A 144179-nucleotide genomic window follows, 5' to 3' on the forward strand; every position below is an offset into this window, starting at 1 on the left:
GTTGAAATCCCATAAGCGATCACACTAGGCGAAGACAAACACTATGTCTACCAAAGTTTTGTGTCTTTGGTAGCCTTGAGTTTATAGTGGGTTGGAAGAGCTGGGTAATCTGCTTGTCCCCACTTGGGTCGTTCCTCTTAGGTTGTTCGAGAGCAGGCCCTCTAAATGATTCTAAACTACACAAAGAGTGGATCAACTTTTGGAAGTCAAGATTTCTGATTCACCATAAGGGTGAAGAGCATACTCTCCTATTCCAATCATTTTCTCCCAAACACGCCAAAAAGATTCAATTGCCTCTTACTCTTGAAATCAAATGGTAAGTCAAGATTTTTGATTCACCACAAGGGTGAAGAGCATACTCTCCTATCACCAAAAAATCCCAATTGTAAGTTTTAATGTGCTTAAAAATAAACAACTAGTATATGCCGCACATGTAAAAGTAAAGAATAAGAAAAATTGGGTTTTTATGCGTTGGGCAGCCCTGCAAACAATCATTAGTAGCCCTTGTGCATTTGAAGCTTTGACATGCGTTCTTTTTATGCAATGTTTTAATTTTTTTTTCATAAGGATGGAAACCTGTAATCACAACTTGTTAGCACCAAAAGTTAGTATGAAATAACATAAAAATCTGCAATAAAAAGTGGTGAGTTGCCTCAAAAATCCAATTTATCTTCCAACCAAGTGCATGCAAAGAAAGTGCAAGTTAATCACAAATGCTCTCATTTTTACTCTTTGATTTTGACCTAGTCAACAAGATTGGACTTTTTTACTATGATTTTGTATCCAAAATGAAAATGAAAGAAGAGACCCCAATTAAAAATCAGAGAGCTTTCCAAAAATGCAAAAAAAATTTAAAAATCTCTTCATTTGCGCTCTAGAGATCAATTTTGTCAAAATAGGCCAAATTTATCAAATCGAGTTTTTGATCTTTAATACGACTTCAAAATTAAAAACACAAAGAAAGAATCTCCATTAAAATTGAAAAAAAAATTTGAAAATGTAAGTTTTTAAAAAAAATTCGCTGATTTGCGATCAGAAACGACTTTTTATGAAAAATAAAGAAAAACTCATAACTCCCAAAAATCACATCAAAATGCTCTGCAAATTGGACTGAGACATTTTGAGCATATACCCAACTTGCAAAAAAAAATTCAGAACCAAATTCCAAGCGGTTTAAAAGATATGATCAAATCTTTAAACCAACTAAGTTTTTGGCCTTCAAACCAATTTACTTATGGGTTGGCCTTAAAACCAAAGTGATAATTCTACAAAAGTATTTGATTAGATCCAATATGTTGCTGTAAAAAACCAGAGATGAAAAATAAAAGCAAATGGAGCTAGAAACTTGATTCAAGCCCCACGGTGGGCGCCAAAAATGTACACTAGAAATGTGTCACACTCTAAACCCTTCTATCCAAACGATTCCATGAGTTTGGAATGCTTGGATGCCGGCTTAGAGCTCCCTATCCACAAAGTGCAAGAGAGTATATTTCAAAAATAAGAAGGCTCTCAGATGAGCCTTAGAGATACTCTCCTTGCTAGTAAACCATGCAATGGGAGGTTCCAAAGATAAGATGCAAGAATGCAAATGTCCCAAGAAGTTCCTCAAGAATGCAATGCAACTAAAGATTAAACTAGAATGAATATGAAAAGTGCAGCTATTCTAAGCATGGATGAGAGTGTTACAATACCATTATTAAGCTATGTGAGATAGATTATTGCAAAATAGAAGCTAAACTAACATGCAACATGAATCTAAGCTAAAATGTTATGGTATGAGAGAATGTAGACAAGAAATAGAAGTTCTCCACAAAGCTCCAAAGAAACCTGTTAGAAAACCTGCAGCATAACAATATTCAAATGAGGATCGATCCTTTGAGGGGGAAAGCTCTCTCCCTTTTAAAGATGTACGGACGGTGGAGATCAAGATGAAGATGGTGGATGATCAACGGTTGAATTCAAAAATAGGAGTGATCCATGTGCACACACAAGTCAACCAATAGAATATAAGCTGACTTGTCATATAAGACAAAAGTCTCACAAGCCTTTTCTTTTATTTGTAAAATAGAAAAAGGACTTTATGTGTGCATTTTAAGTGGGTTAGAAGAATGGGGTCTTTTATTTAATTAAAAGGGGACATGTTCTTTTAATCAAATAATGAACTTAGGATAGCATAGTCAAACTATAGGTTATAATCAAATAAATTGATTATTAGCAATTTGGTCTAGGTAAATGATTAAATTAATTTAGCCAAAATGCTGAGAAGGGGGCTAATAGTCTAGATGACCATTTTTAGGTGATTACAGAAAGATACATGGATTATTGATATTGGCTACTCACATCATATGACTGGTGACAAAACAAAGTTTAAACATATGAAACATTATGATGGTGGAAGTGTGAGATTTGGAAACAATGAACCATGTCGCATAAAAGGAAAAGGTTGTATCTCACTAACCAATGAACTTAGATGTGATAATGCTTATTGGGTTAAAGACTAAAGCATAATCTACTGAGTGTAGCATAGTTGAATAACATTGGATTCAAGGTTGAATTCGTGAATGAGAAGGCAAAGTTTCTAGATGGAAAAGGAAATTTGGTTGGGTTTGGCAAACAAACAAAAGGTAACATATTCTACCTAGATCTCAGGAAAAGTTCATGTTTTATTACTCAAGTAGAAGAAAGTTGGTTATGGCATAAAAGTTTTTCATGTGAACTTTGATAATTTAATCAAGATAAGCAAGAAGAAAAATAGTAAGAGGTATTCCTAGTCTGAGAAAACCTAATATGGAACTATACAAAAATTGTCAAATTGGTAAGATGGGAAAGACAAGTTTCAAAAGCAAGGATATCATTTTGAAGAAGTCTTGGAGCTAGTTCATACAAACTTATGTGGACCTATTGGAATAGAGTGCTACAGTAGAGATACATATTTTATTCTTTTTGTTGACAATTATTCTAGAATGATGACTATAATGTGTCTGAAAGAAAAGTCTAAAGCATTACAAAAATTTAAGTGGTATATAGCAAGAGTAGAGAAAGAAACTAGAAATAAGCTGAAGTGTTTAAGATCAGATAGATGTGGTGAATTCATTTCCAATGAGTTCAATGAATTATGCATTGAAAGAGGAATTAAGAGACAAGTATTAGCTCATGGTAAACCTCAGCAAAATGGTATAACTAAAAGAAGGAACAAATCCATCATGAATTATGCAAGAACTTTAATGATAAAAAAGAATGTTGCAATCAAATATTGGAAGGAAGCAACCAATACTACAGTGCGTACTTTCAACAAAGTACAATTATAGAAAGACTCTCAAATCTAACTCCTTATGAACTACGGTATGACTACAAACCTAATGTAAGTTACTTGAAAGTATTTGGTAGCAAATGTTATATCTTGAAGGAATATAGGAATGGTAAATTTGATGTCAAAGGTGATGAAGGCATATTCCTAAGATACTCTTATAGAAGTAAAGCATATAAATGTTTGAATTTATCCACTCATAAGATCATAGAAAGTGCACATGTGAGAATTGATGAATTTTTAGAAAAGAGTGAAGAAGAGAACAATAAAGAACCTAAGGATTACAGAAGGTTTGTTTACTATGAACCTAATACATTGCCAAATCTAATTGGAAGTCAGGAGGCTTCACCTCCCGAGTCCCCAAAATCTCCAAAAGCACTCAAGTTACAACTAGTGCAACCCGAGTCACAGTCATAAGCTATTGAGCTATTGCTAGAGAAAATTGAGTATGATGGAACTGAGTTATAGACAATGGGACCTGAGCTTGATATAGAAGATCATGTAAAGGTTAGTGGAACAATTTATAAAACCAAAATACCTATGTTAGCAAGATATGTCAAAAGGCACCATGCACCTAATCAGATCATTGGAGACAAGTTGGAAAAATGACAAGAAACAAATTGAAAGGTACATGTTTGCTTGTTGAATTTGAACTTAGATCACTAAAAGATGCTTTGGATAATGAAAGTTGGATTGAAGCTATGAAAGAAGAAATAGAATAGATAGAAATGAATAAGACTTGGACTCTTGTTTCTAGACCTAAGGAAAAAAGAAAGTAATTGGCACAAAATGGGTTTTCATAAATAAGTTGAATGAAGATTGAGAAGTTTCCAGAAACAAAGCAAGGTTAGTATGCAAAGGTTATTCTCAAGCACAAGGTATTGATTATGGTGAAACTTTTTCTCTTGTTGCTAGATTAGATGTTAGTTTGTGGTGACTGATTAGGGGAGTAATGTACATACTTCCTAAATTATTTTAAAAAATCAGCCCATGGCCAATGTTATAGTTGATGTATGACCGACATGTTGTAACTCTAAAGTGGTATAAAAATACTTGTATAAAAGGGCTTAGGGTTAGGGATTGTTTCATTGTGAGTGATGCAAAAATAGGTTCTTGCAGTGGTATTGAGCTGTAAGGGATTATGGATTGTAATCAGGTTGTAATCACTAGATCGTAATAATATCGAACTTGTTGTTTGGTGGACATAGCCCAGAGATTGGGTGAACCACGTTAAATCTTGGTGTTTTGTATTATTTTCTGTGTGATTTATTATTTTCTAATATTGGTTATATTTGCATGTAATTGTTATTTCTATCTATGGTTTAATCCTAACATTAGAAGGTGTTAGAACTTTACTTGCTTATGTTGCACATAAAAGATTTAAAGTTTATCAAATGCATGTAAAATCTACATTCTTCAAGAAGAAGTTTACATAGAACAACCTAAAGGTTGTGTGGATCCTAGCAAAAAGGATATGGTCTAAAAATTACACAAAGCATTGTATGGTCTCAAGCAAGCTCCCAGAGCTTGGTATGAAAGACTTCACAACTACTTGATAAAGATTGGTTTTCAAAGAATAAATGATAACAAGTTGTATATCAAAGAAAGACTAGACAAGAAAATTGTGCTAGCTAAGATCTTTATGGATGACACTTTATTTACAAGAAATGATGAATAATGCAAGGCATTTTTAAATGAGATGAGTAAAGAATTTGAGATGTCCATGTTTGGAGAGATAAAATTCTTTGTTGGATTGCAGATCCAACAGAAGAAAGATGATATCTATATTACTCAATCCAAATATTTCAAGGAGATACTAAAGAAGTTTGGAATGGAAGATTCAAGACTAGTTGGAACACCTATGTCTACTATAAGCTTTCAAAAAATGATGATTCCAAAGAGGTAGATCAAAACACATATAGATCAATGATTGGAAAATTGCAATATGTAGTGCACACAAGGCCTGATATTGCATTAGCAATTGGTATGGTGGCAAGATTCTTAGCAAATCCCACAGAGAATTACATGATGGCAATCAAGAGAATCATGAGCTATCTAAAGAATACCGAATACTATGGATTATGGTACAAGAAAAAAGGCAACCTATGATGCATATCAAAACCAAGCACATTGCTATAAAATATCATTTTTTGAGAGAATTGGTACAAAATAAAGAGGTAAGATTTGAATCTGGGAATACTAAAGAATAAATTGCAGACATATTCACTAAGACATTACCTAAGGATGTATTTTTGTATCTAAGATGTAAGTTAGGGGTCATTCTCCTACTTGAAGCTCACTAAATGAAGTTTATTGATGCATCAACCAGAGCATGTTGAAGATTAGTTAGTTGATGCAGAATTGAAAGGGCACATTGCACATGAATCAGTACATAAGGTACACTTATATTCTCTAAATATTCTCTTTGGCACGAGATATCAAAAATAGAGAGTTTTCTATCATATCTCACAAAAATTTTCTAAAGAGGGAGAGTATACATTTCATAGAAATTTTATATAGGAGGAATTATTTGTAGAGATGCCAAAGAGGGAGAACTTGGTCTGGTATTAAGAGATAGAGTTTTGCTGACAGAGGGAGAAACTAAAGGCAGAGTGAGTTCACACTGATAGAAGGAGTTCTCATGGATGAGAATCAGAATGAAACTAAGGATATGTTCCTTACTTTATTCTTGCTCTAAAATTTCATTGTATTATGGCATGTTGTGTTGCCCTTAATGCCAGAGAGGGAGATTGTTGAAAACAATTGGTTAATTACGTATTGTCTTTTATGTTACACAAAATGTCATATCATTGCCAGTTAGTGTATGCAGAGCTTACTTGGGTGATAAAGATAGTTTCTTGTATTAGCCAAGCATTCCAGAGTTTACCAAGTTTAGAAGCTAGTGACTACCAAGTTCACTCAAGCATCAAAGGGAAGTTCACATAAGTTGAGTGTTAACTGAGCTCACTCGAATAATAAAGAAAGAGTTGGATGGAAACAGTGTTAACCAAGCTCACTTGATTACCAAAGGAACTTTCTGAATATGTTTTGTTAACCAAATTCACTTGGTTAACACATGAAAATCATTTTTGAGATAGTGTCTACCAAGCAAGGTTGGCTTACTAAGGATTTTTCTTGTTTTGGCATATTGAGTTCAATTAATTTGTTTGTTGGTTCTAGCCGAGTGAGGATATGAATATTAAGTATTCTAAATTGTATTCAAGTTGACTTGACAATGTGTAGGATATAAGTATAAAGTCAATTTGAGGATTGAATGTGTGGAACAAATAGAATATTTGAAGATGCTTAGAGGAAGCAAATTAGAAGGATAAGCATAATATCCTTGTTGAGCTACAAAGATATATTCGATCAGAAAGGATCATAATTGAGATCTGTAATTAGCAATTTAGTTGCATAAAAAATTAGGTTATCCATTTTTACTCTCTAGCCATTGTAGCAATGATCTAAATCTCTTAACATAGTTGGCTTAACAGCTATTTGTAAATCCTCTAACAAGGTGGCATTTCTAGATTGAAGTGTCTAAAGACCTCTAGCAAGGCTACTCCTAGTAGGGTGATTATATCCTCTAATAGGGTCACACATAATAGTGTGTTTTGTAACCTTTAACGAGGTTAGCTCCTAATAGGGCTCACTTCATAAGAGTGAAAATCAGTAACTAGTTGGAATTGGTGTTTTTCCCAAATTGGGTTTCCACATTAAATCTTGATGTCACTTGTGTTCATTCTATTTATTTTATGTGTATGCAACTAAGTTAAGTACTATTAATAACATATAATATCTTAAGATTTTCATGTTAAGCAGTTGCCAAGTTATTGAACAATGTTTGTCAAGTTAAAGCTTTTACTAGTGTAAACCAAGTGACTGTGTGTTTATTGAGCATCGATATTTTTAGTAAAGTTTATTTTGACATATAAGAGATCAAGGATTTATTTTTGTGGTAACTCATTCACCCATCCCCTCTCAATTACTCCTCTTATATTTCCAACATCAACAACACAAGAGGATGTTGATAGACTCAAAACTACTTATCTGTATCTATTTGTAGGATTCTAGGACTAAGCTTACTCCTAAGGGGGAGGATGTAATACCCTATCAGATGACTATGATCTGTGCATTTCTAATAGGACAATGTTATTACATTGTTACCATTTATGGACTCTATATTTATGTTTTACATTGATAGATTTAGACATTTATATGATTAATAATTGTAGATTATGCTTTCCATATTATTAGAATTACATGTCCAACATTATTATCATCTATGTGTATATACTTATGACTTTTATTATCTCTTATTTATTTCATTATGAGACCAACCCTAATTATGTGATGGATTATGATCTAACCTTTGTTTATATCTAATTTATGATGTTAATGTATGCTTATATTGTTAGGATTATTAGATAGAAATATAATAGTTACATGCAAATGTAACCAATAACACACATGAATAAATCACACAAAAATAGAATAGAAGACATAAAGAGTTAATGTGGTTCACCCAATCTTGGACAACGTTTACCAAATAAAGATTCAAATATTATTATCTACTAATTCAACTTGATTACAATATGAAATCCCTTACAACTTAATACCACTGGAAGAAGCTACTAAATCATCATTTGAAGTTCCCAAACCCTTGTACCATCTTAAAATGGAAGAACCCATCATTTAAGATCTTTTACATATTGTCCTTTAGTGATTTTATGGACCATGGATGAATTTGTGCTCAATTTTCTTTTTCTCCCACTCAGTTTCTCTTTTTCAGGTTTCATCGGTTCAGTTTTTGAGAGCTCGGGGTTACCTCTTTTTTGGATAACCCTGGTATAGTTCGACCAAGTTTACTAGCACCCTAGGTTGTTTTTGTCTCAAGGACTTAAATTAGAAAATTAGGTGACCCAGATGACTTGCTTCTTTTTCAATCCCAAAAACTAGTATAACAGGAAGCCTAGGCACCTCATTTTCACGTCCACTAGACATCAAGAAGAAATCAAAATCAAACTTAAGGATAGTCAAGCTAGTATATCTTAAAATATTTTCAAGAATTCATCAAGTATTCAATGTATTCTCAAGATTTAAGATTTTTTTTGTGAGCATTTCCTCTTTAAGATCTAGCATTTTGTTGGCCATCAAGGGAGGAAACTACATTGTTTCATTAATCATCATCATCTTCTTCCTTTGTGCACATCTAAATTCATGGACCCATGATTCAGTATTGGTGATATCCCTTGCATTTGTGGATATTTCCTAAATCCTTCATCAAAGATTCAACATCAATAATTGGTGTAGGAGCACCCTAGGATTAGTTAAAGTCCTAGTCATAATTTTAGCTTGATGGATCTTTGATGGGTCAATATATGTAGGAAGGGATAGAAAAGAGCCTAAATGTGTGTGTGTGTTTGTCTTCAATATGATTATGAAGTCAAAATAGGAGTTGTGTCACATTTTGCCAAAGTTTCTTAGTATGGGCAAAATCTTGTCAAAGTGGCCTAGTTGGGCTTGAGAGCCACATGTTGGCCAAAGGCCCAAAAAAGCACGGTTAGGGTCTAAATGGTATTAGAACATCATTTTAAATCATTTTTTAGCACCATATTGAAAGGAAACAAGTGTTTGTGTGGAGTTGTTAAAAGTTGAAAAAGTTGTCATGTTGACAACTTTGCAATTTAAGCATCATTCTAGCAAATTTTGCAAAAATGTGAAAAATATAGCCAGTTAGTTACTACCACCTCAGAATAATTTGGAGTAGGTAGGGAAAGTTTAGTTAAGCCCTCTCCAATCATTGTGTACAGTTGGATGTCATGAAATTATAAAGTTGAATGTGCAAATAGTTAAAAACCTTATTACAAAGCCTTTGCAACTAAAGCATCTATTCTATGATGGATGAAAATCTGATTTTCTTTATGCTTGATAGTTAGAACTTTATCATCTCTATACATAGTTATGTGCTTTGGTGTGGAGTTTTAATAGTTTCAATAAAATCATTTTGGTCCATTGCTAATCACTGGCCATAATTTGGTAGTTCATAAAGAATAAGCTCTATCTCCACTTCCCAGAGTTGAAACTAAATGATCCTTTGGGGAATGGAAGTAGACTCAGTTTATGCTATCTTGTTTTTGGTTAGAGGCCAAACAATCATATTTTCTACTTTTAATAGGAAGCCTTAGATGAGTCTACATGCAACCCGATAAGGTGTCTGTCATTGTAATATGATTAATGCTTGTAGGGGTGGAATCAAATGTGCAAAATGCCTATTAACAGAGCAAGAGTAAGGTCTTCAGATGTTGCAAGACTCAAAGAAATCCTTGATCAATCCATTTTGAAAGGTTTTGAAAGAAAAGTTCCTTGACTGACCTAAACACCCTCAAAACCCTTGAAAACCCTCTTTTTTGGGTTAGAACATGTATAATCATTGTCAAAGTACAAGATCTGGATGATATTTTGAAGAATCCAAAAGGGTATTAGGAAAGTAGACTTTTTTTGAAGGGTAATTAAGATTTTTCTAAGATAAGGCCTAAAAACCTGAATAGGAGGCCAATTTGTGGCCTAAAAGGCTAGTAGGATTTCTAATTGTAGAGAAGAATTGACTAAAGATGGATCCAACACACCTCACTAAGAAATTTAGATGTGGATTTGGAGCCTCTGCACTCCTGCAAGTAGGTCTAAGAGACTTGGGGCCATAAGTTGTTGCGAAGTTCCTAGAGCAAAGATTAGTTAGTGAATGCAAGTTATACTTGGTAGGATAACCCTATTGCAAAGGAGATTGAATTGATTGATCCAAACTTCCCCAAGAGTTTCTTGGGAAATTGAGCCTTATTTTGAACCTTCTTAGGATCTTGTAAACCTAGGAAGAAGGACAAGTAATAGGTTATTCCTATCAACAACATTTAAGCATTACAAAATGCTTATTAACAAGGGTTTCATTAAGTAAGGTGAATATCTACACGCGTCTTACTATTTTGCATACTTGTCTCTTTGAAGGTTAATTCCTAAATGGGGTGTTGGCCAAGGAAAGTCCCACCCCCCACCTCAAATGGACCTATACTTGAAGATATGGGGTTTTCTATCCTAATAAAAAAATTATAATCAGATTCTTAGTTACAGTTTCATATATATGATTTTTGGAGTAGTAAATAACTTTTCCTTCCATATTTTAAGTTCATATTTCTATCCCTCCTTTTATCTCTTAACATAGACCTATTTTCATATTTTAGTTGGGCTGATTGCACACATATCACTCCTAGATCTATTTTACCTTTGTCATTTAATCAATTGGTTTAATTTATACTCACATTGCACATTTTAAGTTATTAACATTGCATGAAATATGACTTGCTTGCATACTTCCTTAGTATAATTTGGGTTTAGTATTGGCATCCCTTCATCCTCTTTGAGTTTTTCCAATCTAACTTGAGTTATATTGAGAGTTATGTTTGGAATCGCCTCTTTCTTTTGTATTGAATGACTTAGTGTGAAAGTGTATTATTTATGAATTTACCTCATCTAGTTTATGTTGTTAAAATAATTTATTCCATTTTCTCCTTGAACAACCTTAAGAAATTTTATACAAGATTTACGTCGATTACAAAATTATGGTTAGAATATGTTGTCTAATAGAAAAATAACCATTGACACCTTTTACAATAATAAATTTTTTTTGGTTGAGTGCATCTAGGGCCCTATCCTAGGACCTCACTGCCCCTCAGCCCCATCATGGGCGTGTTGCCCCCAAACCCTCATAGAAAAATATGGGGGGATATTGCGCCAATGGAAGTGGGGAAAAACTTAAACTTTGAATATGATTAGGCTCCACATAACAACATATGTTACATGCATGTGTGTATTTATTATGTGTTTACATGACTAGAGATGAAGCCATGGTCACTTACTTGGTGAGATCTACACAATATCTTGATCCAAATCATTTATTTGCATCTATCTTCTTATATGTATGTATATATGTACATATATACTCACTTTATGATGCAGGTATGTAGGTACCAAACATTGACTTCACCTAACTTCATAGGTCTAAGTGCACCCTCAAATCCTTGATGATTTCTATCTCCTAGCTTGGGGAGTGGACCTATTGGTTCCACATAGTTGGGTGAAAAATCTTTATTATTTGTGGATACCTCTAACATATGTTCCTTTTCAGATTTGTAGTTTAAGACTTCATATTGTATCATGTATCTTTTTGAGATGTATTAAACGTAAAAACATTTTTGCAATTGTAAAACCCCAAAAAGAGGCATTTATATATGATGTAACAATGTCCATGTAATTGGGAAAGATAGTTCTAGATGAAATAAAAGGGAAAAATTATGTTGTGATTTATATATATTATAAGCATTAAACGAATGTGATCATGTTATTGGTTCATAATGATTTATTCTTTTATGATATCTATTTATAAAGGAAATGAACTTAGGTATAATTATATTATCTAGGAAAATGTTGAAAAAGGAAAGGAAGTGTTATATTCTAATGTTAAACAAGGAACTACTAGGAAATGATATAATAGTAATGTAATTGGTAATTCATGGATAGCTATGCATCTATCAAATGAGAAATGAAATCCTAGTAATAATGAATGATTATTATCATTAGGAAATAATATAATGTTATCTTGTGATTTAATGTTTAAAGTAATGAAATGAGATAGTAAGCTTGTAAATCGATTAGTCATAATAGACGGTCAATTTATGATCATGGAAAAGATTAAAATAGGAATATTTTTTGGGTGCATTAAATTTAATATAGAGTAATTCATTATTTAAGTTAATGTACACCTTAATAAATGAAATAGTTAGTTAGATAATGTTGCTTAATTAGTGACATTAGGGAATACATGGGGATATAGGATTAGATAATTGATTCTATACTCATATCTTTTAGTGGTTAGATGTCTTGTGTTAGTCGCAATTGATAATGATGTTAATATATGTGTAAGAGTCATATCAATTGTTATGTTGTCATTGATCTCAAACCTTAGTTGGTTAGACATTGTGCCAATTTAGTAGAGTTCCATATCATTTGATTGATGAAGAGAATTTGAAGAAAGTATGACGATGTAAGTGTTGATAAGTGTATGGTATTCAATGGGAACTTGAATGAGTTAAGACTCTTGACATTATACTATTGGTTTGATTGCTTTACATGATCTTAAGCAATATGTATATGCAAGACAATGTGGTCAGTGAATGAAGGAAGGCAATATTAACCAAGCTACTATAGTTGTCACCGAGCACCTATAAAAGAAGTGTTGAAGTTTATTGTTAACTGAGCAATTTTAGTGTTAATCGAGTCAAGTATTGATTGAGCAAGTTGTAATGTTCACCAAGCATGAACATGAAGAACAAGTTTGTAAAAGATTAATCTAAGGCCGACATTTGATGAAAATTAAGAATGTTCAAGAAGTTTCAAGGATAAGGACAAAGTTAATTATGTGATCAATGACTACATCAATTCAAAGAAGATCTAATGGAGAAGATTTAACAATTTGAATCAAGCACAAAGTTCATGGAAGAAGTTTGTTTCTCAAGTATCTCGCTTCAATGAATGTGAAGCTGATGGATATCTACGATTTTATTTAAGTAGCAAGATTTGGAAGATTTTGGTACAACATAGGATATCTATTTAAAGGGACGAACATGATGTTTCTTGATGCTGATTGTTGTTGAAGTTGAAGGTATTGATCAAGTTGTGAATCAAACAGAAGAGTAGTATGAAGATCAAGTAGAGGAAGTGTTAAGTGGAAGTGCGAAATGTGTGAATAAGCCAGAAAGGGATGAAAACGAAGACATAGAGTGAATCAGAGATCTGAACAAGAAAAGTAGTGCTAAAACCTAACAAATCATTTCATTGTTACTTCCTTACCATTGTAGTAGAAAAATCTCTTAATCGAGTGGACCTAACGAGTCTTTGAAATCCTATATGGTAACATTCAATAGTAATATTTGTAGGTCCTTTAAAGTAGGTGACTCTTTAGAAATGTCAAGGAATGATAAGGTCTACATGATCTTTGGTGAAAACCCTCTAACAAGGTCACTCTAAAATGTGTATGTAACCTTTTACAAGGTTGGCTCGTAACAAATATCACTTCACCAAAGTGAAAATATTTGGGTTGTCCGTTCTCAGGTGGGTTTTGCCTTCACAGGGTTTTCGCGTGAAATACTTTTGTCAAACGTGTGATTGCTTATTATATTGTGAGTTTATTTTCACGTTAATAGTTTAATGGTGTAACTCAGTATAAACTAGATGATTACTCCGATGCTCGGTATATTAAGAAACAATGAGATAATAGTTTGATGTGAAGTTCTTATAAGTTTGAATTATGATGTTTGATGTGGTTACCAAGTTATTGATCTTAAAGTTCATGAAGTTGAAGTTGGTACAAAATTATTTTAAGGCCTGTAGGATAATTGGTTATAACTGATCCATCGCCCCCTGTTTCAGTTATCTAATAGTCTTATCCCCCTAGGTTCCTTGACAGGGCATTACAAGGCAACCCCATAAATCCCCAAAAACCAAAAATTCAAGTAAATACGCAAAACTAAAACCCATTTCCCTTGGGCATCCATCAACACATTTTTGCAATAACATTCCCATTTTGAGTACTCATAGAAAAATAGGCAACATAACATCACTAAAATCATAATTTCCAAAAACTACAAACTGGAAAAACATGTAAACACCTAACAAGGAAATGGAGATAGATGAGATTTTGGGCGAATACTAATTCTTAGCCCACTAAACTATTACATTTTATTTCAACCCAAAATACAAAACAAATTGAAAGATACAAGTTGTCGTACCTCTTATAATACAAAAAAATATGAAAATGAAGAGGGAAAAATCAATTTGCATGAGAAAGCAAATGAGTCCATAGGAAGTTGAAGAATCAAAACATGAATCCAATGAGCTATTACTCACAAGAATCTGACAACCAGATTGATCACAATGAAGAAACAAGAATTTTCTTGAAAATAATTTGGAGCAAAATCACAATTCCACCCAAAAGAAAAGTGAAAATTGTGTAAATAAAATCACTTTTCCAAAATAAAAAGACACTCTTTTGAAGAAGGGAATTTTAAAACAAGTCACTTGAATAATTTAAATGATCTAAAGACTTGAAAAAATAAATCATTTCAATTCCAATTAAATGCAATTCTCTATAAAAAAAATTAGCTGACACTAAAAGTAAATGCTAAACAAGTAAATCAACATTTAATTTTAAATTGTTCGTGATAATTACGAAACTCTAAAAGCACAAAGACGTTCACTAGTTTTTCACAATATGCATAAGAAACTTTGATTTGCCAACATGAATCTGAAAAATGTCACAAATACATCATCCATATAGGAACGATATTGGCTCAATAATGAAAGGATGATGAAACTATCTCTTATGCTACTCTCAGGGATAAAGACAAACTCAAATTCAAAAACTCAGGTAGAATGATGTTTGGTATAGGTTCTCTCAAACATACAAACATCAAGTGCAACTTTTCACAATATAAATAGTCAAAGGACATGTAATAATAATAAAATGTGTAACAAAACATGACACTCTAGTGATGCAATTAAATATATATAATGTCACAGCACTGCTCATTCCATTTTCTAATTCTTAATGTACTATGATCATTGCTTTTAAATTAAACATTTCATATAAATACAAAGCCTCAAAATAATCATTTATGATCATATGAGTATATACCAATGAGTTGACAACTGGACTATCTAACAACATATAAGGCACAATATAACATGGTTCTACTAAAATCACCTTGATAAAACAATCCATTGTCTCGATTACAAAATACACTAGATATCATCATAAAGCGTCATGTCACATCAAGAAACATGATCTTGCAGATATGATCATAACTATAGACATCGACATAATCTAATCATCTAACAAACTATGATACTAATAACCAAAATAATATAGTCATTAAAAAAATGCATCTCATCATGTGGAAAATCACAACATAAAACAAGAGTCTAACTCAGATAAAAAATAATTATAGAACATATTACAACCAAAGGAGGCACCACATGACACTCACCCATCTAATAAACATAATATTATTGTGTGCAAATATGAGTTTGTATTTGTGGTATATATTTTGCAATTACGACTTTGCCCTAGATTTATGTATTTGTCCTTTGATAAAGCATAAATTTAATGCAAACTCAAAGGTGTCTCATTACAAAGAGACATTGTTTCTAGAACAAACATTAGGTAGATTCTGTAATGCTCAACAAATGCACTTATTCTTTTTAGGGTTTGTGTGACGTGTTATGATACGTTTTGTTTAGCCCAACCAATCTCGATTCTAGTGGGTCGAAGCTTAGGTTAATTGTTATTATTATTTGTTATAATTAATTATTCTTATGTTTTAAGCTCGAGTAGATTTGAACCCAAGACCTCCCACATGAGAGGCTCACAAGTTACCATTGTGTTGTAGGCTCTTGACTTATATCAATTTGAACTTTATTTTAATATATATTATTAATGTTTTTAAAAATGAATGCTTGTTCAAACTTTAGTATAGCCTAAAAAAAAAGAGAGTAAAAAGTTTCAATAATGAACATAATGAGAACAATCATCATGCTACTCATCAAAGACCTTCCAAAAAGTCAATATATTTTACCTCTATGAATATCATTTAAAACACAACAAATGATTCCTCACCCATATATTCATGATTTTTTAAAAATAATCACTGCTCATAAAACATAGATTAGTAAAAATCATTAAAAATTTATATAATTCAATCTCAATAGAAGATCATATAATTATACATTATTTTTGATGGAGGGTTTAGACTTGTGAGGCAACCCAACGGCACGAAGCTTGCGAGCTACCAACCAACAAAGGCCATCACAAAATAATTTTAGGAACCCAATACGGACCCACACATTCCTGAAACCTCTTCAACATAGAGCCAAGGACTGAGAGGCATCCATGCTGTCAAAATCACTTGAGACACGATCCCAACCTCATCCTTAAGATGTCAGACCTTGCGACCTCCTTGCGACCTTGCACTGAGCAAGACTTGATTCTTGATGAGCTCTTTGTGAACCATTCACCTTCACTAATAGACTTACTATACTTTTACTTTTGAATCCTTGCGTTTGTTGATTAACGTCTTTAGTTGTACAAACATACCAGAATGTGTAATGATTTTGACCAGCAATCGCATGAAGTCGCACAAAGATTAAGAAAGCTCTACGTACATAAAACAAAGCCGCGTGGAAAGTCAAGGCAGAAATTTCTTGGTAATAACTTTCCACCCGGGAAACGTACAAACAAATCAAATAAATCGCCTGAGCTATTCTAACAACAACAAAGAAGAAAGACCAAATCAAACGAATTATAACGATTATTGTTGTTAATGTTGGAAAGCCAATTATGAAATCCATAGCAGGACGTTATAGAAAACCTTTAAAACTATTGCACTGTAACATACCACTTCCATTTCCTTCCGTCTCAACGTAAAAGCAAAATTTGAGCCGGCTATTTTTCTTCTGATTGACAATGGCGGATGGCGGAGTCGTGGTCTTGGACGGATCTCATCTTATGAATGCCCTGCCAAATCTTCATCAACGATTAGAAGGTCGTCATCTCGACGGACAAATTTCTGGATCTGCATTTTTGGCATTGGCTGAATCGGTTGCATCTTCAATTTTGTTTGATCTCGCCTTGCCAGAAAATCTCAAAACCCTCGTCTTGCGTAGATTGCAACTGACGGATAATATCGAGTCTCTGCAATTTGACAGCCGCACTGTCTTGCCCAAGCTGCAGGAGTATCTGCTTGCTCTGGCCGACGAACTCAAAGGTGCGTGCAAATTGTACCATAGATCGGGGTTCGGTGTGGTGATTTCTGTTTACTGAAAGAAATTCCCAAATTATGTTGGAATGAATAGGTATTTGGCACTTTATGTTTGCCTTCATTTAAATAAAATTTTGGACTGAAAGCTAGAATCATTTGTTTTAAGTTGTAATTCTTCAAAATCCCATATAATCAGAATGTCTTTGCTAAATTTTTTGCAAGTGGCAACGAATTATCGGATTCGGGCGTATGTCTCACGGGCTGTTTAACTTGTTAATGCGCATAATTTCCCTCGATGGTGTATATGCCTTATACAGAGATGGTTTGTTAGCTCATATTATTTCTAATGCTGTTAGAATCTGGTGTTTGTACCCATTTGTAATTTTCATTTTTTTATTCACTTAGAACGTTGCTACCTTAAAATAGTTGTCTCCTAGCGACATGATTTATTTTGCCTATATATGTATCCTATTACCTATTTGTCCTATTCGCAGTTTCCATATTTCCCATTTCCATTTTTCTGGAATTAGTAATACATTACTTGGTTCTTGTGTAAAGCTAGCTGTTTGGTTTGGAATACATTCTGATGCCTGGACTACAGGTGATACGATCTTATTTTAGTTCTTATATTCTTATATTCTTATATATATATATATATATCCTCTAAAACACTAACTTACTACAGGTCTCTGGAGACAGTTTGTTAGGTTAGTTTGATCATTGATTGCATTTTTCATTATGTAGATGCCTTCTGAACTCATTATGTTTAATGGTTAGAGGCATCTCAAAACCTCTGACCATGCTGGAACGTGAGAAGGAGACACTTAGAGTTGTCCTCAAAAGTCAGGGATTGACACTTGAATAGGAAAATAGAGTGGTGATGGAACTGGGATGATGGACAATTGTGTACTAAAAACAGAGTACATCTTTATGACTGTTTAGTTTCATTCCATACTTTTCTTTTGATAAATTCCTGTCGTAATATGTTTTAATGCTTCATAAAGTCCCGAGTAAGCTTCCCAACTTTTAATGTGGATAATTTTCACTCATCAATGAATATTGGTTCTGCTTTCTTAGTGGGTTTCTCACCACTTAAGATAATCTGTATGTACCTCCTTTTTGGCAACTTTCTTAAAATACCACCATGTTTCAATTAGTGACATTTCTTTATGACCCAACCAGTTATCTATTATTACTGCTAAGAGTTCCATTCCCCTGTAAGACTTAAAAAGAAGAAGTGATATTGTTGCTGTTGAAGATACCCAAAGTTGTAGCCAGAGATTGATGTTGCCATTAATAAAGCATAGTGTCTAGTAGATAAGTGCAGTCCTTCACCAGTGATATTCCATTCTGTCCAGTAATGTTACAACATGAAATTGCATGCCAAAATTTCCTATCATATGGCCATTGGGAGCTGTGGAGGGTCTGCTTGATGTGGTTGATACCTCTCTATATCTCTGTCATTCTGCTTGCTTAAATGCTTGCACTATGAATGCTGTTTGATTTTTCTCCTGGATTATTTAGACACTGAATAACTGTAACATTATGAGTTGTCAAAGAAATTATATTGTAAAGTTTGATATTCAATGATAAATGCTGGATGCATCCTTGTAAATAAAAAGTAAAAATAATGGAAGCTATTTCCTTATGAAAGACACAACTTTATTTGGAAAAAATAACCACCAATGCGTATACATTGTTCAATTATTGCGTGCATTGCTGATGCTTCTGCCAAAACTACTTATTTTGAACTCTTCCATCAATACTATAATGCTTACCAAAAACCCTTAGATGATTCCTCCAGATTTATTATGTAATGATAGGATAACCCATCAATTGGATTGAGAAAATGTTGATGACACTCTTAGCATGCAGAGGGAGGAGTACATGCACATCATGTTTGAAGGAATACATTGCCATCCAGCTGACTAAAAATTGTGAATTATAGGCCCATCTGGTGCAGGAGTACCTCAGAGCTAGGCACACACTTGGGTCATATGAGTGATCCGGAGGGATATAAAGCATGTGTAGGCCTATAAGGCCATTTCATAATGTATTTGGGCTAATAATGCCATTTGGGACTCATTTAGAGTCATTTTGAATCAAAGTTGCTAATATAGGCAAATATGGCCTAATAAGGGCTACTATGAGGGTTTCAAGGGTAGAAGTAGGAATTTAGTTTATGGTTTGAGTTTATAAGGTCAATGAAAGACCGTTTGGTGTAATAGAACAATATACACATGATAAGGGCCAAAATAGAAGTAAGTTGTCAAGGTTGGCAACTGGAGTTGTCAAGTTGACAATACTAAACTAATAGGCAAGATTGACCAAATGTGGTTTTAGGGCAGTTAGAGAGGTTGGTTATTGGTAACATGGGATGATACAAGTCTATAAATGTTGTAAAAGCCTGACCATGGAGAGAGGAGAGGAGTCAGTGTATGAAGTGTTTACATCAATAACATAAAGGTTTCCTGCAATTTCTATGTCTTTTTAACAGTTTTTACAGTCTTGCAGCGTTATTTCAGGTCTAGATGCTTTCTTTTTGAAGAACACTTATATGACGTGTTAGAGTGTTGAATCAGCAGTATCTTGGCTTTCGTGGCACCTAGATTCATTAAGGGAGATATTTGGGTCTGAATAAAAACTGCTGAAATTTTCTTCAAGGGTAACCTGAGAGGGAAAAAACGGGATAGCTTGCATGAAGTGATCATGGAACCCCCAAACCTTGGAGGAAGAGAGAAGAGGAAGAGAGAAGAGGGGCTGTATTTTATTCCTCCACAAGTGCAAGTTGGCATGCAACAGTTTGCACTCGCTTTGAGTCAAAGGAAAGTGACTGTGTAACTGTCTCTGTGTTACCAGAACAGGGACAAGGTATTGGATTAAGGGCTTTATTCATTCAAAGAGTTGGAGAGCGCTATGAGAGTTAAGAAAAGAAGATTGGGGAGTCTAATTGATCTTTGAGTGGTTGAGAGTAGTTGTGTACCCAAGGAATGATCTGTTCGATGACAGTTTAGTGGAATGGGTGATTGTCCTGTAATGACAATAAAAGATGTAAACAATGTTATTGATTGGGATTTGAGATTGAGTGTGTTAGTAGGCATTGAGGACAGAGTGGGCAAAGTCCAATGTGTTGTAAGGGCTAGAGTCCCAAGGGATTAAGGGATTTGGTTCAGGGTTAAGTCTTATTTGTAGTGGCTCATGGAATAGGACAGTGGCAATGCTATGTTAGTAGAGTTTGGGTATGAAAAGAGTCTTTAAAAGAGTAGGATATGATTGAGGGATCAGTGGGAATGCAATATGATCCTAGGTTGTGTTGAAGAGGATGGGATGTGGTCATAGGGTACAAGGGAAGTGCTATGCAATCAGCGGTCATGAAGACAATGAATGGAGTCATTAAGTGTTGTGAGGGCAATCGGCAAGTGTTGAGGATACAACCAGTGAATGAGATGTAATCAGAAAATGAGTGTGATAAGAGATTGAGTGTGATTAGTATGTGGAGTACAGTGGAAGGGAGAGATAGCCAATGATTAGGCGTTGACCATTAATAGTTCTTGAGAGTGTGTGATCAGTTGAGAGAATCCTTGTATTGATCCAAGAATTGGGATAGTGTCTTTGATGAAGACTAATGATGTGAGAAGTTGTATCGCACTAAGACTCCAAAGGATTTGTCCTAAATGAATAGGACTTTTGATTGGGCCCATTATCTTATGCATTATAGTGGTACCAAAGCAAGGGTTTAGATCCTTGCAAGGTGAAGATGGGTCCGACAAGGTCAGAGAGGGAAATGCTAGACTTACTTGAGTAATGGGAAGAAGAAAAGAGAGGAAGAAGAGAGAAGGAAAAAAGAAGAGAAAAGAGATGAGAAAATGAGGCAAGAGGAATTGAGAAGCATAAGACAAGCGCTTGAGGAAAACATGAGGAAGTTGGATGAACTTATGGAGCAGGATAGGAGGAACACTGAGAGATGGGAAGAACAATGTAGACTCTCTAGAGAAAGGTTATTGAAGATAACCAGAAGTTGGCATTTGAATATCATGAAGAGGATAGTATGGCTTGTGCAAAGGCTAGTGACAACAAGGAATTTGATGATTGGGGAAAGGAAGGGTAGCACTATGCAAAGTACACTGGTGATAATAAATAAGGAGGCTCATGATGCAGCCATGAAGGTTGATGATAGTTTGGTATGTTAAGAGGAATGGCATGAGGAAGAGTTTCAATTGGTGAAAACTGATTTGGTCTCAAGGGAAGAGGCTAAGATTGAGGATGAGATGGTAATGGTGGTGTTGAGCAATGAAAGGGCTCAAGAGTTGGTGTATTCTCCAAGCATGGAGGCAGGGTATGACAAGACAGAGGGGTTTCTTTGGCAAGTGTATCTGATGGAGTTGCAAATGTGCACAGCAACAGGGATGTAAGACATGATGATGAGGTTGATGGGAAGCCATGAACATTGGCAAGGATTCATGTTGCCAAGGCAAGACAAACGAAAAGTCAAGATGAAGGGGATATGGTAGATCTGGGTGATGGAAGGTCAAGCCAAGACAAGATGGCACAAGGAGGATAGGTTCAAGCCAAAAGTTCAAATGATGCTTTTGTTTTTTGTAATGATTTGTGTTGCAGGTATTTCCAAGGGACTTGGAAACATTTCAAAGGTGGGGGAGTATGGTGTAGGAGCACCTGAGAGGCAAAGGAACACACTTGGGTCATATGGGTGATCCAAAGGGATATAAAGCATTTGTAGTCCTATAAGGCCATTTCATAAATTATTTGGGCTAATAATGCCATTTGGGACTCATTTAGAGTCATTTGAATCAATGTAATCAAAGTAACCAATATTGGCAAATGAAGCCTAATAAGGGCTAATATGAGGGTTTGAAGGGTAGACGTAGGAATTTAGGTTATGCTTTAAAGTTTATAAGGCCAATGAAAGACCATTTGGTGTAATAGAACAATATACAAATGATAAGGGCCAAAATATAAGTATGTTGTCACGTTGACAATGGTAAACTAATAGGCAAGACCGACCAAATGTGTTTGTAGTGCAGTTAGGGAGGTTGGTTCTCGGTTCAATGGGATGATACAAGTCTATGAATGTTGTAAAAGCCCGACCATGGAGAGAGGAGTCGGTGTATGAAGTGTTAATATCAATAACATAAAGGTTTCCGGCAATTTTTGTCTTGTTAACCCTTTTTACAGTCATTTGCAGTGTTATTTCATGGTCTAGATGCTTTCCCCTTTTGAAGAACCACTTATATGATGTGTTAGAGTGTTGAATCAGCAGTATGTTGGCTTTTGAAGTACCTAGTCTCATTAAGAGATATATTTGGGTTTGAATAAAAACTACCGAAACTCTTTCCTAGGGTAACCCGAGAGGGAAGAAATGGGATATCTTGCATGTAAGTGATCATGGAACCCCCAAACCTTGGAGGAAAGTAGAAGAGGCGCTGTATTTTATTCCTCCACAAGTGCAGGCTGGCATGCAACAGTTTGCACGTGCTTTGAATCAAATGAAAGTGACTGTGTAACTGTCTCTGTGTTACCGGAACAGTAACAAGATAATTGGATTAAGGGCTTTGTTCTTACAAAGAGTTGGAGAGTTTTATGATAGTTAGGAAAAGAAGATTGCAGAGTCTAATTGATGTTTGAGTGGTTGACACTGGTTGTGTACCCAAGGAATGACCTGTTTAATGGCAGTTTAGTGGAATGGGTGACTGTCATGTAATGACAGTAAAAGATGTAAACAATGTTATTGTTTGGGATTTGAGATTGAGTGTGTTAGCAGGCGTTGAGGATAGAGTGGGCAAAGTCCAATGTTTTGTAAGGGCTAGAGTCCCAAGGGATTAAGGGATTTGGTTCAGGGCTAAGTCCTATTTGTAATGGTTGATGGAATAGGACAATCACAATGTTAAGTTAGTAGATTTTGGGTATGAGAAGAGCCTTTAAAGAATGGGATATGTTTGAGGGATCAGTGGGTATGCAATATGATCCTAGGTTGTGTTGAAGAGGATGGGATGCTGTCATAGGGTACAAGGGAAGTGACATGGAATCAGGGGTCATGAAGACAATGAATGGAGTCATTAAGTGTTGTGAGTGCAATCAGCATGTGTTGAGGATACAATTAGTGAATGAGATGTGATCAGCAAATGAGTGTGATCAGAGATTGAGTGTGGTCAGTGTTGGAGTACAGTGGAAGGGAGAGGTAATCAATGATTAGGCTTTGACCTTTAATAGGTCTTGAGAGTGTTTGATCAGTTGAGAGGATCCTTGTATTGATCCAAGTTGGGTGAATTGGGATAGTGTCTTTGATGAAGACTAATGATGTGAGAAGTTGTATCTCACCAAGACTGAAGAATTTGTCCAAAATGAATAGGACTTGTGTGAGACCCCACTGTGCTCTGCAGCACCATCAAAGCTGACCAAAGCTTGTGGGTGCAAGCAAGCACTAAGGAGTTTAAATTTTAGTAATTTCTGTAGAGAAGGGGTTGCAGGATGGAGGTGGGGGCTGGTGTGTTGGTGTCACTAGAAAGATGTAACCATTGACATCATGTCTTTCTGTTTTCACTATGCCCAATAAAAATGGGATTATTTCTCTAGATACATCAATTTGGTCATTACTATAAAACATGTTATCCCAAAATATAGAATTAATTTGTTTTGAAATGCTTTGTTAGTTGAGTCGTCAATAACAAACATGTTTTCTCTTTGTATCTGTGTTTATGCATGCAGAAAATAATCTTAGACCCTATAAATGTTAGTTGATGTTTCTTTAAGGTAGTCACCATGCACACTACATATTATAAGGATCTTAGATAAGCTCCTTCTGGATTTTTTAATAACAAGAGACAATTTCAATTGTTGTTGCAACATTTTTTTTTAAACGGTTTGGTCCTAAGTTTCTCTTTTGGGTGAGGATACAAGTGTTTGTTGTTTATTCTTGGGATCTTTAATCATAGTCTGGACTCTGAACCAATCTATAATATGGTTGATTTTGTTTGTTTTCGTATCTCTTTTCTAACTGTTGTTTTCTATTTTCTGTATGATCAATCAGCTTTGCTCAACTTAGTGGATAAAGGAGGAAATTGAAACCTATAGAGGCAAAGTTGATAAAAAATGTAGTTATGCACTTAAATAAAGGATAATATTTAAGACACAAAATAAATAATTATTAATTTAATTTTTCATAGATGATTTCAATTATAAATTCCAAATAATTAATAGGAAAAGAGTTAAAAAACTATACCCATGATAAAAATGTGACGGCACAAGCTTGTAGATACATGTATTCTTGGCCATGGAGGTACAGCCACATATGAGTATGGTACTTATGGTTGTCCCAAATGTTTGTAAGAGCCAAAGACTATGACTTGTTAAGTTTGTCAACTTCCCAAACATGCTTCCAAGTGCATTTTTGCTAATGGATTGGGAAAATATTCTAATAAATACAGTTCTATAACCATCACTAACTTCATGATTCCTACATTTTGTCATAAAGCAAATATCTCTGAGTTAGATTATTATAAAGTTAAGGGAAATGTAAGGACTAGTGGTAGAGGTAGTTCTATTTCACTTCTCATTCATAACTGTTTTCAGTTGCTTGTAAAATCTTTATAAAGTATCTTTCTCTTTGGTTATACTTAATTACCATCATTTTTTCACTAATAGCGTTGATGCTATTATAAACTTCACCAAACTATGCCTGATTCGTATCAGCATATGCAATCGTAGTAAAACTAAGCAAGTACTACTAATAAGTGCAATAGGGGTTATTTAAGGCCAACACTTTCACATTTTGGGTTCTTTTGCATTCAGATCTCCTGAGTAGCCAAAATGTTGCCGATTACCATGCTGCACAATGCTTCCGTCACCTTCACAAGCTGTCTGAAGAGGATTTTGTGCAAGGAAAATATAATCCCAATGATTTGATATGAAATTACCTAGTTACTGGTTCGAGTTTGGTTCTAAGTTTGGGTTTGAAGGTCCGGTTTGCTGGTACGGAAATTTTTTGAAAAGGGGTTTGGGTTTGCTCTTACAAAAACATGTAAAATATATATATATGAAGCCTAGAAACATGAGTTAAAATTAGAATGTCAAATAGTAACATAAAAACATATGATTTAAACAACAAAACACCATAAGCTCTAAGATTTGTAATTATAACATCACAATTTGTAATCACACCATCGTGATTTGTGTTTTTTGAATGTTACATGGGCCAGCAAGTGAACTGGACCAGAACCAGGTACCAGTTCGTACCCAGGTTGGTCTGGCAAGGTAAACCAGCAAACCAGCTAACTAAGTGAAATTATAAAATGATAAAATAAATTTGAAAATTCTGTTTAACAAGAATAAAAATGTGAAATTGTCAAAATGGTTAAACTCCTACAAAGTCACCTTTTTGTTTTATTTTAGAAGACTTGCAAAATAATGCAGGTAATGTAAATTAAAATTACTGAAACAATCTTAAAAAATGTTCGCTTCAAGAGGACATGATAAATTTATCCTGCTCAATTCCATAGCTAGCAACGTAATTAGCTGCCAAGTTGGACTCACGGTAAACATGCAAGATTGAAAAATCTTTTGATGTATCTAGAATTAGGAAATTGCTCTGATCCTTTCCTTTAGCCTCTAATTATCACATTCTTCAATTTAATTCCATTTATACAGATCATGGAGTCTCCTTTTATATCAATTGCTCTAATGTTCTTTTGATTGCATAGTTTTAAACCTTTGTATGAAGCTTCAAGCTCTGCTTCATTATTGTTTTAGCTTTTTCTCATGGCTCATATGATGGATCCTACCCCATTTCAGATGATGCAACTTGCACTTGAGGCCTTGTCAAAACTTGTTCATAATTTTCCACTTGGAGGGGCCATCTATTTTAGCTTTCTCTGTTCTTTCTTATAGAACACTCTTTAGAAGAACTCAAAAAATGATCATTGGGGCTCTTGGACAAGCTACAAGTTTTCATAACTCATTTTTACCAATTGTTAAAATGCTTGCAATCAAAGTTTCTTACCTTGACATTTACAAATCAATATATACAAAATTTGATCTTTTGAAGCCTGTCATATAGTCGCTTGTTTTGCTTCTTAATTGCCACATCAACATAAAGGGTTTACCAACCACATTCCTGCTGAAGTTACTCTGCTATGAAGATACGACTAGCTTTGAAGATGTCAAAATATCTTTCTGGAGAGTTGCTACCAACCTAGCCTCTTTACAAACCAATTCCAACAATTGTGGACATAGGGACAAGAAAGGAACAAGTGACTGCATGATTCTTTTGTGTTCATACTTAGGGGACACCTCAAAGTTTGCAAGATATAAATGGTTTGTAACCTATCATTAATTAGGATCTGCTTGTGTAACATAGTGCACACAAAAGCCTCTCTATGTGCAACACATCAACACCCCAAGAATGATCCAATGACCAATAGAGGTTGGCATGTTTTGAATCCACTACTTACGTTTGACTGAATGGTAGCCAAATTTAGCACCACTTCATATAATTTTGTGTGAGGGCTGAGAAATAATAAGATGATTTTGGTTGTAGTAGAGATGACTGTGTTACTAAAATCCTTCCACACCCATTTTAAACCACTATCCCTTGAATTCTCAATGACATAATTTGCAACCTTTTAACCCCAAACATTCAATATTTTATCTTTGCACGCAATTCTGTAATCTTCGAGAAATGCACAAATCCATTCCAGAACTAGTCCAAAATTTAGCAAATTCCATCATTAATGAATGGTCCATGAAAGATGATTTGTGATGATATCATGATATCTTTGCAAGACATCATAAACTGCATTTGCCCCTTGGAGGATCAACGATACTATAGATTTCCTTGGATTTTCATTATCTAGTTATTTCTTTTGTTTAACTTTGCCTCATTGAGAATTTAGACTTGTAAACATATGCTAGGTTTGCATTGAGCTTATTGTTAAGTTATACCATGGATGTTAGTGCCACCATTTGATTTACTTATGATTAAATCCCAGTTAAGAAATGCCACCCTTTGAATATCATTGGATCCTTCTCATAATTTATTTTTATTATCTCGTCCAAGTCATGAGTGGGTTTCTTCGTGAGTTGGAGGCAAGATAATAAGTAAACATGAATTGTTGATAAAACTGCTTTTATCATGAGGATCCTTCCTACGATTGATAACTAGCCGCCTTTCCACACATTTGATTTTGTTTTGTACATGTCTACACTGTCATTCTACAACCTCGTCTTAATGAAACCTTTGAGTAGTGGAATGCCCAATTATTTACTCGAGATGTGGTGGATATTGAACCCAAGAAAATCAGTTATCCTCCTTTGAGTCACCATTTTAGTATGCAAAAAGAATATTTTCTACCCATTGCTTGTAACAAGTTAGTTCAAAGAAGAAATAAAACTTTTCAAGATGGTTTGATCTTGAGAGCTTCCTCCATTGAAACCTTTGCACAAGGGGTAACAGCATCTGCAAATTGTTGGTGAGTAATGGGATCCAAATTTGTCGCTACCTGAATGCATTGCCATTTACCCATGGAAGCCTTCATTTTAATAGTGCTTCTGGTTAGTTGAAATAGTGTCTTTATCTACCTAGTTAGGATATCACCTTTACTAGCATAGACCTATTACATAAGCTGAAGTTTTCATAGGCATTTTAGTCTTTTGTTTCGCCTAATCGAGTTGAGACATGCAAGACATCGATTGCATATACATTTCCCACGTGCATTGATACTTGTCAAGTGTACTCAGAAGTGTCTTATTCTTGGAGGGATAGACAATAGTTGTTTCGTACCTTCTTAGTCCACTTTCTTGCCTATATGCAAGATAAGTTTGTACATTTCACTCAACTCGTTAACTTTATTCATTTGGCTTTGTCTGCAAATGGTTTGTGGCTTAGTATTTGCTCTCAGATTCTGGCAATTCCCACCACTTATGTCATAACCATGAAGACAAAAGGGAAGAGTGGGTTCCCTTGCTTAATCCTCTAGTTGCTTCAAAGAAATTGCAAGGGTTCCCATTGACTAAAAATGAGAACTTGGACTAGAAATGCAAATGCAAATTAAATCATGGCACCAATGCCCTTTCTGTTGTGCAATCTCTGGCAGTTTCTCTCCTTCAAATCTCCCAATTAATGCACAATCAAGAAGGGAGGCAACTGTCAAGTCATCATTAATACTAACAGATATGCTTGGAAAGATTGCCTCGTTTTTAGCATCTTGAGGAAATTGTTGGCCTTTTCCTATACTGAAACCATTGTGATTGCCTTTCGGCTGTGGACTGTTTTTATATATTGGGATAAAACTATAAGAGATTAAATTATAAGGTGCACAGTACCAAATTATAGTTCACAATTGTATATTGACTGGGAACATGCGTTTCTAGGTATGCTAGTGGTGATAATTATTATAATTAATTAGGAGGAGGAAATGTAATATGACCCTGGAACAGTACTGTGCTGTTAATACACAAGGACAATTCACTATTATTTTACAATAGACTTCAATAACAAGCCGAAAAGTATTTTAGTTTTTTTTTGTATTTTTGAAGACCAGAAAATAATAGGAGACCAAAGATTGAAAACCAAATATTAGACCTAGTTCTCATCACATACATGAGAAAGAAAGAATGGAATTATATTAATGGACCAAAGAAGGAGCAAGAAAAAGTCTGAAGATACACTCACAGGATTACTCACAGGATTAACTTAGAATAACCCCAAAATAGTCAATTGTAAACCGACGATAGGAGAAGACCCTGCAAGGCAGTAGAAACAAGTGAAGACCACGTGGGATGGAAAGTGAAATCCTTAGGTGTCACTGTCACTTTTTAGAGACATCTTAGAGTAGCCAATAATATTGTCATAGATCACTGTAGCATTTCCAATTCTGGATTTGTGAATGCTTATCTGCGAAAGTGTGGGGCTAATGGGTTGGACATTCTATGAGGCTGTCTAATCTTTATAGAGTTGCATAGATGATGGAAAACTGCCCATATAATTATCAGTGTACTCTAGGATAACAACTCTTGCATGCACTGTACAGGAAAGTGGAGGGGAAAGATTACCTTTTCACTTTCCTGATAATCAAAAAGCTTTCAGAGCATCTTTTTCCGAAGACTCTTGCATGCACTGTGCAGAAGTAAGTAGAGGGGAAAGGTTCCCTTTTCATTGTTTGATTATTAGAAAGCTTCTGGAGCATCTTTTCCAGTAAAGGCTTTACAATATCTATAACCCAAATATTACTGATTGCATGCATGGTACCATTCAAAAGTACTGATTGCAAATATTCACTAATGCACTTAGCAATTGCTGTAAAATTATCCTTATTCCAGTCCACAGGAAGTGCAGATAAACAAAACTAGATTGACTCTTTAAAGGAAAATATGGAATTAATGTAAAAATCAAGCTTTGCTTAACCAAAGGACAAATGATTGAACTTGCAAGTCTTCCTTTAAACACCTTATATGATAGCTTACGTACTCCCGGGTATGTTCTGAAATACCTGTATCTCAACTATAGACATTGGATGAATAAGTAGAAAATATTCAGAGAGTAATAGTCTACTAATAGAGAATTGCCTGGATATGCCAAGCAAAGATATGCTGATAATGTCAACTAACTGGTTTTACTATCATGATGCTTTCTTTGTTTTGGTCTGTCCAGGATGAGAAAAAATGATGAAGTATCCTCAAAAATAAACCATGGTACCAGTGGGTTTCATTTTGTTTTGGTCTATTAATACCAAGAGGACTTCTATAGTACAAGCAAGGGGCGAAGTATCATGTTGTAACCTTGTAAATAAAAAAGCTTTTTACTTCCTGCCCAAAGTCTGATGGCCATTTATTAATGTTTAACAATGAACATAATATAAAGTCTAGGATACCAATTTGTCTAGGGATAGCCTGGATGTGGAGGTGGACGGGCATGCAAAGGTGAGTGGGTACCCTGTGGATGCTGCCCGGATGCCACCCACTAGCATTTGGATGCAGACAGAGGCCTTCTTGGTGGCATCTGGGTGCTTCCGGACACCTCTGGGGAAATCAGCCCAAAAAAAAATGCCTTTTCACTTAAACGCAAATTAAACCATGTGCATTTTAGGCTTTTAATAACATATTTTTTTTGCCAAACACTAAAATGGCCCTAATAGAGGCATTTCAACCATTCAACCATCATTTTGTTTGCAGCTGGGTTTGCTGTTCTCATTGGGCCTCCATTTTGACATTTTGAAGGCAACTTGATTATTTTCGAAGAGGAGTGATCATAGGGCAAGAGTTGGCTTCCACAAGCTAATTAAAGTACTAAGAGGTAAGCATGTTAGCCCATTCTTGAGTGTTTCAATGAATGTTTTAGAGATTTTGATGAAATTTTTCAAGTTTGTGAAGAAAATTCTCAATTTTTTTTTCAATTTAAAAAAAAAGAAATTTAGAAACAAGTTTAGGTATCTATTTGAATGGTTTTGCATCATTGTTTTTTACTTGTATGCTTGATATTCATAGTTTTTTTATTGATTTAAATTTATTTAATTGCTTATTATAGAAAGAAACTACACTGTATTGTGCAAGAATGGCTGCCACTGATAGTCAAAGTGTTCAGTGGGAGGGCTGGGTCAGAGTTCAGTGGCAGAGCAAGGAGGGGATAATTTCAAAATTGATTTAGGGTTTCCTCTATGGAGACATACAACAAAAATATCACAAGTTTTAGGTGGTGGCTCCTGTAGTTGGAGTTGTAATTATTGTCAAAGTAACAAAGGAAAGCCTTTCAATAGCTCTTATTCTCGGGTAAAACTTCATTTCATGGGCTTTGTAGGTAAAGGTTTTGGAATGTGCAAAGGTGTAGATGGGAAGGGGTTGTTTGATGCATAGATAGCTTTATTTGTAAAAGAACAAGAAGTTGCTGATCATTTGGTTAAAAGATCAAAAAAATGTTATTATCAACCTCCTTAAAAAAGAACAAAATGCAACCACGCACTGAAATGGAACCAATTGTATCTTCCAAACATCTATTCATGCAAGTACTTGTGCCGGGAGAGGAGGATGAAGTAGAAAATGATGCATCAGTTCGGAAAAGAGGCCCACTGCACTCTACATTTAAAATGGAGGCAAGAGATTGCGCTAATGAAGCCATTGCACGTTGCCTCTATGCTAATGGCCTTCCTTCCAACTTGGTAAGATCACCATATTGGAAGGAAATGGTAAGAGCCATTAAAGAAGCACCAGATGATTACACAAGTCTTGGGTATGAAAAGGTGCGTACCGCACTCATGCAAAAGGAGAGAGTTTCTATAGAGAAAGAACTCCGACCCATTAGAAATGCTTGGAAAACTTTGGGTGTGACAATTGTGTCTGATGGTTTGAAAGATACAAGAAACATGCCATTAATTAATGTGATTGTAGTGTCCTCCAAAGGGGCAATGTTTCTAAAGGCAATTGATTGTCAAGGGGAGGTGAAGGATTCACAATTCATCCCTAATATTCTCATTAAGGCCATAGATATGGTGGGTAGTGAGAATGTGGTCCAGGTTGCTACAGACAATGCCAAAAATTGTAGGGGAGTTGGTGCTTTGGTTGATGATCGGTATGACCATATTTTTTGGACACGATGCACTATACACTCCCTCAACTTGATTATGCAATAGATTGACACTCAAATAGATTGGGTGAAGCAAATATATGTAGAGGGAGAGGACATACAAATGTTTATGACTAACCACAACATGTCACAATCCATTTTTAGAACATACTCACAATTGGAGTTCTTGAAGGTAAATTAATATTTTGCAATTATTAAATTTCATGGATTTGTAATTTAGTTAATATTTATAATTTTATTGTCAATTGACATATGGTTAACTTGCTTAGGTTGCTGAGACCTATTTTGCATCTCATACTATTGTTATGAGACAACTTTTCAAGGTGAAAGATGCTTTGAGCCAAATGGTCATTTGTCCTTAATGGGGTGCGTGGAAGGTTTCAAATACAGAAAGAGCCCTAAAGGTTAGGGGTATGATCTTGATGAATGTTGGTGGGTTCGTGTACAATATGTATTGGATATCATCGAGCCCATCATGACTATGCTTCGCTTTGCCGATACAGAGACACCTTGCTTGGGAGATGTGTATTGTGGCATGGACACCATGGTTGAGAAGGTAAACCATTCTATACAAGCACATGAGAGTGACCCTACAAAATGTCAAGCCTTATGCAGTAAAGTGGAAGCAATAATTCTTCATCGTTGGGAGAAGATGACTACCCCATTGCACCTCCTTGCATATGCTTTGTCTCTGAGGTATTATAGCGAGGGGTACTTTCTATGCTAGATAGAATTGCACCATATGCTGATGAAGAGGTTGCTAATGGGTTGCCCAATGCTTTTGTAAGAATCTTCGAAGATGATGAGATGCATGAAAAGGTGAGGCTAGAGTTTGACTTATTTGCTTCCGAGGCAAGGCTTACTCCATTTGCAATTAAGGACCAAAATAAAATGGAAGCAATCACATGGTGGTACATGTATGGTCAGCCATACAAGCATTTACAACCTCTTGCAATCAAAATCCTCTCACAAGTAAGTTTTGATTTTTGTTTTTAGATTATATTGTTACAACTTATATTCTACAATCTAGTGTTTAACATCTGTCATATTGTCATTTACATTTTGTTTGTATGTTTAATTTTTCAAAATTAATTTTGTGAACACAATGCAGGTTGCAAGATCTTTTGCTACTGAAAGGAATTAGAGGACATACTCCTATATCCATTTAATGAAGCGCAACCAGTTGGGGTCAAAGAAAGTTGAGGACTTGGTCTACATTTATACCAACTTGCGTCTTTTGTCACATAAAGATGATGAATACATGGATGGGGCAGCCAAACTTTGTGATGTACTCCTTGAGTGTGCAAACTTGGATGATGATGGATGATGGTGATGATAGGTCCACGACACATGATGCATCTAGCGCAAGTGGAACCATTCTTGGTTCAAATGATATGGACCTTGCAGTGGTTGGAGATGAGGAGGATCTAGATTTTCTTGAGAATCCTTATGATTTTAAGTAGTGAACATTGAATCATGAACTATTTTTTTGATTTTGTAGTTTGGATATGGAGTCTAGAACATGAATATTTGTGCCTATGACGTTTTAATTTGAAGCTTGAACTATTTAATTGACATATGAAATATCTTCAATCTTGATCAATGGTGAAGTATCATATGATACTATCAAATGATGCATGTTTGTATATTTCTAAGTTTCTAACTTTAAGTTCTTGTATTTATAAGTTTCTTAAATTCATTGCATATATATATATATATATATATATATATATATATATATATATATATATATATATATATATATATATACAAGTTTCCAAATGCATCTGTACCCAAAAAAATAAAAATCCCCCATCCCGTAACCGCATCTGAATCGGTATCTTAGTATAAGGTTAATATGTCAAAATGAAAACAAAACAAACTAATTGCTTGTCCAAAAATAAATTTAAAAGTTACATACTAAAGTAAAGCTCTCTTAAAATAAAACAAAGTGAACTATACAGATGAAACTAAATAACTCTTAAGAAAATCAAAATGCATGTGTCCATGGATGTAAGTAGTAAATAAAATAGCTCTAAAGTAAAAACAAAATAAAATTATAACTCTTAAGTAAATGAAATCATTTGAAATTGATATTGCTTCGTACTTTTTTTGGGCAGATGTATTTGAGATAACTATACTAGTTGCAATCCAAAAGTAATAGCTGGGGATGGAAACTTAATGAACCGGAAAATCAAGGCATCTCATATTCTTAAGTTGCAGGATCTAATTCTACATTTGGGAGAGTAATATTTATATGCATATCTAATTGTGTGTCTTTGAAATTTAATATAAAACGGTTACTATTAGATAAACTTCGAAAGACCCATGGAATAAAATGCTTGTAAAATTCTTTTGTATTGCAGATTTAAAGCTCTTGAGTGAAATTAACAAACTTCGATCTCAAATGAACTCACTAACATTGTCATCAGAGATTTAATTTTAGCTTTAAATTCTTGTGTAATCTATTGAAAGAAACTCATTTATCGAACTGATAATAAAATGAACTGGCTTTATAGAGTTTTTCAATGTATAATATATTTGTTATGAAATTTACAACAAAAAGCTGTCAAGATATATTCAAAACTATATTATCATTTACATATTATGACCTAAATAATCTAAGTGCTCTTGTACTTTTTCCATCCTTACTCATTCAATATTCTGTAAGAGGTCTTGAACTGAGAATTCTTCCAATCCATGACTTAATTTACAGGACATTTTCAATGCAGATGACCCTTTGGTCGTGTCTATTTTGGATGGGAGTGTTATAAGGCTGTTTCTAGAGGATGAAGATGATTTTGCAATGTTAGCAGAAAATTTGTTTACAGATTTAGATACAGATGACAGTGGCAAGCTTAGAAGAAATGAGCTTCGGTCTGCTCTTGTTCAAATGGGAGTCGAGATGGGTGTTCCTCCATTCTCAGGTCAGTTAACTTAAACACAAAGCTGTTCAACTCTTTATTGGAATTCAGAGAATTTTTTATTTATGCAGGCACAAATTATATATTTAATCAGTGCATTGATGTAAATACTGTCTAGCTTTGAGATTGACATATGAACACTTAGAAATAGTGGTATTTTCAATAATCTTATTTAGTGTATAAAATTTTCTGTGAGTACTTTTGCTAATGAACTAGTTGCCCATACTTGGAGAAACTTACCTTTAGGAATGGTTAATTCAAGTTCAACGTTTTACCTAGCCTAGATTGCATTATTCTAGTAATGGCTCATCTTTAGTGTGCAGACATTGTAGTTCTTGGAAACACTTATGACAGGCAACAATAATAATGTGAGTTATATAATAAGGCACAGAAATTATGCAGTGCAACCCTACATAGGCACAGAGGACACACGACCTTTAGTAATTTCTTTCACATCTCTTCATATCACATCATAAGGAAATTTCAAATAATCATAACCATCTCAAACCTTCACTAACAGTTTTGCTCTACAGTTGACACTGCTTGCGCTTTGTTACTGGGTACTGCATTTTTCACCCCCTTCATCTTATGGGACATGATTGTACAGGATAGGGCCTGGGTATGGCCTGGGAAAGGTTGCGCCCTTATCAAAGGATACTGAGTCATAGATTTCAGAGGATGGGATAGCCATGCAAGTGCATGTATTTCAGCATCTTTGATTACCACTGAATTCGGCCTCTGCCTTAATCTGCCGCTGCTTCATTTTGAGGATCAGCTGTTTTCTGCCCTCTGTGGTGTAGCAAGATGAGAAAATCTGTTGGGGAACCACTGCCCAGCCTCAGTCTTGTTATCTGATAACATTGTCTCAGTATGTTTGTGATCCTTCCCAAAACAATCAAGGTGCAAAAGCTTTAGGTGGGGTCAAGTTGTTTCAGCTACTTTCAGGAATGTAGTGCCTGTGGATGTAGAGATGCAGGTTTTTTTGCGGGTTTTTGTCTGTGCCTAGTTTTATGATGGTATGTGTATTGGCTATAGACATAAATATAGGGATATACTTTTCATTGTATGAGCTGACTTTGGATTTGGTTGTTCTTGTACAATATCTATAGCTCTATAGCTCTGCGGGAGTAAACATCTAGCAAACATTGTTTATGTTGGTTGTGAATTTCATGTGTGAATAATTTACTTAGCTGTCTCTAGAAAACAATTATTTTGACTTTTAAATATCTTTTTGTTTTCTTGTTGGACACTTTGTTTTCTTGTATTGTCTTAGGATTTGATGTCTTTTCAATTATCAATTATATTTACCAATATGAAATTTTTTCAATTCTGTACATTTTCTCTTTTAAAATAATAAATTATACATAAATACATATATATGGTATGGCCATCCATGGGGAAAATTGCTGTACCGGCCTAACAGGACTCCAAATGTGTATCTGAACCACCAACTTATATTACCAGTATAATAATTAAATTATAAGCATCTAATTAGTAGTTCACCATGTCTATCATAATTCATCTTAATGACCTTGAGCTCCCTTATCAAAGTTAATCAAAGGTAAATGCCAACTTGATCATACCTTAATTTCCTCCAGTCTAGGCATGGCAGCCTTCATCTGTAGCTGGTCTTATCTATGCAATCTGTTTGTGCCATTCACATCCGTAAAAGCAACCGATCACTACCTGTGCATAAACCTGCATAAAGATATCTATGAAGCCAAATGTTTTAGGCCAAAATAGGAGAGAGAAAGACATACATGCATGCCACGTGCATGTATAATGTGTCATAGAATTGTTGGGGGTGCTCATGCTGGTGATTTTTTAAGGACCTAAACTTCATGTTATGGGACAGCTTTCATGGTTAGTTTAAGTTTTGTACACTTCTATAAGAATCTCAAGGCTCATTTTAACACAGCGTTTTCCAAAATGCCTCCTTGAAAGATACCCTTAGCTTTACATAAGGTTATATATATAAGATGTTTACCTTGCTAGGGGAAACTTGAAAGCATTTTTGTGCATGCTTTTGGAATAAAACTGCTACTTATATTTCTGTTTTGCTTCAAAACATTTCTGTGCTGATTCGAGGAAGCAATTCAGAGTCAGTATCATTATTTCTGCAAAACATTTATAATCAGTACAATCAATATATTTTACTCTATCTGTCCCAAATAGACTAATTCTCTAAATGTTCATTCCATAACAAGGAAATGAATTTCTTGTATATTTGATGCCACACAGGTAATGGTTCAAGTCATTCATGTGAATTTCCTTAAATGGAGAATAGGTTCAGCTATATACTTATGATGCAAACAGCCCTATTGATCTTTCTTTAGTTTCATCATATAGCAGAGAATCAAAATTAATCATTAGATTCCAGATTTCTTGAAGGGAGTTATTACTACTAGACTCTAGTTAAGAGCATTATTAGTTTATGCCTATGGTATGCCATTTGGGTTACTCAAGGCCCTTCTACTTTCTGAGGATATTATAATATTTGTACTTATCTTTCTAACCAATATAATAATTTTGACTAAACATACAACTTGTACTAATCTCTTCAAGTGATATAATTATATGCCTATAAAAGATACAAGAGATTAACAATATTATCTACAAATTCTGTACTGTACCCACAGCATGTCCCAAGCTTTGTTGATGGCATAGCGCCAAAACATTTATAATTGTGGCTTGGTCAGCAGGTGGTTTTAACTTTCAAGTACCCAGTTCTAGTTGGTTTGCTACTACTACATATTTTGAACCTACTATTTTTTTTTCTGTAGGCAGGTATTCAATACTTGAAATAAAGTTGACATGGTAGTTTCAGGCAGAGTGCTTGCAGAGAAACTGTTGTTGGATCTCTTTTATGGATTCATTAAAGTTTCAGTAGGCTAGCCAAACCTAGCCAATTGGATGTTGCGCTGCCCATCCCTCGTGTTATGATCAATACTCAAACTTCCACCAAGGTCTCCACTGCTTCTATCATTGTAATCTCCCCTTTTGGGAGGATCTTGCATCTTGCATTGAAATCACAAATTTAATCGAAATAAGGAATGTAATGAAGATAATTTATGGTTTAGATCCCTCAACCATATCAGACAATATTGAAATCATAATTCATAAGACCATTTATTTCTATTTTGGGTAAGGGATCCTAATCAACAATTGCACATATGTAATTGTTGATGTGATTTTTTCACTACTACGACATACAAAATCAAATACTTAATATTCTAAGACGAAATACCAAATTTCCAACTCTCTCTTGAACAAGGATGCTCATATGCTAAACAATGTAGATGACTGTGTGATCAAATGAGACAACCTCAAGGTTCCTCTTTATTGTGGACTTCACTCAATTTTACTAATGTGATATTCTAGTTATCACAAAGGGACTTGTGTTATTCATTCAATGGATATCAACTCCTTCAACTTCTTCATTCACTTCCAACTAATCAAACTGCAAAGCATAAGGTTTAGAAATTCTATCTAATAATGCAAGACAATGTTGATGATGGGCTAAGCCTCTAACTAGTCCTTGCTTCACCATGTCAACTAGACATGGGAGTGTGCTAACTTCCAAGGATGCAGGAATGAATTTCACATTGTCAATATTCATCCAAATAACCTATGAAGGCACAATCTAAATGAACATCTCCAATAGAAATTAAACACTTGCAATTTAGGCCTAGATCTAATTTTGCATTCTTACTTACAATTAACAAGTACCAAAAGGTATGGATAGCTTCACCACTAATCAGCATTCAAAAATATCACTGAAAGGTATGGCATACTCTCCTTTCTCAAGAGTTAGTTCAACATTAGTTAGGTGCTAGGAGGCAGGCTAGGTTTATAGATCGGACTATCAAACCTTGGATCACATTTTGACTCTTGTGGATTTCGTAAAGCCTTTAACTAGGTTTCCAGGGTGGCCCTTTTCAGGAGGCTCCATGACATTAGTGTCTTTGGGTCTTTCTTGATTGCCATTACGACACTCTACAAGATGGTTTGTGGTCAAAGGCTTCATTCAGAGCACCATCCGGGTAAAGTAGGTCTGCCAACTTTCTCCTACCCTCTTCAGGTTGTATATTGATGAACTCAAGGATTTTTTGCATGAGCATTCACTCTCGAGGGATGGTTATTACTTGCACTAGGATTTGATTTCTATCTTGCTCTTAGTGGATGATGTGCTCCTCTTGGCCTCCTCTCCCGAGGGTTTGCAAATATTTTTTATGGCCTCGCTTCTTTCTGTGTCTCTCTTCAGTTGACAATTAACTTGGGGAAGACCAAGGTAACGGTCTTCAGTGGTCTTAAGACCTCTCACCTCCACTTCTTTTTCCAGGACAACGAGGTGGGGATCTCTTCTTTGTACACTTATTTGGGGTTCAAGTTTTTAGGCCCTCGTTTCTACATGCGTCCAACCTGTCAACCCTGTATCAAAAAAGGGTATGCTTATTTGGATCTTTTGGAGAGACAATGTCTTCGACACCATTTCAGGACACCTCATCCAGATGACTCTCATGAACACTTTGATTAGATTGACGGTGCTTTATGGCCCGATTGTTTGGGGTCCCTTTTGCTGGAGTCGGAGTGGGCCTTAGTGGAGAGAGTGCAGTTCCTTCTTCGATACATCATCAAATGCATGAAATGCACACCTCACAGTATTGTCCTTATTGAGTTCGGTGCCCACCCTTTCAAACTGGGTGCCATCTTCAACTTGGTTCGTTTCCTTCATTGTGTTTGGTGATTAGCAGACTCCATGGACGAGCAACATAGGTACTCATATCTTGCTTATTGCTCTTTGGAAACTATTGTACCTTCTGAAACCTTTGGTAGGGCTCGATGTTGGTATGCTTAGGTCATGACTCTCCTTGGTTCGGTTGGTATTAGATTGATCGTCTCCCCTCTTTTTGGTGCTCTTTGGATGTCCTTGTTCGTCTCCTTCTTGGTAGGAGCTGAACATGCACATCAGATTGGACATTTATAGACAATATATTCACATCACTTGGATGAGCCCCTCTGTGGAGCTTTGCCCTATGATGGCCTTCTATGTGGAGCATTTTCTCGATATTTGGGACATGATCATTGTCTGTCCCTCTTATCTTTCCCACTGCTGGTTACATGTTCTCCACATCTCTCTTGGCTCATTTGGGGTGAGATCTCAACGACTTTGCATTCAAACAAACCACTAGATTGCTAGGGAGGACATGAGTTGCCACTTTTGTACTTTGGGGGAGGTTAAGATAGAGACTCATTCCATCTTTTGCTGCCCTACTTTGCTATGAGTTTAGAGTCTACTGCTTGTTTAGGGGTTTCAGTCTCTTTTCTCCTTTTTTCAGATATGTTGACCAACGATGCCTTGTGCTTCATCTTCAGGAGGCTTTGATTCTTTGGGACCATTCCATTCAATGTCAACTCCCTAAAAGACTGCACTCCAACTAGCCCATCACTTGTTTCCTTGTGGCGGTTCCACTTGCACAAGGTACCAAGTGTTAGCTCCCCCCCCTTCCTTCACCCCTGTTTTTTGGCCACTCTAGAGCTATGAGACAACGCAAGGATTTCATTCAGCAGAGGTCTTCTTCTTTTTCTTCTTCCAGAAGTCTCTAGAGACAACATGGTCCCCCTTCTCGTCTGAGGGCCTATTTTTCGGTTTTGGATTCTTTCATAGTTTCTTAGGACAGCTAGTGAGCTGCTTGCTTTTTGGTTGTAGTTGTTCTCTTCTTTTTGTTTTGCTTTCTCTTCTTGGATGCCATTTGATGTCCTACTTTGTGTTGGTCTTTTGCTTTGTATCAACAGTCCCATGGACTATCTTTGTGGTCATGTGTTGGACGTTAATAAATTTATCTTATCTTATCTATCTTGAAATAAAATTTTAAATGAGGAATTGAAGAAACCATGCAATACTTTAAAGCAACATTAAGTAATCCACCATGAAGGCCAACAATGAATCATCGATTACTTTGATAGCATTATGGAAACAATTTCATCAAGTCTTCTCTCTCACTATACTTCTACTACTAGCAAACTTTATTTAATATCTAACCTCTAACTCTTGAGAAATTAGAAGGTCTTGGCCTTGTATAGTTGCTCAAATACAATGAAGGGCCAAAATGAATTTAAGACCAAGCACCAAGATTTACTCATAACAAACCCTGATTAGGGTTTCCACTCTATTAACCAATTACATGAAAGCACCACCCTATGGGGCAATAAGAAAATTACAATGCTTTTGAGAGCCAATGAGAAAATTGTACACTTGGCATAGTATAATTTAATGTGCTTGTAACTTGAATTTTCTGATTGGTAGAAGACAAGTAGTTGCGACCTCAATATCTTTATCTTGTTGACTTGATCAATCTCTAAGTGACGAGAAAATATCTCTTGATAGTGAACACTGCCAAGCCTTCAATTGTGATTACATAATCTTAAATTACTAAATCTTCTCAATTTTTCTCCATCTTCATTCTTGAAAATTTTCTTGTTGCCATGATTTGAAATTGGTTGTACTTATAAACTTGATATCTCTTTCAATGCCTTGAAGTAATGAAATCTTCTTGTAGCTTGGATCCTTCAAAATGAACTCGGTCTTGCTTGAAGTCTTGAATTTGACCCTGCCATCATCCTCTCCATACTGTCCAAGCTTCTCCCTCAACAATTTACCTTGCAGAACAAGAGAGAAAAAATTCATTAAGCTCGTAAAATTGATAAGAAAACTTGAAAGAACTCTTAGAATTTTCATGAAATAAAATTGCATCTATCTTTCCTTCAAATCAATTTCCTCATTTATATCCAAAACAAAGAGGCAAAACGCAATGTTATCATGGATTCCTTCAAGTTAAAAAATCTTGTTATTTTCTTGCAAATCTCAAGTCCTGATATAAAAAGTTAGTTAATCGTTGCAGCTTAGGGTGAATTCATGCCAAAATCCAGAGGATAGACAAGTTTTGTAATACAAGAACATGCCCAAATTTTGCCCTTATATCTCCTTTTATCTCTGATTTTGAGAAGAATCTGCCTGTAGTTGTCTAAATCACTGTTCTTTCAAGAAAACATATCTCCTTGAATTTGACCCTGCCATCATCCACTAGTCTTTCTGGAATTTACCTCTTCCAACATGTTTCAGCATTTCATCCAAAAAACTCACTAAATCTTGTCCATCGACCTTTGTTCACTTATAGCAATGCAAGTGGGGATATTGTCTTTATGTTTTGGTCAATCTATGCTTGGGCATAAATTTTGGTGGCCTCCTAGGCAATTTCGCCATTGAAAACATCATTTTTTACATTGTCCTTCATTTTTTCTTGCCAAAATGGACTTGGGCCTCACCTTTGCAAAGGGTGCAATTTTGGGTGTTAGAGGAATTTTTCTTGGGAGTAGGCGGAATGCGCCATGCTTAGAGGAATTCTCCTTTCAACAACTTGCTGTCATATAACATCGTCATCTTAGAGGGCGGGAGGATTTATATAAAATATAAAATTTAAGTATAAGCTCTTATACTTCATCTTATTTATTATAAATACCTTTAGGATGTTTGAGATAGGTTTCATCTTCATAGGAGTAGGAATATTTTGGGAGTTTTGAAAAAATTCCAGACTTAGCCAAATTTCAAGACGCCTTCAGTATTGTTGCCTCCCACGTCTCCTGGCTCTCTAAGCTCGAATTGAAATTGAAACAAGGATTATCTAATGATTCCAACACATTTCATCACAAATCAGTTGGTTTCAACTCCATATCCTTGACAAACTTAGTAGTATTTGATCCCTAGTAGGCCAAAATTGCCCAAACTCATCTTTTGGGCTTCAATACTTGAAAATTGCTACCGACAAGGACCACCTAAGACCACCTAAAAGCATCTAAGACCACTACTCTGCTAAAGCAAAAAGAGGGGGTTCCTATTTGTGATGGGGTGATGGTGTGAAAACCTCACAAGAGTATTCTATTTAGATAAATCATGCAATAACCAGCCACGGTTCCATTTCTCATAATTAATCATATTTAGAGTTTGGAGATGAAATCCATAAAGGGTACCCAGTTACTGTTCAACCCAATTAAGCCCAAGAGGGTGCAATGGTTGACCAAGACAAGTCGCCCCTTGATCCATGAGCAGCAGGAACATGCTGTAATGATTCCATCCCTTGGGGTGGTCTACTTAATTCTAGGGAACCCGGGTCATAAAGGAAGACTGTTCAACCCAATTAAGCCCAAGAGTGCACAACGCTTGGCCAAGACAACTCACCCTTGGCCCACAAGTGACTGGAATTCCATCCCTTCGGGTGGACTACATAATTCCAAGGAACCTTTGTTTATCTCCTCTCCCAAATTTTTTTCCTTCCATTCCCGTATGATTGCTTATGGGGATAAATTAAGAAGTATAACAAGTTTATTAACATCTAGTAAGATATAATTAAAATATAACTTTGATCCACTTTGCATATACTAAGCGTACATGACAAACATGTACTCATGCATACCACAAATGAACAAGAATGATATTCGCCCGAATTAAATAGTAATTTCTGATCTGATCCAAGTGCCAAATCACTGATATCTTCTGAATGGATTTGCTCTTTTGAGCACCAATGCTAATTGCATTGCTTTCCTTGATGGTTCCATACCTTCCTCAAATGAAGACTCGCCTTATATGTCTTTTAAGTGGGATGGGTGTGTTGGTTCCCAAAACTGCCGATTGGAAATCCAAGAGCTTGCCACTTCTCCCATAGGATTCTGTAGTAAATTTTGGCCAACAAACGAGAATCACCTTGATTCTCCTGCACATTAGGCTCCGCTACACCTAGGTGGATAGACTTTCTCCTCAAACCTGATCACTTGGTTCAAAGCTTTTCTAAAGCGAATTTAAGCTTTGAAGAGTTCTTCAGTTGACAAAGTCCTTGAACTCAATTAAAATGAAACTGAATTTTGAATGTTTAAAATGGTTGGATGTTTTGTATGTTTGTCAATAATGGATTTGATGCTTGTAAAGAAGGTATAGATTTTTTTACTTCAATAATAAAAAGACCAGTGCCTTTGCTCATTCGGGTAATAGAGTCAACTTCAATGAAGATTTTCACGTACAACTTTATAATTTTTTACGTACTTATATTGCCAACAATTAAATAATCAAGATGCAACCGGTCAAATATATAAACAATCCTAAATTAGTCCAGATTGAACTTTAACTCCTCTATTAGGAAGACAAGCTGGACACAAATATGGAAACAATTTGATATTTCACTATATTTGTGATGATCAAGTTTAAGATGCTAAATGACCGTGTCCACTTATCTAACATTTAAATTGTATACAAAATTTGAAAATGATTATAAAGGACGAAACATCTGCAGTTTAAATCTCTATGCCATTTATTTTAAATCTCTATGCCATTTAGAAATAAACAAAGGATATTTTATTTTATTATTAAGATAAAATAAATGAATTTATATTACAAGTCATATTTAAGCCATTATTCCTCACAAAAATATATCTTTTTATAAATGCTTCTTGTTTGAAGAATGTTTTTCGAATGTCTTTTTTATAACTGCTTGTTTGAAGAATGTTTTTCGAATATGTCTTGTTGCTTCAAATGATTTATCCTTTATATCATACTCGTATATGGATATGCCTTTTGAAGAGATATCTCTTATTTTAGTTTAATAGCACCGCTTCATTGCATTTAAGAACTTATTAGTTTCAAATAATAAATTTATTACTCATAATGCCAATAGCTTGTACTTCATCGGGCAGTATAATATTTTGCCAACAAATATTATTAATTTTAAGACACCTTTATGTTGTTATCCAACACTCTTATCTATCTGCCTGTAATATGCCTCCATATTATAGTCACGTCATATATACTCTTGTATTAGTAATGAATTGAACCTTTATTATTTTTGTGTTTTCGGGCAAATATCATTCCGTCATCTCCAGGCGTTTGAGCTGTGTATATAGTTTTCTGGCTTTTAATGCACTCGTCTCTCCTGCTGTAATTGACATGAGGTATGACTTCCGACTTTGGTCCCTTCCTTCAAATTCATTGCTTCAACAGGTGTGATCTGGCAAGATTCGTTCAACACCATCCATCGTTTTGTAAAGCCCTTTATGATATCGAGTCATCTTCAGATGTGCGTGAATGGCCTCTAATTCTTCATCTGTGTGCATCTCTGACAAAGCATGATCGACACCATCCACCATTTTCTGGCCTAGCATCCTTTAAATGTTGTGCATACATATCATGTCTGGAAAACTCCACGGTGTGCGTTGTATTCAGAAGTCAGTTTGCTATGGTGCGTTTAATATTTTGCTGGAAGTATACTTCTGAAATGATGCCTATTCATAGTTCGAGGTATTGTGTGATACTATATCATAAACACAAGTGGAAGGCATAGTAAAATGTAGAAGAGTATTATGGGGATGATTAGCCACGCAGGGTATGACTTCTTGGAAACATTATGAAGGCAGGTGCTCTGTAAATTCAACAGCCCAATAGCAACTCATGGCTCATGGTAACATTGGTGATTCATAGTACTCATAGGAGTCACGCTTCACCAAACCAGAAACACGTCTTAATAATCATTCAACACATAGTGATATTTTAACCCAAATGCAATGGCAGGACACCCTCCAGGAGCAGTAGATATTCTGAAAACAATATTCCAGGTGTATATGAACTGGAATTAGGTAAAGATTGAAAAGAACTATCATATCACATTCCATTCATTGGAGAGAAACTTTGGACAGAACCAGACTTTGAGATAGATAGTGAATTCCCATTAATAGTGGACATGTTGGGATTACTAAAGCTTTGGGGTCCTTTATCTCTGTTTGTGTTAGAACATCATTAGATGTCCTCACTGAACCAGGAACTGTTTTGGTATATTTCTGCATATTAGAACAGGTCCAATTTCTTGGCATATTTCTACTAGTTGCTCTTCTGTTGCATCATATGATCGCATCAATTAGAACTCATTATATACTCTTCATACATGACAGAGTCTCATATCATTAGTCATCAAAAATGGCACTGTATTTATGTTGTTTGTTAACACCTATCCTTATTGCTAAGTGGAGGCTCTGACATTGTATAGTATAAGACAATGATTTCCAACGCTGTTTATTAGCAGAATATTGGTAAAGAACTAAGCTATTGAAGTGGAATGAATTAAAAAAAAAAAAAATCTGGTGATAATAGTAAATATATTTGCCAAGCCATAATACTTATCAATTCTCCAATATCATCTCTTAAATGGAGGCTTTATTTTTTGGGAATAAAATAGGGCTCCATCAGGGTGGACACATCCCTTTGCAAAGATCAGTATGTTGCCAAAGGAGGCATCCGTTCCAATGACTGCTGTCTATTCTAACTCGTCACTCATTAAATTTGATTAATTAGAATAAATTTTAAGATAACTAATAGCTGGTGCTAATACATTGAATTCAGTCTTAATTATTATGGAGACCACTGCTTGATTGATGATGAGATTACTGCATTTTAAATAATGATATTGCTGCTCCAGTCTTCTATATTTGTGGCCCATCATTTGTTTTTTTGATGATCCCCTTCATAAAAATAATCACACCTTAAACACACACTCTTCTTCATTACTCAAAAGGGAGTTGGCCTTTAAGAAAAATAACAGTTTAAATTTGATTTAAACAGAAAATCGGTTGACTAGCACAGATAATGTTTTGTTCATGCTTCTACTCATTTGGCCCCTTTTGACTTTGCAATGCTTTTTTTTGTACAAGTATTGCCTTGTGAGGATATATATAGCAGATCTTTGATCATAATTCAAGGATTATGGTAGTAATCAAACTACAATTATGTAATGTTCCCATGTTTTAGCCTTCACGTTCTCCAAAGTCTAAGTGGAGGATAAGAAGAAATTAAATTAATTTCTTATAAAGTCATTCAATTAAAAATTAAAGGTGACTTTGTATTTAATTAATTTAATTATTTACAAGGGAGTAGCTTCTAGAGGTACGTATTAATTATTGGAAGGACAGAAGCCTCTCGTGATTTAATTAATTATTGCCAGGGACGAATTTCTAGGGTACGCATTAATTATTGGAAGGAGGAAGCTTCTAGCTCTTGCAATTAATTAATGTTTTAGTTCCTTCCAAAAGGATGAAGAAAAGGATAAATAGGGCTGAAAGTCTCATTGCTGATCATCGGATGATTATGACTTGCATTTGATAAGAGCTTGGATGTGTGAATCACGCTCCTTTCTTTTGGCAATAGAGGACGTTCATTCTCTGTTGTAACATTCTAGACGTCATTCCCTTAGGGCCCGTTTGGTTGCGGGCATAGGAATGGAGAATAGGCATGTAAAATTGGGAATAGGAATGGGTATTCCAATAACAGGTATTTTTTGGAATGGGTATAAACTCATTTTAGAGGCAAAATGGGAATACGTATTCCTATTCCCTATTCCAAATGATGAACCAAACAGAAAATGGAAAACGTATTCCAACTTTTCTATTCCTATTCCAGCAACCAAACGGGCCCTTAGGGATAGGCCTTTGGAATACATCTCTTTGTAATTGATTGCAGCATTCTCAACATTAATATAATTTCAGCCTTGGTTCAGCTCTTGGGCATTCCTGGGTGACCATTACAGTGGTATCAGAGCAATAAGTCCTGCCATCATGTGGAGATCTTCAACATCTATGTTTGAGCATGCGACAAGGGCTTTATAATTTTTGCAATACCAGAGCAAGACAAAGTAGGAGTTCTGACTCACATAACGAACGAGATAGTTCATCCGTGCAGAGGGACACACAATCCAGTCATACAGACACAAAGGAGACATTCTTTGAACAAGACAACAATATGGATGATCGAGATGATAGGAGTACTGGTCCAGATCAAGAAAATGCAATGCTTAGGTTATTGAGTTCATTAGAGGAGCATAATAGGCGAACGGATATGATGATGCAGCTAATGGCTAGACAAATGGGCATCAATATTAATCCAGGTGATCCCAACAATGGCAACAACAATAATAGGGGCAATGATAATGGAGGCCGAGACAACATTAATGGTAATAATAACAATGGGAATGAGGCTGATAACTTTAGACATGTTGTATGGCCAGCTTGAACAACTAGCTCGAGACCCCTTCTACCCACCTTCCCACCCAGAGAACCAGTTCAACCGATTAATGAACCACAGATTGTAGAGTTACAAGATCAGTTTAGGAGAGATTGGGAGGCTAGTGGGCCGGAGTTTCAGGCGGATATCTCTCTCAGAGATTACTTGGACTTGAGGATAAGACACATGCCCAGATCAGAGGGAAGAAGTCAAAACTTTGAGTTGAGAAAGAAAGTGGGGAAACTTTCTTTACCATATTATGATGCTTCCGGGAAGATGATTGCACGAACTTGGGTGCAGAAGATGGATGCTTACTTGCAGCTGAATCCTATGCTTGAAGAGGAGGCTATAAAATATGCAACTGTTCACTTGGATGGACCGGCATATGAGTGGTGACACCATGGCATGGTAACCTTGGGACATAACCAGATCACATCTTATGAGGAGTTCACTGAGAAGCTCATAGAGAATTTGATACTAGGGATTCTGAATTACAATTTAAGGAGTTGGCACAACTCAAGCAGTGGGGATCAGTTGAAACATATATCAGTGAGTTTCAGAGGTTAGTTGTGTTGGTCACAGATATTTCAGAGAGGAGGTTAGTAGTGTTGTTTATGGATGGACTCTCAGAACCCTTGCGAGGTTGGGTCAAGGGACATGACCCAGGTACGTTGCAGGAGGCCACTAAAAAGGCTCGTGACTTAGCACCTTCTTCATTTAGGAGCAGATTTCAGCACAAGGATTCTTATATGAAAAGGGACAAGGAGAAGGACAAAAAACCTTTTCACAGGATGCTCAGCCCAAAAGAGATAAGTTGGATAATGACACTTTGAATGATTTAAGAAATAAGAAGTTATGTTTTCATTGTAGAGAGCCTTGGGATTTATCTCATAAGTGTCCCCTCAAGGCTAAGGCAAATCAAATGGAATATTTCTCAGCAGAAAAGTCACAGTCAGAAAGGGAGGATCAACACTCCGATTCAGATAGCAAATACTGAGGGAAGCAACATTCCTGAGGATGAGAAGTCATTAGCACGATTAACAGGGGCTCAGAAGGCAATCACATTTAGGGTTAGAGGTAGTATCCAAGGGCAGAAAGTGATCTCACTCATTGACACTGGGGCTACACATAATTTTATAGACTCACAATTTGTAGCCAAGAGAGGTCTACAGACTAAGGAGCATGCTGGATTTAGGGTTATGGTAGCTAATGGTGACAAACTATTATGCACTTTGAAGATATCTGATCTTCACATCAAGTTTGGAGATGGCTATGAGTTGAAAGATGAGTTTTATGTGGTAGACATGGGAGACTATGATGTCATCCTTGGCATGGTATGGATGGCCTCCCTAGTAGAGTTCACATTTAACCTAGAAAAATTGGAGATGAAGTTTCAGCATAAGGGAAGAACTGTGGTACTTAGGGGACTTTCAGATGGAAGTTGTAGAGTAGTTTCCTTGAGAAAAATGCAAGGACTTTTTCGGCATGATAACATAGAGTCGGCAGAAGAATGTTTCACTATGCCAACTTCACAAGAGCCACAGGTGAAGAGTCATCCACTAGAGATTCAGGAGATACTTGACAGGCACACTAAGGTATTCGGCAAGATTCTGCATGGGGTTCCTCCTAATAGAGGAATAGAACATGTTATTGAGCTTGAGGAGGGAGCCAAACCAGTCATGATTACTCTGTATCGTCATCCTAAGAAACATAAGGATGAGATGGAGAAGGCAATTAAGGAGTTGTTGGAAATAGGGCATATCAGGCCTAGTAAGAGTCCCTTTGCTTCAGCAGTAGTGTTGGTAAAGAAGAAGGTTGGGACAATGCACATGTGCATTGATTATAGGGCATTAAACAAGAAGACCATTAAGAACAGATATCCCATCCCACGAATAGATGAGCTGATTGATGAGTTACATGGTGCATGTTTTTTTACAAAGATTGATCTATGGTCAAGATATCATCAGATCAGGGTGAGGGAGGAGGACATTGAGAAGACAACTTTTCGGTGTCACTATGGTCACTTTGAGTTTTTGGTTATGCCATTTGGGCTAACCAATGCCCCTGCTACATTCCAGAGTTGCATGAATCAGGGATTTAGGGGGCGGCTTAGGAGATTTGTTTTGATTTTTTTTGATGACATTTTAGTCTTTAGTAAGACTTGGGAGGAGCATTTACAACATCTTGAGACGGTGTTGTCTACTTTGGAAAAAGAATCATTGTATGCCAAGGAATCTAAGTGCGAGTTTGGGATGATTGAGCTACTATATCTTGGACATATTATCAGTGCAGAGGGAGTTCGAGTAGATCTTGAAAAGATTAGGGCTATTGTTGATTGGCCTACTCCTACGAATCTTACACAGCTTAAGGGATTCCTTGGTCTCTGTGGATTTTACAGGAGATTTGTTAAAAGATTTTCACAGCTTGCTGCACCCCTGATAGACGTTACCAGGAAAGGGGCTTTCACATGGACAGAGGCAGATCAGAGAAGCTTTGATCATTTCAAGAAGGTGATGTCATCATGTCCAGTACTAGCTCTACCAGATTTCACAAAGCCATTTGAGCTTCATTGTGATGCATCAAGAGATGGGATCGGGGCGGTCCTAATGCAGGAGAAGCATCCCATTGTTTTTTACAGCAGGAAGCTCCGTGGAGTGGAGAGGAGCTATTCCATCTATGATCGAGAGATGTTGGCTATAATGCAAGCATTGGCTAAGTTTAGGTCCTACCTAGTTGGGGGAAAGTTTGTTATCAAAACCGATCACAACAGCATCAAGTACTTCATGAACCAACGTGATTTGAATGATAGACAACAGAAGTGGATCACGAAGTTGCAGGCTTATGACTTTGACATTGAGTTTGTCAAAGGTAAGAAGAATGTGGTTGCAGATGCCTTATCCAGGAGGCCTCATATTTGTGCTTTAGCTGAGGTTACAGGAGTTTGGAGAAATAAGATCGCAGAAGAATATGCGAAGGACACTTGGGCTTCTAGAGTAATTGCAGGTACCATACATGATGATCGCTATGTGGTGATGGATGGATTGATAAAGTTTCAGGACAGGATATATTTGATTTCTTCATCTCAGTGTAAGGAAGTAATACTGAAGGCATTTCATGATGCACCTACAGCTGGACATCCAAGGATCTTTAAGACCTACAGGTAGATCCGTGAGCGGTTCACATGGAGAGGGCTCAAGGATGATGTTCAAAAGTATGTCAGGGAGTGTGCAATTCGCCAGCAGAATAAGGGAGAGCACACATATCCTGCAGGGTTGTTACAACCTTTGCCCATTCCGAATAGGAAATGGGAAAGTATTTCCATGGACTTCATCACCGGGTTACCACGAGTACAAGGGAAAGATTGCATCTATGTGATAGTTGACCGACTGATGAAGTTTGCTCACTTCTTTGCTATTCCATCCACTTATACAGCAGCACAGGTGGCTGATCTTTTCTTCAGAGAGATATTCAGATTACATGGGCTACCTACTTTCATTGCTAGTGATAGGGATAGTAAATTTATGAGCACTTTTTGGCAAGAGCTGTTTAGGTTGTGTGGTACTGAACTTACACCTAGCACTAGTTATCATCCATAGACAGATGGGCAGACAGAGATTGTGAATAAATGGGTGGAAGGATATCTGAGGAACTATGTGACTACACAGCAAAGGGCTTGGGTCAAATGGCTACATATGGGAGAGTACTGTTATTACACCACTTATCATATGTCCATTAAGATGACTCCATTCATGGCACTATATGGTTATGAAGCACCTAGTTTCATGGATCTGGTTTTGGGAGATAGTCGAGTGCCCAAAGCAAAAACCTTCTTGCAGGATAGTCAGGATATTTTGAGGGTGCTCAAGGAGAATATACAACAAGCCCAAAATCAGCAAAAATTGTATGCTGACCAGCACCGGATAGAGCGTAGTTTTGAAGTTGGGGATATGGTTTACTTGAGGCTACAACCATATAGACAGTTATCACTCAAGAAAAACGGAGCAGAGAAGTTGAAGCCTAGGTTTTATGGCCCCTACAAAGTGATCCGCAAGGTGGGTGAGGTTGCTTATGAGATAGAGCTTCCAGAGGATAGTCGGGTGCATAATGTGTTTCACGTGTCAAGACTTAAGAAAGCCATCAGACAAAGAGTTGTGCCTTCCGCAGAATTACCACCATTAGAAAAGGAGGGAAAGCTTGTATTAATTCCTGAGGCTATTCTGGATACTAGGGAAAGGACTTTGCGAAGCAGGTTGATTAAAGAATATTTAGTCAAATGGAAATATCTGCCTGAGGAAGATGCTACTTGGGAGAGTGAGTAGGTGCTATAGCAAACAGGACTAAGTTTGCTTGGGGACAAGCAATTTCAAGGAGGGAAAACCTGTAATGTTCCCATGTTTTAGCCTTCACGTTCTCCAAAGTCTAAGTGGAGGATAAGAAGAAATTAAATTAATTTCTTATAAAGTCATTTAATTAAAAATTAAAGGTGACTTTGTATTTAATTAATTTAATTATTTACAAGGGAGTAGCTTCTAGAGGTACGTATTAATTATTGGAAGGAAGAAAGCCTCTCGTGATTTAATTAATTATTGCTAGGGAGGAATTTCTAGGGTACGCATTAATTATTGGAAGGAGGAAGCTTCTAGCTCTTGCAATTAATTAATGTTTTAGTTCCTTCCAGAAGGATGAAGAAAAGGATAAATAGGGCTAAAAGTCTCATTGTTGATCATTGGATGATTATGACTTGCATTTGATAAGAGCTTGGATGTGTGAATCATGCTCCTTTCTTTTGGCAATAGAGGACGTTCATTCTCTGTTGTAACATTCTAGACGTCATTCCCTTAGGGATTGGTCTTTGGAATACATCTCTTTGTAATTGATTGCAGCATTCTCAACATTAATATAATTTCAGCCTTGGTTCAGCTCTTGGGCATTCCTGGGTGACCATTACAAATTATATCTGCATTGGATGAACAGAAAATGCAATCATAACTACAACAAGGTGATATGTTATAATCTTTTTATATTATTGTGGTATGAAGAAGTAATATTGCTCATGTATGAATTTATATTTATGCAATCATAAATATGCTTGAATCTAAATATAATACGCTTATCAACCATAATGGGGAAGGAAAGGAAGTACAAGGATGGGGAATGGTGATGCCTAAGTAGGTACACCGCCTCATGATATTAGTTAGGGGCTATAAGAGGCGAAGGGTGACAGAGTTCCTTGTCTTGGGCCTAGGGTGGAGTTAAGAGCACCCTATTGCAATCTTCCCTCCAAACCTATATGGGTTCGTTAGTAAGGTAACTAAGTAAGGGATCCTCAATCATAGGAGGAGAGAAGGATAGCACAATGAACGGGAACAATGTACAAGCTTTGCTAGGCACGCTACCTCATGAGAATGTATCTCTACCTATATTGTGATCCTTGATTCATTTGGATTTTGTGAGATTAGGGCAGACTATAAGGCAATCCAGGAAATGGAACATTACATTGGAATTATGCCTTTACCAATACATATGTCTCTAGCAAGATAGAAGCCTAAGAATAGATCTTGCAATCATATTAAACATTATTGGTCCTTGTACATATTAGTACAAATTTATGTAATCATCATAATCCATTAGATAGGTCACATCACCTCTATATTCATTTTTAATATTCAATCACAATAGGGTTTGGATGAGGGAGCATGATAGGTTGGCTCAAAACAATCCTCACACTAAGGTCAAGAGCAAACGCTTACCCTCTTGGCCCCAAGTGGCAGACACATTAAACATCCAACATGGGGTGGTCTACCTAGTGGGGTGCTTGTGATCTCTTCAACAATCAACCATTGTAGAGGTCAGAAAGCAATTCCCAATAGGGTGCCCAAAAATCCTCCTTTCTAAGCCCAAGAGTGGACAGTCACCCTCTTGGACCTAAGTGGCAGGCACATTGGACATCCATCATGGGGTGGTCTACTCAAAATTGCAATCTCGTATCTGCTCGTCTCTTTCTTGCTTTTCCTCCTCTTCTCCATATGTTTGTTTGTGTAAGGATTTGGACCCGATGAAATAGTACTAGGAACAACTAAATTCAATATAAAGGAATGCTGGTAAAGAATACTCTGGTAATTATATCATTCTCCCAAAATGCAAGTACTTGAATTATCCACAATTGAATTTATTGGAACAATTACTTGGTGAATTCACACATCCATACTACAAGTCTGTATGTTAAGCATTGGCTATATGACAAGCTACAGACATAAACAAAATGGAACTTGGATGATAATGTGCGGTTGCTAATATGTCTTCGGCTGGGTCTGCCCTTTTAATGAGTATGACTTTTGGAACACTCCACACCAATGCCACAGTTATCCTTGCATCAACTGTTGGAGCTGACCTTGGTAGTGAATGTGCTTGGCCGATGACTCCCTAACACCCGATAATTGTGAACTTCTAGTCTGTAGTCTGTCACAAGGACCCCATACTAGCTCATGCTACCTCTGCGTTCAGTCCTATAACCTAGGCATGACTGTTGAATGGATTATGAGAGCCTCCAACTGGGAATAACGTCACTTGTGTCTCAGATTTTCCAACACACCTCCCACTGATTCTTGCTGCAACTCTCCTAGTTTCCTGCCGCAACTCCCACTGTCTTCCTTTCAAGGAATGACCCGACTAGTTCTATAAGTACGTAGCCTAACACTTCTGTTGTTATACAGATTCCTAGCTCTTCGAATACAGTGGACTCCTTGTCACACATTTCACCAACTAATATATCAAAGGAATTCGTACATACCTATCAATGCATAATGACTTCCTGCTCAACGTGGATCTGCTGGAATCATATACTAATCTGCATCATCCATTCTTGAACCAGATATAATCTCCAGCAAGAGACTAGGGCTACGTCCAGTTTCTCAAATTCTCTTAAGGGGTTTCGTCCTTAAGAAGGCACAATCACATTTAATATCATATTTTCATGGTGCAACCCCAAGGAAGCTCATTGCTTTTATAACCTCGATATGAGGGAAAGTACAATCAACTAGGCAATGTGGGATAAAGGCCATTTTTGTCTTCTAGTCACTTAAGTTACTTTTGTTATAAAATGACTTTAAGTCATAAAGTAACTTTATAAAATAAAGTGACTTAACTATAGAAAAGCCCTCCACTTTAATATTTCCCCAACACCACCAAATAAACTCCTGTGACTGGCTGGCATCCTCAAGATCAATCCCGTTAGCCTATCCGGATGGGGAGATAGACCAACAAGGCGCTAGTAAGGCCTATTGCGGAGAAGGGGGCATTACAGTTTGCTGAGTCATAGATAGAAGAATGATTTATGTCATGCATTTCACATTATCGTACAACAATTATTGATTCCACTATTTCATATTACTGTAATTGTAGAGCATGATATTAATACAGGCCATATACTTTCAGTTTGCTGTTGCACTTTAGACAGATCTGATTTGATGGTTATTCTCCCTTTGGATGCTGATCCCTGCTCTCTTTGACGAGTGCTTTTGCTGAGTGGTTCGATCTATCTATTGAAATGCTGGATATTGTTTGCTCTCATACTAGGATTGATGCTCCTTTTGAAATGATTGCTTGATGCTTGATATATTATGAATTGTTCTCTTTATGATCACTGATGCTGATTCAATTGCTCTCCTTGATTTGGTGATTTGATATATTAGTGAATGATTTAGTGAGTGCTGATTTGATGTATTGGCGACTGATGATAGATAAGTCACCCTTGAATGCTTGGAATGATTTGTCCTTTATTGGTGAAAGTATCACCAATTTTCATAAGAATCGAGTCATTACTTTTAATTGTGCCATTGAAAATAATATATTATTCCCTAGGTCAATCTCCTCAAAGGAAAGCTTGTTTTATATCCTCCAATGTGAGGAGAGTCACACCTCTTCCTTATATCTGTCCTTTGTAACGATCACAACCTTCGAAGAGTCACAACCCTTTGTCATTTCTCTTTTTTGATAGTCACAACCTTTCATAACTACCACTCTTGAAAGAGTCTCAACCCTTCATCATTGCTGCCCTTTGAGAGAGTCACAACCCTTCAATATTTCTGCTTTTTGGGGACTCATTTTCTTATTTTCTTTTAATTCCTCTTTCTCTTCCATTAATTCCTTCTCGATTCACCCTTCCTCTTTCTCTTCCTTCTCTCTCCTTTTTCTCCTTTTCATCCCTTTTATATCTCATGTTTGAGGGAGCCACAAGTTTTCATTTCGTACGTCTTGACCATTCATTAAACTTAACTAAGATTTAACTATGTTATATTTCAAAAAGGGGATCCCAAGATTGCTTATCCTCAAGCAATGTCAATTTATAACTTCTCGATTGGATCCTTTGCCAATATGAAGGTCAACCCTTCGATATTTGTAATCTTTAAATCCTCCTTGTTATTAGCTTCTATCATGTTACTATGACATAATCAATTTTTCTTTCTTTACCATGTTTGCCTTAGTGCACAATCTTTTCATGACTTCTCACTGTATACATAGGCTGAAAAGTGGTTAACATTTCCTTGCTCTCTACTTGATGCAAGTTGTCTAAAACATAATTGTCTGAAGTTTTTAATTTGTTTATCTTGAATTTGTATGCTTTTGTTATAACTTTTACTTCAGTATGTGCAATAAGATCCACATACTAAAGCAATGTTATGACATCTTGCAACAACTTCATTACTTCAACTACAACAACAACATGGCCTAGTGTGGCACACAATGAAGGCAATTATTTTAGTTCTGCCTTGAAAAGCTTGATTATTTTCAACTTATACCAACAAAACTTCTTGAAGAGTTGTTAGAGTAGTTTCCACAGAGTCAATATAGTCTTTATATCCCCTTGCATTTTCTGTCAAGAATATATTGTGAATAGCTAGCATTCTCAACATTTTCATTTTACATTTAATGAAAATTAACAGGCAATTTACTATAGTCATTAGGTTCTTTCTAATGTCTCCAATTTTTAAGGTGACAATTAATTAAATTGATTTTTATTATGTTTTGATTAGGTAAAAGCAGGTTTGAAGGGGACCCGAAACCCCAAACAAAAAGTAACAAAGTCAAGAACTGGTTTTAGAGGGACCAGTAGCCCAGAGTTTCAAAGAAAAATTCGAAGGCTGGTTTTAAAAGGACTAGTAACCAAGTCAAGCTGGTTTTACGTGGACCAGCAACCAACATGATTCAACAAAAACAATAGGGGCCAAAAGACTAGAAAAAACAACAACAAAAACTTAAACCAGGTCTTTAATAGCTCCAATGATAGAAGAACCTAAGGCAGCAACCTCTTTGAGAGAGTCATGAATGCTCGTCATAGGGATCTGGAGGTCAACTTTCTTGGTACTTTGTTTGGTGCGCTTGCTCGGACCACCAGCCAGCATCGGAGCATGATCAGTCGAAGTCGCTTCATCCAGAGAGGCTTTCCCTTTTGACACAGCAACAACTAGGATGGATGAAGTAACACCTTGCATTCCCATTTCGCTATCCTTTATCAATTTTTTGAGGAAAGCTTCATACTTCTGAAGTTTAGTTGGGATGTTCCCAACCAAAGCTTCTAGCTCTGTTTGCTTCTTGCTATCCTCATCCAACTTCTCCTGTAAACTTAGAGACTTTTCTTGCAAGGAAGAAACAAAAACGTAGAGTTTTTTATTTCATTGTACATCCAATTGTCCATCTCCATCCCAATATTGGCTCTGTTTTTGGCTTTGTTTAGAAATTCTAGTACATATTCATAATCTTTTAAATCCTGGGCATCCTCGAAAACCACAATCTATTGAGGCACTTCTTTGAATTCTTGGGTGTGGGCAGGGGGTGTTCTAGGACTGGTATCATCATAGCCGCTATTGGCCAGATGAGTATCAACAGACACAGGATCAAGGGTAAGGGTAGCAATAATAGGGGTCACAACAATCTCTGTTTCCAGGGTTTGGGAGGTCTGGTTGATGGCCTCATCTATGCCTTTAGTATTGGTATCCTTTGAATCATTCATACCCTCCGTTTTGACGAGAATTTCACTATCCTCATTGATGGTAGCACCTTTGGTCTTTAGACTAGAGATAAGCCTTTTTATTCTTTTATGTTTTGAGGAGGGGACAATATCCTTACCCTTATAAGAAGAGTGCTTATCATTCTTGTTGACAGTACTTGGGGAACAAAGCGGAGAATCATGAGCCAAGTTTTCATCTAGACTTAAAGCAACATCCTTGTTCTCAGAAGGACATCCATCACTCGCGGTCTGGGCCGTGTCATCATCCAAGGGAGCTTCGACATCCTCCAAATCTTCCAAGCTATGCGTAGAGTCTGTTTCCATCACCAGGGCACGTTGACAACTACTTTTGTTTTTCAGCGAAGAGTCACCAACAATTTCCTTTCTACTTGGCGAACCCTCCTCTTCCCTCTTCCGTTTGCTACTAGAAATAGAAATAGAGTGATTTTTATCATGTTGTCAAAAGATAAATAAAATATTCAATTGAAGACTTGATATTAATTACTTAAATTGAATGATAATAAAATATTAATCTATTATTAGGGAAGAGGCTTCGGTAATTTGTGAGGCTCTCATGTGGGAGGTCTTGGGTTTGAGTCGACTCAAGCTTAATACATAATAATAATTAATTTCAACAAATAATAATAATAATTTTTCGAGGCTTCAGCCAATTACCTATCAAAAAAAAATATGAATCTATTATTAAATGCCACTTTACTAATAAAGTTATCCAAATATGATTAATATTAAAGTCGGTCAAGTTGGCTTGATATTCTAGATGCTTCTTGGAGTTCTTTATAAGAAGGTTGAATGGAGGAAGTAAGACATGCTTGTGGAATTAGATAAATGTTTTATGATTTCTATTGACGAAAACCTTCAGAAGCTCTATGGAAGGATTGGGTGAAAACCTAGCTCTTTGTAAGGGTGGATTCGAGACGGAGTCTATATCTGTATAAATTTGTGAAGTCTCTTTTAGAGACAAAGCTGGTGATTGATCCAGGAATTAAAAAATGTACTATTTTTTAGAAGAAATAACTTGTGGCAAATGGTATAGTAATGCCTGAGAAATAATAAAATTGCTGGATATTCCCATATTGTAAGTCAACTGCTCTTTTCAATATAAGCACTTCATATTGTAAAGTTTTGGGGTTTAATAATACTTGTGGGATCCTTTGCTGTTAATTATTGGAGATAATGTGGTATATATCTGCTGTAGTTCATATTGGCGATTATTACTGAAGTCTGATTTGTTTGATATTGTGGGGTTATTAGAAGAGCTGGTCTCAATAAGTGAAGGCTGAGGATTAATGCTTTTGGAATGTTGAGATGTTGGAGTAATATTTCTATGTAGGACATGGTCTCTAATTTAATGAGATCCTTCTAAAGTCTGGGCTTATGAAATATTTAATTAATGCTTTTTATGTGGACATTCCGTTGAGCCCGATATATTTCTGGAGTAGCTTCTGCAAGTCTTTTCTGTCGCTCTATGGTGCGGCTCCTTGAACTTCATCAATTCTTGAAGCTGCTGATTCTTATTAGAGCATGGACCTCCTCATAGATCTTGCATACATTATTTCCAAACACAGATTTATCTTGGAGTTTGTGTCTGTTCCACTTCATATTCCCTGCTGGATCATGGTACATTGTTGAAGCAGGAGCTTTTATTATTCTATGTTCAAGTTAGCGACTTCCAATGCTATACCTGGAACTATTGATTCATGATAAATGCTGCATATCCAAGTTCTGTATATAAGGTGTACACTGTATATTTATCTCCTGTTTGTTACTGAATCAATGAATACATTGTGGAAAAGCATTATATTTTAAGTTTTCAGTATCAAACATTGAATAAAATATGTTATATTCCAGATAAAATCAGATTACTGAGCAAGTGGTAGGAAGGTGACGACATCACAAGAAAATAAAACAAATGGACACACTTTTGAATATGTCAGTGAATATCATGGAAGATCGATGGACAAAAGAAGACAATAAGTTGGGGAGGTCTCTTCGATAACAAAAGGGACTTATGGATGCATTTCTAGGGTGTTATGCACAACATAATTGAATTCGTTGTTGTCTCCAATAATCACGACAGGATAGAGTTTGTCATTTTTGTGCCAAGGTGTTCATAGTGTTAGGGACTTCTGTGTCGGGTTATACTTGATGAAGCAATATAAATTGAGATATAATTTATGAATGCTGAGTTGTTCGACAATAGTATTGAATATAGCAGCAAGGATTGGTTATGTTTGGTGATTGGTTGAAGCTGCGAAGGATTCATTCAATAGCACAATATAGACGAACAAGAGAAACGTTTAGTGCACAAGTTTGGGAATTGAAAGATAGAGTAAATAAACCATCTCTGACAGAGGTCTGTTTCAACTGAGTTTAATGTTGTTAGAACCGAAGAACTTCTCCAATGCTGGAGTGGAAGTCACGTATCAGTTCTTGGTAATACTATCTGACATCTAATATAGAGGGTTGGTAGAAGCTATTTCCCTAACTCTCTGATATTGGGAGTGTCCAGGGAGAATGCTAGTGGCACAATAGAATAGTCGGGTTTGTCAGTAGCAATTACATACAGGGTGCAACAAGAACCAGTGAGATGAGGATGTTGCCTTGATGGTACATATTTAGAGGGAAATATTCAGCTCCAAAGGGAGCTTACATCAGCTATTTTATTATGGTGGTCAAAGCTGTCCCTGCTGAGAGGGAGTCTTTGTTGAGAATCTCAGCCATTCCTATACATATTGTTAATGAGTTCTTTGTGAGAGATGTTCGAGGTACAATCCCTTGTTAATGAGTTTTTCTTTGTAAGAGAAGTTCGAGGTGAAATCCCTTGTTCCACCCTCTGCGAGTAGGTATGGTGTATCCATCCTTTGTGCCGAGGCATGGTGGAAATGCGTTCTTCTTTGGGAGAAGTTTGAGGTGAAAGCCCTTGGATCCATCCTTTGTGCCAAGGCATGGTGGAAATGCATTCTTCTTTGGGAGAAGTTTGAGGTGAAAACCCTTGGACCACCTTCAATGATAGGCATGGTGGAAGTTGTGTGTGTGACAACATGACTTCAATTTTATGTTTAACTAATTGTGAATTATGTTATGCTGAGATAACATATTTTAATAAGAATCTGTAGGTTAAAAAATTATTATTAACATCCTTGGTTGCAGCTATGTGTCCTGCCTTCTAAAGATCCCTCTCTTGCTAAGAGGGAGTGTTGAAGATTATAGCTGTGATAGAGATCTCTCTCTGATTTTATGAAATTGGAAAATGACTGTTATGGTCTTCCTCAGTTGAAGAAGACATTTGTCTTTATTTTATATAAAGAGACATGTGTCATGCGTCATGTGAAGAGGCATGTGCATGGAAATATGAAGAGTTTTATATTTGGAAATGGAACAAACCTTTTGTTGTGCAATGAAGTGTCTCTCAATTCTTTATATATATTGTATCAAGCAAAAAGCATTGTCCGTGAAAATTTTCATTGTCAATAAAAGTGATATTTTTGTTGTGTGGCTGGGTTTTCCTAGGATAAATATTTTGCATCTATTGCCCTTCTGTTCTTCCTTATTTGCTGTTTATCAATTATTCTTGAGCTAAACATTAACATTTAATGTATTTGAAATGATTTTAAGATCATACATAACTTTTACACATAAATAAGAGAAGATTTACATCTAAATTTTACGGTCATCACTTCCTATCATAAGATTTTTTTAATGTCGATTTGGTTATTTTAATGACTCCCATTTTACATTTAAAAATAAATATTGAATTTTTTTCTTTTTTTTCTAAATAATTTAATGATTCTTTTTAATTTAAGTATTTTACAGTAAAATAATATATGCAAAAATTTTATTTTTTTTGTTAAAATTATTAAATTCATATGTTTTATTTGAAATTAAAAAAAAAAAATAATATAAGTATTTTGTAGAAAATACATATTAATTAGTAATGTATGCAAAGATTAGTCGATCAAAAATATATATGCAAAAATTTCAAAAGATTTTAAATCAATAATTATATACAATATGTTTTACATAAACTTTGATTTATGAACTAAAAACAATATAAAGTTAAATATAATTATAAATTAGTAATATGTATAAAATATCAAATTAATTAGAAAGTTTCTAAGTTTATATGATTTATTTTAAAAAAAGATTTTAAACTAATATAAATCTATAATAAATAATATAAAAGCATATATGTTGCATTCTAAAATTGACAGAAACAAGTTTCTATATAACAAACCAAATAACCCATTTTCCATATTATATCAAATAGTTAACGTGCATTGTTTATCATTACACATTTTGCATACTCATAACAGTTGCAACTACGACATCTGTCAAAAATTCTCTTTTCTTTACATTTTGATGGATGTCTATACCCTCTTTCAAAGCTCCCATTTTGGCATCTTAGCATCTTGGCATAGGGTATGGAATTGGTTTTGCACTTGCCAATTGCATTTGTTTGTAAGTTTCTTGGGCCTTTTCAATAAATACATTTTGCACATACACTTCCACATTTTACATACATGTATATCAAAGCATCACCAACTGTAATATCTGATAAAAATCCATCTTTCTTAATCCTTTGATGGATATCCATACCCTATTCCAAAGCCCATGGCAAAGATTGTCAAGTGTGGTTTTACACTTACCAATTGCATTTGCTTGAACATTTTAGGTTTGGGTATCAATACAAAACTCAGATACCCAACATTGATAGGCTGCAGAAAACGGTATGATCTTTGTTTTCCCAACCCTTACATTTCCAAACCATTATGCAATTGCAACGGGGATTTATCTTGCTTGGCATGGAATCATCAATAATCATTTTAGGGACCCCGATAGTGATGACACTTTCCACATGCAAAACCATGATCCAAAATGCTGGCTTGCAGAGCCCATTTGGGAGAGTAACAAAAAATGGGTTGTCGGGTGCTACGTATTTTTGGCCATGGTCTGAGGTCATCAAGGGCCCCTAGAATTGCCCAAAAGCCTTTTGCCAATAGTATAATGGTTTTATTCTAGTCGAGGAAAGAGTGGACATTGTGCTGGGTTTTTATGATCTAGATGCTTTAGAGAGACCCAGATTCATGACCCTTTATTTTGAAGATCCTGATCATCAGGGTCACAAAGTTGGACCTGATTAATCCCAAATTACTGAGGTCGTTTTTTAGATTGATAAGCATTTCATTCACTAGACATCTATTTGAGGCATTTTGGCAAACAATTCACATGCCTTATCTACGATTCCACATTCAACATACATATCTACCAAGGCAGTTGCAATTGTAACGTCTGATAGAATTCCCCCTTCCCTTATGCTTTGATGGATGGCCATACCCTATTCCAAAGCTTTGAATTTAGCACTAACAAGGATGACGCTGAAAAAGTTGTCGAATTTGGCTTTACACATGCCAATTGCATTTGATTAAAATCTTCGTCATCATCGATCTGTAGCCAATCGTCCACTGGCATGTATGTATTTTTATGCTGGATTTTCCAATCTAGAGTCTGACAGACCCGTGAACAGTGGTTCATAGTGCCGCACATAAAGCACTGCTGCAACTTGTGTTTTCTTCAGTGTATGAAGATTAAACCACTCCGCCATGAATTTAACCACATGGTGTGATTCCAATTGAGGAACATTGCATCCAAAATCATTGAGAAGCAGGCAGCCCAGCAAACAGAAAAGACGACTTAGAAATTTGTTGGTATCGAGAAACAGTGTGAGACTAGAGGAATCCGATAGGAGGTCATTCACACATTAAGTAGCTTAGCGGCTAAATATATATAATTGGTCTTATGATTTATATGTTCAATATTGCTTAATATGGTTGCATGATCTACTCGAGGGTTTTATCTTGTTAAAGACATTTATTGTTAGAGGTAAAACAATAGCTATATTACATTCTTTATCTAGTTTCACTTTTGAATTTAGGGCAAGATTGTGATTTAGGGCAAGTTCTAGGGTCCTCCTAAAAGTGGGCATTACATATAGACAAGGTGCAAGATAGGATTAGATAAGATCATGCAACATGTCATAATCCTATGACATGAAACAACTAAAATAACAAATATTAAATTACCTAAGAAAAAAAAGTAGATAACATAAGATAAAGATCTCATTGACAACTAAGACTTCTAGAAAGATTCATAGGACCTAATTAAACATGTGAATATGATCTACTAGACAAACATGTTAGGTAAAACACCTTATTTGTACCAATAATATGCATTTACCTTACTCATAGAATATCTTGTGGAGTAGTATTTGTGTATCTAAATCTTGTTTAAGTCAAAATGTTATTTAGTGATAGCATTGTGCGCCTTCAATTGATAATCACGCATGCTGTAAATATTGTAACAACTTCTTTGCATATAATGGAAGAAGCAACCTTGTGAAGATCAAAATTCTCGTTATGATTACTGGGGTTTGCTTCTATCTGATTAGAGGGGCTAGCTTCATTTGCCTTCTTAGTATCAGATACGAGGGCTTCAGAAGGTGCATCATCTTATAACTATAAGAGAAGATAACTTGCATCTGTAATATATTTTTATTGCCTATGACCTCAATGAGATGTACCACAAGTGCTGAAATTTTGATATGGTCTTCTAGTCTGGCTTTGAGTTGCTTTGAATGAGTCTGCTTTTGTGCCACAAGCCTGTTCTTTCCCAGCTTGTCATATTCAGTCTTCATTCCTTTCATACCCATTTTGGATACAGACCTCATTATTTGTATTTTTCTTGATTAGAAACTTGCTTAATTCAACTCAAAAGTTGTTTTTATTGCAGATAATTATAGAGTTCATCAAATGACTCTAGTATTAGCAGCACTATCAGCAGCCTTATTTTTCTGTCCATACTCAATTTTGAAGGAGATATTACTGAATTCCTAGCAATGATCAGGCTCTCTTTTAGAAGAGGTTTCATCTGCCAGATCTGTTGAGTAACTAGGATCGCTTTTGCAAATGTAATAACACTGCCATGGTATTGGTGTGTTCCAAATGCAGATTTGGACCTCATATAAATATGAGAGGAGACATGTCCCATGAAGAGACACGTCTCTATGGTTTAATCATTATTTAATTAATAATAATATATTAACAAAAATAATAATATATACAATAATATATATTATATAACATGAATAAGTATATATAAGAAATGATGATTTACCAATAACAATAATGTATCTCAGATCGCTTCAATCTGACTGAAGCTACAACCTAACACTCCCTCTTAGCTAGAGAGGATTTATAGAACACATTATGCTCTCAAGCATATGGAGAGATATCATGAGCAATATAAGTTTCCTGGAATGGCATATTTAGGGATATAACATATATCCATCAAATCAGGTGTAATTCAATTAATGCTATTTCATCAACACTCCCTCTTAGTGAGGGAGGATTCAAATGACACAACCATCTCACAAAATGGTGATCTGATTATGAACGATCTTATCAATCTCACATCCTTGTGATGTGAGTACTAGCATCAACATCAAGATGCCTATCAACAATTGTGTTATTATATATCCAAGAAGGATATAAGTTATCTGATCTCTGACACACCATGGGACAACAACTGAATATTGTCAATTAGATAACAATATGATCTAGTGACAACAACTTAATATAGTCTCCATTATGACAAGTATCATGACCTCTGGCACACTCGGAGACATCAACTTAATGTAGTTTGTAATGATACGTTTGTTATCATGATAATAGAGCAAGAACACAAGAACAATGGGTGTAGTGAAGAACTGGGTATGATCATAAAGTATCAAATAGCTTTTGATATCAGTATGTGGAGGAAATCAAACCTATGCATATATGCATCTGTATATATATATATATATGAATGTGTAAACTTGTTCCATATATTGATATCAATCTTATTAGATCCATCCGAAGCTATTACTTTAACACTCCCTCTTAGCGAGGGAGGATATGTTCAATTTTTTAATCTCATATTTGAGTTTGCATCAAGGACGCTTATACACAATTATATCCCTTTAAGAATATATATACTATCTGATTTTCGATACATTCTAGGACACAAACATAGTCGATTAGATAGTCAGTCTTGATCTCATGATTTCCGGCTGAATCTAGGATTATCATGATTTACTTATTGTCATGCCTTCCGGCATAGTCCGAGACAACAATTTTAATGTAGTTTATCGTGACAATGGATCAAGAATACAACATAACCACATTATCATGATTTCCGGCTCATTCCGGGACAATAATTTAATGTAGTCTATCATGATACATTTTGTTAACATGATTATTGACACATTCTAGAACAACTTAATGAAGTCTATCATGGTAACATGGTCAAGCAATTGCTAAGATTGTCACCTCACAATAGTGACCTCACACATATATCAAATGAAAGATTATCATCTTTCATGACATAAATCACAACAACATCATGTAGTAACTCAAATGATATGCACCATGAACTAAGTCAGAGAATGGATCCACCATAGCCCCTCCTATAGGGTAGAACAAGGGTTTTCACCTCATACTTTTCTCTCACAAAGGAGAGTACATTACAAATAATTCCACTTCGAACTTCTCCCTTATATAGAAGAGATCATTAACAAGGGATTGCACCTAAAAAAACTCCCTCTAAACAACTATCCTAGGAAGTTAGGTCCTCTAGTTAATCCCTTAGAGTCTCTCTTCGCCCAAGGATGCCTGTTGGACTCCCTCTGAATCTGATAGTAGTTCATAGCCTAGTTGGTAGAACAAACATCAAACCAACTATGACTTTCTGGTGATAAGTTGTTATTTTCTCATGATGTACACAGGAGTAGGCCCATCAAAATCATATAGTCATACACATGTATTTTTAAACTCCCTTTGATTATCAATCTTCTCAACTCCTATGTTGCCTTTGAAGAAGTATCAGACTCAATCATCACGGATATATGCTTGAAGAGCCTCACTTTATCCAAACCTGATCATCAAATGACTAATGAATTCTAGATCAAAAACTTCTTTGGATCTACTATCATAGGATTGAGTCTGCACAATACTTGGTAGCATGTGTAAAGATCCAACCTTATTTTCCTGCAAGACCATCCTCAGACATAAGGGAAAAGATCAAGGCAAATAACTCTTATAGTATGCATAGAATTACAATTAAGAGAGAGACTACAATGAGTAGATAAATAAAAAACTCAAAAATAATAAATACTTATCTGCACATCAACATCCTTCATACGAATTGCTTTGCAACAAATCAAAGAACATCTCCATATAAGCATTTGTCAAACAATGGGAAGAGAACATTGACTATTATTCCCCCCCCCCATAATGTAAATTTCCCACTCATTCCATTTGACAATCATTCATGAATTCATCAACCTCTATGTCTGAAGTGACCATCAAATGCCTCAATTACCCAGTTAGTCTAAAATATTTGTAGATATAAATTCTTTGCTCTTAGCAAGACATCACATCTAATTATCCTCTTTTAAATGTAATTCCATTGTCTTGTGGTACGTTCTTGACATCTATTTCCTTTCATCTCTTGTAGTCAAAAGATAATGCCCTTCACACAGTACTTGATCCCCTTTAGCAACAGACCCGTCAATTGGATTTTGCCTAGTCCTTATAAGGATTAGTGTAGAGAGTCTTCCTTGAAAACTTTGTATTTGAACAAGTATCTCACAAGAATTTAAGATGCGCCAGCTTCTCAGGTTAATATACCCTCAAATAAGTCAAGTCTCCATGGCCAATAGGATGATTAAACCTTAACATTAAACTTAGCCTAAAGATCACCCATCCTGAAGTTATGGTAATTTTCCTCCACTAAATGAACCTTTATTTTGGTTTTCAACATTAAATATAGAACATTTATCAAATGTTATCTCCACTTATATCAGTGCCATGTTCCAAGCATTCTATTTGAATAGCCACATCTAGATCCACATTTTGTGTCTTTATTAGTCAGGACAATTTCAAATAAGGATAAACATTCCTGACCTTGTATTCATTGCTCGCAGATCATATATTCATCATATCTAATTGAGTTCTAATTCCTTTGGTAGTTCGTTTATATCCTTTTCACCTTTATTTTTATTTGCATCTTCTTTTTATCCATTTCTCAAATTAAAGAGTGTTTCCGTATGGGAGACATCCTTTGTCCCTTTGCAATCATTGCATCCATTTAGTAGTTCGATGTTTCTTGCTCGGCAATTGCAGTAACAATAATAATTTACCATTTTAATCATATCTTTTATCATTGTAGACTAAAACATTCTTTACGGTACTGACCCTGTCTTTAGTTGGGAGGCTCATTCTCACTAATCCGTCTCGCCTAGGCCATACCCAGCGTTACATGATGTTTGATCGAAGGTGAAATGTTTCTCTTGATATCTTCTTTAGAATATTTGTGAACCCTACTCCATTTAAGGCATCCAATTAGACATCGTACTATCATTTTGGTGCAATTCCTAAATATAGGTTGCAATAGCAGCAATGGTCATTCCCATTCTTATCTCGATTTGCATATGATTTTTGTTTGAAATGTTATATATTATGGATTGTCTCCTTTATAAGGTCTTATCTTCCTTTTTTAATGAGTTACCTATAAATTCTTATTGCTTTAGATTAGTAATACTTGTCAATTCAATTAAATGTCTAAGTTGTCTTCTACTGAATGACATGTACTCTTACATCGCAATTTTTGACCTAATTTAAAATATAGCCGTTGAGGTTCACATGAAGTCAGTTGACAGTTAAATTTGTTATAATCCTATGAAATGGTTAGTCGTTATAATGCGAAGATAACATACTAGTTGATTATTTATCACAAATTCATGGAATTGAAAAGGTGGTTAGCCGTTATGATTAATTTATGATTAAATAACTTGTTGTGGTAATATGATTTAACTGTGGAGAATTTCCTTGTAGGAAGCACATCGAAGGGGTGGAAGCATTGTCAGAAAAGAATTGGGCACAGGAGCATCGCCATCACTGGGCGAATGGGTTGAGGACCTAGCAACTTGAACACAGGATACATTTGTGGGACTCGCACGAGCTATTAAGAAATTAATCTAAGAAAACATAAAATAATCTAATTAAAATATAAAATATACCTCAAGGGATTTTAATTGATCTTTCATCATATTATTGTAATATATATATATATATATATATATATATATAGACACACACATACATATAAATATAAAAATGAAATAGCACCATTATATTATAATAACTTAATAAAATGATGTCACCCCATTGATATATTTACATGAACGTATGTAAATATATATTATAAAAATAAACCGAATTATAATTTTCTAACTCTTCCATCTTTTTTATCTTTTTCTTTCCAACTAATTTAACACTTGGCAAATTTGAATTGACAAATTATCTTTTATGTTACGGAAGCCAAGAAGTCTCGACTTGTCTTTTATATGGAAGTCATAAGAGAGTTAGACATAACATTTATACACTCGACTACCTTCTGCTACGTTCTAGTCTCCTCTCCGCCCTTCATACATCCAATTTCAAGTTATTTCATGTGCCAGATTCACAGCTATTTCAACCAATATTTTCCATTCACAAGCAGCGCTTTAGAGCTCAGATTCACTGTTATTTAAATCTGTAGTTTCTATTCACAAGCAACGCCTTAGAACCTTGTTGTGTGTGAATCGATAATCACAAAAGTCTGAGTATCTCAACATTTTGGATACATTCTTAGCAACTGAAGGAGAGTTGGTTACCAAGTCGTTTTTGCAAATACATCAGGACAGACCCAAACTATATCAGGTCATGTGAAAAGCCATTTCAGTTCATGTTATTCCCTTAATATTTGTGTTTACAAGCAATATCCATAGCTGTGGCTGTAAATTACCATCATTTTTAACTGTAGAGAGTTGCTTAGCAATAAGCTTGTTGATGTGTTATAGCAAGGATTTATAACCATTTGCCAATAAATTCTAAGGTCGAGTGATAGATATTTATGCAAGTCTCTTTCTTTAAAAGAAGTTGTGAAATGTTGGAGGAATGCAATATTCGTGAATCATTAAGAGCTGGATGCTCTGAAATTCTGAACACCTAGGACTCATTGGCTGTTAAGCCATGGAAAAGGTGAAGAGATGAGATGAAACTTGTAAGAACATGGAAGTGGAAATCAGATGTGATTAAATAAATTAAATAATCTTACTTAATAGCTCATGCTTGATTATGTTTATTGTATTCTCCTGCTACCAAGTCGAGTGGTGTGATTAGAAACCAGGAGCTTAGTGGATGACCAGGTGTTCCATGTCTATTCCGGGTAGGGAGGGCCTTTCTTATTAGAGATTGAGTGGGGATAAGTTATGGTCCGAGGTTGGGTGGTTAAGCCCCTGATAATGTTTTCCCTCTCCACAAGATGTCGGATGTGCATCATATAAAGTTAAGCTATGCATTCAAATGTTTGTCGGAAACAGGTATTCTTATATTTTTACTTTTATGATATATGTTCAAGTAGAAGGTAAGATTAATTGAGTTGTATCATCGTTACAATTATTTCTTTAAATGGAAGCAACTCTTATCGTCAATATAATTGGCAACTAGTTAGATCGGTTGATCTTCTAACTGAATGTGGAATATATTTATTTGCGAGAGATAGATTTATGTGATGGATTGTTATCTCAATCTTTTATTTATAAGAATAATAATTAAGAGCATATCGTCTAATCTTATGTTATTGCCACAGTTACATAATCAGAAGAAAATGAATGTACAGTGGTATTGACACCCCAAATGATACAGTGGTATCTGATGCCCGAAATGATTTAATGGTAATCGATACCCTAAATGATATAGTGGTGTTTGAAGCCCTAAATGATACAGTGGTATGTGAAGCCCTAATTGATACAATGGTATTTGATGCCCTAAATGATCTAATGGTAATTGATGCCCTAATTGATATAGTGGTATGTGATGCCCTAAATGATATAGTGGTATTTGATAATAATCATTATTTGATTTTGATATAGTGGTATTTGACGGTAATCGTCAATTGATCCTAAGTGATATTTGTGGACTAATCTGGGTGATTGCAGAAGCATCCCTACATTGATTTTTCGGATCGAATTCAATGGTATGTAGATTTTAATTTCCATAGTAAATTTATTGATGGTATTTTTAGATGTTAGTTATGAGTTTTTTGTTTAAGTAATTGTAACTGTTAATCTCATTCATATGAACATAACTGATATAACTGTCTTCCTATGAAAATGAAGTAATAATTGTATTTCTTTGATATGATAGTTGTTAATTAAGACTCGGGAAAAGTGGATGTTACATGTACCCCTTTCCACATATCCTGTAAGATATAGGAATTATCGAACTTAATCACATATGTCTTTATTCACTTCCGATATTGGAACAATGACTCCATCTTCAAACTTGACTTCTTCCCAGCCTCTCTTTATCTTAAAAACCCATCTTCCCCACTTTTGTGTTTCACACCTCTTTAAATGGGTCTCCTCTGCTTCTCACCATCACAATCTTAATTTGTATTGCAGCACAAACTCCAATCGTTCTAATACCATGTTGAGTAACTAGGATCGCTTTTGCAAATGTAATAACACTGCTATGGTATTGGTGTGTTCCAAGTGCAGATTTGGATCTCATATAAATATGAGAGGAGATACATCTCATGAAGAGACATGTCTCTATGGTTTTTAATCATCATTTAATTAATAATAATATATTAACAAAAATAATAATATTTATAACAATATATATAATATAAAACAATATAATATATATACACATATACTATGATATATATATATATTATATACAATAATATATATTATATAACATGAATAAGTATATATAAGAAATGATGATTTACTAATAACAATAATGTATCTTAGATCAAATCAATCCGACTGAAACTACAACCTTAACAAGATCAAACTATTTCACCTATATATAGAGTCGATGGAAAATTTTGAAAATATTTCCACAATGTTACTATTGAGATTGTCTCCATGCTGATCTCAAGCCTGTAGAACAGGGGTTCAAGGTCAGCCTATGGTTAGTACTTTGTTGCCACCATAGCATGTGCAATGTGAATTTGTAATCATCATCTCTGCGCAAACCCTTTGTCCCTAAGAAGTATGGGTTTTCATATGGCGCTCCTACATATTGATCTTGCCTTTCCAAGAGCAATAAACTCTTAGTTCGAATTCCGCTTCACTTTCTTTTATTTGAGCTGCTATTTTATATACATTTTTTATCTTGAATCATTCTTAAGGAATTCTTGCATAAGGTTATAGATTATAATGATTATTCTGTTTTCCTTCTTCAAATATTCATTCAAATATGTATTGTTTGGAGAGTCCATCACTATAATTTGGAGATCTGTAAATCTCGTATTACAGTTATAGCTTGGTCAATTGAGATGTTTTTGATCATGAAGCATTCCTTTGATTAGGTAACAAGAGGAGTGTTCCAAACTAGGATCATAAAACACCACGCAGATTTAGAATATAAAAGAGAGAAAAAAATTGGCCAAGCAGAATGTGAAATAAGACCGACCGTGCAATTAGGAAACACAATTCTTTTCTCAGTAAGATTGTTTGGTTGATAGAAAGGAATACAGAAGCTATCAAAATAGAAGAGCATCCTAGGAACCTCAACAAAGATGATGGTGAAAGATGAGTAAGTGTTGGAGAATCGTCCTTAACAAACTTAGCCAGAATAGAGATCTGCCAGGATAAATGTTTTACTAATTTTCCTAGTTTCCTTTCTTGTTTGGTTTTTATCTAAAATCAATTGAGCATTTTAGGTCTATGTTCATGGTTTCATAACTTAAGCCTTAGGTTTTCATTCCTTGGGATCTTCAAAGCATACAATAGTAGAGCCTCTACTTGGGTTTTTTAAGAATATTCAAAGCCATGGGATTAATTTTCCCATTCTCCCCAAACAATTACCCAACTTAGCTGACCTGTTCTTGTGCAATCTTTACCTTATTGTAGCATATTTAGTGTAGTAATTCTCCATTATCCTCCTCCTAAGTAATGACCTCTTCTTTGAGAACGAGCCCATCAGCCGTCAGTGATGCCCAAAACTTACTATGCACTTGGGTCCAGATATTTTGTTGTTCACTAATTGAGTTGCTAAAAGATATCCAACAAAGAAATATTTTTCACCAATAATGATAACTCCAAAATTCTTAGGAGCAGGATAAGACTGATACCAGTTGAAAATTTTTGAGATCTACCTCATTTTGGATGAAAATGGAAAAAACATTTAGAATTATACCAATCATTGATGACTTACAAGATACATGATGAACATAAATATGAGTAAAGCAGACTATTACTCTCATCATTTGATAGGATTATGATACTTTTTTTTGATTTGTAAATTGAGCACTGCCAGGTGTCCCGCCCTTATGAAAGAAGAGTACAGTTCCATCCAAAGCAGAGTGAATGCCAATTTATGAAAGTCTACGCTTTACTATAAACTTCTTTAGCCACCATGGAATGTCCCAGGCAACTACTGTATTAATTATTATTATATCACATAGCGGCCAACTTACAATTCTGACAGTATAGTCCTCAGCACTACACCAAACAGCTTCCATGCAAAAACTGGATGACTGTATAGTCTTGTAGTAGTGGGGCTTTATCTTTCAGTCTTTGTTATGCTTTTGTTATTCTCAATGAACCCAATTAAAGGCATAAATTCTGTTACAGAAAAAAGAACCTCCTTACAACACTACATGATTTAACCATGGGTAGGTTCATGTTCAATGCCCATTCCATTCTGCTCAACCACTCGTCTGTGATTGATAAAAAGCTTACTGGCATTGCCAGAAGGTTCTGCATACACCCTGCCAAACCTAAAGCCATTTTTCTTTTTCCCACTCTTGTATTTGCTCCATGTTTTAAAAACTACCAGTATCGTTTTCATATCTGAATCCATCAAGGTGTACGACTCTGAATCTTCCATGCCTATTATGGGCCCATTGTATATATTTTATCACAATCGAATCGGACTTCTATTTTGTTTGCAAAGTAAATAAATTCTATATAAATGGGAACTCAGTCATACATACATATCATAAAACTAGAGTACATCAAAATAGGAAAAATCTTGCTTTTCTATATAATGCAACTACAATCTTCAATTTTACCTATGCCTGTTTACTTTTCAATTGCGGAAGCACAATCTTTGTTTTTATAGCCACACATGCTTTTCCACACATGCAACATTCAGCTTGCTTTTTGGTAGGCATATATTAAATATTTTGTATGTGCACGCGCATGTTTTTCTTGTGCTTTTAGATTTTATTTTGCCACAATTCTTTACAAGTCATGGAGATGACTTTATTTTATTAAAAAATGGAGAAACACGAGGATCATTCAATTTTTCTGTGTCCTTCAGCTTGGTGTCAGAATTTGCTAAAAGCAATAATGAGCCAAGATAGTGTAGGTATAGACACATACACCCTATTTGATAAATGATTCTAAAACTTAAATAACAAAGTAGAGTCATTTGAAAAACGAAAGCGCATGGTAGTACTCATGAGACAAATGACGATAAGCAAGAAAGAGTTTGTGTAACCAAAAAAGTCACACGGCATGAACACATGCAAGGCAATGGGAGTACATATAGATAAGAGAATGGTCAAGTACAAAAAAAAACTAGGAGTAACTCCAACCACTAAAATACATGGGATTTACCACCTAAAATACATGGGAGTTACCACTCATGGAAGTTGCCAGCTAGCCTCATGGAGTTATTCACTTTTAACCTAAGTCACAAGGTTTGAGTTTGAGTTCGATAAATATGAAGTTCGGATGAAATTCGACAAGGCAAAAAAAAAGAAAAAAATTCGATATTAAATTTGCCTTATAAAATTTTCAGACAAATTATATATATATATATATATATATATATATATATATATATATATATATATATATATATATATATATATATAAAATTAAAACAGTTAATCAAAATAGTTTGACATCACAAATAGATTTGAAATCATTACATAAAAAAATCATGTTTATAAGATATAAACCATAAAAAAAAAAGTGAAATAAATCATATAACAAAATAAAACCAACTAAATTATCTTTACTAACAATTTAATAAACAAAATTAAAATCAAATAATAATAGTTCTATCTAATTTTGTACGTAGAAAATACTGAAATAAAAAAATATTAATAATAATGACTAAACATACAAAATATTAATATATGACATTAAAAATAAATAAAATATGCATAAGATATAAAAGTTTTCGTAAAAACAATATATAAAATAGTTAACTTTAACAAAAAGTAATAAAAATAACATATTATAAGACACGTTGAAACTTATAATAATATTTCGCCGTTGAAAAAATTTAATAAAAAAGTAATAATAAACTTCAAACCTAAAATGAAAACTTTATAAAGATTTTACATACTTCGCTATCGGCGATTGGGAAAGTCTGTAAATGGCGGAGCTGCTGTTGGGAGATGGTTGGGCAACGCTGAATAGCAACGGCTGGGCAAAGATGAATAGCAACCTAAGATGAACCAAAATTCAAAGGCTAAAGGTTAACGACGGTTTTAGCACTGCTGCAGCTTGGCTGGGTTGAACGATAGTTGAGGAAGAACGACAACTTTAGACGCTAGTGTTTGTTTCGACCCTACCCTCAAACGCATATTGTTTTATGCGAAATGATAAGGGAAATATTGGCATATGATTTTTTTGACGAATTTGACGAATTTCTTTTGTTTTCTTGGGGTTCGCCGAATTTCGAATTTGAAGCCAAAAATCGGCGAACCCTGTGATCTTAGCAAGCTAAACAACTGCACATGGAAACACAATGAATCCAAAAAAAGGAAAATAAAAAGCTATGCTAACACCCCTACTTATGTGTAGCTTAGGTGAGTGAAAAGATAGGTCATCTCAAATGAAACTTGAGAGGTACATATGTACATAGAAATCCTGCCAAAGAAAAGAAGCCCCCTTCTCCCTCACCTCTTTCACTGCCCCCTTACAACCCAAATAGAGAGACAAATGATGTCTCCAAAAAGAGAGATACAAACAGAGGACTAGGTAGCCCATTAGAAGAACTAGCCTTCCCCATTGAAAAAGCCTTAAATAAAAACTTGCATTTTGTAAATGTTTTGGTGAAGATATTGGTAATCTACTCAAATGCTGGGCAGTATCAATGTAATGCTCCTTTTGAGACCTTACTTAATATATACTGTATTTCTAAATTGGGGTTTGGATTGTAATGTCCATGATAGGATTAGTCATTTATCTTATCTTCTCTACAATTATTATCTTCTGTTCTTATTTTATTACTATTCTAGCTCAAAGATGGAAGGAGTTAATGTTATCCAAGTTGCCTAAATACCAACTTGCAATGGATTCCGTCAAAGTTTATAGGTCCATGACTAAATCACGATGGCTTACAGAATGCTGATCCCCTGTCCCTAGCCGTGCCACTAGATTCTGCCACCTCCGCCAAAGATGGGGGGATGTCCCGGTGTTGACTATTTGCTGATTTGACTATTTATGGTGAATGTTCGATGTTCCAATTCAATGCAATGTTCAAGTATTTACTCTTTTACATTTTTATATCTTATATTGCAATACATCTTTTCATAAGTAACATTTCTGTTCAATGTTCGATGTTCCAATTCAATGCAATGTTCAAGTATTTCTGTTTGCATTGGCACCCATGATTCTACTTAGGTATTGCATATAGTTTAACTTAATATCCTTGATTTGGAGTGAAATACATGACAACATCAAGGAATGGTTGATTAACGTATTGGGTGGAAGCGACTGTATTCTAGTATCATTCGTCTTTTGCAGTGAGACTATAATATTCAGCAGCTATATATGATTGCTGCTTCTAGAACCGTCTGAACTAAATGCTATTTCCTATTCCTATTTTCCCCCTCTTTGAATGATTGTGAATTGCTAGCTTATATGTAGCCGTAAGGGAAGGTTTCGACCCTTTCATAATAGAGGAGACACAACTTGAACTGATTGATCCTCGTTATGAATAAATTGACATAATACTTTATTAACATTAATACCATCTTTTATTGATATGACTATTAAAATATTATAATGTTTATTTAATGGTCATCTTCGTTAGTCTTTAGTTTATTAGGTAGTTTCAATTTTTGTCTTTAGTTCACGATTTTTTCTTTTAGAAACATGGTCTTTATAATTCTATATAAGGAGGTTTTATCTCCTTTGTTGAATACAACTACAACAACATCGATTTACCATAACATGGTATCAGAGCTCAGGATATTTTCTTTGAATATTTTATTAAAATTTGAAACTCTTTCTACCTGAAATTTATCTTTTTTTTCAAGAGTTTAGGTATTTGCAAAGTTTTGTGAAGACATTATGAAAAATGAAAATCACAGATTTCCTACTTTTCACAAGTTGTTTTCTAGGTTTCTGTGATTAAGTTTTGGTTTTTGCAGATGTGTTATGGTGCAAATGAGATTATGTTTTATTTAGGATTTTGGAGATTTTTGTATAAAATTCAAAGCTTTTTAGGTTTGAAAAAGGGTTTCTACATTTTTTTTTCCAAATAAAACAAAGTTTTGTACTTGGTGCACATTTGTCTTGGGATTTGTGCCATCTCTTCATTGAATTCTGATAGAAAAAATAGAATTTGGTAAAGCTCGTGTTTTCCTTGTTTTCCATGCATAGGAAAATGGGAGAGATTCCATCAGAGGGAAGTCAACAGTTCAACTACAGGAATTACAATACTTGGAAGTAGAGGATGCTTTCGATTTTTGTGTACCAGTGCTTGGACCGGGTTGTTCTGGGGAGCTTTACTTGTCCTATGACAATGGACAAAGACTAGGGACAAGTTTGATGAACATAATCGAGAAGCAGTTATGTTGCTGAAGTTATCAATTACCAATGAGATGCTTCCAGAAGTGCTATGTGGCAAGTTTGCAGCGGAGATTTAGGCACACTTGAAAAGTCTTCATGAAACATTGGATAAAATTCAAGCTTTCTTTTTGAAGAATATGTTATACTCTTGTAATGGATTAGAAGATGTCTCTACAGGAGCATCTTATGAAGATTAAGGATACCCTTGATCAACTTGATGCTATTGGTCGCAAGATGGAAGAGGCCATGGTGGTGATTACACTAAAAGTTTGCCACGGTCCTACGAACACTTTTTGAAACACTCAAAATTACCTTCACTACCGTTGACTTGAATTTGTTGAGTTGTGCAATAAGTTATTGCAACAAGATAGGTGAAGACAACAGTGTTTTAACAACCAGTTTTCCTGGGTCTTAATTAACAATTAATATACTCAATTAAATCAGTTTCATTCATATGAAAGAAATTGATGGTTAAAATCAGTTAAACAAAATTTCTTAACTAAGAACTTAAAACACCATCAAAGAATTTATTATGGAATTTAAAATCCACATACCATGGAATTCGAAATTAGAAACCATTGTAGGGATGCTTCTGCAACCACCTAGGTTAGTCCACAAATACCACTATAACAATATCAAATAACAACTACCATCCAATACTGCTATATCAAAATCAAATGACAATTACTATTAAATACCACTATATAAAATTAGGGCATCACATACCACTGTATCAATTGGGGCATCGATTACCATTGGATCATTTAGGGCTTCAGATACCACTGTATCACATAGGACTTCAGTTACCACTGGATCATTTAGGGCTTCAGATACCATTGAATCAATTAGGGCTTCAAATATCATTGAATCAAATAGGGCTTCAAATTCTATTGTATCATTCCGTTCCTTGTGGCAATAACATAAGATTAGAAGATACGCTCATATTTATTATTCATATAAATGAAAGATTGATATATCATTCCATCAGATAAATCTTTCTTTTGCAACTAAATGTGAGGTAACTGTGTCGATGATAAAACTCAATTAATCTTACCTTACTCTTGCATATACATCATAAAAGTAAAATACTTATTTTCAGTAACCAATTGAATGTATAGCTTATCTTTGTCTGTTTTACGTCTGACTTGGGGAGAGGTGAAACATTGTCAGGGGCTTAACCAACCAACTTCGGACCTTAACTTATTCCCCACACAATCTCCAACGAAAAAGGCCCTCCCTGCCCGGAATTGGACTTGGAACATTTGTCATCTATTGAGCATTTTGGTATCTAACCACACCACTAGACTTGATAGTAGGGGTAACAATAACAAGATCATGCATGAGCTAATAAATGATATTATTCTAGATTTAATGTATCATATCTAACTTTTATTTTCTAAGTTATTGCAGACTCCATCTCACCTCTTCACCCTTTTCCATGGCTATATAGCCAATGAATCCTAGGTGTTCGGATCTTAGAGCAATCGGCTCTATCTGATGATTCCCAACAAATTCATGAATAACATATATGTTCTAGCTTGTCACAATTTGTGATTTGAAAAATGATATTCTTAAAGATTGCAGAATTTATTGTTTAATTAATTAATTTAATCATATTTGATTTCTCTTTTGCTTTCTTGCAGATTCATTCCACCTCTTCACCATTTCATGGCTATCAACCGGTGAATCCTAGGTGCATGGTGCATTAGAATTTATGAGCTCACTGCCCCTTTTTCACCTCTTAACCATTGTGGCTTTATTGCTGGTGATTCCCAGGTGCATTGGATGAGCATACTTCTCTTATTATACATTTATCATGGTTTAAAAACAGTATAATTCTTGCTGTTGATATCCATATTATTTGTGATGGTTCTTACAGTCATTATGAGACTCCTACAATTACCATTCGACTTCTTAATGGTGGTTTAAGATACAATGATATTATATAAAGAACCAAAATGGGAACTCTATGAAATTCGCAAGAGGCCATCAACAAAGCAACATATAATAATCTAAGTCCTAATATTTGATTTCTATGCCTAGCCGGCTATAGTTGGACTTACATTCATAAAAGATGAAAGTATTAACTTCGATGGAAAAACATGCATAACCTGATATATATGCGAATGAAGATCTGACTTGAATTTGGCACCCTTCCATCCTCTAGCCGGAACTCGATGGGGTATATGGTAAACGTAGCAGAAAAGGATGGAAAGGTGGGGATAGAGATGTTCGACTCCTGTCAAGGCTTCTTCTTAAAGGACTAGCCGTGGCTTCTCAGCTTCCATCGGTTTAAAGAAAGAAATCCATTCGAATTCCAATTATTAATTCGACTTATCATGCCAAATGTTAATAGGTTAAAAGCAAGAATGTTAAAAAGGAAAGAATAGAGTTGGAAGATTATAATTCGAATATTATAATAATTCGAATGTTATTATATCTAGAATATTATTATAATCTTATATTTATATATGTACATGTAAATATTAATGGAGTGACATCACTTTATTAAATTATTATAATATAATGGTGCCATCTCATTTTTATATTTATATGTACGTATATAGATATATCTATTATAATAATATGGTAAAAGATCATATTAAATCCTTTGAGGTACGTTTTATATTTTAACCCAATTATTTATGTTTCTCAAATTATTTATTTAAATAGCTCATGTGGTTCCCACAGATGTATCCTATTTTAAGTCGCTAGGTGTTCAACCCATCTGCCCAGTGATGGTGATGCTCTTGTGCCTAATTCTTTTCTGACAATGCTTCCACCCCTTCGATGTGTTTCCTACAAGGAAATTCTCCGCAATTAAATCATATTATCATAACAAGTTATAAATAATCGTAACGGCTAGCTGCCTTTTCAATTCCATGAATTGTGATAAATAATCAACTAGCATGTTATCTTCACATGAAATTATAACGACTAACCATCTTATCATCTCACAGAATTATAACTAATTTAACTATCAACTGACTTCATGTGAACCTTAACGGCTATATTTCAAATTAGGTCAAAAATTGGGATGTAACAAGTTTGGTAGCACTAGTGACATGGTTAGTGCAAAACAAGAATTTTTTGCCACAGATAAAGGCATGCCCACTCAACACAAAGGACAACACACATCTAAGGAGGATTCCAAGAAGAAGATCATCTGTCACCATTGTGGGAAGCTTGGTTGTATCGAGAGAATCTATAGAAAGTGGTTGGTTGTTCAGACGATCAGCCAAGGAGAGTCTTGGTAGCAGGCTTATGTGGTTGAGCAGTCTGAGGAGAGGAAGGAATCATTGTTTTACACTTTTCTTATTTTAAAGTTTTTGGGTAGTTAGTAGAATGACCATTAAGTATTTATTATTAATGGACATTTAGATATTTAGACATATAGTATTTATTCTTTCAAGCAAGCTTTAGTTTTAGTTAGCTTCTAAATAATGTGGAAACTATATTGTTGTTAGTCTTTTAGACTTTTCCATTTCTTTTGAATTGTTCTCTATATAAGGAGACTTTGTCTCCATATTGTAATTAATATTTTATGACAATAAGTTTTTGTTAAGCTTATTTTCTGTCTAGAGATAGTCAAGATTTGTTAGTGTTTTGTAGTTGCATGTGAAATATCCCCAACCAGATATTTAGTTGTTTTTCCCTTTTGATATATATTCAGAACTAAACATATGCAGATGTATTACTAACACAATCAAAATCGGTAGAAATCACAACAGATGTTTAACCAACTTCTTCTTGATTATAATATTCAAACTCAAATGTAGCAAATGTAAGATGATACAACAATAAAACCAGAAGATTCTCCACAAGATAATAACCAGTTGTTTCCAAAATAACATTCAAGATTTGAGCATATAACAATGCGTTACAAACTAGTAAGATAAAATACCAACAAACTCTTATAACTCCTTAAAATATGTTATTGCATTATACAACAACAATACAATAACAAGCACTGACGAATCCAATCTTAAATACAGTTTTACAGACAGATTGGAATATTAGAATAAAAATCTGTAAGCACATACGAAACACTTGAGTTGATGTCTCCCCGGACAATGGCTTTGCATCCACTGTTTGCCGGCACGGGGGCTACGTCCTTATACTAGTTGAACGCTGAGTCTTTCCAAAGACTCTTGCAAGAGAGAACTGGAATTTGAAATAATAAATCGAGCATGTCAAATGAAAGAGTCTCTTCTCCTTTTAACCCCATAGCTGTGACTCTTTGACTTCCCTCCTAGCATTTTGTCTTATCTTTCCTTGTCCTTTTGTCCACTTTGTAATATTAAATTGACCCTTTTATATTTTGAGTTCAAACTCTCCAAGTCAATTCTAAGCTTTCTCAAACTTCTTCTCTTAACCATAACTTCCTAGAGAGATGATATGGTTGCAATGTCTTCATTAGTGTTGATGCTTTATTTTTTCTCATGTGTGGTGGCTATTGGAGGGCTATATGTCATGGCTGCTGAGTCAACCTCATCTTTTGAACCGTTTTTGTATTTGATGAGTTGGAAGTGAATCATTGATTTCTTATAACCGTCATAATTCACGGTGAAGTGGAAGAACCGTCAATTGTTATGCTTGCATGAGACTGCCCTGTGTGCTGGCTGCCGTTATATTAAGGATGACTTATTTTATCGTTGAGATTTAATATATCTGATAAAGGTTAAATAAAATAATAGAGTGTGAATTTTCGATGGCAGACCAAATGGCATGGTTTGTAACTACTGTCGAGTGTTTATTGTCTTCTATGGATGACTCTTTGGTGACTACCCGTTTTAGCTAAACGGCAATGTTTAGAGATTGTAGTAATCATTCAAGAAAGCTAAGGTAACATTATTCTGTGGTTGTTGAGCCTTTATCATGTCCGCTTCTGGTATAACTGTATCTTCGTTTTACCTCATCTGCTTCAGGCATTTTTGGGTGTATGATCAGTATATGATCATTTTGTATATCAATAATCTGAATCTCAAATCCGTGTAATATATATGGTTGATATTCATATATTCTAGATGCAGGATGGGTGTTGATTGATTTGATATTTGCAAATATCTTTATTGTATAGGATTATTATGATTTTTTCCTCAAGTGAGTGTGATCTCAGAAGTTACAGAATATTGTCTTCAGCTATTTATCACCATTTAAAAAAACATTTTTCTTGGTGTGGCTGGGTTTTTGGTATCTGTGGTGTTCCTGTGTTGTTTATATTTCTCTTATTTTCTATATGCCATTATGGTTCAAAACATTAACAAGCTCAAAGATGACATCATAAATAATTGTAATAAATTTTCAACTTAAAAATGCTCACACAGGGTTGAGCAATCCTGAGGCCACTGCATGATCTCTTTAAGGGGATGAAGACTTGAGAAGGGTTGGAACACTTTTGGTGTGATAAACTGATGGCTAGTTTGAAATAATCAATAAATGCTCGGGGACCTATTGTTGTTGCTTTTCTTTGGAGCAATAAACTCATTGAACTAAGTGGTTACCTTATGCTGAGTGGTGGTAGAACACTTCTCACCTTTTGTCAATATGGGAGCCATTTATGGCCAACTGCTGCTATCTTTTTCTTTTATGGCCTGGCTACTTCTTATCTTTCAAATGCTACCTTTAGGATATTCCAAGGTATACGGATGATTTAGATCTTTAATGCTGTGAAGAACTACCCTACTTTCAAGAGCAAATTGACCTTGGTTCATGACTGTATGAAACAACAAGTAGATGAACAGAGTCAAGTGCCTGTTCTCAAAGGAGACATGATCTCTGTGCACCTACGACTGTGTAAGCACAGACAACCTTGAAGCTCATAGGCAGTTTGAAGCTATGTCAAAATTCTATGGAACTTACCTTGTGCCACAGCCGTTTGGCAAAGTCACTAGCAAATTGGAACTATTTTACATGTGCCTTGTTTGTAAGTTCTTGGACACAATGTTCATGTTTAGTCAACACTTCCTAAATTCGATGATGAAGGTTCCATCATCCTTGAACCTAAAACTACTTTACATGAATGTTTCTGCCACCTTTGTCACTGCATCAATTTTTTTTTTTGTTCCAATGGCAAGGTCTGCAATTGGAAGATGCAACTTGTGAACCTCTCCCCCAGCTTCAGCTGTAGTTTCCATATCTCAAGCCTCAAAGACTGCTAGCACTTTCTGAAGGGGAAGTGCATGCTAGGACCCTTAGATCCTAAGCTTCAGTTATTTTAATGAGCATTGTAATAATCATAGTTTGGTATTTGATTTTGATTCATATTTCATTGTGTGAATTTATCCCACATGAGTTGTACTGCATAGGTCACTTTTTTGTGATTCTTATATAATGATGTGCCTCTAAGAGGGAGCCTCTAGCGCATAAATTTGTACTCACTGTTTGGCCAACAGTTTGTAGTGTCAGGTGTATTTAGTTGGGAAAATAATCATGGGTTGCTAAAATTCAAAAGAGATGTTCCAAATAAATTTTCATATTGAATTTTCAAACTTTCTAATATTAAGGAGATACTCGTCTCCCTCGGGCATGTGAGCGAAATCAGAATCCCTTGTACAGAATGATTTGCAGCAGAAAATAGTGAAGAGGATTCCCAAAGTCCAGGGCCATAGTCATGGTTATCGAATATGATGAGATCAAGATGAGATTTGCATTACTCCCGATCAGACAAACTCACAATAATAGAAAAGTGAAGAAAAACCAATAACTGTCATCCATCTGTGGAAGACAATCTGCTGGGCTAGCAGTTGAAAAGATAGATCTGCTGCCTGTGTGGTAATTGAGCCAGAACCTGCTCAAGAAAGTTTGCAGTGTCTTCAGTTAACAGGAAGGTCTCTTGGAAGAGCATCAGACAGAAAATGGAGGATGACTACTGTAGAAAATGAAGCTTCAAACCAAATCCTTTGTAAGTATTATGCTGCTATAGTAATCTGAAATTCTAATTAAATGAGCAAGGTAAGTGATGTTTGAGATATACCAGGAATATAGAAAAGGCTGGAGACATGAATATGCTTGATTGTTTGGCTCTTGTGCTAAATGATATGTTTCTGGATGCTTTTATACGTTGGAGAAGTTTGTGTCAAAACCTTTGCAATAAAATTCAATGTTACCAATTTTAAACTTCCCACTCTTCACTGATTTATTCTGTATAATATACTATTTGCTGCAATAATTCCACCAATCTACGTGCATATGGATTTGACTGATTTATCATTTCTAATCAAATAACTACAGTTGACATTCTTAAAGCTGTTTTCCATACAAACTTGTGTATATTAGAATTTATTACCATTATTATTATATAAACCATTTTAAATTACAATTTATATATAGCTAATATGAGCTGCTTGAAGAAAAGAAAAATAAGATATAGAGATAACTAAATAGCCTAAGTTGCCGATTCGGGTTCGGGGACGGGTTCGGGTTCGGGGTTCGGTTCGTGGGTTCGGGCAATTTTTTTTTCCCCATTTGGGTTCGTGGGTGGGTTCGTTAGTGTGTATATATATATATATATATATATATATATATATATGCAAAAAAAATATAAACTCATATAGTTGTAAAAGTAAAACTGAGTCATTCCATAGTATGAATATATCAATGTTACTTGATTATTGATCAATGCCAAATGTCAAAGATAAACATTAAATACTCACTCATTAATCTATGCTAATGTTGTAAATAAAATCATACATTGAATTACTAAAATGCAAAATGGAATTTCAAAACATAGACTACTTCATCAGATTGATAGATAATAAATTATGACTTAATAAAGTTTGAAACTGTGAAACATAGTGATAAATCATAAATGACTCAATGAGTCAATGACAAATGTTTAAACATAGTTTATCAAAGATGCAAATGCCCTTCAAGGGTCAAATGGGTCATCAAAATATGAGGGATCAATGGCTTCATCCTCATCTATATCATTGACATTTTCCACATCATTGGAACCCAAACCGGTTCCACTAGCCCCAGATGCAGCCACATCCTCCTCCTCGTCCTCCTCAACATCTAGCAAGGCAATTCTAGATATATCTTGGACAGTCATATCCAAGTTAGAAGTCTCAGGTAGTACATCCCACAACTTCTCTGGTCCCTTCTTATATCCTGGATCCTTGCGTGATAAGAGGCGCCAGTTGTTGTGAATAAATACCAAGTCCTCTGCTTTCTTTGAACCCAACCGGTTACGCTTCACTGAGTGGATAAAGGAGTATGTACTCCAATTCCGCTCAGCAGCAGAAGAGCTTGCAACCTAGAGAGACAACCAACAAATTTTAAAAAATTAGCTAAGTAATTTTACAATACAATAGGAATTTAAGAGTGCTAATTCGACAAGCTAAGTAGCCATAAGAAAAGGAAAAAAAACTTAAATACATACTTGTGACAAGATCTTAATGGCAAGAGGTTGGAGGTACATGTAACTTTCCCCATGTAAGTACCACCATCCAATGGCATCCAATTTACTTTGGTCATTGATTGCATCAGGCTCTGCATTTTTGCTTGAGACAAAATCAACAAACTCTCTCCTAACATTTGATGCCACATCAGGATCACTAAAGAGCCTGTTAAGTGCCCTCTTATACCCAGCAGCAACTTCAGGATCTCTATATGGTGCCACTCTACCAGGAATCGCAAGTATCTCACTGCTATAATATCTAGGAGAAAGTGCATATGCCAAGAGGTGCAAAGGTGTAGTCATCTTGTTCCAACGATGTAGAACAATTTTCTCCACCTTAGTGTACAAGGTATCAGGATCCTGCTCTCTCCTCTGAATGACCTGGGATGTCAAATGATGTACATGTAAGTTATCTTGATGTAGTGTTAATAACTTAATTAAAATCAAAAATCAAAATCTCTCAATAAACAAGGATAAAGTATTGTATAAAAATTTAAACTTACTGATTTCATTCTTTCTAGCATAGAGTCCATGGCATCATATATGTTTCCCAAACAAGGCTCATCCGTGTCGGCATACCGAAGCATAGACATGATGGGCTCGGTGAGTTCTAATGCATATTCCACCCTATTCCAAAAATTATCACTCAAGATCAAATCCTTTACAGTTTTGGCCTTTTCTGTATCAGCTTGCTTCCATCCACCCCATTTGTTGCTAATAACCATTTGACCCAATGCCTCTTTCACCCTCACAAGTCGTCTAAGGACGATTGTGTGTGAAGCAAACCTTGTTTCAGCAACCTATTACCATGTTAATTCAAATTGTAAGTTAATATGATAAGTTGATAACACAAAAATTTAAGAATATGTATTAAATTTTGTAAAGTATGACACAAAAATTAATATGATAAATGAAGCTAAATAAAGTTTAAAATTTACCTTCAATAATTCCAAGCGGGAGAAAGTTCTGAAAATTGCTTGTGACATATGGTGGTTTGTCACAAACATTTGGATCTGCTCACCCTCCTCATACACATTTTTCATCCATTCAATTTGGCTGCCCATTGTTTTCATCACCAAGTTCAAGGTGTGGACAGTGCATGGTGTCCAAAAGATATGCTCATATCGTGCTTCTACCAAAGCACCTGCAGCCTTACAAACTTTAGCATTGTCCGTTATTACTTGGACAACATTGTCAACTCCCACGGACTCTATGGATTCAATGAGAAGTTGGGCAATAAAATTTGCATCCTTTACTTGCCCTTCACAATCAACCGCCTTCAAAAACATTGCCCCCTTGGGGCAAACAGCAATCACATTTATTAAAGGACGGTTTTTGCAATCTTTCCATCCATCAGAGACAATGCTCACCCCCGTTTGGATCCAAGAATCTCTTATTGGTTTGAGGAGGTTTTCTACATTCTTTCTCTCCTTATGCAATATGGTGGTTCTCAACTTTTCATATCCAGGGGATTGGTAACCATGAGGTGCATCATTTATTGCTTTCACCATCTCTCTCCAATAAGGGGATCTCACTAGATTGAATGAAACACCATTTGTAATGAGGCAACGCCCAACCTTTATATCAGCAATTTCTCTCTTGTCATTTTCAAATGCCGTATCTAATGGGCCTCTCTTGCGGGATGCGGGTGTTTCTATTTCATCTTCATCCATAGATGGGGTAGGTAGGAAGGGATGTGGTTTACTAATTGTTTGAGAGGGTGGTGTTGGTGGTATTTGCTTTGACTTATCTTTTTTTACCTTTGACACTAACCTATCAGCCTCTTCTTGTTCTTTTAACATGCCTGCTATTTGAGGAGCTGACAACCCTTTTTTACCTCCCTCTGGGGGCCCCTCACACATGGAAATCCCTTGACCTGGTGGACCTATCAAATGATGTTTAACCCGGAAATAGGAGCTTCTATATTGGTTTTGGCAAAAATTGCATTTCCATATATACCCTCCCCCACCAGCACATTGCTCAATTCTTGTTGTATACTTCCACAAAGGAGAGCCTTTATCAATTTTAAATCTTTGGGATCCCACCCCACCCACTGAACCCTGACTACTCATTCTTGGATTCTTGCAATCTATAAAAACAAATTTAAAAAAATATTTCAAAACTTATACAAAACTTGATAAAAATTTAGAACAATAAATATAAAAAATTTAAAAAACTAAAAACAAACTATGAAAGAAGCAAAAGGAAGGATCAAATGCATACCTGGAACACTCAACACTGATTATTTGAAGGATTTGAAACTCCACAAATAATCTCTACAACCTTCTCTTCAAACTTGCAAAATGGCCACACCAAAATGAGAGAGCAAAATGACAAAGCAAATGAGAGATTAGATGAATGAAATGCATCTAATAGGCCTTACTTTAGGGTTTGGCAAAAAAAATAATGAAAAAAACATTATTTTATTGCTTTTTTGGGCCACTTTTTGGCCCCACCTGCCGCGGGTCCGCCCGGATTCGCCCGGGTCCGCGACCGGTCCGGGCAGGGTCCGCATTTTGGCCTGCGGGTCCTCCCGGGTCCGTGCTTGCACGGACCCGGGAGGACCCGCAGGCCAAAATGCGGACCCTGCCCGGACCGGTCGCGGACCCGGGCTCGGATCCGGACCCGAATGAATCCGGACCCGGACCCGAGCTCCAGGGTGCGAATCCGGTAACTTAGTAAATAGCAATGAGTGTCCCTAACAATGTAGTGTCTTCTAATTTTATGTTTGGTTGTTTTGATTTATGTTTTTTTCCCAACCACAAAACGTCCACTATGCCAGCAGAAACTATCTCTTGATTCCTAGATAGTTGAGAATGTTATCTGAAGAAGTGAGACATTGTACTGTTTCCCATTTCTGAGACGCTTATCATCATTCAAACATATACTATACCCCATGCAGAGGTCTCTCTGGGTTTCAGACAGTTCTCATTTGCTTTCTTTACGTATGGCTTCAATGTGTACGAAGCTCAGGAGCTATATAAATTATTGCCCTTTGGTTCTTAACATCAAATGATTTCTATCCTTCTATTTCTAATTATGACTTTTTAATATCTCTATGGTTAAAGAGGGCCTTTCAACAATACATTCAGAAGTTGTTCATGAACTTGTGTCCAAATCAGTTAGAAGAGCAATGTACTCTAAACAAGAAGTTAGACATAGCAATGTGCTCTGAACAAGAAGTTCAACATAATTATAAAAAAAAAGCTTCTCTTGTAGATCTTCAGTGGCAAATTCCTGTGAGGAGTGTTACACTGATTATATTCTTTGTAATTATTATGGAATCTACATATGACATGTAGTCAAATTCAGTGTCTCATTTCAAAGACATGATATGCTTATAATCGATGAGCAGCTAGTTAACTAGTTGCACAATATCACATAAATTGTTGCTTTCACTACTCAAAAAATAAATAAAATATAAAAGGTTGGAAAAGCATTATATTACATATTGCACATTTTTGTTTTTTGATATTATACCTTGTCTTTGCAACCAAAATACTAAATAGTAATATGCACTTCTAAGTTTCATGTCGGTTGGATGCTTAAGATATCTATACTGGATCATAATATTCTTACGTTTCTTTTGGTTGCATTAATAGTAGTCTGAATACTAACAGCCAAAAAAGTCACTTAAATGTGAGATTTCACAAACTACGATGTGTTTTGTGATACAGTTAAACCTGAAGCTGATGCACTGCTTACAAATATTTTAAAGAAGCATGGAGCAGAAGGGAATCAAGAATTAGGACAAGCTCAGTTTGCCCAACTACTTCAGGGTATCCTACAAGATATTGCTGATTCGTTGGCATCCAAGCCAATTGTCATCATCCAGGAAATTAAAATCATAAATGGCTCACAATTGAGAAAGGTATTGATCATCTCTTAGGTTTTGATTGTTTAGACATTTTGTTTAGATAATTGTTTATGCAGGGAAATACCTTACAGTTTCTCATACAAGCACCTCTTAAAAAATGCAGTTTCTAGCAGATGATAAACTTTTACAAGAAGCCACAGACCTCATATTCCAGGAGTTGGATGTGAACAAAGATGGTAAAGTGAGCAAAGCAGAACTGCGCCCATTCTTTGAGAGCAAAGGTTCTGAGTGGGGCCTGCCTCCTCTGGAAGCAAATGATACAGTTGGTTTGCTTTATGATCAAATCTTCGCAAGTGTTGATCAAGACAATAGTGGCGAGCTGGAGAGGAATGAGTTTGAGGTTCTAATAAAGGGCATACTTGAAACCTTTGCTGAGCAACTTGCAGCAAATCCCATATTTCATGATCTGGAAGGTGCTGACTAGAGACTTCTAAATCTTAATTTCAGATTTTATCCTTTAGTCTGATATTTTTGTTTCCATTATACATTTACATAAAATTCAACTTTATCACTTTCCAAGGAAAGTTAACAAGAGTCTACCATTTAATGGTCCCACTTTTATGATCTCGGTTGGGTGAAAATATTAGTATTCAGAACATTGTCATGTTAGCGACCTCATTTTTTTTGGAAATTAAACAGCGAATGTCAGAAGGTTTTTGAATTTAATCTACACTGGACGAATGGCAAGTGTTTTCTTGTTCAGATCTTTTTTATTGCTACAAAATGCAGTTTTCATATTGACTTGTCTTTGACATCCAACATAATCTTATTTCTTATACGATTCCACTGGGCTGGCAGTTATATAGAACATGGATTCTCCTTTAAATCAGCTAAGTTTATTTAAATGTTGCTTGTAAAAATTTCTTTCTAAGCATACTCGTTCTTCTCTCTCCTAACAATCTCAACTATTTCTTTCTGAGTAAGATATTAATTCAAGTGTTCATGTTGAATTTTCTCAGTTATCTTTTTTGACATGTATTTTTTTGATAAGTAGGAGATAATTTCCACAGCAAGTCAAATTGTGATATTGCTATCAGGATTTAACTGTGTGATTTTGAGTCAAACTCATTGACCCATGTTTCATGAGTAGTGATTCAACATGAATCCATCTCTCATGAGAATAAATGGAACACTTAGTAGTCATTGGATCTAGGTGATGCTCACAGGGGTGAAGCACCGGGACATCCTGGGAGGTCACCCATCCCAGTACTACTCCAGCTTGAGCGTGCTTAACTACGGAGTTTCCTCCGTGGTTAAACCCAATGCTTGCAACTGGATCCAATGAGTGCTAAATGTTCCATTTATTCTCATGAGAGATGGATTCATGTTGAATCACTACTTATGAAACATGGGTCAATGAGTTTGACTCAAAATCACACAGTTAAATGCTGATAGCAATATCACAATGTATTTTTTTGTTTATATTCCTTTATGGGATATCTGATGAGAATTTGTAGAGCATATATTTTATCTGCTTTACTGGTGTTTGTTACTGTTGGCAATCAAATTGCAACTTGTATAAATATTTTTTTTGCGGCACACCATATTTAATGACTATGTGAAGGATGTATGTTTGATGCACTTGTTTTTATCCCAATCAGAACTTGTGCAAAGATTTTTTTTTTTCTTCCAATAGTTCGAGACAATTGAAGAAAATGGTAGCTGAAAACATGGTTCAGAAACTTGGACTTGGCAAAAAACTTAGGAAACCTAAAATTTGACTTGGATTTGGGACCTGAAAAATCTCTGAACATAAAAAAAGCATATATATTGTAACATCAATCACAGGATTAGTTGAGATCACCTGAAAATGAACACAGTTTGGTCAAAGTGTTGATAGGTCGAAAGCACAATGGGAAAAATTGCAAAAATGAGGGCTTTTTGGGTTTTACTGCGCTTTTTGGGGTTTTACTGCCTCTGACTATCATTTGGTAGTGATAGCCAAATAATTGGCTTGGATTCACAGATTTGGCAAATTTTCCAGCATGTCACCAAAAAGTTACTGCCAACTATGCCAAGAATAGTAAGTTGACAGTTTGAAGTAAAATGGGTGAAAGAGTTAATTGATAAGTTGGATGAGGTAACCAAGTGTTTTCTATTGATGTTTATGAAGTTGAATTGGTACTAAAGTGTTTGAAGGGACTGTTGAGAAGCTAAATGACACTGATATAGATACTCAGAAATTCATGCAGTAGTCAGAAAGAAAGTTTGAAAATAGAGTACTGGAGAAGGTTGCAACTGAAATTAAAATTAAGAAGGTTGAGCTCTCCACTTTAATTATTGATTTGGAGCAATAAGTTACTAGTGCCAATACAATATTCTCCAAAATATGGAATGTTCCAAGATTTACCAAGGAATTTAGGGAGAAGATGGATAAAATTGATGCAAAATTACAGAAGTGTGGATCAGATTTGAACTTGGATCCTAGTTCCAGTTTAGTTTATTTTTCAAAGAGGGAAACAATTAGAGTTGTTACATGAGGGGTGCAACACCATAAATGATTTTACTTCTATACAATTACTGTTATTACCTCATTTGGAAGTACTCCAAAGACATTTACAGGTTGCAAAGGATCTGATGCAAAGTCCACAAGTATCTATAGCATGTAATATGGTGGATCTCGTAGCAAGATTGGAGATTGAAAGACAAGTTCTTGGGACACTCCAGAATAATTGGGACAAGATCATGACTACTGTTATGAGATTGTACCACCCATTTTTGAAAGAATTTCGTATAATCCTCGAGACATAATTGAATGTCACTACTCGACACAAGTGACAAAAACAAGGGAGAAATGTCTATATGATCAAGTATAAAAGGGGAAATATGTATGAATAAATGAAATAGAAATGTTGCTATGTATACTATGTCTAAGTACAAGGGGAAATTGAGTATTAAAGAGAGAGAGTTGAACAAAAAGTCTTTGGAAAATATTTTGACAATGTAAAGTTACAACATACCATATGATGATTGAGCTACAGGTATGGAGTACACCCTAAGGGGGAGTTCAATTTTTTGAAGTTTTTGTTATGTTAGATTTTGAGCATTATAAGTGTTTTTGCCACTAATACCAAGGGGAAGATTGTTGGCCCTAAAGGCAGTATTGTCAATTAGTGCAAAACACTAAGTCATTCACAGGGAAGAGTTCGTTGGTCAACATTGTGATTGAGCCACTATAAATGTTGAGCTATATAATGCAGGAGTGTACAAGTTCAGAATGTGTCGAGGTAGACATAGTCGTCGAGTAGTTGTTGTCGAGCTATCCAGAGGACAACACATCATATAAGCTGAGTGTTATATGAGCCAAGTAATTTAGAGGCTAGAGCAATTTAAGCCAAGTGTAGTTCACGCCGAGGGACAACATGAAGAAACAAGCATGACCAAGTGCTAGGAAGTTATAAATGCCGAGTTATACAGTTTGAGTATATTACTTTGAAATGACACAAGATCTTATGTAAGCCATTTTTTCAAGCGTGAATCGTGTTCCTATGTTTGAGGAGCTAATCAAGGAGGTAATTATACCTATGCTTACACATCATTAATCCCTATGCAATATGAAGGACCAATTAGAAAATTGGAAGGGTCAAGTGGCAAAAAGGATGAATGTGGATCATTGATTATGATCTAAAGTTTCTTCAAATGGCTATAAAAGAAGGGTTTCAAGATAGAAATTGTAGTTGTCAATTGAAGGTATGCGTGTATGTGAAGCTAAAGGAGAATCAACAAGTTGTGAAGTAAGGTAGTTGAGCATTGTAGTGAGGAGATATTATAGATAAGTCAAAGAGAGGTGATTATAGTTTGGATAGAAAAGATCTATTATCAGCATCTAATTGTAAACCAAATGATTAAATGTATTGTTACATTCTAACTAGTGTACTAGGTTAATCTCTTAACAAAGTGGTCCTAATGGAGCTATCAGAAATCTCTTAATAGAGTACTCACTTAATTGTGAAGTTTAAATCCTTTAGTCAAGGTAGACTTAACAATCTTGTAAGCTTTTAAGAGAGCATACCTCTCACATGGTAGATCATCAAAAGTGATTAAATTATAACCCTAATATGTACTTCATTACTGTAGAAGTGAAGATTTTTGTGGGTGTCATCCCCATCGTAGTTTTACCTTCACTTTGGAGGATTTTTGCATTACCAAATCTTGTTTCATGTGTTGATTACTTGCTTATGTGTTTATTCATGCTATTAGATGTTAGATACGATATTATATAATGATGCATGATTAAGAATAAGGGTGAGATGTTTGGTGAATTAAGTTTAAATATGGTTTATGTTTGAAGTAGTAGAAGTTTTGGAGATCTTGATTCCCATTAGATTTCCAACGGTTTTATGTTGTAATTAAAAAAAATCCAACTGCATGAAAGTGAAACTGCCCTTACTTCAAATGTTAATAAGAATGACTCATGGATTATTGATAGTGGATGCTCACATCACATGACTGGTGATCTAAGTAAGTTTGATAAACTTAAAGAGATTGATGGTGATGGCACTGTTAAGCTAGGTAATGATATTCCATGTCCGATGAAAGGTAAAGGATCACTAATGTTGAATGATAAGATAAGATGTGATGATGCATATTGGGTACACGAACTTGAGTACAATATTCCAAGTGTTGCACAGTTGAATAACTCAGGTCACAAGATGAAATTTCATAAGAATGACTCATGGATTATTGATAGTGGATGCTCACATCACATGATTGGTGATATAAGTAAGTTTGATAAACTTAAAGAGATTGATGGCGGTGGAACTGTTAAGCTAGGTAATGATGTTCCATGTTCAATGAAAGGTAAAGGATCACTAATGTTGAATGATAAGATGTGATGATGCATATTGGGTACATAGACTTAAGTACAATATTCTAAGTGTTGCACAGTCGAATAACTCAGGTCATAAGATGAAATTTCATAATAGAGAGGTCAAGATCTTTGATGATGAAGGTAATCTTATTGGAACAAGAATGCAAATAAAAGGTAACTTATTCTATCTTGATCCTATTGTTGAGAGATGCTTATTTGCTAAAATTGAGGATGTATGGCTATGGTATAAGAGGTGTCATGTGAACTTTGATAACATGGAGAAAGTTAGTAGAAAGAAAAGAGTAATAGGCTTATCAAACCTGCAAAAGCCTAAGAATATTATGTGTAAAGAATATCATCCCGGTAAGATCACAAAGTCTAGTTTTTTTAGAAAGATACACACTTCAAACGATATCCTTGAATCGACGCATACTTATTAATGTGGTCCAATTGGTGTTGACAGTTAGTATGGTGATATGTATTTCATATTGTTTGTTGATGACTAGTCAAGAATAATGATTGTTATGTTCATGAAGGTGATATCTCATGCTTTTGATATGTTCAAATGGTATAAAGCTACAGTTGAAAAGAAAATGTTAGAAAATAAAGTCCACCAAGATAACTGAGGGGGGTCAGGGGGGATCCGTTATGCAATAAAAAAAACTATCAATATCCTTATTAATTCCAAAACATGTAAATAATAGATGTAACAACCATAGAAAGATAACCATACACAATAACAATAGATTTGTTAATTAGGAAAACCTATGATCAGAGGAAAAACCTCGGTGGGGATGATACCCACAAGATGATGTACTAATCTTAAAATTCCTTGTGAAAGCTTGGACCCTATTAGGAGTCAATGGAATACATTTAGTACGTATGAGTCCCTGTTAGGAGACTTTGAATCCCTTTTAGGAGATTCCAACCTGTTGATGAGTAGCATTGGTCATATCACTGGAGACTACAATTGTACCATTCACATGCATATCATCTCAGACTCGATGAGAATTCCGTTGATCTTGAACCCATTCTATTGTTCTAACTAAAATGAATTCCTTGCATCGATATATATTCAGATTGGGTATGTATTGTCTTAAGCCATAGTTAGTACTCACTAACTAATCAAGTCCTTAAGGACTAGATTAGTTAGTGAATACTAATTATGACAAATCGTGCCTCTTGGGGTTGGAAGATCATAATCAATCACTACAACCTTTGATTATATTATATATGCAAGATCGATGAAGGAAGGTAATCATCAAAATCAATAAATGAGCAAGGACTTGATTAGTTAGTGAATACTAATTATGAGAAATCGTGCCTCTTGGGGTTGGAAGATCATAATCGATCACTGCAACCTTTGATTATATTATATATGCAAGATCAATGAAGGAAGGTAATCATCAAAATCAATAAATGATCAATACCTTCAGTAGATCGATATAAAATCATATTGCTTATCATCATCCATTTACTATTTGATTTTTATAGCACTTGCAGTTCACATACCACTATCTTCTTGCAAATTGAGACTCAGAATTAGAGATTAACATTATTGAAAATCGAGCTCTTACATTAGTGATACTACTGCAGATCATGATACAAGGCGATATATATATATATATATATATATTAGAGGCATTAAAGATAGAAAACAATTTTCAGCTTTGAGAAAGGTACATCTGCTCTTATACCTACAAATAAAAGTGCAAAACATAATTATTAACCTGTGAGTAAGAGAAAAGAACATACAATATGATAGAAGCTTAATTCAATTACATGGTATCAGAGCGACAGTTATAACAATCAAAATTAAACTTGAGAATTCAAATTGCATACCTTTAACATATCAAATTCATCTTTTAAAATGACAGGTGCAATAAGACTCGAGGATTGCCTTGAGGGAGCAAATAACTTCACAACATGGAAGCTATGAATAATGATGGTATTAGATGAAAATAAAGTAGACTAATTTGTTATAAACAAAAGTACTAACCCTGAGAATGAGCCAACAAAATCACAAAGCATTGAAGACAATAAAAAGGCTATGAAATTAATAGTGGATTTTGTAAGGAGTCACATTGTACCTATTCTAGCAAAATAGACAACTGCATACTTCTTGCCTAAACCCTTAGAAAACACATTTGAGGTAAATAATACTAGAAGAAATCTTGCACTAAAAACACAACTAAATCACATAAGCATGAACAAAGGTGAATCTGTAAATGTTTACTTTATGAGAATTATACAATTAAGAGATCCACTGTCTAATGTTGGATAAGAAATAGATGGTAAGGAATTATCTCTAACAGCACTAGGTGACCTCCCAAGTTCATGGGAACCATTCAAACAAGGCATTAGTGCAACATCAAAACTCCCTAAACTAGAGCGACTAATAACTGATTGTCTACAAGAAGAAGCTAGATTGTTACCAAAAGGAATCAAACAAAAGTCCTTAGATGAAGACATACAAGTTTTTAATACAAATAAGAAGAAGAAAGAAAGAACAAGAACTTCAAAAGAAAGAAGAATTTTCATGGGAAAGGAAAATATAGAAAAGATAAGCAAGTTCAATGTTTTATGATCAATATGGGCACTATGCTGTAAATTGTTCTGACAAGAAAAAGAAACAAGCCTTTTATGCCCATGTTGGAAAAGTAAACTCACAAGAAGAATCTAAAAAGTTTTTATTTTATTTAGCACTATCAAATCAAGTATCAAACAAATCAAGCACCTGAGAAATTGATAGCAGATCATCCAGACATATTACAAGATTCCGAGAAAATATAGAAACTATGGTAGAAGAAATTGATGAAAAAGTGACCATTAGAGATGATTCTACACATCATGTAAAAGGAGTAGGGACTTGTACAATCCAACTAGAATCAAACATGGAAATTCAACTAAAAGATGTACTATACGTACCTGAAATCAAAAGAAGCTTAATATCTATTTCAGCTTTTGAAGATAATGGATACAAAATCACATTCATGAATGGGAGAGTTTTGGCTTGGCATAAATCCACCGCATTTAAGAAAGCCAAACCTATAGGAATAAGGCAAGGTTATCTATATAAACTATGTACCAAACCTAAACAAGCTCTCATTCTTGAATCTCTTGACATAAATGAAATTTGACACCAAAGATTAGGTCACATACACTTTCAAGCCTTAAATTCAATGGATAAATTGGTGACCGAACAACCCGAACTAAACTCCTCACATTGTGAAACATGCAAATAATGTGCTCTAGGAAAAAACACCAAAGGACCATTCCACACTAGTTCAAGAAAAACCAAAAACATATTGGAACTAATCCACTCTGACCTTTGTGGACCTATGCCAACACCCTCCAAGGGAGGAGCCCTATACTATGCAATCTTCATAGATGATTTCTCAAGGAAAACATGGATATATTTCCTAAAATATAAAGAATATGAAGAAATCCTAAATAGATTCAAAGTGTTCAAAGCTCTAACTGAAAATTTCTCCGGAAAGAAAATTAAGACCTTGAGAACTAACAATGGGACAAAGTACATTTCACAATTGTTCAAAGAATATTGTGTTAGTTTAGGGATTAAGAGGGAGTTCACTATACCATACAATTGTCAACAAAATGGGGTAGCTAAGAGAAAAAATAGAACTATTGTGGAGGCAACAAAATCCATTATGTTTGATCAAAATCTAGATTCCTCCTTTTGGGCAGAAGCATCTAGAGCGGCTGTTTATATTCAAAATAGATGTCCACATTCTATTGAAGTTGATGAAAGATGAACCCCACAACTCCCAAGAATCACCTGCATGCAAACACTTGTCATAAAAAGAGAGAAACAAAAGCTATGGAGGCTGGAATTGCCAGATCCATAAATGAGACATTCTTGATAAGCAAAAAAGAGATTGCTAATATCAATCAAAATTGAATGTGTATAATTGCAAAGAGAGATCATCCTTATAAAGGAGATTGAAACCCTAAAAAGGTCTAACCTAGGTTGCATAATAATATTTAATAAAAGAATTAATTATTAGATGCATAAAGTTTAGCTTAAGCAAACTAGAGTTTAATTAGGAAATATCTAATTACTCTAACACCCCCCCTTAAGATAAACTTAGGGAGTAGCTAAAAACCTAGAAACTAGAATAGAAAGTAGATTTGGGTCCTGACAAACAAGGCCTAATGAGGTACCCAAACACAACCAAATCTCTAAAAAGAAGAGAAATAAAGAAAACCACACGAGAAAAACCCTACTCCAAAAAGAGATGGAAATAATGTTGAAAAGAAACTAATGAAGGACTGAAGAAGCCTCCAAACTAGGGAATGTCCTAGAAGATAGGAACAAAAGATGATCACGAAGAACACCACTGAAGCATGTAGAAGCTGCAAAGCTCTGTCAAACACTGAAATAGAACTTGACCAGGTAAAGAAGATTATAATCTATATCGAATCAGGAGGCATATAAAGGCAAACAATTGAACTCGAAGATATAGATGACATGAAACACTAAAGCCTGAAGAGTTGATCAATAGAGCATGGAAGGTTGCAACCAAAGTAGGAACAAAAAGAAGAGTGTCTATAAGGTAAATGATCCATCTCACCAAAATGCATATGTACCTAGCCACTACATTTGCCTAGTACATAGGAACAGAAATTGAATACGTTGCTAACTCCATCAAACCAAGGAAGCATGATAAACAATAGAAGAACCCCCCTAATGTAGATGGGTGGGGTGACAAGCAATTGGAAAAGTGGGCCAAAAGAACTGCATGTCAAAGAATCACGATCAAGATGCAAAAAAGAATACATATGTGTACCGAGGTGATCAATCTCAGACACATCATGGGGCTAATGTCACATAAGGGAAGCCCACTAGACAAAGGAAGATTGCAAACAAAGGCAAAAATTCAATGACCCTTGGCACTTTAATTATGAGTAGAGCATGTATAATAAGGCACAAGATATGATGAATCCCAACAATACAATAATCTGCATGAGTCTCCTCAGATGACACTACTTGAATCAGAAGGAAAAAAAAGACAAAATAACTGAAATAAAAATACAGATGAAATATGACACTTTATCTCAATGCGTTTGCAAGAATGCATACAATGATGTCTAAATAGACCAGACGAGACATAAGACCAATGCAATAGATAGTGCAAGTCATGACGAATCATTTGAAGCAACGAAATCGATCCCTGGACTTGAAACAACCAAGATATCTACTAGAATGCAAGAATGCAAAAGAATGAATAGAATGTGTCTAAAGCAGAATTTAGAAAAACAACCAACATCATTGGAAAGAGCTCGGAAAGACCTTTCCAATGATATAAAGAATTCCAAAATTAGAGATCGAATGCTCAAGATGTCTCCTGGAGTGCAAAATTGTACCCCTTACTTTGACAGCAAAAACAACCATAAAAAAAATCAAAACTGAATACTAATTGTACCACTATGACGGGCTCAGAACCAACATTTTGTCGATATCTCATTTTCGAAAAATGGAGTCCATATGCTCGAGACATGAGCAAAAATGTGAAGGTAGGCCCAAATAGAGCCTGAAGAGGTGACATGATATGCTGATGTAGTGCTGACATGTCAATGATGTTAGCAAGTGAGAAGCTCAAATTTTACAGGCAAATGACTGTTGAGGCAAAAAAAAGCTAGAAAATGACCCCTGATGTTAGAAAAAGAACATTTAGTATGCCGAGAAAAACTAGTTCATTGACAAACAAAGAGTCAGTGCCGAAATAATCCGGTGGGCAATAAATTTTTTTTTCCATGTGGGAAAAAGAAGTTGTTAATAAGAAACTCCAAAAGAAAACTCCAAACTAGTGGTGGTGATGAAAAAACCACCAAAAGACCCTTGCATGCTTCGAAACCACCTAAGATCCCAAAAAATGACCAGTTTGGCAAAAAAGAGCCAATTACAGAGCAATACTGCCAAAGGTAATGGAGGAATCACAATCCTTCATGGGATGACATACACATGTTCAAATCCATGGTGGAAATGAAGGATAACAATTTCCAACTCCACAAATCATGGTGTGGGAACCAAAGAAGCTCCAAAAAATTGCTTCCTAAATGTGATGGAGGCCCTGAGGTGTTGAGTCAACACCAAATGGAGAAGGATGTGGGCACCAGGAGGTAAAATAACACTCCACTTTCAAAAAAAGTGTGCCCACATAAAACTGCCAACCAATGAGCTCCAAAAATATCGCACATTCCAAGCACATGCACGAAAATAGAGATGAAAACGCTTCAAAAAATCAAAAAATCACATGTTGAAAAGTGCATGCATAGGCACTAGAAAATTGTGCTTCCCGATCTCCACTTTCACAAAAATTGCCCATGAGATCTGGCTGTAAGGACGCCATTCTATAAAGAAAGCACCTAACCTTTTGAGGCGGTTGACGTGGGTTGCATGTGGACTTGAGTAAAGTCTAAAGTCATCCCAAGAGAAATTGCATGTCTCTAAGAAAAGCTTGCGGGTCTATGTGGATAGAGGACACCAAATGGCATCAAGAGATTGTAGACATGCTGTCCAAAAAAGTTGTAGATGAAATTTCCCCACCAAAAAATGTGGTCAGAAAAGAGTGGTGGAGAGGCCACTGATCGTATGCAAAGTACACAGATAAACCAATGGATCTCCAAAATAATGTGTTCGACAATAATTCTCTGCAAAGAATGTGCGGGGCATGTGGGCAGTAGAAAATAAAGGACCTTTGATTGTTGATAAACACACAAATGGCACTGGTGTTGCAAGATCCATGGTAGCGCATGACCAGTTCTCTGCGAAAAAATTGTGCCTTCTCCAATAAAAGTCAGCTTCCAACATGACACATGGGTGGAGACTCCAAGTCACAGATTGGAATTTCACAAAAAACATAGAAGAGGGTCGCCAAAAAAAATAACAATGTGTAAGATAAAAAGGGGCCCTTCTACCTCCATAAAACCAATGCTTCTTCCAAAAAATGACACCAAATGTTAAGCATGGGAAAGAGACCAGCACACAAAAAGGAGCCGATGGAAGATCTAGGTGCGAGGTCTAATAAAAAAAGGCCATGAACTCCATGCCATAGAGGACCGTGTTGACCCAACGCTGAAATGTGCAACTTATCAAAAAAACTTTGCAATCCAATGACAAACATGTTTGGCAAGCTCCAAATTGTGAGGCCAACACTAACAAGGCCTGTGCGTGTCCCAAAAAAATTTGCTCCATGCACTTAAAAAAAGTGCTCACATCCTCGAGGCCCAAGTACGAAGGTCAACACCCAAAACATGGGTGGGTACTACCAAAAAAGTACGGAGAGCCCTTGATACAGGACCAAGTGTGGGAGTGGATAGGCATACCTTTTCACATGAAAAATGCATTTTTTTAAACCAAAAAAAAAATTGTTACTTGTCTTGATATTCAATGGCTTTGGGCTAAAAAAATTGCTTCAAATTTCAACATCCAAATTAGACATTTTTTATATGGAAATGAGGGTTTTCAAGCATTTTGAGCTCAACGATGATGTCCGTTTAGGCTCAAAGTGCTTCAAAAAATAGGTCCCCCTCAAATCCAATACAAAAATCTTTTAAAAACCACATATTTGAAAACTGATGCCAACTATCTCAAGAACAGAAAATGGGCATGAAGATCTGGAGTTTTGATATCATGTTGAAGTTGATGAAAGATCAACCCCACAGCTCCCAAGAATCACCTGCATGCAAACACCTGTCACCAAAAGGAGAGAAGCAAAAGCTATGGAGGTTGGAATTTCCAAGTCCATTAATATGAGCAAAAAAGAGATTGCTAATATCAATCAAAATTGAATGTGTATAATTACAAAGAGAGATTGTCCTTATAAAGGAGATCAAAACCCTAAAAAGGTCTAACCACAGTTGCATCATAATAATTAATAAAAGAATTAATTATTAGATGTGTAAATTTTAGCTAAAGAAAACTAGAGTTAATTAGAAAATATCTAATTACTCTAACACATTCCCATCTTGATAACAAAACTCCTGAGGAGACCTTTATTAGATAGAAACCTGACATAAGCCATCTAAGGATATTTGGTTGCTCGGTGTACATTCATGTACCCTAAGAGAAGAGAACAAAACTAGAAGCCTTCGAAAGAAAAGGAATCTTTGTGGGATATAGTGAAACATCAAAAGCTTATAGAATATTTATTTATGGACATAGGAAAATAGAACTTAGTAGAGATGTTATATTTGAGGAAGATATTGCTTTTAAAAAGGTAAAGAATTATGATGAGTTGGAAAATCAAAATCCTATCATAAATAAAGATCTATGTTCTACTCCTAAAACTCAGTCAGAACATCTTGAAGACATCTCATATGAAAGTCCACCTGAATTTGAGAATTAGAACGATTGTCATGATGAAGATCAAAATTCCAACAAAAGGAAACAACCACTTTGGGTTAAGAGAATTTTGAAGGAAGCTAAAAATTTTGTAGCACTTGATGGAACATTTAGGGAAAGCAAAAGACCCCACAAACTAACATATAATGCATTAATTGTTGGAATTTGCAAGTGGGAAGATTTACTTCTGAGAGGGAGGAGGGGGGTGAATCATAAGTAACTAACTTTAACCTTTTCAAAACTTTTAGCTGAGATCATTCATATGCATCTAGTTCATCTAATAAACATGAAAGTAAAGACATGCATGAAAACATATAACACAAGATTTTGGTAACCCAAAAACCCTCCAAAATAAGAAGGTAAAACTGGGGTGGGGATAACACCCACAAAGTATCACTACAACAATATGTAACTGTTTAAGGTTACAAAGTTTGACCACTTCCAATGGTCTGCCCTGTGAAAGACCTGTCCTATTAAAGACTTTATACTTTGTTAAAAGTGACCTGGTTAAAGGATTTACAAACACTCACATGGAATGTTACCCTGTTAAAGGATTTAGCACCTTGTTTAAAGGCTTACAACATGGCTATCAAACCAACCTATCATCATAGGATTTCCATTCCTAATACAATGACTAGAGAGTATTAGAAAGTCTTGACCTGATGACTTGCAATCTTCAATTGTTGATTCTAGATCCCTGTTCTGCTCTATCTGTTCTGATCCTTCCTTGCTCTGATATGTCTCTCCTCAAAGTTCTAATACTCTGTTCTTGATCAATTGAATTCTACAATGCTGCTTTGCTTTTTTTGTCTTTACACCCCTTCACACTTCGCTAGCATTCTCCCATAAACTCTTTCTCATATGCGCACAAATAATGGATTTTTCTCCTCCTTTTAAAGGCTTTGAAGACTTAGGGTTAGGTATGAATCTACGATCAATATTCATTCTTCTTATCCTGCTCAATTATTTCATTTTTCCTATTGGTTGCATGCAGATTACATAGGGAATGCAAAAGATTCGATCTTATCTTAAAGACGCTTTGAGATTCATCCTAAGTCGGCTCAAAAACAGTTTACATCTAAGTTTGTGAAGACAAACTCATATGCTGATTCTGTGTTACTCGACACTTACTAGTTGCTGATGCTCGACACATATAGGAATTCTATCTCACTCGACTCCTATAGTAATTCTGTCTTGCTTGACATCTATACTCTGCTCGGCACCTATAGTGACTCGGCATCACTTATCACTCGACACTTGAATCTTGCTCGACACCTGAAGTTCACTCGACACCTATTGAATTTCTGGCTTGACACACATTGTAGCTCAACATCTGTATTATACTTGACATCAACTTAAGAATTGGTTAAGTGTGTTGATAGTCAATTGTCAAAACCAATCTAAGACCAACAATCTCCCCCTTTGACATGAGTGGCAAAAAAACTTAACTAAGCATTATGAGTCTGATCTCTATGAGTATAATACACATTCTATTTGACATATGTACAAAACCTCAAAAATTTGTAACTCCCCCTGAGCTGATGTACCATTTCTATAACCAAAATCTCTTGTGCTAAATTTGTCTCATGCTGATGTGTTTGATACTCTTTTGCCTTATCTGCTCTATGTCTAGTCTGTATCTGCTCTATTTGTACTCCCTCTTTGTTTCTGCTTCCCCTTTCATACGCCTCCTTGCAGTTTTTGTTATCCTTTTGGCTGTACATCCTTATTTCTCCTCAAAATTCAAAATTTGAATATCTCCCCTTTTGGGTATGTCTCCTTCTTTGGGTTTCTTTATTATATCTCCCCTTTTATTTACATAATGTATTATCTCCCCAATTCTTATCATTTCCTATCTTTATTATATCTCCCCCTTACATGAATATCTCCCCCCTTTTGACACTTATGTCAAAGAGTCCTAAGAATGAATGGAATATTTAGCCAAAAATGTTTTATTTACCTCTATTATCATCTTCAAAGAAGTATCCCAATTGTCTAAGGCAATTTTCAGTGCTTTGAGCTGGATGGCTGTCTCTACTATAAGATGTACAAGGCCTTCTAATGTAGAAAGATTAGAGTCTTTCTTTAAAGCATTTTCTGCATGGGCCACTTCCTTATGTAGTACTTCTAGATGTGGGGTAATAACAGACTATATTTGTATTAATTTGGCCTTAACATTGGCCTCTTCTGCTGTCAATACAGTTAAATTCCTTCTGAGTGTGAAGCATTGTTGCAAAATGCTTCTCACTTTGAGCTGGATCCTTAGGTAGCTGTGTGCTAGATATCTTAAGGTTCCTTTCCAAAGTCAATATTCTCTGGCTAGTTTCTTGTGTGAAATATGATGAATCACACAATTTGGAGTACAATGAGAATATGTTCTCAAGTATTGTTTTAACTTTTTCAACTTTTTTAGCTAGTTCAACCTATGATAGTGCTATCTCACTAGATATCTTCTCATTAACCTTTATTTGAAATTTCTTTTCAGACCATTCTAATAATTTGACATTAGTATCAAGGTCTTCATTTTGTACTTGGTCCACTATATTGGACGATTGCTCCATGATGGGCTTTGTTTCATCAGGTACTGAGAAGCTAAATGCATCAAGGAATATGTCTTTGATTTCTACTAATGCTTGCTTTTGCCTATACTCATTTCTGAGTCTCCCCTGCTTCTTCTTTCTCTCTAGTGCCTCTTGCACTTCATTTATCTATGCTAGGTTCATTGTCTTATAGTCATAACTTGGTATGACTATTTTTTCATCAAGTGCAGGGTCTCCATAGTGAAGTACCCTTGCTACCTTGGTGGAGCTCGAGCCTGGTGCTAAAATTTGCAGGGGTACTGCATCAGTGCTCGACTACTTGGTAGGAATACCCGTAGTAGGTAGATTAACCAATGTCTGTATTGCCTCTTGCTCTCTTTCCTTGGGGGTTTTCTCCTCTTCCTTATCTTCTTCTCTTCTACCTTGATCAATGACAATGATTTGAGGAGGTGCACCTTGGCTTTGTGCTATAGGAACATTTTGTCTTGTCTGCTCTTTTGCTGACTCCTCGGTAGTTATTGTTATTGTCACTATGGGATCAACCTTAGTAGTTGTGTCTTGTGCTGCTTGCTCTTTTGGTTGATCATCTATAGCTGTGGGAGGTTGTGAAGGTGGTTCTTGCATGTTCACCTTCTCCTTGGTAATTTCCGCTATAGCCTTTTGTAACTCTTCTACATTCACCAAAATAGGGTTTGTGCACAACTGTGATTGTAATTTTGTTTGGTGAAGGATGTTTTTGAGATCCTATGTAGTTAGTGGATTGATGTTTTGACCTGAGGTGTTAGGAACATCCTTGATAATTACAATTTCTGCAGATGTAGGTGCTATATGTGGAGGACTTGGTGATGGCAATTGGGTGTCTTGGACACTCTGTTCTTACTGTTGTTCCTCAGCTGTTGCCTCATCACCTTTATGTGTCTTCTCCACTATTACCTCTTCTTTCTCTTTCTCCCCTTCTTCATCCTTTTCATTCTCCTCATCCTCTTCATCATTTCTTCCCTCAAAGGGATCTTCTTGCCCTTCCTTGATAGTAGTCAATCCATAAATTAATTTTTTCATTTGTGTGGATTTCTTTAAAACATCCTCAATTTTATTCTGTAAAATATTGAAGGCTCTATATTTGGGTGCAAATTTGCTCCCATATTTCTTATTGGCCTTGCTTATTTGACCTTTTGTAAGGTTTGGCATTACACAAGCCAATATTGACTCCCTTATTTCCTTCTCCATATTTAGGCAGTAATGCCATTTATTTTCAACAATGGAGCTTAGCTCCTTGGGCATAGAATTGTTAAGTTCAAGTGGAGTAGTCTTGAACTTGGCCATCATAGTGTAGATAGATTCTTCCACTATGTTTTGCTCTTCTCTGCTTAACTTATTAAAATCAATAGTCTTTAAACAAGTTAAATTTTTATTGTCCCTAATATTATCACAAACATTTTCCAAATTTGATTTGGTGGAATGTCTTACCACTCTGAATTGATCATTGTCAGATTCTGTCTTTTCTTCATCTAACTCTGGGGTTGCAACATATTTTCTTCTTTGCTTTTCTGTAGGCCCACCTTGCTCTGTGGCTTTTTGTTTTGCTTGTTCCTTAGCCACTTTTGTTGTTGCCCTGGTGTCTACCCTTGTAGTTGGCTTGGCTGGGCTTGGCTTTGTTGCTCTCTTCTTCCCCTTGGGCTATGCATCATGCCATTTTTGTGCTTTTCTCTTCTGGGGATTAGCCTTGGGTGCTTCCTGCTCGGCACCTTCTTCTTCTTCTGCATCCTCGCCCATGCCTTGGGTCAATGCTAATGGTTCTTGACCTTGTTCTTCTTCATCAACTTCTTCATCATCTTCTTCTTTTACAGTTCCCTCACCAAATTTAGCTTTAATTTTCTTTACCAATTTGTCCTTTTCCTTTAATGTGGAGGCAGTTTTCAACTCCATGTCCACCCTTGATCTCACCACATCATAAGTACCAAAATGTGGTGCACTTTTTTCCACTTCCTCTGCTAATAATGTAGTTATGGTTGCAGATGCCTCATCTATGTTTATCTCATATCCAAGAAGTCTTAACCATCTAACTCTTGGCATGGCTGCTTGTATGTAAGTATAATCAATATCTACAAGAAAGCATACATCATTTATATGCCGTTCTACCGATGAAACTGGTATTCTTAGCCTCTATTTCATGGTCTTCTTGAAATCTTCAAAATAGCTAGTCATTAATGTCTCAAAATTAGCTCCCATTTGTTCAATGTATTCATTTACTTGAGCTACTATAGACCTATTTGCTTTCTAGACAATTTTACCAAAAGATGGAAATTCATTCTGTACATAGAAAAATATGAAAATCAAAATTGCTCCAAACTTGCATTGGGCTCCCTCGATTCTCCTTATTGTTGCTAAGTACTCATTGATTTGTTGTAATTGTAGTTCTGCAAGATCATAAGTATGATCATTTTTCACTAGTTTGTAACCAACATCCATTGCAATGCATGGTACACTGTTAAGTTTGCTAGATTGATAAAATTTGTGAGAAATAACCCTAACAACAAAGTCAACAAGAGGGTCTTGGATAGTATCTATAGTCATTCCTCTCCTGTTTCAATTGGCACCTATGTTCTTCTCAATAGCTTCTTTAGAATCACTTCTAAGGGTCTTTGGCCTATCTAGGGTTGGACACCCTATTACTCTATGTACAATCCTTTTTGTTATTTTCATAGGACCATCCTCCAACCATAAACTTCCATCATGAATCCTACTTAGCACTATCCTAGCCCATTCAATTTTGAAAATTATGGGGAATTCTAGGGCATGCGTCAAACCCTTCTTCTCAATGATTTGGTATTCATCTTTCAAGACTTTGCTTTCACACAATCTCTCATATGCTTCCCTCATTTCCATATCTCCTATGGCTCCAATTTTGCAGTTGTAACATCTTCCAAATCTTAGACCATAACTACTTTAGGACCTCAAATGGCTCTTTATCTTATGGTTTCCTAGAACTGGAGGCCATTTGTGCTAGCTAGGGTTTTAACACAAAGAAATTTAAAATTGTGTAGCTAGGCACTAGTGTAAATATCTTGAATTCGATGAAATTGTGTTGAATCACTGTTGAAATATGCTCAAATGCTAGATTCCCTACTTTGAAATCGTTCTGCACTCTTCTTCATCTTTTCTCTTCGTTCGCGATGATTCAAAATGATTCAAAATGCAATAATATACCCTATTTTCATAGCATTTAATGCTTAGTGTGTTTACAGTTGTCCACTCAGCTTCTTAAACATTTCTGCATTACTCAACTTCCATTGTCTTTCCACCACTCAACATCCACAAAAGTATCCTTCATTTGGCTTCAACTGAAATTTCTCTTCACTCAGCTTGCACTACCAACTCGACTGCAACTAATCATTCAGCTTCTACTGATTTTGACGATCAACTCGACATGTACTAAAATTTTACTCGGTATCTAAGGGCAACTTGGCAACACTTATGCAATTTTAACTTTGCATCTCTATTCATGCTGATCTTTCCTTTTCAGTATTTTCTTGTTTAGGAACTGATGTATGATAATGCTTTGTATATCAGTTCCACATGCTTTCTTTTGCTTAGTTGGTTGAAGTGTGATCACTTGACCTTTTAGGTGAAGTGATCCCTTCATTTGATGTGCTACTCCCATCTTTCTTCTTCCATGTCTTATTCATTTCTCCTCTGATGTGTTCAACATCCACCTTCTCTTTTCCTTTGTTGATCTCCGAGTTAGGTGCCTTTGACCTTGTTGGGCAATTCGTGCTAATATGACCAGTCTTCAAACAACTGAAGCATGTAGTTTGGCTCAGCCACCTATTGTAGTTTCTACTGAAATGTGTTCTTATGCAATTTTTAGGGATGTTTCCATATTCTTGACAGTAATGGAAGCTATACTTGGTGTTGTAGTCCCAATTGTAATGATGTCCATGATTATTTCCCCTTGTTGGCTGATTAGGTGTCCACATAGGCTTTGATCTGCATTCAAAAGCTCTATGTCCATACTTCTTGCAATTGTAGCAATGACCTTCAAATCTTGTGTTCTGATAGTCCTAGTCTTGCAGTCATATGCTTGATGTCCTTGCTTGTTGCACTTATGATAGTGACCCACATTCTTAGGTTTATCATGCTGACGGGCATTCTTTTTCCTACACAATTAGAGGTATGTCCTTTTTTACAACAAAAATGACAAGTAGGTTTAGTGTTCTTACCTTTGTCACTTCTTTCTTCTGCAGTCTTAGATGACCCTCCTTGTTCAGTGTTGATGTAACCTAGTCTGGAAGTATCATTGCTGGCTCTTGGTGATTTCAGTAGCTGCTCAAAGTATTTGATGACCTCATTAGGTTTTTTGAAGCTCTTTGTAATCTCCTTCGCTCTTTTCAGGTCATTTTGCATCTTCAATGTGGAGATCTCAATGTCCTTGACATTCAGTTCATGATGTGCATTCATCATTTGGCTTAGGCTGTCTAGTTACATGTTTGAAATTCTTGCAAGTTCAATTGACTTTTCTTCCAGTCGGTTGGCAAGATTTCTCTTGTCTTCTTCAAGCATAGCCTTATCTTCAATGGCTCTTTTCTTCTGTTCAGTCACCTCACAAAGCATCATGGCTTGTGATTCTTGTTCAATCTTGAGAATTCTGATTTCTTCTGCTTGAGCTCTATTCTTCTCCATTAGGTCTGCTATTGTTGCATCAAACTCTTTGGAATATCCATTTGAAAACAATTTTGAGGTGTCAATCTCCCTGTATTGTGTATCATTCTTAGGTATGGCAATCTCTTTTCTTCTCATTATATATTTTCTCAATTCTTGTTTTGCTTCTTCCAAAGTGTGTAGAGAAAGTTGTACATCAATTACCTGATTCTCTATGATCTTCCCAAGTTTGTAGACTTTTATTTCTAGATCTTTTCTCCAAGCTGTAAGGCTCCTTCTTGTGAGAACTAGGCTCTAATACCAATTGTTGGAATTTACAAGTGGGAAGATTTACTTCTAAAGGGGGGCAGGGGGTGTGAATAAGGAGTAACTAACTTTAACCTTTTTCAAACTTTTAGCTAAGATCATTCATATGCATCTAGTTCATCTAATAAACATGAAAGTAAAGACATGCATGAAAAAAGATAACACAAGATTTTGGTAACACATAAACCCTCCAAAATGAGAAGGTAAAACTGGGGTGGGGATGACACCCACAAAGTATCATTGTAGCAATATGTAACTGTTTAAGGTTACAAAGTTTGACCACTTCTAATAGTTTGCCATGTAAAAGGGCTATCCTGTTAAAGACTTTACACTCTGTTAAAAACAACTTGGTTAAAGGATTTACAAACACTCACTTTGAATGTTACCCTATTAAAGGATTTAGCACCTTGCTTAAAGGCTTACAACATGGCTATCAAACCAACCTATCATCATAGAATTTTCATCCCTAATACAATAGCTAGAGAGTATTAGAAAGTCTTGACCTAATGATTTGCAATCTTTAATTGTTGATTCCAAATCCCTGTTCTGCTCTGTCTGTTCTAATCCTTCCTTGATTTGATATGTCTCTTCTCGAAGTTCTGATACTCTGTTCTTGATCAATTGAATTTTGCAACTTTGTTTTTCTTTTTCTATGTCTTTACACCCCTCCACTTTTCTAGCATTCTTCCATATACTCTTTCTCATGTGCGCACAAATAATGGGGTTTCATCCTCTTTTTTAAGGGCTTCAAAGACTTAGGGTTAAGTATGAATCTACAATCAATATTCATTCTTCTTTTCCTGCTCAATTCTTTCACTTTTTCTATTGGTTGCATGCAGATTACATAGGGAATTCAAAAGATTTGGTCTTATCTTCAAGACCCTTCAAGATTCATCCTGAGTCGGCTCAAAAACAATTTACATCTGAGTTTGTGAAGATACAAACTCATATGCTGATTCTGTGTTACTCAACACTTACTAGTTGCTGATGCTTGACACATATAGGAATTCTGTCTCACTCAGCTCCTATAGTAATTCTGTCTCGCTCAGCATCTATACTTTTCTTGGCATCTATAGTGACTTGGCATCACTTATCACTCGACACTTGAGTCTTGCTTGACACCTAAAGTTCACTCAACACCTGCTGAATTTTTGGCTCGACACACATTGTAGCTTGACATCTGTAATATACTTGGCATCAACTTAAGAATTGGTTAAGTGTGTTGACACTCAATTGTCAAAACCAATCTAAGACCAACATTAATGAGTGAAATTCTTGACTATGAACCCCCCAATGTTGATGAAGCACTCAAACAACAAGCCTAGAAGGATGCTCTGATAGAAGAATACCACTCCATCTTAAAGAATGATGTTTGGGATATAGTTCCTAGATGAAAGGAAACATCAGTTGTTTCTTCCAAATGGTTGTTCAAAATTAAACATGCTGCAAATGGTAGCATAGAAAAAAACAAAGAACGTTTTGTTTCTAGAGGATTCTTTTAGAAGGAAGGCATTGACTACAAGAAAACTTTTGCACCTGTAGCTCGATATACCTCTGTTCGAGTTGTGCTAGCTATTGTAGTAGCCAAAGGTTGGAAGATTCACCAAATGGATGTTAAGACTGCATTTCTAAATGGAACAATAGAAGAAGTCTATTTGGAGCAACCTAAAGGATTTATAGTTCATAGTACAGAAACTCATGTCTACAATTTAAAGAAGGCTCTATATCGACTTAAACATGCTCCTTGATCTTGGTATGAAAGAATTGAAAAATACCTTACAAGATTAAAATTCTCAAAGAATGTTGCTGATCCAAATCTCTACTTTAAATGTATTAATGGTGAAATGCTAATTTTAATTCTTTATGTTGATGACCTATTACTCATAAGAGAATATCATCGTATTGCGCAATACGAAAGAGATTTAACTTCATAATTTGAAATGAAAGATTTGAGTATTCTACACTATTTTCTAGGTTTGGAAGTATGGCAGAAACCTGATGGTATCTTTTTGAATCAAGGAAAATACACTGTTGACACACTTAAAAGATTTGGAATGTTGAATTGTATACCTATGTCCACTCCCATGGAGATTAACTTGCACAAATTAAAAGATTCTACATCACTATCCAAATTTGCAGATGCTACAAATTTGCAGATCCTACACTCTATAGACAAAATATTGGATCACTTATGTATTTGGTTAAGACTCAACCTAACATATACTATGAAATAAATGCTTTAAGTTAGTTCATGTGTGAGCCTTGTGACATTCATCGTTTTGCTGCTAAACATATTTTGAGATACCTATAGGATACTATTGGATATGGCCTTAAATACAAGAAGACTGATCTTGATCTACATGGATTCACTAATTCAGACTAGGCTGGCAGTGTGGCAGATTAGAAAAGCACATTTGGGTATTGTTTCAGTCTAGGATCCGCTATTATCTCTTGAACAAGTAGAAAAAAAATCCTCCATTGCACAAAGCTCTACTAAAGAAGAACATATTGTAGCTTCTTTGGGAGCCAGAGAAGCCATATGGCTTAGGGAGCTAATTGTGGGACTATTTGGAAAACTTCTATTGCCTACTACTATTCTATGTGATAATCAAAGTTGTATCAAGCTATTAGAAAATCTAGTATTCCATGATCAATCCAAGCATATTGAAATTCCTTTTCACTATCTCAGAGCTATGATAGAGAGGGAAGCCATTCAGTTAGAGTATATTAACAATAGTGATCAAACTACAAACAATCTCACCAATCCTCTTTCCAGAGTTAAAGTGGAGCACTTCAGAAAGAAACTTGGTATGATTGAAATGTAATTGAGACTGTCTTTAGAATTATTTCATTTATAAAATTATATATATTAAAGATGCTTAATGTTTAAACTCTTTTTTCATATGTGTGACTTTATGACTTATGGGCCCTCCTCCTGTATACATTGCATTAAGATAACAATCTTTCTAATAATGTATACTTGTCTTAAATATTGTGAGGTGACAACTTGACAATGTTTCCTATCATGTGACATGATATTTTTATGTAGGTCATGATAGTAGGATCTCTTGAAACATTTTGATAAGAAATCATGAGACGTGATGTTTTCAAATCATTATGTTCCTTATGAGATGATCATGGTGGGACACCATGATATGTTATGGTAGACATCATGTGATGTAATGTCAGTGCACATACCATAATATGGATATATGAATGTCACATGAATTGACATTCAATATACTCCTTGATACCATGAGTAAGGTGATATCTAAAACTCGTTCATTCTTAGTTATCTTCCCTAGCTAAGAGGGAGTGTTGATGAACAACATTGGTTAGATCATTGGAGACTACAATTGTATCATTCATATGCATATCGTCTCACACTCGATGAGTATTCTGCTGATCTTGAACCTGTTCTATCATTCTAACTAAAATGAATTCGTTGCATTGATATATATATATAGATCATTTATGTATTGTCTTAAGTCATAGTTAGTACTCATTAACTAAAAAAGTCCTTAAGTACCAGATTAGTTAGTGAATACTAACTATGACAAATCGTGCCTCTTGGGGTTAGAAGATCATAATCAATCAGTGCAACCTTTGATTATATTATATATGCAAGATCAATTAAGGAAGGTAATCATCAAAATCAATAAATGATCAATACCTATAGCAGATCAATATAAAATCATATTGCTCATCATCATCCATTTACTATTTGATTTATATTGCACTTAGAGTTCACATACGACAGTCTTCTTACAAGTCGAGCTCTTACATTCAACGATACTACTACAAATCATGCTCTTACATACAGAGTGATTTATATATATTGGAGGCATTAAAGATTGAAAACATTGTTCAACTTTGATAAAGGTACATCTGCTCTTATACCTACAAATAAAAGTGCAAAACATAATTAAAAACTTGTGATTAAGAGAAAAGAACATACAATCTGATAAAAGCTTAATTCAATTACACAACTCTATTAAGAGTTGTGCCAACATTGTTATGAGTTGATAGGAAGACATATGGACCCATGTCCAAACACATTCAATATTGTCCTCACCAAATAATACAATTGTACATCAATACTATCCAACAACTTCTTTTCCAGATACATTTCCTTTTAAGCTCATTGTTCCTCAATTACACCAATCCCTTCTCTGATCCAAAAGATATTCTCATGCAAGTTCACACAATACAATATCTCATTGATTAGACAATATCCCCACTGGATGATTTCAACCAAGGAAATCATCTTTCCTTTATACAAGTCCTAGAATAAATTATTTAGTCAGACTTGAGACTTTTTCAAAATACAATAATAATATAGGACCAACTTAAGTTATTACATTACATGTTACATTACAATATTACATATTTTCACAATTACAAGCAATCTATCATCTCATAGTCTTCATAAATCTTTACTCATTGATCATCTAAGTGTGCATGATTAACAACAACATCTTCAACATGTATTCTACCTCTATCGAAGTCCGCACGATCATATTCCATCTCTGGTAGGAGATACAATCCAAATTATAGTACCTTCTTTATAGAAGCTCCTTCTAAAAAATAATAATCATAACTCCATCTAGCCTTCATATGTATGCATGCACTCTTGAGTGTAGCCTCTAGACATACTCTAGAACATTCTCTCAAGTGAAATTATGCTAATCTTTAATCCTTAAATCGAGCGAAGCCAAACTCTATCTGCTGCTCTATTAGTCTTCATAGAATAATAGTATATTGACATTAATGAAAAACTCTATCATGAATGAAATAAAATTCTCCGAATCATGTTTCTAGCACTCCTAGGACACTCCCCCATAGGAATACCATCAACATTCATGCTAACAATATCCTCATTTGGCATTGATGGAAACATAGATGTAAAACATCTAAGTTCCATGAATACCAAATGATCGTGCTGCAACTTCTCCCCCATTCACGTTGTCCATGAATGTCAACTAGACTATAACCATTATGCATAAGGAAGGTGTTAATCTCCCCCATACATAACCATCTTTTCAAATCCTCTTTATCATTCAAATCTTCAAATCCTCTTTATCAATCTTTTCAAATCCTCTTCATCAATGAAATCTCTCCTTCATGAATATTTGCCCCAAAGAATAAGATTTTATAGGATATTTTTCATGTGTATTTTTTCCCCATTGATAGAAATCAATATACAAGGATGTTTCTCATCAATGAAAAAGGTGTCATTATGTCAATTCTCTACATAAGATCTGAAATAAACTCAAGTCTCCAAAGACACTGTTAAATATGAGTTATACACAAATACTCCCCCATAGAGGAAGCATCAAGAATCCAATGTAGATGAAAGAAATAGTGCTTTGTTACCACTAGACTGATGCAATCACTGCATCAACTACTCAAAAGTAGGCCAGGCCATAACCCCAAGCATACCTCCTAAGTACCCATATGTGTCCTTCACCAAGGTTTTGTAAATGTGTCTTCTAGCTACTTCTTTGTGCTAACATACTCCAATATGATCTCTTTCTTAGTAAATTTATCTCTCAAAAAGTGATATTCAATACATAAATGCATTGTCTTTGAATATAAAACTGGATCTTTTGATATACTCACTGTACTTGTGTTATTGAAATGTATGATAACAAGCTCTATAAACTCAATCCCAATGTTTTTTAGCATTTTTTTCATCCATATAATCTAATTACAACCTTTTGTTGTTGCTGCATATTCTGCTTTCGCTGTACTTTGTGAAATACAGTCATGTTTCTTGATTATCCAAGAAACTAATATTCCTCCCAAGAAAAATGCTCCACCACTATTTCTTTTTATGTCATCTACACATCTTGCCCAATCTACATCAGTGTATGCACATAAAGGGAATTCATTTGATCTATATTACCATAGTTCATAATTAGGTTTACCCTTCAAATATTTGAAAATTCTCTTAACTGCTGCATAATGTGACTCTTTAGGATCTGCTTAAAATATTTCCATAATTCCAACTGCCTTAGCTATATCAAGTCTAGTGTGTGTCAAATATTGAAATCAACCAATTATAGATCTATTATTTTTCTTCTCAATGGTAGCGTTTTCATCTTTGCTAGATAAGTTATGTCCAGTTACCATATGTGTTCCAACAGGTTTACAACTTTCTAACCCAAGCCTCTTCAATAAGTCTTTAAGCTACTTAGCTTCTGATATGAAAATACCATCTTTGTTATGAACAATCTAAAATTCGAAGAAATACTTCATCCCATCAATGCCACTCATCTCAAATTCCTTCTTTGTCTCTTCTACAAATGCTTCACTTGCTTTATTGTCACCTCCAAAGATTATATTGTCCACAAACCTCAACAATTAGTAAGCTATTGTCAATCTTTTTCAAATACAAGTCACAATTAGCATTACCTTTTGCAAATCTCAAACTTGTCAAATACTTATCCAATCTTGCATACTAGGCTCTAAGTGCTTGTTTCAATCCATTTTTTTCAATTTGCAAACCATGTCTTGTTTGTTTATTAAATTTTTTTTATCAGGCTACTCAATGTATACCTCTTCATCTAATTCATCATTTAGAAAACCAGATTTGACATCCATTTATTACACTTTGAAATTCTTGTTAGTTGCATATGCCTAAAAAATTCTTACTAATATTCTAGCAAAAGATGCAAATATTTCCTCAAAATCAATTCCTTCTTGTTGCGAGTAGCCTTTACATACCCATCTTGATTTGTTTATTACAACCTCACCTTTTTTATTGATCTTGTTTCTGAATACCCACTTAGTTCCAATAACATTATTGTCCTTAGGTCTAGGAACCAATTCCCATATATTGTTTTTCTCAATTAGCTATATTTATTTGTTAATAGCTTTAATCCAAAAATCATCTTTACTAGCTTCATCAACATTTTTAGGTTCAACTTGAGAAATTAAACATAGTTCTTCTTGTACATTGTTTCTTATCGTAACACCTTTGTCCTTACTTCCAATGATCTGTTCAGTAGGGTGATTCTTTATCAATATTCTGTTAGGTGTAACTACTTTAACTATAATTTTAGTTCTAGATTTAGATCTTGGTTCTTCTCTTTGTGCTTCTCTTTGAATTTCATTTTGCAAATCAATGCTAGTCTCATAAAATTCTTCTTCTTCAACATTTTCTCTGTTAGGCTTTGGATTAGTCTCTTCATCAAATTATAATCAAGAATCCTATCTTCAATTCTAAATGTTTTATCAACTCTCACATTTGCACTCGAAACAATAGTCTTAGTTCTTTGATTAAAAGACTTATATGTTTTACTTTTCAATGAATATCCAAGGAACATACCTTCATCACTTTTTGATTCAAAATTTCTAGTATCATTATCTCTCTTAATGTAATGTCCCTTTACTGATTTTTTTATGATATTTCCAGCCTCAAATCAGAACTTTAAAATCAAACAACCAATATTACAAAGATCTGCCAATTTCCCAATAAAACCCAAATCGGGTATGTCCAAATTAGTGCCAAAAACTTCACAACTTCACAAATTATTAATAAATCTGAAAATGGACATTTTTACAAAAATTTCAGCAGCATAACAGCCTACAAAATGACATTTCCAGATTTGTATAGCCTTTACAAAACAGCTCACAAATGTAGGGCAAAACTATGCTCAATCGGGCTCTCGAAATTAACACAAAAATGCCCGGAAACACCACAAAACACTCATAAACTATCTCAAAAGTTTAATCACGACCCAATACATATATTCAGCTCTATTTTAACATCATAAAGTCTGAAATACAACAGCAAACCAAACTGATATGAAACACTCAACTGAAAACCCAAACTCAAACCAAAAACAACCCCGAAAACACCCAAATTGGCACTATTCAGCACAAAGGCAAACTCTGTATGAGCATGCACATGGAATGGCTTCAAACTCCCATCCTTATCCTTCCTAGAAACCTGCAAACTCCCGTTCTTGGGTCTCCTTCTCCACAGGTTTGGCAGCCTCTGAAGAACAACAAGAAAATTAGCAAGAATCAAGATGTAGAATGAGCCCAAAATGCCTCCAAACCCCTTTTAAAGAGGGCATAACCCTAACTCACGTCCAAGAAGGGTTAATAAAATATAATTTAATAATAATTTTTATTTATTAGTCCATTGGTTTCCAAAGATTAGCCTCTTTTTCCGAAATTTCACCTTTTTGGAGCCTGCCTGCCTTAACAAAGTTTTTTTTTTTTTTAATTATTTGAATAGGGGACATGACAAGTCCTCCCCTTCCAAATATTGCTTGTCCTCAAGCAATGAAGGTTGGAATTCTCAAGAATATGTGCTCCTTCCCAAGTTGCATCCTCTAGTGGCAATCCTTTCCATTTGACCAAATGCTCTATGATGCTCCTATTTCTCAACCTTTTCTCTCTTGTATCCAAAATCTCTTCTGGTATCAAAACTAATTTTCCTTCATCATCAAGAGGTGGTAATTCTGTAGATACTATGGTTTGCTGGCCTAGAACCTTCTTTAAGCAAGATATATGAAAAATATTATGTATTTTGCTGTTTGGTGGGAGCTCCAATTCATAAGCTACCTCTCCTACCTTCTTGATGATTTTATAAGGCCCATAGAACCTTGGCTTGAGTTTCTCTGCCCCACTTCTCTTCAAGGTGCTTTGCTTATATGGCTGCAGCCTAACAAATACCAAATCTCCCACCTCAAAATATCTTTCAATCCTTTTCCTGTCAGCATATATCTTTTGTTGGTTTTGTGCATGTTGTAGATTATCCTTGAGGGACCTTATTATGTCTTGGCTTTGCTTGATGAAATCACTTGCTGCGGGTACTCTGCTATCGGAAAGTATTAGATCAACAAAGGAAAGGGCATCATAACCATAAAGAGCACGAAAAGGAGGCATACCAATAGACATGTGATGAGATGTATTGTAACAATACTCCCCTAGGTGTAACCATTTCACCCAAGCATGTTGTTGATTTGAAACATAGTTCCTCAAATATCCTTCTATCCATTTATTAACTATCTCTGTTTGTCCATCTGTTTGAGGGTGATAGCTAGTACTGGGAGTGAGTTCAGTTCCTGCCAAATGAAAGAGCTCCTTCCAAAAAGAGCTGAGGAATTTACTGTCCCGGTCACTAACAATGTTTCTAGGCAAACCATGTAATCTAAAAATTTCCTTGAAGAACAATTCGACCACTTGTGATGCCTTGAAATCAGATGTGATAGGAAAGAAATGTGCATACTTAGTTAGTCTATCTACCACCACATATATGCAATCCTTACCTTGAACCTTGGGCAACCCAGTGATGAAATCCATGGAAATACTTTCCCATTTTTGTTCGGGAATAGGAAGTGGCTGCAACAACCCTACAGGAAAATTTTGCTCACTCTTGCTTTGTTGGCATACCATACATTCCTTAATGTGTTTAAGGACATCCTCCTTCATACCCTTCCATGAAAACCGCTCTCAAATTTGCCTGTATGTCTTGAAGTATCCCTGGTGACCAGCCAAAGGTGTGTCATGAAAGGCCCTCAATATCCTCTCCTTCGTTTTTGACCCTGGCACTAAGAAGATCCTGTTCTTGTAATAAATCAATTCATCAACAACCTTGTACCTGTTATCATCCACTAACTTATCCAAAATCTTGGTGGCAAATGAATCTTTAGCATACTCTAAAATTATGGAGACTTTCCAATCAGCAGAGATAGATGATAAGGAACACAAAGTGGGCTTTCTTGAGAGAGCATCAACAACCACATTACTCTTTCCTTTCATGTATTCAATATCAAAATCATAAGCTTGCAATTTGCTTACCCATTTTTGTTGACGATCATTCAAATCCCTTTGGTTCAAGAAGAACTTGAGGCTATTATGGTCTGTCTTTACAATGAATCTCCCACATACCAAATATTGTCTAAACTTATGAAGTGCATGCATGATTGCCAACATTTCCTTATCATAGATGGAGTACCCTTTCTCTGATTGATTTGATTTTCGACTCTCAAATGCTATTGGATGTCCCCTTTGAGTTAGGACAGCCCCTATACCTTCTCCAGAAGCATCACATTCAACAACAAAAGGTAAAGAGAAATCTGGAATTGCAAGCACAGGGCATGAACTCATTACCTCCTTAAGCTTATCAAATGTTTTTTGTGCCTCTTCTGTCCAAACAAAAGCTCCTTTCTTTGTCAAATCAGTCAAGGGGGCAGCAAGCTGAGAAAATCCCTTGGCAAATCTCCTATAGTAGCTACACAACCCGAAGAAACCTCTCAACTGTGTAAGATTAGTGGGTGGAGGCCAATCCAAAATTGCCTGGATTTTTTGTTGATCAAAATGTACTCCTTTAGAGCTTATAATATGTCCCAAATATAGGATCTCTGTCAAACCAAACTCACATTTAGATAGCTTAGCATAGAAGGATTGCTGCTCCAAGATTTTCAAAACAGTGTCTATGTGCTTTAGATGCTCTTCCCATGTTTTACTGTATATCAAGATATCATCAAAAAATACCAAAACAAATTTTCGAAGATGCTAACTGAATACCTTATTCATACAAGATTGGAATGTTGCAGGTGCATTAGTGAGTCCAAATGGCATAAAAAGAAATTCAAAGTGCCCATAGTGACATCTGAAAGCAGTCTTTTCCACATCTTCACTCCTCATTCGGATTTGATGGTAGCCTGATCTTAAGTCAATTTTTGAGAAGTATATAGCACCATGTAACTCATCAATGAGTTCATCTATGCGTGGTATGGGATACCTATTTTTTATGGTCTTCTTGTTTAGAGCCCTGTAGTCTATACACATTCTCATTGTACCATCCTTTTTCTTGACAAGTACCACAGACGATGCAAATGGACTAGAGCTAGGCCTTATGAATCCCATGTCCAGGAGTTCTTTAATAGTTTTTTCAATTTCTTCCTTATAACCTTTTGGATGGCGGTATGGGGTTGTTATAACTGGTTTGGCACCCTGTTCTAACTCTATAACATGCTCAAAACCTCTATCTGGTGGTAATCCTGGAGGCAAATCATTGAAAACTATACTATGCTTATCAAGAATATTTTGAATTTCAAAATAGAAATTACCTTGATTCTTTGGAGAGCTTGTTGGTTGGATTATGACTCCTGCTGCCCATGTTACTTGTCCTCTTCGAAAAGTCCTCTCCATCCTCTTTGCAGAGACCGCCTTAGGTGCTCCATTCGATAACCCTCTCAATATGACTTCTTTCCCATTGGAATGAAATTTAAACTCCATAGTTTGATGGTTCATGTAATAGCCTCCGATACAGTGCAACCATTGAACACCCAATACAAGATCTGTCTCCCCAATACCAACCACATAGAAGTCATCACATAACTCATAATCTCCTAAGGTCATCTTGAGTTGTTTCACCACCCGTGTGCAAGACATAGTGAATCCATCAGCTACAGTAACATTGAATCCCTCAAAATTTTCTGCTTTAAGCCCTCTTTTCATGACAAATCCCTCATCAATAAAATTGTGAGTTGCCCCACTATCAAGAAGAACAGTCAACCTTTGCCTTGCTAGTACCCCTCGAATTCGAAAGGGATGGTATCTTGGGACTCCTGATAATGCTGCTAAAGTGCCATCCTTGCTGATTTCTTTTACTTTCTCTTCTTCTACCTCCTCCCTAGTATCATGAAATTCCTCATGCTCATCTGAATCAGATTCTGAAGCAACTTCAATATAGTGCACTTAACCTTTCCCCAAACATCTGTGTCCTGGAACCCATGGTTCTCTACAAGTAAAACAAAGCTTTTTCCTTCGTAATTCACTCCTAGTCTCTTCATCTACCTTCTTTTTTGCCACATTTTTCACATCTTTTGGTGGTAGTGTTGGGAAAGTCTTTTTCTGAAAATTTTCCTTATGTTGCCAAAGATTTGGGGGTTTTTGATTAGTGATTGATTTCATAGGCACGCAAGTTTCAAGTTGCAAGCTTCTTTTGATAGCTTCCTGTAAGGTTGAGGGTGAGAAAGCCTTAACCAAACCCTTAACAGAATCTTCTAAACCATCAAGAAAAAGATAAATGATCCTCTTTTCACTCATATCAGGTACCATAACAGCCACTTTTTGAAATTCTTCTATATACTCATTAACTGATTTGGTTTGCTTCAACTTTGACAATTCTTTAAAGTACTCTTCATCATCCTTGAGGTCAAATCTATCTATCACCCTTTGACTGAAATCTTCAAATGTAGTTACCTGATCATGACCTTGAGTAGTCATTCCATGATACCACCAATCATAGGCTGCATCTTCCAAGTGTAGACTTGCAAATTGAATAGCATCACTCTCTTTCATGGGGTTAAGTGTGAAGAAAGTTTGTAATTTTTGTAGCCATGCTCTAGCTGAAATTTTATTTGTTCCATCAAAAGTAGGTGCTGTAAACTTGCTTATTTTATTTTTGAGCTCTCTTCCACTTGTGTCATGCTCCCTCCTGTTCTCTTTCTTGGGCATCAAAGCGTTCATCATATCCACATATTCTCTAAAAGGAACTGAACTACGAAAGTCATCATCTAAGCCATTGTAAGTAGCTCTTAATGTAATCAAATTACCTGTAACCTCTTCCACTGGATTAATGGCTGGATTTGGTACTGGTGGCTCATCTGCAGGCAAGAAAATAGATTTGGTTGATTTAGATGGTGTAGATCTCCCATTTCTTGGCTCCTTTGAAGTGCTCCCTTTCTCATTAATAGATGCAATTCCTTGTAATTTTTTTATCAATATTCGCAAAGCCTCTCTAGTTTCCGCCAACCCATCCACTGTTTGCTTCTGAGTATTTTGGATGTCTTGGAAGAATTTCTTTGCCATCTCATTTGGATCAGCCATACTTTTTTCTTCCTTGGATTTTGTACTTTTGCTTTCAACTGGGGGTTCGATCAAAATTTCTTTATTCTTTTCTCGCTGCAAATATCTTTTTTCTCTTTCACTTAGTTGCATGCAATCATAAATTATGACATGCAAGATCTGGGTAGTTGTTAAAACTGACATGCAACTTCTACAAACCCTCAGGCTGGCAAGATCATGGCTCTGATACCACTGTAATGTCCCTTTACTGATTTTTTTATAATATTTTCAGCCTCAAATCAGAACTTTAAAATCAAACAACCAATATTACAAAGATCTGCCAATTTCCCAATAAAACCCAAATCGGGTATGTCCAAATTAGTGCCAAAAACTTCACAACTTCACAAATTATTAATAAATCTGAAAATGGACATTTTTACAGAAATTTCAGCAGCATAACAGCCTACAAAATGACATTTCTAGATTTGTATAGCCTTTATACAACAGTTCACAAATGTAGGGCAAAACTATGCTCAATCGGGCTCCCGAAATTAACACAAAAATGCCGGAAAACACCACAAAACACTCATAAACTATCTCAGAAGTTTAATCACGACCCAATACATATATTCAGCTCTATTTTAACATCATAAAGTCTGAAATACAGCAGCAAACCAAACTGATATGAAACACTCAACTGAAAACCCAAACTCAAACCAAAAACAACCTCGAAAACACCCAAATCGGCACTATTCAGCACAAAGGCAAACTCTGCATGAGCATGCACATGGAATGGCTTCAAACTCCCATCCTTAGCCTTCCTGGAAACCTGCAAACTCCCGTTCTTGGGTCTCCTTCTCCACAGGTTTGGCAGCCTCTGAAGAACAACAAGAAAATTAACAAGAATCAAGATGTAGAATGAGCCCAAAATGCCTCCAAACCCCTTTTAAAGAGGGCATAACCGTAACTCACGTCCAAGAAGGGTTAATAAAATATAATTTAATAATAATTTTTATTTATTAGTCCATTGGTTTCCAAATATTAGCCTCTTTTTTCGAAATTTCACCTTTTTGGAGCCTGCCTGCCTTAACAAAGTTTATTTTTTTAAAAAATTATTTGAATAGGGGACATGACACTTAATATATCATCTACTTCCAAAGATTTTGAAATACTTAATTGAGGGTGTATGTGCAAACAAAAGTTCATAAGGTGTCTTACTAGTGCATTGTATGATTTTTACTTTGTTCATAGTGTATACTATTGTATTCACCACTTCTCTCCAAAAGATCTTAGATACATTGTTCTTGAACATCATTTCTATTGCTACCTTTGTCACTATTTTTTCTTCTTTCTCATATTCCATTTTGTTCAGATGTCTTAGGGATAAAAGATGTCTCTTTATACCATTATCTTCACAAAAATTGTTAAACTCATTTGAAGCAAACTCTCCTCTATTCTTTAAACCTGATTCATTTTTAACTCTACTCTTGAATATCTTGAACTTTTCAAAAGCTTTAGATTTCTTTCTAAGAAACACTACCCACATCATTCTAGTGAAATAATCAACAAGGATCATAAAATACCTTTCACCATAAAATGCTCTTGTTTTTGTAGGACCACTCAAGTCTATGTGCACAATCTCTAACTTTGTTGATGTAGTAAATTTTTTTCTTGGAAATGATCTTTTCTTCTATTTTACCATTAATCATTCCTTATAGATCATGTTAGAAAATTTCACAATCTTAGAAAAATCACTTGCTGTAAATGTAGTACTAACCTTACAATGTTATCAAAATTGATATGCCAAAATCTCTTATGCCACAACCAACTATCATCCACCTTAGCAACTAAGCATGCCATCTTAGTAGGATTCAACTGAAATACATTACCTCTTGGCCCTGTACTAATACCAATCAATCAACCATCTTTGTCTTTTGAGAATGCAAGCCTTCTATGTAAACTGCAACTAATATCCCTTATCCATCTAGTTGTCCAACACTCAAAATATTATGTTTCACCATCCACAAAGTAAAAATCATAAGTATTAGTCTTTCCATCAAGTATGATAGATCCTTTTATTTTTATATGATAGACTACATTATTTCCAACTCTAACAATTCCTCCATCATATATATTGATTTCAACAAACTTCTGATGGGAACAACCACTATCAATAATCCAATCAAATTTCTTCTTTTCAACTTGTGATACTAATAATTTTTCTTCTCTAACTTCTTCTTTTCCAAGTCTTTCTTCCTTAATAGCAAAAAATCCTATTTCACCATTCTCATCATCACTTTTACTCAAGAATTCTTCTAGTCTAACAAAAAATCTGTCATCATTTGTAAAAGGATAACCCTTAGATATTCTTGATTTGTAGGGCTTCTTATACTTCTTTACTCTCTTATGAAATTTAAAAGAATAATTACCAAGTTCATTATAAGTCCAACACTTAAATATGTTGTTACCTTTAGGTTCTCTCTTCATAAGTAGGGAAAGATCTTCCTCAATATTCTTGTATTCTCTAACATTTGTTCTATTTCTATTGGCATAATTTCCACTTGTACTTGCACTCCTTATCAACATAGGATAAACTCTTAAATGTGCTGAAAGAAGTTTCAACTATAGGAGATTCTCCACTTTATCTCATCCATAGTTTTGTTGATTGTAGTCTTCCATGAAGAGTCTCTCTTGTAAAATCAGTTGTCAAGGGAATAACTTGTTCAATCATTTGTGTTGTCTTTTTGTATGCAGGTGTCAAAGTCTACAGTATCTTCCATACAAGTTCATCTTTAGATTTTTATCCTCCACAATTTTTAATTCATGAAAAACTCTTAGATATTCTACCAAAATAAATTCTCATATATTCATCTTCCATCATTTTAGCATCTTGAAATAAACATATTTAATTTTTTAATCTAACCTTCTGAGTGTGATTATCACCTTCAAATGTACTTTGCAAAGCTCTCCAAATTTCATGAGCTAATCTTAAAGATTTTACCTGAGAAAATTCAACTTTAGGAAGAGTTGATAATAATGCTTCTCTAGCAAGCATATTGAACATGAATGTATTTTTCTGATTTTCATCACAACCTTTAAGCTTGTCTCTTCAATCACATCCTTGAGACTTTTAGTAATCAAGCAGTAACCCAAATCCATGCACAGAAGACGTGTCTTCATATTCTCTTTCCAACTATCATAGTTAACTCCATCAAACATCAAACTTTCTTTTCTGAAATGGGCCATAGATTTCCTTAATCTATTAATCTTTTCCTTCAAGGACCTAATGCTTGGATACCAATTGTTTGAAAGTAAATTCCACCAAGATAAATGAGAGGGGGAGGGGGTGAATCAATTATGCAATCAAGACATCTCTCAATATCATTATTAATTATAAAACATGTAAATAGTAGATGCAACAACCACAGAAAGATAACCATACAAAATAACACCAGATTTGTTAACTAGGGAAACCCTTGATCAAAGGGAAAACCCTAGTGGAGATGGTACCCACAACATGATGTCCTAATATAAAATTTCTTGTAAAATGATGGACTCTATTAGGAGTCAATGAAATACATTTAGTACATATGAGTCCCTGTTAGGAGACTTTGAATCTTTGTTAGGAGATTCCAACCTTATCAAGAGTTTTCCCAATCCTATTAGGAGTTGATAGGAAGATAGATGGACCCACTATCCAAATAGATTCAATACTATCCTCAATGAATAATACAATTGTAAATAAACACTATCCAACATCAACTTCTTTTCTAGATATAGTTCCTTGTAATCTCATCATGCCTCAAGTGCACCAATCCCTTCTCTGATCCAAAAGATATTTGCATGTAAGTCTGCATAATACAATATTTTACTAATTACACAATATATGCACTAGATTATTCCAACCAAGGAAATAATCCTCCCTTTATACAAAGTCCTAGAATAAATTATTGACTCATCATTGAGGCTTTCTCAATTTACAATGACAATATAAGACCAACTTAAGATATTACATTACATGTCATATTACAATAGTACATATTTTCATAATCACAAGTAATATTTTAGCTCACAACCTTCATAACTCTTTACTCGCTGATAATTTGAATGTGTGCAATTAACCACAACATTTTTAATACATCTTCTACCTCTTTTCAAGTCGACTTGATCAAATTTCATCTCTGGGAGGAGATACAATCCAAAAAATAGTACACACTTTCCAGAAACTCTATTTGAATGAAAACTATCATAACTCTAACCAATCTTCATTTGTCTACACACGCTCTTGATTGTAGCCTCTAAACATACTCTAGAACATTCTCCCAGGTGCACGTAAGCTGATCTACAATCCTCTAACTGCACGAGGCCAAACTCTATCTGTAGCTCTATTATCTTCACAAAATAATCAATATGTTGAAATCAATGAAAAATATGTCATGAATGCAACATAAAACCTTTGAATCATATCTCTATCACTTGATACCCCCCATAGGAATACAATTAACAAGAAACTAGTAAATCTTTGAAATGCTGAATATTTGATAGAGGTAGTGAGTTTATGTCTGTTGAATTCACTAACGTTTGTGCTAAGAGTGATATAAGAAGACTATTTTATGCACTGTGGAGACCGCAACCAAATGATATTGATGAAAGGAGAAATAGATCAATTATAGATTGGGCAAGGAAATTGATGATTGAAAAGGTGGTTTCTCAAATATTCTAGAGAGAAGCAATCAACACTGTTGTTTACACTCTCAAATGAGTAATATTGAAGAAAGGAACAAACAAGACACTCTATGAACTTTTGTATGATCATAAATCAAATGTAAGTTATTTCAAAATATATGGTAGTGGGTATTATATTCACAAGGATGTAAGGAATGGTAAATTTGATGTCAAAGGAGATGAAGGTATATTCTTCTGTTATTCATCTAAAAGAAAAGCTTATAAATGTTTGAACAAAGCTACTAATAAGATGATTGAAAGTGCAAATGCAAGGTTTGATGAGTTTGCAGAAAGGAATGATGCAGAAAGCAAGAAGGAACCTAAAGAGTAAAAAAAAATTGTATATGTTTATGAAGAGACACCTGATACATTTCTCGAGTTATAACAACAATCCGCCAAGCACCAATCAATGACACCTAACTTACAGAATGCTTTACCTAAGCATCATATAGTTCAACCTGAGCATAAAGCTAAACCCCTACTTAAAGAAGAAAATGTTGAAAATCAAAGGACTAAACCTACGTTGGCCAAATATGTGAGAAATAATCATTCACTTGAACAAATTATTGGAGACATAAGTGTTGGAGTATAAACAAGAAGTAAGTTAAGATTTATTACTTGTTTGATTACTTATTCTAACCAAGAACAAGAAAGGCTACATTGGATAATGAATATTGGATAAATGTTATGAATGAGGAGATTGATAAGATTGAGAAAAATAATAGATAGTTGAGCCTACAATAGTGGGTGCCACTTTTGTGTTATGAACAAAATTGGGAATGTTAAAAAAAAAAGAATTTTGACTATTGCGTGAACTCTATGTGTTTGTGCAAACACATAAATTATGTTCACAAGAATGTAATTTTATATGTTCACACAAACATATAATGAAATAGGGTTCGGGTGAACATATAAAATCATCAATTTTTATTTTAAATTGCACTTTTTCGAATTGATTTTCACTTTTACGACAATTAGAAAAGCACTCTAGGTGTTGGAGTGAACACATTGTGGGTGCGAATGAGCTATGTCTTACTCATCGAGTTTTTGGTCGTTGCACTATTTTGGGTATGTTTATATATGATTATTTGAATATTTATAATGTTTTAAAATATTTTTTAATTTTTCAATAAATATTTTAGTGTTAATCTAATATTTTTATTGGTTATTAATGTTAGTTAATTATATTAATTTTTTGTTTATAATTATTTTTTATTGGTTAATTATATATTAGTGTTATTAGAAAAATATTAGAAAATATTAGAAAAAATATTAGAAAAATATTAGAAAATATTAAAAAAAATTAGCCTAAAATATTAGAAAAATATAAGTATAACATTAGGATTTTTTTAATAAAAATATTAGTATAACATTAGAAAACACAAAATATTAAAAAAGTCATTACAAAACATTAGGAAAATGTTGGTAAAATGTAAAGTAAAAATATTAGTATAACATTGGAAAAACAAAATTGATTTTCTTTGAGCGCTAAAGGCCAATAGGTTTCTTAGGAACTCCAAAACCAATTAGTTCCTCATGACACAAATTAGGGACTGAATAACAAATTCCAAACATTATTTGTTTATCTTGCATACTCTCTATGAATTTATTGTACTTCATTATTTTCCTCTTCTTTTCTCCAATTGCTCTCTTCTAAGGAGCTGGTGAGCTTGTTTCCACATCATTCAAAATAATGTATTTTTTCTTTTTTTTCTCTCCTCATGCTCTTTTTGAGCTCCTCACTTTTTTTTAGCTCTCCTCAACAAGTTTTCAATTTTCCTCTCCTCACTCTTTCTATCTATTTCTCTCTCCAAGCACTCTTTCTAGATCTTTAGTAAATTTAACACTCATACTTTTGGGGTAGAATACTTTCAAGACTAATAAATGGTATGCGACTGCATCTGTTTGGAATGAATTTCCCAAGCAACACAAGTGAACAGTTGCACAAGAAGTTCCATGAGTGTGATATTTTTCAAATCCTAATATAAGTTCTATCTTGAATGAAGATCTAGCTCAGGACCATGTCACCTGGCACCACTCAAACCACTTGTTCCACTCTTCACACTTACCCAATGAATTATTTGTATTTTTGTTCACTATCTCATAGTTGCCCTCATGAAATGTGAATCATTTAATAATGATCTAGTATTGTATTGTCTAGAGTCTATGCAATTTAGTTTTTCTCTCTAATCCCATGAAGGCCTATATATATATTTGTGTGGAAGTGTTTCTTGAATAGTCATGGGGGAGGAGAGGTTCTACTTGGAATTGCTTAGGGTCTATTGGAAGATTATGTAGATAACCTCTTCCTCTTCTAGAAGCTAAAAAGTTCTTGGAGTCCATGATGCACAAGCACCTTCAATTCCATCCATTGCAAGCACATCTGGAGGATCAAAAGCAAAGGGTTAGGGTAGTAGTTGGATCTAGAATCTAATGTTAGAAATAATGTCCAAGTTGTAAGGCAAGGAGACATTAGGTGTGTTATAAATCTAGTTGTCTACCTTAGTCATTTTATGGGAAATTTCTAATTTAGAAATAGGGAAAAGTAGTTTAGAAGGTTGAATAATGATTATATTATGACCATAACCTTTCTAGGTTCCTAGGTGGAGTCTAGGATTAAAGTTTAGAAGAGTTTGATGACATTTGACAACTTTTTCAAGAAGTTGTCAAAGTTGCCAATGTTGCATTATGCAACATTTGTGCAAAAACGCGAGAATTGAATCCCAATGTTCACAACCACCTTTATTGGTTGGAACTTATTGGGAATGTGATAAATAATATTGAGAAACCTTTCTCAACATAGAAGAGAAGAATCTAATATATTTTTGGCATTGAAATCAATAAAATCTACTATTTTCCTACAGAAACTATCTAAAACTTCATTTGTACATAATTTTACAAATTCATGTGAACCTCTAAAGGATTGAAAAATTCGAATGAATCTCATATGATGGTTTTTCAAGTGGTTTTAATTCTTCAAATTAGACTAGTTAAGAGAAATCCAATTTTGTGTGCTTGCTGGTCACAAGAAGGCCCTAACTAGGGTTTCGAGAGAAAATATCTCTTTCCTAGAGATTCCACCATGGGAAAAATCTAAGCCTTGGTGGAAAGAAATGGGGAGGATTTAATATAAGACATTTTGGGTCTCAAACTAGGAGGCAGGAGATGTGGGGAGTAAATACTAAACCCTTTGGACATGCATCTACATGTGACTATCTAGGAGGCATAACTTGGCCCAAGGGTTGAATAGAAATCTAAGTTCTTGGATTTAGATATTTTTACATGTTAATAAAGTTTTCCAATAGCTTTGGTTGGAAGATGAATTGAGTTCCTTGTACTTTCTTTGTAAAAGTGACCTAATTAGCCCTATTAGGCCTAGGAGAGAATTGTAAGCAACTTGAGTTTAGGGATTGGTCAAAGGTCCTCACTTGGTGAGGGTTGTTGATTAATGGATTGTAAGTGTCTGAAGGTGATTAAGGATTTTGGTGGGGGAGTTACAAGAAGGTTTCTTTCATAAATCCAAGATATCTCCTTGTAGCCCTATGTGGAGGTTTACATGTGTAGTTTGATTTTCTAAAGAAAATATTGGGGAGTTTGGGTTTCAAAGATTTGAGATTCTCAATTTAGTGATGAAGAAGACCATAGTACATCCCTAAAACTTTTGGTCTTGATTTTGTGTATTGTTATGCCTTAAAGAGGTGATCTAGATTTTGAATTGGATCTAGTTTAGGTAGTGTGGGTTTTGGGAACCATTATGGAGCCCTAGGTTGTATTGGTGGAGAGTGGCTTTGTATAATTCTAAGTAATGCAATTTTTATATAATTTTAGGACTCTGCTCCAATCCACCAACTCTAGGTCAACACCATTGAATTTTTTGGAACATTAGTACCAAGGCCTTATAAAAAAAATGTGATTGAAACAAAATGAATTTTCTAAAACAAGTTGAATGAGAATGGAGAAATGGTAAGGAACAAGATAAGATTGGTTTGCAAAGGTTATGCACAAGAAGAAGGAATAGACTATGGTGAGACTCTTGCACATGTGGTGAGATTAGGAGTAATAAGATTTATGGTTTATGATATACACAAAAAATTCAAAGTATATCAAATGGATGTCAAATCTACATTTTTGAATGAAATACTTTAGAAGGAAGTATATATTGAACAACCTGAATGATTTATTGAACTAGCTTAGAAAGATATATTTTGCAAGTTGAAAAAGACATTATGTGGACTGAAGCAAGCACCAAGAGCATGGTATGAAAGGTTACATTCTTATTTAATTAAGATTGAATTTTCTAGGAAAAGTGAAAATAATAATCTATATTTAAAATGTGAATATGAAAGTATGTTTATTGCTAAAACATTTTTTGATGACATTATATTTGGAGGAAATGACATGTCATGTAAGACATTTTCTAGGAAAATGAGTATAGAATCTGAGAGGTCTATGTTTGGTGAGATATAAATAATCATTGGCCTACAAGTGTATCAAACAAAGAAAGGTATATATGTGACTTAGTCTAAGCATGCAAAATAATCTTGAAGACATTTGGGATGGATAAGTCTAATTCAGTTAGTAAACCTAGGGTGATTGGAGTGAAATTATCAAAAGAAGGCACTACTGGTGAGGTAAATGAGACTCAATACAAAACTATGATTCGTAAATTACAATATGTTGGACATAGTAGACCATATATTGCACCTGATATTGGAATTTTTGCAAGGTTTTTATCTAATCTAAAGGAGACTCACATGGCTGTTGTGAAAATGATATTTAGATATCTCAAAGGAATTGAAGATTATGGCTTACGATACAAGAATATTATGATTTTGATCTTAAATTCTACACAAATGTCGATTGGTTTGGTAATGTTGCTAATAGAAAAAGCACAAGTGGTGGAGCTTTCTTTTTAGGAGAAAGAAAAATAACATGGATAAGCAAAAAATAAATTTGCATCTCATAATATACTGTTGAAGTTAAATATGTTGCCACTGCAATCAATTGTTCAAATATTGTATGGATTAAATAACTATTTGAATGCATGCAAGAAGAGGTAACTGAGGCTATTACTATTTATTGTGATAACAATAGTGCAATAAATATTTCAAAAAATCTAGTGATGCATACAAAAAGTAAGCACATGTTAATCAAGCATCAATACTTGAGGGAGAAAGTATAAGAGAAACAAGTAAGACTTGAATATGTGAATTCAAAAGATAAAATAGTAGATATTTTACTAAGACACTGCCTGAGGATGCTTTTGAGTATCTCAGAGGTAAACTAGGGATAATGCCCCTATCTAAGATTCACTAAGTGAAAATGCATATTACAACAATTCATGTATGAATTTTAACATATTTGTGGAGTTGACGTGTAGAGTTAACTCTTTAGGAGTATCCTAAAGTTTTGAAGATAACTGTGATGAAATTGATGTAAATAGTACATGCAAGGCACACATATAACTACAAGGTTCTATAAGTTTCATATTGAGATTTATAGTGACCTTTGGCATTGTTGTCAAAGGGGAAGAATATACTAAAGAGAGAGAATTTGAAGGAAAGATAATTAAAAGGTGGAGAAGAAGTAAAAAGGAGGAGAAGGCTAGTGAAGACTACTTATGAAGAGATATGAAGAAATCAAAAGAATGCTAAACAGACCAAGATCATATCTTAAGGGGGAGATATGTTGAAAATGATTTTTTGTTGTTGTTGAAGATTGCCGATGATACAAATCAAGTTACAAAGATCTTACAGATGAAGCCAAAGAACTCAAAAGTTGTATTGTTGACAATGCATATATTTGATTATCTTATGTAATGTTTTATAATGTAGAATCTTGTGTTATGTGTTGCCGTCAATTCCAAAGGGGGAGAGTTTTAGGAAACAATAATAAAATGAGGGAGAAGAAATAAAAAGGAGAAGTATGGTGAAGACTACATATGAAGAGATATGAAGATATAAGAGCAATGTTGAACAGATTGAGATCATATCCTTAGGGGGAGATCTGTTGAAAAAGATTGTTGCTTCTACTAAAGACTACTGATGATACAAATTGAGTTACAAAAATCCTAGAGATGAAGCCAAAGAACTAAAAATTTGTATTGTTGACGATGCATACATTTTATTATCTCATGTAATTTTTTGTAATGTAGAATCTCATGTTTTGTTTTGCCACCAATGCCAAAGGGGGAGATTGTTAGCCCTAATCGGATAATGTAATTGATAATGTTGTGAATGTATGTAAGAGAATAATATTAGTTGTTATATTTTCATTGATGCCAAAGTTTTAGTTGATTAGACATTATGCTAATTTAGTAGAGTTCTATACCATTAGACTGATTAAGAGGATTTGAAGAAAGTATGCTGAAGATAGAATTTATAAGTATGGTATTCAATGGGTATTTGTATGAGTTGGACATTGATTATGTAATGGTTGTTTGATTGTTTTCCAATCATGTAATATTGTAAAGTATTGAAGTACACAAGCTTAATTGAGTGACAAGGTTAATGAAGGAAGATTGTATTCACCGAGTGACTACAATATTGATCAAACAATTTGGAAAATTAAGAAGAAAGTTAGTATTGCCTAAGAAAGTCAAGTATCGACCAAGTGATATATTGCCTGAGTGAAATGTTATGTTTTCCAAGTAACAAATGGAATAAAAAGTTTGGAGAATTTGAATCCAAGGCCGACTTATGCTGGAAATTATAAATGTTTGAGATGTTCAAAGGTTACGGTCAAGGTTTGTTACAAGATCTATGGATGGGAAAATTCAATAAGGGTCTAATGATGGACATTAAAGAAGGATAAGGATGAACACAAAGTTCTATGCAAATTTTTATTTTCTATGTGGTTAAGTACATTGAATCTGAGATTAATGTTTGTGATTAAGATATTAGATGGAAGGATCTAGAAGCACTGAAATGACTATTTAAGGAAGAGATCAAGATAGAATTAGGTTGCTAGTTGGAAGTGATGATAAAGTTTCTATGAATGAAAATTTGTAAAAGGTGAAAGAATATAGTTGAACTAGGAGAAATAATTAGGGTTGGAAGAAGTGAAGGTGTGAATTGGCCAATCAAGAGTACAAAGAAAGAAGATTAAAAATTAGAGATAAGAAGAGAAAGGAGATACATATAAGAAATGTAGTGCTATACCTAAACAAATCATTTTTATACTGTTACTTTCAAATCATTAACAATGTGCATGTAACCTATAACAAGGTTGGCTCTTAGTCAAGCTCACTTCAAAAGAGTAAATATTTTTGGGTTGCTAGTCTTATGTGGTTTTTCATTTATATAGGGTTTCCATGTTAAAATCTTGGGGTCACATGTGTGAATGTTATTTGTGTTGCAAGTTGGCATACATATTTTACATATTAATGCAAATTGTTAATACCTAAGTAACTACAAGGTTATAACTAAATTATTTTACTCATACTCATTTATGTAAAGAATAACAAGTTAACAATTTGAAGTAAAATGGTTGAAAGAGTTAATTGATAAGTTGGACGAGATCACCAAGTGTTTTCTATTTGTTTTTATGAAGTTGAATTGGTACTAAAGTGTTTTAAGGGACTATAGGATAACTAAACTTAACTCATTCAAAACCCCCTCTCAATTATCTAACACTAGTGTCACTATTGCAAATGTTTGTTTTATAGTCCAAGATCTGATTATTTCTTAGAAATTTATCCATTGGGACCATATGTTGAATTATTATGGTAGACTTCATTCTCTTCTCATTGGATTGATTGGTATTATCATGGTGTCATATTGTGGCTAACATCATTTCCACTATGGAAGTGCATATATGTTGGGTGAGATCCTAAAGATATCTCACCACTATACTTGGGTATTATTTATACTTGCACATATATAGAGAGCTTCACGAGATTGTTTATTACCATTATCAGAGCATGCCCATTATTATTATCATTCTTTAGGTTCAAACAAGGGATCACATCCCTATGGTTTGACTAGTAGTGCTAGGCAGAAAGATCCCAAGATTCTATATGTATATTGTTATTCTGGCCTTATCTAATAGTCTCATGTTGTTAAGATGGAGCACTAGCATAGACTCTTTGTCATGCCCTACATTTATGAGGCAAAACAGAACAATTATTATTATTATTATTATTTTAAATAAATAAAGACGCTATCTATTAACACTAAATTCAAATATAAATTTTATAAACATGAACTTACGATTAGCATTATTGTCAAACTACTTATCTTAAGAATAACTTTAACTTCCTAACCCTTCAATCTAATTTTTCTTTAGTAAAATTCCTTTCATATCACTTGAACTATATATAACTGTATATAATTCTTATTACTAATTCCTGACTTCTTTAATATCTAGTAATCAAATTTATTTTAACTAAATTATTTGCTTACTCTACACTAACAAATATCTCAACATCTAGCACCATTGTCTTACTGGCTATCAAATAATATCATTGCAAACTAATAAAGCTAACTAACTCTAGCCTCTAACATAGTCTAACGTCTAACCCCTAATTCTTGCTAATCCTTAATATCAACTAATTTAATAATTACTAAAGAACCTATACTTTCCGTCGTACAACTTACTTAATTCTTATTTTTAATCATATCTCTAATTATCACCTACTAACTACTCAACTTCCACAATTTAATTAACTTGGTGTATTATCCTAAAATACAACTCAAATCTTAACTTTCTAGCACATCCCTATCCGCATTCATCCAAGATTTTAAAGCACTCCCTAAATACATAATTAATTTATTATTATTAGCATTATTGTTTCTTTATTTCTTTTCTTAGTGATTGCATATAGTTAATTATTAAAAGAAAAAAAATCATAACTTCAAGGCTAACCTATGGCTCACTAACACATGGTTTCAGAATACTAATTCTTTCATCTCCTAAACCTTCATACTACCTTCACAATATCTTTTCACTGACTCAATTAATCATATGATCCAATGTTAGTTCGACATAAAACATTTAATCTAATCTTCTTCACTTAATAATTGAATTATATATATGTCTTAGTAATTTCAATTAATAAAGCATTTGCCAATATCTCCCTTTAACAATTTTCATTGCTAGTTTACCAACTCCTAAGAAAATCTTTTCATTTGTTTAGGTTGATTCAACAATACATTCTACTCATACTACTAAAGTCATAACTTATTGTTTTCTTTCTATTTTATTCTGGTGACTATCTTTTAACATTAACAAAGGCTCATTAATTCCATAATATAATTGCTCCAACTTATTTAGCCTCATTAAAAAATCTATTAAATTTGAATCAAATCCACTATTTCATTTCCCCTAACACTTACCCTAATTTTTTTAACTACACATAGCCTACTTTCCTATACCATTTAATTGTTTAATTTTACTTACCCACTCCTCCTTTACCAAATTCGACCTCCCAAGGATGAGGTCATGTGCCTATGCAATACATTTTATTTGAAAATGTTGTCGTAAGATTGCTTTTGCTAGATGTTGACAGGTCTGACACATGTTATTTTTAAGGCTCAAGGTAACCTAAACTCTTTTCAAGAAGACCACAACTTCTTCCTCTTTCCCAAACGCATGTGCTTCTTTCAAGGTTAGATTTCATAGGTAAAAGTGTTTAAATCTGCAATAATTGCTTGGCTAGGTGTGAGGGATGTTTGGAGGGAAAGTCTTAGTCTATAATTTTATTTTATTAAAAGGTCTCTCTTTCCAATGCATGGGTAAGTATGCATGGCTATGGGCTAAGGAAAGAAGCACTATAATATTTTTTTTTTTGAAGATTTTTTCTTTTGGTATGGGGTCAATTTGGACAAGGAAGGAAGATATAAACATTTTTTAAAGTTTTCTACTTCCCTTACTACTCGTGTGGACTGATCCTTGAATGGGGTCGATGTGCTAGTTTTTTAAGTACTTTATAAATTCTTGAATGTGACTTGTCTTCACAAGTTTGAGTCACAAAATGTTTATGTACTATTTTCAAGTAGATGATGCTAGCCTACTATATCTTATAACCATTATTATTTTATTGTCTTATCTAAGTGAAGAGATGCTAAGGAATATTCTATTGAATATTATATTAGTCTATAATAGGCAGGGATTCAATTTTCTCATTCTCATACAAATTCCAAAGAAGTAAAATGCACCTACAACATACTTTCTCATGCAAATTTTAGAATATGTGTTATATTCGGATTCATTTCCTCTTCACTACTATAGAATTTAGAGAGTTTCTTAAATGACAGGTTAGTGATGCTATAGTTTATTTATGCATTGGTATAATATGAATTAAATTTAACACTTAGATGCACAAACTCAGATTTAAAAGTTCTCTAAGGAATGAGTTAAAATCATACATTAGATTAATTCTCATTGAAACAAAATGAACCATTTTTCAAGCATACGTATGGACAAATGCAATAATGAAATCCTCATTCACATAATATTAAACACAAAATCTAAATGTTACAGTGATCTCACTCATCATATTATAGCAAGTATTTCATTGACTCTCTCTTACATGAAGATTTCACAACTTTACTATGCATTAAGTTTCATGGATATACTTATGTAAAAGAGTTATCTATAACATGAATTTCCAAAAGAATGATGTATATTTCATACATGAATCATTTCTTTCTTCTTATACAAAAATGAAGATACTATATTCTTTATTTCACAGTGTCAACTACATGCATAACATAGCCCATATTTTACAACTCCACATTCCCTTTTACATTTTAGATAACATAAGGGTGAGGGTTTGAGCCCCATAACTCATAACAAAATGACATAAAAAGGAAGAACTCATCACAACACTTGATTCTACAACCATGTCAAGGGAAGACCCTAATATCTTCAAGGAGTCCATCTTCACAAAACCTGCACATGACACACACACATATGAACCATGGAGACTCACCTCCCAACCTAGGCTTCTATGAAGCCACCCACCGAGTAGGGGAAGCAAGAACCGAAAAGGTTACACCCATACACCACTAAACAATACATGCAACACTATAGAAAACACAAACAACTCCCTCCCAAGGCTTGCACAATGATTCTCCATTGGAATCATAAAACGTTGGGTGAAGGTGGGCTCTTCAAAGAGGAGATATTATAACATCATAAATAATATATTGCCAATGCATTTTTCCTCTCAAGGCCAACATATTTCCATTGCATTTGCCTCTCAAGGCCATCATATGCAACATATTGCCATTTCATTTGCCTCTCAAGGCCATCATAACAAATCTTCTCCTCCTCATTCACCAAAACCTCCTTGTACCTCTTAAAACAACACAAACCTCCTTGTACCTCCCAAAACAACAAGATTCATGGCCTTAATGGAGCCCATACTCCATGATATTAACAAACCTTCATCATGAGGTAATTTTCTCAACTGCAATGTGAAGCCCAACTTATGCCCTTCACCCAAGGCTTCTCTTCCCTCCCAAGGGTGAGTGAAGCCTTCACACCCATAAACACATTCAACACTTACATTCAAACAAAAAAAAAGGAGAAGAATAAGCAGGGCAAAACCAAGAAGAAATCTCCAAGATCACAAGACACATTCACTCTCCACAACATAATGGCAAAGCCCATCACACAAGATTTACAATGCAATGCATACACCATTGATAACTCTTCACACTTTCAAATTTACTTATCCATGCTAAAAAGAGATGAAAAGAAACATATTTTTGAGTCACTAACCTTGGTCCAAGCTAGGGTAAGGATAGTTGTAGTAGAGCTCCCTTAATCTCCCTCCAAAACTCTAGCTATCTCTAAAATTAGAGAGTGGGTGAACAACTCATTAGTTTGTCACCCCTCCACTAAAAAGACCCTCTACTACCCTTTTTGGTAAGGACATCAAGCCTCCCTCTCTTACATTTTTGCTCCTCCAAAATAAGAAGGTTGACCAAGTGGGGTTGTGAAGGTTCTATCATGGAAAAAAACTCAAATTTTCGAATTGGTTCAAGTTGGCTTTGTTTAAGGGGTTCCCTAAGCTAGGAAAACATTAAAATAATTGAATTTAGGCCCCTATCATGCTATACTACCATTTGGGTGGCTTTTTAACAATAAAATAACACTCTAGGATCCCATTTAGACCCCCTAAACTCCCTATCAAATTTGAATTCGAAATTCAACATGATGGTGACCCATCCTAACACTCTCTCCCAAATGGGTGTACTTAAGCATTAATTGAAAGGAAGGAAGAGGACCAAGATTAAGTGACCTTATGACCAAAAATCTAGGTGACATGTCATCAACACATAGACAATACAAGTGTCAAGTGACACACAAAAATACATCACACTACACCTTGTCATACCCTTAATGCATCTAAAATATGATTAAACATATTCACAATCAAGAAACCATACAATTATGAAAAAAATACTTTCACAATGAGGCTTTTGAATCTTCCAAAGATTCACCTTGGTTAAACTGTGTTCACAAGGTTTGGAACTTGTTTCCCTCAATTTTTTTTTCCATGGTTCCACTTCATGCACATTCAACTCAAGCATCAGTAGTCCAAGGATGTTATATAAATAAATATCATAAATGCCTATAATTTCAAAAGTTACGTAATCTTATTAACATAATTCAAATAAATTTCCTTTCCTAATCATTTCAAGTAAATCATTCAAAATATTAAAATATCAAGATCTACATGTCAAAATCAAATCAACATCTATCTATGTATCATAAATCATCATAATCAAATTAACATTTCGCATCGTATCAAAAATCTAATAGTATCAGATCATAGAACTATATCCATATGTGTTCAATCATTTCATACACAATAACTAGTTCTTATCTAACATGATCAGATTAACATTCTGAACAACCTCATAATCTATTCTCTATCATAGTGATGAAATATTAAATTCATGACTATTAAGTTACAAGTCATGTGAGTTGGATTTGTTTGCATATCTAAATCTATCCTTTGGCACTAATTTTCATTTGAACCTTACAATTTGACATTCAAGTATTTATGCAATTCAGTTTCCATTAAAGTAATTGAAATAATTTAGAACATGAAATGAAATCATTAAATATATCAGTTAGGTTTTAATAAGTGCAAATCATCAAAATGTTGATATTAAAATGACATAACCCTATAGTCTCAAAAATATATCAAAAAATCAAATTAAAAGTACCACAATGCAATTTTGTCATCTATACTAAGACGGATTGGGTGAGGCCTCACACTCTTTGATGAACTTACTATGGTAGTGTGGAGACTATTTTTGGAATGTGAGTAGTGGACTATAGATGCTTGACAAATGCCTTTCTTCTTCCAGACCTATTATTTTAATGGACATAATCCATATTTTGTGTAGAAGTTCATTATGATACATGTAGTGTGATAGTATGGTAGAGAACAAGGCCTTTCCCAGAATGTGACTACATATGCTCACACTAGAGAAGACAAGATGTTGTGGGGGGCTTTTTTGGAATGTGAGGTTGCTTATATAGATATTTCACAAATGGTAGATGTTGCATGGGACCATCTTCCAAAGGTTGATGATGGTGGTGTCACTATTTCATACCAAGCTCATCTTACTAAGCATACATTTCCCAGATTTACTACACCTTTTGAGCTAGTTTCATGGATTGAGGATGAGTTAGATTATAATTTTGTACATAATGATCATTCTCCTACTAGAGGTAGAGGTATCAAATGTTATGGTGGTTGAGCTTGAGGTGAGGATGATGACTTCAGTTTTGTTGGAAATGGTCTTGGTAGAGATAATGGTGATGATAACAATGAACATGATGGTGGTGATGGTGGACCTAAGGGAGGAGATGGTGAGGATGAAGGTTACATGACCAAGATCAAAGTTATTCCTCCTTGACCAATTGAACCCATAGTTCCAGTTGGAACCACTGACAAAGATTAATTAGAGTAATCACAAAGAGATGTATAAGGATCACAACCTGAGATACATAGATCATAGACACATAGGAAGGATTCTTAGGTGTAGAGGCCTAATCCATAAAGATAGTCTTAGAGGACTCATGGTGAGAGTAATAGATATGTAAATGTTTAGGAATCACAAGATCCACCTAGAGATAGATCTAGGGAAGTTGATCCTTCTAGTAGTTATCTATGAGAGCATGAGTAGTTTCTAGATCATGTTACTTTCTTAGAGGTTATCTTTGCAAAGAGGGACATATAAAATTCCCAAGAGTTGAATTCCTGAGTAGCAGAGCATGCCTAAGATATTGACACTATTAGAGTAGATAAAGATCATTATCTTAGGAAATTCACTTATCATAGTCAATGTGCAACTTACTGTGTTTCTTGATATAGATGAGCACCTCCTCTTGAGTAGAGTGTGCCTTCTTACACGATAGTAACACAAAATAATGAAGGAGCTATGCCACCACCTTCCCTTAGTGGTGAATATTTCATACCTACTCCTTCTTGTGCTGATGAGGGAGGGACTTAGACTTGATATACTCATGTTGATCTGATTATGTACTTTTTTTATTTCCATGATACTCATAGGTAAATTCTAACATTCTTTGATATACTTGGACATTTTGATATTGTGGACATTTTTTCATTAGATCCATTGATATTTTACTAATCACTAATATGCTATTATGCATGCACTAATATACTCCTTTTGATATCTTGATATGTGTGATTCAACTACAGTCTTTGTGAAACTTTTCTTGGTCATATATGATGGTTTTTTTATTGCTAGATCTCTTGATTATAATGAAATCATGTTACTTATTTCAGTAATATGAAAATGTATGAAAATGCATGGTTCTATATGATAATGCACATGTAATGGATGTTTTTGTATTTTTCACATGGAATATATGTATGGATGCATAACTAAGTGGATGTACTTATCATATTTAGATTTTTTCATGCATGTATATGAAATGCAATGTGATGGATGCAAATTTTATTCTGCATGTGTGAATGATTATGATGCTACTGATATTCTTATGTAGGTGATCACAATTAACTTTAGTATTCAACCATTATTTATAGTTTGAAGTGGATTTTTGATGAAAGCGATCAAAATTGAATTTCAATGTGCAATATTAGATTTTGTTAACCACTCATGCATGATAAGAATTGAAGCTCAACTAACTCATGCAATCTTAAATTAATCAAGAATGAAATTGGATTAATAATTAATGTAGCTAGATTAAGACCTGTAGGAATCTCACTAATTAATTAAACTGAATCATATATTCTTCATAGGGAATTTTAGTAATGGACATCATAGGTTAGTACAACCTTCACTAATATGTTTAGAAATCATGAAGTTATGAATACTACCTAGATTTGATTTAATGTTGAAAGTGAACCTAAGCATCAAGTCATGCAATCCAAGATGACTTGTTAGTTACTTCCTTTTGATTTAGTAATCCTCACCTATTTGTGTGTAAAATATTATTTGTAGCCCACAATGAACATTATATTTTTGTTCATATCCTTGGTAACATGATCCCATGTGCACATTTACTAGGAAGTTGGTTTTTAGCAAAAAAAAAAAACAAGAAGAATGGATGAATCTCACCTAAGATTCCATATAAATTTAGTTGAGGTACACAAGGCTATCCAATCATGATGGATGATATTATAATGAACATCCAATTTATTTATAACCTTAGGATAATTGGAACAATCACCATCAGTGTTGGAAATTTGGCTAAGAGGTGAATATGGAAATGTATTGAGGTTGTCATTTATGTAAACATATCATCTATATTAAGTCAAAAAGTTGTGAAGATAATGTTTTTGTTTGAAGACTTAGAAAATTGTCTAAGTATTACAAAGAATAATTAAAATAGAGATGCCTTTTTGGTTTGCGAAGTTTACAGAGTGTGAATTAGCACAAAAACACTTGAAGAAAGATGGAATAGGGTATGATGGTCCTATATGTCATAATACATGTCATTATGAATTT

The 144179-nt window shown here is 35.0% G+C and overlaps 2 protein-coding genes across 2 annotated transcripts; one reads left to right on the forward strand and one right to left on the reverse strand.

The window, feature by feature from the left end:
- Nucleotides 1-16687: 16687 nt before the first annotated feature.
- LOC149547743 (calcium-binding EF hand family protein) lies at nt 16688-90692 on the forward strand. Its single transcript, XM_089791810.1, has 4 exons — nt 16688-17178; nt 34492-34686; nt 89791-89984; nt 90094-90692. Exons 1-4 carry the CDS (start codon nt 16878-16880, stop codon nt 90412-90414), a joined length of 1011 nt encoding a protein of 336 aa, XP_089647936.1. The 5' UTR covers nt 16688-16877; the 3' UTR covers nt 90415-90692.
- LOC149547744 (uncharacterized) lies at nt 85459-88256 on the reverse strand. Its single transcript, XM_089791809.1, has 4 exons — nt 87052-88256; nt 86617-86913; nt 86096-86494; nt 85459-85969 (listed from the first exon to the last, which is right to left on the reverse strand). The coding sequence occupies exons 1-4, from the start codon at nt 88183-88185 to the stop codon at nt 85583-85585; spliced, it is 2217 nt and encodes a 738-aa protein (XP_089647935.1). The 5' UTR covers nt 88186-88256; the 3' UTR covers nt 85459-85582.
- Nucleotides 90693-144179: the final 53487 nt, after the last annotated feature.

Source organism: Cupressus sempervirens, chromosome 7, assembly GCF_028749045.1.
Source record: "Cupressus sempervirens isolate cs-2001-9-10 chromosome 7, ASM2874904v1, whole genome shotgun sequence".
Classification (NCBI taxonomy): domain Eukaryota; kingdom Viridiplantae; phylum Streptophyta; class Pinopsida; order Cupressales; family Cupressaceae; genus Cupressus; species Cupressus sempervirens.

Bases quoted from the DNA above. Each gene is read 5' to 3' on its own strand.
- LOC149547743 (XM_089791810.1), top strand. From the start codon at position 16,878: ATGGCGGATGGCGGAGTCGTGGTCTTGGACGGATCTCATCTTATGAAT. The intron at 17,179-34,491 runs GTGCGTGCAAAT...TTTTCAATGCAG, and splicing joins TCTGGCCGACGAACTCAAAG to ATGACCCTTTGGTCGTGTCT. The intron at 89,985-90,093 runs GTATTGATCATC...TAAAAAATGCAG, and splicing joins ATGGCTCACAATTGAGAAAG to TTTCTAGCAGATGATAAACT.
- LOC149547744 (XM_089791809.1), bottom strand. From the start codon at position 88,185: ATGAGTAGTCAGGGTTCAGTGGGTGGGGTGGGATCCCAAAGATTTAAA. The intron at 86,495-86,616 runs GTAAGTTTAAAT...TTGACATCCCAG, and splicing joins TGCTAGAAAGAATGAAATCA to GTCATTCAGAGGAGAGAGCA. The intron at 85,970-86,095 runs GTATGTATTTAA...TTGTCTCTCTAG, and splicing joins CCATTAAGATCTTGTCACAA to GTTGCAAGCTCTTCTGCTGC.